Genomic DNA, 142,466 nt, shown 5'->3' on the forward strand with positions numbered 1-142,466 from the left:
GAGTCTCCAGTCCCTTCTGTGTATTTTTTTGTTTTTGTTTTTTAGATTTATTTTTATTTTATTGTATGAGGGTTTTGCATGCTACTACTGAACTAGATCTTCAACTTCCTTTTACTTTTTCTTTTAAGACAAGGTCCCATTAAGTTACCCAGGCTGGCCTTGAACTTGTGAACCCCCAACTCCCACCCCCCGCCCCACCACAGCCTCCCATGTTGGCATAAGTGCATGGTGCTGGATGTGGCTTGGCTTTGGAAGGTTCTCTTGGTGGATGACGTCAGGTGAAGGACCATGGGAGCCGCCGAGAGTTAGGAACCATAATTCACTCCAGTCCATGTGGACCTCATTAACTCCCATAGGCCCCACATCTTTTTTTTTTCTTTTTTTCAGAGCTGGGGACCCAACCCAGGGCCTTGCGCATGCTAGGCAAAGCACTCTACCACTGAGCTAAATCCCCAACCCTAGGCCCCACATCTTAAAGGTCACACTTCCTGGTAGAGCCACGTTTGTATTCACTTTGGATGTGTGTGTAAAGCTGAGGGGCAGTTAGATTTAAACCACAGTGGGGTACAGCAGGTCTGTTACCCCAGCTTCTCAGGAGAGTTAGAGCACAGTGGAGGGAGAGTTATGAGGAGAGGACGGGTGGGACCACCAGGGTGTTCACACCCCTGTTCCGTTCCTGTACTCTTCCTGTTATGGGATTTAACCTCTTGCACCAACAGGAGGTCTCCATGACATCACTGGCTTACTTGCAGAAGGCCCTGGGTTTGATGCCCAGCACTGTATAAACCTGTTGTTATGGTGATACCTATGATGCCTTTCTCTGAAAGGACGAGCAGAAGTTCAAGGTCATCCTCGGCTCCATAGAGCTCAAGGGTTTCAGAGACCCCGTCTCAATCTGGAATAAGCTCCGAACAAACCCTTCTTCCTGGGATCCTGTGGGCAGACAAACCCATTTAGCAGCTAGTGAGACCAGGAATGGGAGCTGCCACTCTCGGGGCTATGGAGAGTGACAATGCCACCTCTGTCTGGTTCTCAGGCCTGGGCAGACCTTTCTGCTTTGCTATTCTGAGCCTTCAAGGTCATCGAGGTACAGAGCCTACCCAGCAGCCATGGTCAGGAGCTGGGAAGATCACAAGGCTAATGGCCTGGGCATTATCTGACATTTGGGTTTCACACTCCCTGGGAAATGCTAATTACTCCACCGGAGAGTCTGACTTCACTGCACTTGGATTTTATGGAGTACTTTCAGGTCGACATTTCCATGTGACTTCCCGAGACCATGGTGGCCCTGCCTCTTCCTTTGCTCCTAGTGGCAGAGGCTCCCTCTGTGCCAGGAAAGCTGAGTTTTCCACTCACTCCTGGGACAGGTGCTGTGTCTGGGCTGCCTGGCTCCAAACACGACAGCCATGATGACTGACGCCATGCTACCAGACTGCAGTTCTGAGAGGGAAACGGTGGTGCTTGCTCCCCAGGCTGAGGAACCAAACGAGTCTCCACCCCCCCCCCCAGGAAAGCAGAATGTAGAGGAAAGTGGTCCTCGGTTCTGACAACCTGTGTGGCAGGTGGGGAAACTGAGGCAGTGAGCCATGGGCAGAGAGGTTTGAGCATGGCTGCCATGAACTTGGAGACTGACCGACAGCCAGTCGTTGATAAACCCACCACTTGTCCTCAGCCTCACTGGGGCTTTGTCTGTCTGTCTGTCTGTCTGTCTGTCTGTCTGTCTATCTGTCAACTGCAGAAATTACAGGTGGCATTTGCACATGGTGACACCCCAGGGTCATTTCAGGCCCGTGTGTGTTCCTTCCTTCCCAGGTTCTTCTGTCTCCCACTCAACTCCAGTCAGCCTACAGTGCTCAAGCCTTTCCCCAAACAGCTCCACTCCTAAGATGTGGAGGACACATGTGTCCTGAGTCCCGAGGCCAGGAGCTCTGCTTGGATAGACAGCCATCCACCAGGGAGAAGGCAGACAAAGGAATGACTTTCAGAGAAAATGGGGTGTTCCCCATCTCCCTAGAACTCTCGTGATAGAGAGCAACGAGGACCTGTGTGTTTAATTGTCCTGCACCCCACTTTATAAAAGAGGAGGTTCAGTGGGTCTATGTTGGAGCAAGAGCTGGGCAGTGCAAGGCCTGGCCTACAGGCTAGAAGAGGGCAGCGGACAGAGCTGGTGGAAGGACACATGTCTTTGAGGGGTACCCTTAAAGGAGCCTGTATTTAACACAGTCCTTGCTCCCCAGGAGTCTGTGGAAGTGTGAGGATGAAGACAACCACTCCACACAGTGTAATAATTGGGAAAGGAACAGCCACGTGTGTGTGCAGGGCTCAGATCTAGGTATTTTGTTCAGTCTTAGTCATGCTGTAGCTGCATTTCATAACCCCCGATACACTGGAGGCTCAGAGATGTTAAGTCATTTGCACCAAGCCACACAGTAGCTGGCAGATTAGAATCCCAGCAAATCCAGACCAGCACTTCTGTCCCTGGGGAGTGTAGAGGGTTTGGGGGAGGGGCAGTGAGTCTTGGAAAGGGATAGGATGTGGGCAGCTGGAGGCTGTGCTCTGGAATGTGGGGCCCAGTGGGCAGCAGCCACTGCGGAGTCCACCGAAGCTTCTTAGTGGCCTGTCCTGGGGTGGATTGAACAGAGCTTTTTGTCTCTGGAGAATATGCCCCCTGGGGGCTCTGACTTCCGCCCCATTCCTGCTGTCCTGAATTCCAGAGTCTTTCAGGTCCCGCCAGGCCCTGCAGACAGTGACATTTTACACGGTTCCCCTGTGGTCAGCTCTGGGCAGTGATAACAGGATTAGGCTTCCAGGCAGATCACTTAATTAAACTTTGGAAAAGCTGCGCTCTTGCTTTCTCCTTCCTCGCAGCTGGAGGGGAGGGGCTGGCGCCGGAAGGGCCAGATGTGGACCCCACCCATCACCTTCTGCGGCATGTCCAGTCTCTGGAGACTGAGGGCCTGTCATGTGTGGTACGGGGAGGGGCTGGACTCCATTCCTCCCTGTCTGTCACCTGCCCCTCGCCCATTCTCAAAAGCAGCTAGGGAGAGCCCTGCTGATCCCAAGAGGCCCGTGGCATCTTAATAGCACCTTAAAGCCACTCCCACTAAAGGCGGAGTCTATCTTCCCACCCCTTGAGTTTGAGTCCCTTCCACTAAAGAGAAGAATCAGTTTCCCTGTCCTTAAACTTTGGCCCGCCCACCCTAGATACTGGGTCTGTTCATAGATCCGTTTGTCTGGGTTAGGCTAAGCAGGCCACGGTGACCTGACTTGGCCAAGAGACCGTGAGGAAAGTCAACGTGTTCATGCTAAGCCAAGAGCCGGCAAGACCCTGAAGACTCTATGGCTTCCCACTCCCACCCTGAGAGTAAGCTGGGAATCGATCTGCTGATGCCACATCTCCGACAACAGAGACCAGCCAGATGAGTTGTTAGCCAGTAAATGCTCGATCTGAGAGAGAAGCCAGTCTAGATCTACAGAGCTACCCAGCAACCCATCACCGAGCAGAAGTGCCTGAGAGTGAAGGGTTAAAACCGGGAGGACCATGATGCAGACTTGTGGTATGTGATGCTTATGGCCTCAGGGTACTGGGGTCATTTGTTTCACAGCAGCATTAGCTGTTACATTCCACCCCTCAGCTTGAAATCTACCCTTGCCTGCTTCCCTGTTACCGCACTTGTCCCTCATCCTCCAAACTCTCCAATCAGGAACGTGTCAGTCTCTCAAAAATGTGTCCTGAATGAGCAGATTAATGATCATATACAGCCCCTCCTTGTGCTTATGTGGAAGAGCGACTAGGGAAGGAATAATGAAGGAGTAGGAGAGACAAGCTGTGCAGTACGGTGATACCTGAATCGAGGTGTGATGCACGGAAAGGAGAAAAGCATTTCAGAGGGAAGGGACAGCCGGTGCCAAGGCCCTGTGGCAGAAGGATTCATGACAATAAAGTCAAAGAAGAGGGCATTGTTTCTTTTGTTTCTTTTCAAGTGACAAAAAGGTATTGATGCCCCCTCACCTGTCAGGGATATGTATCCTGGAACGACTGGAGCTGGAGGACTGGGGAGGTAGCTCAGTCAGTCAAGTACTTACCACGAGAGAGTGAAGACCCGGGTTCGAATCCCAGAAGCCATGTAAAGAAGCCAGGTGTCATGGTTGGCGCTTGATTCTAGCACCAACGAGACAGAGATGATCCCTGGGACTCCCTGGAGCTAGTCTAGCCTAACTGGTGGCTGTTTATGATGTTGCGTGCACTTTTAATGCCAGCGTTTGGGAGACAAAGGCAGGTGAATCTCCGTGAGTTCAAGGACAGCCTCGTCTACATGGTGAGGTCTAGACAGATGCTACCTTGTGTCAAAAACAATCAGTCTGACAAAAGCAAGCAGGCAAGCAAACAAACAAACAAAAAACAAAAGCAAGCAAACAAACCAAAGGGGAAATCTCCTAGGCAATGCTACCCGTGGTTGACCCCCAACTTCCATAGAAAGTCTTTCAGTATGTGAGACTCCATCACTTACATCTGGGTGCAAAGCTTCCCCAAAAGGCCAGGGGATGACCATAACCACTAAGAATTTCATACTTTATCCCAGATCCTAACACACACACACACACACACACACACACACACACACACACACACACACTCCTGAATAAAAATTAGTTTTTTTCTTTCAAAGGACTCAAGTCCTCATGCTCTCATGGTAAGCACTTGACTGTTTAATGGCTGCCTGAAACAAGCAAAATCATGTCAATTGATCAGTAATGTCTGCTCTGGCACAGGCACAGCACTTGCATAATGTGTGCTCCATGTTTGCCCTGCTTGCCTTGTTACTGTAGGTACTGCTCTGGCAAGTCCTTAATGATTTTAAGCCTGTACTTGAGCCATCTCTTGAAGGTTGGCTCTAAACTGACCAGCTAAGCAAAGACATTCCCAACATAAGAAATCTTCAGGAACAACGTTTGGAAAAGGGCCCAGAGATGATGAGGTGAGAAGTCACAGAGCACATCTGGGGCTAGCCTGAGGATACAGCAGATTGTACACCTGCAGGTTAGCTGGGCTCCTGCAGCTCACGTCTGGGTGTGTCTTCACACACAATGGTCACTGGGTATCATGAAGCCTTCAGCCTATTTTCAGTTGATCCTCCACAGAGCTCTGGATAAGCCCAAACCATGCTCCGTCAATGCTTTCCTTGGAGGGGACTCTAGAAACTGGGGTTAGCCCCTGTCATCCCCTTAGCAAACACTCCCCCAAATCTCTCCAGTGACTCTGGTAAATGTCACAAGCCATTGTGTGCAGATGGGGAAACTGAGGCTGGCGGAAATGGGGCTGATGGAGAGAAACTGACCAGTCCAGCTCACATCCCAGGGGGTAGTGCTCAGACTGAAGCCAAATGTGTCTGACCCTGGGTTCTGGATTTTTCTCCCCTGCCCCTCCAACCCTGCTTGGAGCATTTGTGAACTTTTCATGCATGAGTGATTGAAGCTCCTGAAGAAGACCCCCAGTGTTGGCTTGGTGGGGTAGGGTGGGGTGAAGATCTGGCTGGCCCTGTATTGCTTTGTGATTTGCATTGCATGAGTGCACACTCGTGTGTGTGTGTGTGTGTGTGTGTGTGTGTGTGTGTGAGTAAATATGCACTCACCATCTCATAGTGTGCATGGAGGACAAAGGACAACCCTTGGTGTGTCAGTTCCCCATTTCCACTGTTTTTTGAGGCAGGGCATTTGTCCTCTGAAGCATTTGCCAGGCAAATGGCCCTTTGCACACAAGGATTCTCCAGTGTCCTCCCTAGGAATGCTAAGCATCGTTTTTTATGTGGGTTCTAGAAATTTGAATTCTCCAGGTCCCCCCTCCATGCTACCCACTGAGCGACCTGTCTGGGACCATGAATTTGTGTGTGTATGAATCTGTGAGAGGTGTATGTATAGTGTTTATGTGTGGGTTCATGCATGTGGAGGTCAGAAGACAAGCTTGGAGCTCTCTCACTGGCCTGGAACTACATCATCTAGTCCAGGAAGGCTGACCCATGACTTGCAGGGATCGACCTGCCTCTTCCCACCCTTCTTCCCTAAGACATCGCGCTTGTGTCACACGCTCAGCTTCCTTTACGTGGCTTTTGGGGATCCAGATTCAAGTCCTCACACTTGCCAGGCAAGTGCCTGTGGACCAAATCATCCGCCCGATTCCCGGTGCCTGCCATTTTTGTTGCCAAACAGGTACAGCACGACAAACACACACTAAAACCGTGAGCTGGGTGGGTGGCATTGAGAGTGTGTGCTCAGGTGTGAACCTGAGGTCCAGCCAACTTGTGATGTTCTTGCATCCCTGGGGAACAGCCCTGGGATCTGACCCTGGCTCCTTCAGGTCACGGCCTGCGGGCTTCCTCTGTGATCACACGTAGAGCCCTCTCACATACAGTCCCACAGCACGAGGACTCAGGGGGCAAAGGAGCCCATTTCCCCAAGAGGGAAACTTAGTCTGGCTGGGATAACAAGTCAGGACTCACATGGGGACTGGGTCCTGCTTCCCATTGCTCCATGGAAGTCTCCTCCTGCTCCTCTTCTCCCTCTGAAGACTCGCCCCAACCCCCACCCCAGGGAGACCGGAGGAGGACAGTGATGGATTCCGGCTGGGCCTCATTTTCTTCCTCCCTCCCCACTTCCCCTGCAGACGGATGACAAGCGAGAACGCCTGTGACCCGAAGAAATTATCTCCCCTTTTCCTTTGCCGCATCATTTTCTGCCCTCGCGTCTGGACAAGCCTGGGTGATTTTTAGCTACAAAAAAAAAAAGAGGGAGAAATTATCATTCAGGGGGAAAAAAATAGAAGTAGGCTCCGGGCTCTCTACTAGACAGGCTGTCTCAGGGCGAAAATGAGAATCTCCCATCGTGTGAACTCGGGGAGATGCAGAGGGGGTGTTCACACTTGCAGATGGTGCTGAACACCCTGGGGGGCCAGGCCTGTGCCTACAGCAGGTTCCAGTGGTTAGAGGCACCTGCAGGTTTTTCTGGGGGGCACCACATGTGGACGCACACCTGGCAGGCTTGCGGGGGGTGGGGGAAAGGCAACAGTCCTGAACAGTCCTGACAGCTGTAACCCAGGAAGGCTGAGCTCTCCGATAATGCCACACCCCAAAATGTTGCCTAAATTTGGGGCTTTCTGAAATTTTTTTTCTCTCTCTCCCTCTACCCACATATCCATACGTTGCCATATTCACAGGGCCCATGCTGCAGGTCGGCAGACAAAACGGTGCTGTCTTGTTATGTAGCCCAGGCTGGTCTTGAACTCATGATCCTCCTGCTTCAATCCCCTACATGCTAGAATAGCAGGCACACATCACCTCATCTTGTGCAAACAGTGTGATGTTTAAAACACTGCTGTACACACACACACATACACACACACACACACACACACACACACACACACAGTGCACATTCGTGTACATGCCCTCAGTGCCTCCTCAGCTCAACCACTTCTGTCTGTCTTTAGGCATGATTGAGAGTGATGCTCATGACATTTTAGAATTGATGGCTTAACAGGGAGAGTGAGTGGCAGGAAGGGAGATTACCCTGCAGAGAGGTGAGAGGAGGAATATGGAAAGCCTTTTGTGAGAGGAGAGAGCGGCAGCCAAGATCCAGGGAGGGGCTCCTGGCTGGGTGAAAAGGTGGTGGGCACCCCTCACACTGCCAAGACTAGCCTGTCTCTGATCATCCATGCAAGCTATTCCACCTGGACCATGTTCCCTTTCATCCTCCTCCACCTCCTGGAGTTCGAAGCATTTGACTTGAGGCTTGGTGTGGTGGTTTGAATAAGAATGGCCCCCATAGGCTCCTATATTTGAAAGCTTAGTCCTCAGGGACTAGTGCTGTTTGAGAAGGATTAGGAGGTGTGGCCCTGTTGGAGAAGGTATGTCACTGAGGTGGGGTAGGTTTCAAAAGCTCAAGCCAGCCCCAGTCACTCAGTCAGTCTGTCCATCCATCTGTCCGTCCATCCATCCATCTGTCTCTCTCCCTCCCTCCCCCTCTACCGCCCCTCTCTGCTGCCTGCAGATCTGGAAACAGACCTCTCAGCTACTCCTCCAGCACCACCTCTGCCTGCCTGTAGCCATGCTCCCAGCCAAAATGAGAATGAACTAAGCCTCTGAAACTGTAAGCCAGCCCCAACGAAATGCTTTCCTTTATAAGAGTTGCTATGGCCATGATGTCTCTTCACAGCCATAGGACTCTGACTAAGACATCTGGCTTCAGCGCCGAGCCTTTTCTTTCTCAACATGAGGCCTTTGCCCATCCACCTTTTCCTTGAGAATTCTTGAAGGTACAAGCAATCCCACAATTATTTCTGAGTTGCTGTCTGTCCTCCTAGGGAGAGAAGGGGGAAGCTTATTCATGGGGTGACCTCTCGGGGGCCCAGAACAGTTTGGGAGCTAAGGGCTTCATAGAGAGCTGTGGGCTAGCTTATCCAAGCAGAGTTTCTGGGATACGTGTAGTGGGCACATGGCTGTCATCCCAGCCCTTTCTCAGCTGAGAAAGGAGGGTTGGGGGTTCAAGGCCAGCATGCGCTACATAGTGAGACCCTGTCTCAAAACAGAAAAATAAAACACTAAAACCAAGTCAAATAAAAAGTGGCCATTCTTTATCCTGGTCACCCCATAAACTTATATGCACCAGCACCCAGCTTGTGGGCCTCTCAACCTCAAGGGGGAGGCTTGGAGGAGAGCCTTCAGGTGACACCTCAAGCTGGGTCATACATCCACCTGCCTATCTGTGTCCATCCTGGTGTTGAAAGTAAACACAAGTTATACAGTGTGCACTGGTTTGATGGTCTCTCTCTTAGTTACAGTTTCTATTGCTGGGATGAAACACCATGACGGAAAAGCAAGTTGGGGAAGAAAGGGTTAATTCGGCTCATACTTCCACATCACTGTTCATCATCAAAGGAGGTCAGGACAGGAAATCAAGCAGGGCAGGAACCTGGAGGCAGGAGCTGATGCAGAGGCCATGGAGGGGTGCTGCTTACTGACTTGCTCCCCATGGCTTGCTCAGCCTGCTTTGTTACAGAACCGGGGACCCCTCCCCAGCCCAGGGATGGCTCCACCCACAATGGGCGGGACCTTCTCCCATCAATCACTAGTTGAGAAAATGCCTTACAGCTGCATCTCATGAAGACATTTCCTCAATTGGGGCTCCTTCTTCTCTGATGACTGACTCTAGCTTCTGTCAAGTGGACACAAAACCAACCATTATTTACAGTCTATGTAGCCCAGGCTAACCTGATCCTGCCTGTTTCCAAAGGACTGGGATCACAAGTGTGCCACCATCTGTTCCTTATGATGACATGCCCACCTCAGCCTGCCCGAGACCGGGTATTAGATCTTGTCAAATGGTGCACCATGATGCTCCAATCTTCCAACCCGAGTTGTAAGTAGTGGGAAGACAGAAGTGACTTCTGCAAACTGTCCGTATTTAATGAATAAATACTATATTTATGTTCAACTGAAAAAAGGAAAAAGACCCAGACTTTTAAATGGCTACAGGAGCTCCCTTGTTAGGAGCAGGAGCTATGTATGTGCTTAGGGTATGGGCAAAAGAAGATACACACACACACTCACACACACACACACTCACACACACATACACACTCACACACTCACACACACACTCATAAACACACCCACACATATTGCACACACTCTTACACACACACTTGTGCACAGACACATATACACGTGTACAACATATGCACACATACCACACTCCAAAATAAAATAGGACTGATTGGGGAGGACCCTAAGGACACTGACATAAGAAATAAGTGAGGCCACTCTCAGACCTCAATGGCATCCTCCATGGTCCTCATTCCCCGATCCTGAAGACATGAGGCTCACAACAGTTTCCAGTGGTCAGGTGGGCTCACACTGGGACTCAATGCTTTCTTCCCATGTGACCCTGGTGTTGCTAACCCACGATGACCCAGCTATGCAGAGGGATCTGACTGTCGCTTACACACAGACCTCCCAGTCCTGCCCCGCCACAAGGCCTCAGGGCCCGTGGGAAGGCCAGCATGACTTACCCTGGGTCACTCTGGCAGCTCCCACTCTGACAGTCCCGTCTGAGGGGCTGCCTCAGTCATTAGGTCATTCCCAGGGAGACCTGCATGGGGGGCACCAACATTCAGAGTATTTGCTAGGCGCTGCCGCCTCCTGCGTGGGATCCGCTGTCTTCTCATCTTCCTGACATGATGCTCCTCTCCCTGGGGTGGATTTAATCCCCTCATGTCCTGTGGGTCTCAGGGTCCACTCAAAGTTCCTTCAAGCACAGGGTCTGTGTCTCTGCTCCGTCATCCAGAAGAGCGGGTGACCTGGCTCTCGGGGTGCCAGCTCGCCCCTGTGCTGAGGACCCCAAACGTGACCACCTGCTGTCCTTGATAAGGGGGTTGAGAAAGTACCTGGGGTGGGGTGGGGGAGGACAGAAGCGAGGCCGAGCATCCTCTAGGGAAGTGCCCGTGACGAACCCATCACTCTCCTGCACGTCCCCTCTCTGTGGACCGTCTTGGCCCATGACCCCTGTGTGGCGACCCTGCTGTGTCCACAGCCAGGACTGCTTCTGCGCAGCCTGCTTGGCCTTTGGGGGCCAGGGAAGGCAACTCAACACCCGGACCCCGGGCAGAGGAGATGCTTGTTGTATAAGCACAGGCTCCAACTCTGTAGGACTCCCCTGGGAAGCCCATGGAGGGAGTGAGGACAGATCCGGATAGCATCTTCCACTAGGGAACAAGAGGGACCCTCCAGCCAGTGGAGCCTGCAGAGGAAGGCGGGTCCCTCCCTCTCAGGCAATACTGTTATCAAAGAGGGAATTTGAATAAGGAGTCACCGTCCCCCACCTCCACCCCACGGGTTTCCAGGCGACATGTTGTCTGTTGTGGTTCACTGTCATACAAACCCTTTCCCCCGTAAGACAGCGGGTCCCACAGGGACAAGGGGCGAGGTGGAATAGTTTATCAGCCGTGTACACGTGTAAGAAAAACCAGGCTTGAAAAGCCAAGCCTCATTTTCCTGAAAAGGGTGAATCGGGGAGGGGACTGGTGGGGATGGAAGGGATTTGTTTCCACACCAGGTACTGACTCCCACACTGCAAAGTGATGGACTTTCGGGGGCTGTGGGGATCACATTTAAAAGGCATTTAGGGACACACACACACACACACACACACAGAGGTATATACGTACATGTATGTGTGTTTATGATATATATGTGTATATATATATAATAAAATACAGGTAAAAGGGGGGAAATGAACATTTTAAAGTTGAGCCTGGGTGTGACAGTATGTTTCCACAGCTCCAGCATTTGGAAGGACGATGCAGGAGAGTTGCCATAAGTTCAAAGCCAGCCTGATCTATGTAGGAAGTTCCAGGCTAGTCAGGAATATAAAGTGAGACCTGAGGAGCTTGGGGGGGAGTAGATTTTAAAAATAAAAAAAGTAGAAGGGAGGGAGGGAGGAGGGAGAAAGAAAGATTTTTTTAAAAAATCACACATTATTGGGAGAGACTCTTCTGAGACTGAGGCCGTCTTCACATTTATAGGCTGTTTATACCACTATTTTTGTTAGTCTGGTTTGGACAGAGCTTGACCATGTAGCCCAGGTTGTCTTTAACTGGCCTGGGATGTTGAGCATCTGCCATTGCACTCCATCTCCACTTGAAGACTTGACATCCCCGGGCTCCTGGATGAGGGAGCGTAAGTAGGGGCTGCCTGACGTTCCGCTGGGTGGCGGACTTGAGTCCATCCTGCAACCCAGGCTCTCCTGACACTTCCTCTGACTAGTGTGGCCTCCCTTGGGGGTCAGAGGAAGCATGGTCAGGCTCAGGGCCATTGCAGGAGAACAGGTTGCTCTGTGCCACCTGCCTGGCTGGGCACCATTCTCCAAGGGCCTAAAAAGACTAGGGGGAGTGGTCACCTTGAAAAGCGCTGGCTCTGCCAGCATGTCCTGTGAAGGTGACCACCCTGCAGGTCGCCACCTGCTGAGTGGCAAGCAGAGCAGCCACTCACACACTCACACCAAGTGTCCCCAAGGGGCCTGGTCCGTCACCACCCTGCTTGTTAGGTTTGTCCAGCGGTGGTGGTGGTGGCGGGGGCAGGAGGAGACAAGAGCCCACAGCATGGCTACAGATCAGATCTGGGAGGCTGCTCTGTGCATCTCGGGGTGAGCCCTCTGCTCATCTGGAAGTTGGTGAGATTTAAGGCAAAACAAGTGGCTCCAGGAGGGGCAGGGTGGGGGGGGGGGAGGGGAGGGGAGTGGAACCCATCTGGGCCAGGCTGCGCGTTGAAATTGCCCCGCATTAAAAATTCAGCGGCCAGAGAAGTTTCCAGGGATTTGTAGTAATTAGATGACAGAATGCTGGCGAGCCTCAGGCTTGCCAAAGATGTTACACAGGGGTCAAAGACTCCACACTTTCGGCGGGGTAATTTGTAAGTGTCAATCACTCGAAGCCATCAGAGAGAAGCTGATCGGAGGGCTGCATTCTAACGAAGCTACTGCGGCCAGAACCAAGCCTGCGACTCTAGCTCAGTGCCCACGGCCTTTCTGCTGGGACTCAGCCCCTGGCCTCTAACTTCTGTCTTGAGTTCTCCTCCTTTGTGGAGTGATTCCTGCCAAGTTGATGCCCCCCAAGGGGTGAGACACAGGCTCCCTCCCTGCCTTTGTAACAGGGTGGATACTTGGTGTCAAGGCTGTGTGACAGCCTCCGGGCCTCAGTGTTTCCATCTTTGAAGTGGGGGCAAGAGGAATATAAAGAAGAAATGTCCTCTACAGATTCACCCACTCACTTCCCCACTGTGTATCTCAGCTGGGCACCATGGTGTCGGAAGTAATCAAGAAAACAGATCCTGGCCTTATGAAACATGAGAGATGAAGAAGAAGTCTCTCTCTCTCTCTCTCTCTCTCTCTCTCTCTCTCTCTCTCTGTGTGTGTGTGTGTGTGTGTGTGTGTGTGTGTGTGTGTGTTTGATAAGTGCTAGGACACAGTGATGGGGTATGGGAACCTTCCTTCCCATTGATACAGGGCAGGATTTCCTTAGAGGCGTATTGGAGCAGAGGGGCAGCAAGGCCAGGTCCATGCTGAGTTGGGGACATCAAGATGACTTGATGGCTAGAATGGAGGGGGAGAGTCAGGCTGGGTTGGGGCTTCATGGTTCTGGCAGGCATGAGGCCTAGGGTTCTATCCTTAGCATGGTGGTTCTCAGAAGAATGGAGGCTGAGGGGCCAGGTTCACAGAGACGGGGCAGGCATAACATCGTTGAGGATGAGAGTCGGAGAAACCAGACCAGGTGACGCCTGGATGCCCTGGGCAAAGCTAGGAGCTCTGAGCAGAGTCGGGTGGGGATGGCAGTACCTGGAGTTACCCCGGTGTGAGCTGACTGGTCAGCTGATGTGAGCCTGCAGAGGCAGGGGCGCTCTCTGGCTACACCAGTCCATGGAGAGCTACAAGGGGACTTGGAGAGTTAATGAAAGTTAATGCTCTCACAACCTATGCTCCCCCTCGCCCTTCACACCTGACATAGCAGATTCTAGAAAGAGCACTGGATGTGGAGTCCAGCAGACCCAGGGGCTGAAGCCTGACCGCCATTTCTAAGCTGTGTCACCCTGGGCAAAGCTATAAACCTCTCTGAGCCTATGACCCCCACCCTGTCACAGGTCGGTGTGAGAAAGGCTGTGGGCTTCAAGCCCTCTAGTGTCACAGCATCACAGCCTCTATGAATGACAGAAGGGATAGCCTCTGCGGGTCCCCTAAACATCCCAGTGACTTTGTCCCCAACAGTGTCTCCAAAAAATAATTGAGTTTAGGAAAATGTTCCTTTGAAGGATAAAGAAGAGCCCACGTTTTCAGCCTGCGCCTCACTGTGCATCACTGTGCAGCGTGGCTCTTCCCTAGCAGGCTCTGGGTTCTGTGGTATCAAGGGGGCGGGGGGGGGGTCATGGCTTCATCCTGTCTCTGGGGATGAGTCAGGGTGAGCCCCTGCAAATTCCTCTCATAACCCTCCCTGAGCATTCAGTCGTTTGTCCTCGGGGAGGGGCAGGAGAGAGAGAGAGAGAGAGAGAGAGAGAGAGAGAGAGAGAGAGAGAGAGGCGGGGAGAGGGGAGGGGAAGGAGGAGGGAGGGAGGTAGAAGGAAAGGGAGAGGGAGAGGGAGAGGGAGAGGGAGAGAGAGGAGAGAGGTGGCTTGAACATCCCCTTCCCACGCCTGGGTCTCCATCCCGGCCTCTGCTTCAGGTCCAGCCAGGCCGAGAAACCACTCAAGGGGAAAATGAGAAACCGTGGGGTTTCACGGGTGGCAGCGGCTGGGACTGCTGAGCGGTGGCTCTCCAGCTGCTAGCCTCGGTGGATGGACAGACAGACGGGGCAGTGAGAAGGGGACCAGAGGCTTCAGACTAGGGGCAGGTGATCGCTGTCCCCACCACATTCCCAAGGCATCGAGGCCACAGGCTCATTGCCGGTGCCGGTAAAAGCAAGCTGTGGTGGCCCACTGGGCCCTGTGGTTGCCTTTATTGAGCACCTGCTGTATTTCTGTGGGCTCCTGATCACCTTCATCTTTGCTGTGCTCACGGAACCTGGGTAAGGTCAGTATCACCACTATCCCATAGTGGTGAGGCCCTGAGGGAAGGAGGCCTGCCACACGGTGCCTTCCCCCTGCTGCATCCTCCAGAGCATCTCCCAGGCCAGAACAATAGCTTCACTTTTAGAAAATCCATCTCTCCACCCCCTACCCCAGGAACGGGGCAGGGACTGCGTTCTGTCTCCTCTATACCGCATTCCAAGATGGCAGTACATGTGTCTCATCAGTAAGCCCCACCCCAACCCCCTGCTGCCACGTTTTGGAACTCGCTTTGGTTCCTTGCATCCTCTGTGAAGACCCAAGTGGGGCATATGTGCTGTTGCTGGAGACAGCTCTTGTCCCAGCACCAAGGACCAGGGACACCAACATTGACTGTACCCAATAGGTGAAAGATTTGTTCATTCGTTTCTGCCTAGCATCCTCCACACCCTTCCCTGTGTGCCTAGGGAGGAAAGGTTCCAGCTCCCACAGCCTTGGCACCCCCTACTCATAGGTAGGGTGGCGTTCCTGGGTCTGAGGGATGCTGGACAGAGGCTATCATGAGGGCGGGATGGGGGAGGGGAGAGTACACAGTGGAACAGGCAACTGCTCAGCCTGCTTCCGGCCTGGGCTCTCTTTGGAGCTGTGTGGTCTTGGGCAAGTCCCCTAGCCTCTCTGACTTCTGAAATCCTCACTGGAGCTGAGGATAAGACAGTGTATAGTACCTGCCTTGTGGGGTGTTGATTATGAAATGACTTGACCCGTATGTAGGCGCTGGTGACGTCACTTCAGGATGTGGACAAGCCTTGACGACAGTGGGAGAGGTGGAGGAAGGTGGCGTCACCCAGGGCCCCCAATGTGCTGGGGGCTTTAGTCAGCTCATCCTAGTGCCTGGGGCCTGCCCTACTCGTGGGGACTTGGATCAGAGAGGTTTGATGTCCTGCATGAGACACATAACTTGGTGGCTTACCCCATTCAAGCTCACCCAGTGGGCCCAGGAGGGACCTGTTTCTGACCCCCATTTATATCAGAAGAAACTGAAGCATGAGATGACCTGGTAACTTTCCTGGGGTCGTCAGAGCTTTGTAAGCAACAGGGCTAAACCTCTGGTGAATCCGATCCCCGAGACTCCCAGGGTCCTGGTTCTGGTGAGAATCTGGGGCTCTGGAATCATAGGCAGTGCTCAGTACAGGGGTGGATAACCCTCAATCCTCAGAGTCCTGAAAGCTCTCTCCCCCTGCTTGCTCTCCTCCCTGGGTGGAGGTTCTGTCCCCTAGAGCAGCCTACCCAGACAGCCCACCTCTTTCTCAGGGACATAACTGGATGCCATAACTGTCACCAGGGGCCTTGGAAAGAATGGTCCTGCCTTTCAGTTAGGGCAGAGGTGACCTGAGGGGTCTCCCTATGACCGATGTCAGCTGGATGCTAGAGGTATGGGGCCTATGCACCCTGAAAGGCCACAGTATCCCCACCGCCCCTGCCCCACACTATTGCATAGACGGGGTTCTTCAGATGCTACCTATGAATGCTCTAAGCTGGGGCTCCAAGCCTGCTGCCTGTGGGGGACCTCCCCCACCTCACTCCTCAAGCTGCTTGCTGAGCCCCCTACCTCGCTGCCTACCGCTTTGCTATGTGGCTTTCCAATTCCTGTCACATCATGCCCACACCTGCCCGCTGCTTCCCCAGGCCCAGTTTGGGGTGAAACCATTGCTTATTAGCCAATCTGGACTCCTCTTTCTGTGAATTACCCAGCCTGATTGATATTCATGAGCCGGCACATCTGAGGCCTCAGCCAGCTGCCACGTGACTGCTCCCGGCCTCCAGAATGACAGGGGATGTGCGCAGCCCTGAAACACTGCCGTGGTCCTCAGATGGGGACGGCTGGGCCTTGGGAGCAGCCCCTGGTGGACAGCATACTATCTCTGTTGGCAAAGATAGTGTGGCAAAGACCTGGAGGCAGGAGCAGGACTTCCAGCCAGCATGACCAAGAGGGCTGGGTGGCCATGGCCTCCCATCATTGCCCCTCTCTCCCAGTGTTGGAGGCACCTCATGCCTCTCACCCCATATAGGACCTCCATCATTCTTTGACTGAGGATCTGGAGTTGGAATTCAGAATCACCTACCACTAAGCCATCCTCCCCCTGTTATTCATGCCCGCCATGCTGTCCTGGCACAGGCCACATAGGTACCATTTGTCACTCGGTCCCTTGGGAAGAGGACATGGGGATCTGGACTTGGCTTACCATCCACTGCCTAGCACTGGGCAGTGAGCAGCCAAACCCCGAAGAACGCCTGGCTGCCACATTTCCCTTGGACCTGATCCTTGGTTTTGGCTTAATACACATCCTCTGGGTCCTTGGAACCATCTGGAAGGAGTGGCCTTCTCCCAGTCTTCAAATGAGGAAGCAGAGGCAGATTTGGGAGGCTTCTGGACAGGATCTAGGTCCTGTGGCATTTCCAGCCTATGCTTTGGGGTCCAAAGGTGGCATTTAACCCCTCACCCTGAGGATGGGGATGTTTGGGTGTGGTCTTATCTTGAGAGAGAGGATGACTTTTGTTCCAGAAGCTGAGATGCTCGGGTCAGAGTCAAATAAAACACTGGACAAAGCGGGCGTGGGGGTGGAGGTCGTGGGGTTTGATCAATGCCTTCCGTCTCTGCCCTAGCATCTGCCACCTTTCGAGTCCTGGGGGAGCCAGCAGATACAGGGCAGAGGAAGGCAGAAGGCCAGCCTAGCAGGCCAGGAGGCGGCAGAACTGAGACTGCGTTTCAGACCCAGCCTGCTGGGAGCACAAGAAAGATGCTGGCTCCTCCACGGATCCCCCAGAAACGAGGCCGCAGCATCGGGGAGACAGGTAAAAGTGGGGCCTCTGTCTCTGATTCAGGCTCCAAAGTGAGGGCGGCGGCCAGGCCTGGGGAATTGCAAAGAGAAACCAGAACGCAGAGAAATGAGGCCACGTCCCAGACGAAGCTTCCTAGATTCAAAGTTTTCCCTTGGGGGATTCGGGTCTGAAAGGACAACACTGGGGGAATAAGACAAACTGGATCTGGTTGGTGGGGGCCCTGAGTACCTTCTCAACCAGGGGTGGGCATCATTTGCAACTGGCCGCTGCCTCAGGGAGGCAAAAGCCCGGGGTGAGGGGAGCTCCTGTGTTTGCTCACCTTCCCCACCCCAGGCAGGGATGGTGCCTCCCCTTCCTAACTTCTGAGGGAAGACAGAAAACAGGCCCTTCCAATGGAGAGTTAGCAGGAAAGTTCACTCAGACCCTAGAGGCTTGAGGAGCACCATTGAGTCCCTGGGAATGCTCCTACTCCTAAAGCCACTTGCCTGGCCAACACCTTTCTGGGCTGCACAGGCAAGCCTCAGACTGGTAAGAGAAAGGGGATGCAGTGTGGCCCTCCTGACATAGCAGGGGCAGGAACCCATCATACTTGTTCTAAAAAGGGCTCACAGTCACGTGACGGAGTCCCTAGACTATGATGCACAGAGGGGTCAGGTGAGGTCCTAGGGGCCAAGTCTCAGATGACCAGTGCAGACTGCTCTGAGGAAATGGCATCCAGATGTAAGTGGCAGACAGGCTGCAACTGGGGAAGGGGTGGGGAGAACAGAAGAGCCACAGAGTGGGTATGGTTCTAGGGTAGTGCCCGGAAAGGTACATGAGTGGGAAGATGCGTTAAAAACATGTGGGAGGCAAGCGCAAGGCCCTGGGTTCGATCCCCAGCTCCAAAAAAAAAAAAAAAAAAAAAAAAACGTGTGGGAGACAGGGGGCTGGAGAGATGGCTCAGCCGTTAAGAGCACTGGCTGCTCTTCCAGAGGTCCCTAGTTCAATTCCCAGCAGCCACATAGTGGCTCATAACCATCTATGATGAGATCTGGCCTGCAGGGGTACATGCAGGCAGAACCCTGTATGTGTAACAAATCTTTTTTAAAAAGTGTGTGGGAGGGGTTGGGGATTTAGCTCAGTGGTCGAGCACTTGCCTAGCAAGCGCAAGGCCCTGGGTTTGGTCCCCAGCTCTGAAAAAAAAGAAAAAAAAGTGTGTGGGAGATTGAGTGCATTCGTGGCCCCCATTTTCCACATCTTCCCCCCATATCCACACCTGGACACAGCCCCCTTGCTGACTCTGAAATCTTTTTTCTTCCTTTTCTTTTCAAAGTAATGCCTTGTCATTGGGGCAGGGGGGCATTCTGTCACTGTGCTCTGTCCCAGACCCCTCCTGTTGACTCTGAATCTTCCAATGGGACTTATGGGCAATAGTAAACTTGACCCAAGAGGCTTTAAAGCAAGCTCTTCTGCTCTGCCTTCCCCAGGAGGGGATGCTCTAGCTGGCCTGCTGGAGGGCTGAGGTCACACTGAGTCAGCTCAGACAATGAGCCATGACGTGGCGAAGGGAGGCCAGCCAATGCGACTGCCGCTGAAGGCAGAGGAACAAAAGACCACGCTGGGATAAGAACAGTCTGCCCACATCCTAGACTAAGTGCAGGGTCTAGAGCCACTGGGCTTCGTGGTGCAATTCCTTGGCTGTGGATAAGCGGTACAGGAAGCGGCTTAGAGCTAACGCTGGGGATTCATATGGGACTGGACTTCTGTAGGACAAGGTGTTTGCTATTCATCCTCGGCGTCAACCTGGCAGGATTTGGACTCACATGGGAGACACGTGTTTGGGTGTATATCTCAGAGGCTGTTCCCACTGATGTTTAATTGAGAAGGGGGGAAGACCCACCCCTGAGTGTGGAGGGTACCATCCCGAGGGCTGGGGTCCTGGACTGAATAGAAGGGTGAAAAGAAGGCCAGTGGACCACCAACATCCATCTCTTGCTGCTCCCTGACGGTAGATGCCTTGTGACGAGCCACCTCTCCCTCCTGCAGCTATCTATGCCTTTTCCACCTCAGTGGACTGCTCCCCCAAACCGTGAGCGGAAACCAAAACTAAAGCAGCAGTAACAACCTTTCCTTCCTTAAGTTGCTCCTGCGACAGGCATTTTGTTACAGTGATGAGAAAAGTAACCAATCGGCCAGAGTCTTCCTCTCCCTCTTATTAACACACATTCACCTGGTCCTGTGCAGTCAGAATTTATAATGCCGTCCCCATTGCCAGATCCCCACAGGGATACTGACAGCTCTTTGAATGACAGCACTGTTTAACTTTTGTGTCTGCTGGGTTGTGGGTGGAGGGATGGGAACTGCAGTTTCCCGTCCCCTTCTGCTGACAGCCTCTGACCCTGGACGAGGCTGATTATCTGTGTGAGCCTAGGGGAAGCCCCAGGTTACTTCAGGTAGCTGTGAAGGCCACGTGACTTGTAAGGCTTGGCTCAGAAATGGTGACCTGGAAGTGGTCTTCCTACTAGCTGAAACCCCATCGTCACCCCCCGGCCCCCGCCATGAGGCACCTACCCTTCTTCCGCTGAGGCACTGTGGTGGTTTGAAGGGTGAACATCTTGAACATCTGGGAAGCTGGGTAAGATTTGGGATTTGCACACTAGCTGGAGGAAGTAGGGATTTGCACACTAGCTTGGATGTGACAGCTGGTCACCATGACGTGACTAGCAGCCTCCTGCTGCCATTCTGAGCTAAAATCCCTTACGTTGTCATAACGATGAGAGCAGCACAGGACTGCAGGGGGCTTCCTGGGTCACCAGGAAGATATCAGAAGGAGGCCTTCGAGGCACATTCTTTCTAAGAGGTGGCTGAGCACCACAGAAGTATTAAGAGGGAACCAGGAGAAGCGCTGTGGTAGTTCCTCCCTCGGGAGTGTGTGGTGAGAGGCCTATTAGGTCACAGGGTGTTGTGCTGGGATTGGGTCTGAAGGAATGGCTACTCGTGGGGCCTTCAGGGGCTCCCTACTGTCCTTGGGCAACTACCCCTTGATCCGATGGGCTCCTGTGCTTGACTGCTTGATCCCTAGAAGGTGGCACTGTTAGGGGAGCCTGTAGAACCTTCTAGAAATGGAGCCTTCTGGGAGGAAGTGGATCACTGAGTCTGGGAGGAACTTTGGGTCCACAGCTTGGCCCTGCTTCTTGGTCTCTCGAGATGTGAGCAAGCAGCTTCACCTTCCCACATTGGCTGTCACACCTGCCAGCCATTGCCTAAAATGATGGCCTGCACCCTCAAACTGTGAGCCAAAAGAAAACCTTTTTCCCCTAAGATGCACCTGTCAGGTGTTTGGTCACAGTAACAAGACAGTTAACTACCATAGATTGTTTTCCAGAATCTCTTGCAGCTAGGTTACCATGTCCAAGGAATATGGTAGGAGCTACATGAGGAACTCCAGGCTGTGGGACAGGGTAGGAGTTCTTCCTCTGGTAGCATGGGCATCCTCTGGACTATATGATGACACATCTGTGCCTGTGAACAGCACCAGGCATCGTCATCTTCCCTCTGGAGGCTTGCCTGCATTGTACTGAAAGCCCCCAAGGCCAGGGGCCAGAATGTACCTTCACCTGTGCACACTCTCAAAACAAAACAAAACAAAAGGAACAAGCAAAACCAGTGCAGCTGAAGGCCCCTGATTCTACAAGATTCTGTCACTGAGTTATGAAGCTTGCATTTTAGGTTGCCCAAACTATCTCACGCTGAACCATTAAGCAAAGATGCTCATACTGGGAGCAGGCTGGATCCTCTCTCTCTAGGCTAGTGGATCTCAACGTTCCTAATGCTGAGACCCGTTAATAAGGCTCCTCAGGTTGTGGTGACCCCCCCAGCTGTAAAATTACTTCCCTGGCTACTTTGTAACTGTGATTTTGCTACTGTTATGAATCAAAATGTAAATATTTTTGGAGACAGAGGGCAGCCAGAGGAATCCTGACCCACAGGTCCAGATTCACTGCTTTAGAAATCCCCCAGCCCCTCTCGGGGGCGCAGTTTGAGGCTTCATAACAGGAACAGGTGTTTTCTCCCTGCTGCCTGTGGATGGTCAGATCCCGGGCTAAGATTTTCTCCTCCCACTAGGCAAAAGGGAGAGGCTTAGTCTTTACTCAGCTGTGAGGTGGGACATGAGAGGAGGGGGTGCCTGCCTTCACCTTGCACTTTCCTGGAATATTTATCACGAGTGATCCAGCTCGTTTCTCCAGCCTGGGTCCCCTCGTATGGTAAGCCCTGCCTATGGTTCCAGTAAGCCACTCCGTGGACTGTGGGTGTACAGGGTGGGTGGTGGTGATATCACCTGGAGTAGTGGGAAGGCGGGCTCTCAACTGCTGCCAGGAGGCCGTGAGGATCTGCACAGATGGATGTGGTTGCTGTTGGCTCCTGCCCAGGGCAGGAGCGCGCTGGCCTCAGTGTATCAGTCAGGAGTGCCACAATTGAGCAGAAATGGGGTTTATCAAGGACGCTGGAGGTGAAGGCATTTTGGGTGCCTGGCGATACTATAACAAACGTGGCGGTCCCCTTGGTCAGTGACAGGGACAACCCCGGCCTAGGGCAGCTGGAACGTGGGGGAGCTTGTGTGGGGTGGAGGATGAGAACAGAGTCTTTGCACTGGGGGATGGGATCATGACAGGAGAGGGTCTACAGTGTGTGTGTGTTGGGGTCTTTCCCAGCTCCTGGCATATCCTGACTCTAGCATCTGTGCCAGGTAATTCTATGTCACTGTGACACAGCTAGAGTCATCTGAGGGGAGGGAGCTCCAATTGAGAAAATGCCTCCATAATATACACCTGTAGGCAAGCCTGGAGGGCATTTCCTTAATAGGGATTGATAGGGGGAGGACCCAGCCAATTGTAGGTGGTGCTAACCCTGGGCTGGTGGTCCTGGGTTCTATAGGAAAGAAGGCTGAGCAAGCCACGGGGAGCAAGCCAGTAAGCAGCACCCCTCCATGGCCTTGGCATCAGCTCCTGCCTCCAGGTTCCTGCCCTGCTTGAGGTCCTGTCCTGACTTCCTTCCATGATGAACAGTGACGTGGACGTGTAAGCTAAGTAGACCCTTTCCTCCCAAGTTGACTTTGGTCATGGGGTTTAATCGCAGCCATCAAAGCCATAACTAAGACGGCTTTCCATTAATTAGCCTGTGTGTCTGTCCTGCAAGGGCACCGAGTCCCAAGGACATTAGTACTGCGTCTTCCAGCCTGCATGTGATGATGGGGCAGAGACTCAGCCTTACTGCCATAGCAACCTGTGTATATGATACAAGATCTTAGCTGACACAGCAGTGTTGGACGAAACTATACCAAGTGACTCTATCTGGCCCTTGGTCTGTTGTGTGTGCGTGTGCGTGTGTATAAAAATATAATTTGATATATAAATGTTTAAACACATATGTTTAAGATTTTCACACTTAAATTCTGTGTGGCCACGTGTGAATGCCAAAGCATGTGTGAAGGTCAGAGGACAATGTGTGGGGCTTTGTTCTCTCCTCCTACCCTGTGGAGCTCAAGAATTGAACTCAGGCTGCCAGGCTTCTCAGCAAGCACCCTTTAGCCAATGAGCGTCTCGATGACCCCTTGTTAGTATTCTGGAGAGCTTGGAGAACCTGTGGATCTGTTTGTGGCAACTGCCTGAGAAATGACTTCATGAGTTGAATAATGAAGTGTGGACTCCTGATGTCCTCTGATGCACTGGGTCCGTGCTTCCTGTTGCAAGGCTGTCTGGATGGTGGTCAGGAAGCCCACTTGTCCCCACTGCCACTCTGTGCTGTGTTGGTACCAGGGGAATGTCCCCCACCTCTAGGATGCTCTCTAGGATGCTCTTGAGAGAGAAACTGGTGTGCGTGCCTGCGTGCGTGCGTGAGTCTCTCCTCTCCATTTCAAACACCAAGCCCCCAGGGCCTCCCAGGCCAGGACACTGCTCTGATGAGACTCACTGTCAGGATGGAACTGACCCCAAATAACCTCCTGCGACTGGAGTGGGGAGTGGGCACATGGCCCCGAGCCTGGAAGCTGGGGTTGCTCGAGCCCAGGATGAGCTGGGCAGTGGAGCCATATCTAGAATAAATGTAAACAAGGAGGGACTCGGTGTCATAAGGAGCTCTGATGGGGCTGATGCGTCCTGAAGGGAGTGGGGAAGGTGGGGGGTAGATGAAGGCGCTCACGTCAGTGGGCCCAGCAGTAGGGGCAAGCATGTTCCGGGGAAGCAGAAGCAGCCCACGAAGCTTTAGAAAAGCGACTCTGCAGGGGGAAAAGGCCTAGTCATTCCCTGTGAGGCAGAGTGAGAGCGAACAGGCAGACAGAGCCCTGGAGGCTTCATTCCCAGCACCCAGGCGCGAGTTCCATTTCCTCCGGGCCTTACCGAAGGGTTAAAGTCATTTTCATTAAAATTTAAATTCCGGCAGGCACCCTCTCCCTCCTTCCCCGTCCTTTGAACGTTTTTGACTGGCAACCATTTCATATTTCAATCTCAGCAGAACAAATTGAATTAGATGTTGAGCCTGAGCTCGGCTCTGTTCGGCAAAGCCTGAGTGCGCAGCCCCAGCTGATCCTGCCCCAGCCATCCTGAGCGGTGGCTGTGGCTGCAGACTGCGGGGAGGGTACAGGACGAGGGGGTGGCAGAGGCCAGGGGACACATGGGGGCGGGGGTTGTCTTGCACCTGATGCGAGCATTTTGGAAAAAAAAAAAAAAAAGGACTTCTTTTTATTGATGTGTATTTCTTTGTGTGCCAGACTGAGTGCAATTGCCTATAGGAGCCAGAAGAGGGTGCTGTGTCCCCTGCAGCTGGAGTTGTTCATGTCACTGCTGGAAACTGAACCTGGGCCCACGGAAAGAGTGGTACACTCTCTCCAGTACCCCGTGTGTGCATCTCAAGGCCCTGGACAACTTCTGGAGTCCAACCAGCGAGGGATGCCATGTCTCAAGGAAGACACCCACAGAGGCACCTGGTCCTAGTTTGTCCTCAGGGCCAGCCCCAGCCTGGGTTTGATGAAGTAATGTGTGAATGAGTCAGGTCTTGCTGATTCTAAGTTCTCCACCTGCAAACAGGGTGCCTGTTCTGATATGGCTGTCCTTTACTGGAGAATGACAAGATGCTGTCCCCTTCCTGTCAGGGTGCCCATGTTATGGCCTGAGCTCAGGGTTCATGGCCTCTAGCCTTTGCTGTAAGCCAGTGGCCAGCAGGATGAGGCAGGCTCCATCTCAGACCTCCATGCTGGCTCAGGCTCCACTCCGGTCGGTCCCTGGATTTCCCTTCTTGGCTGGATCCAGCTGGGCTCTCAGAAGGACTCAGAGGCCTAGGGTGGAGGAGACACATGAGGGTACCCACATCCCAACCACCAGAGCCTGCCTGTGTGAGGAACCGTGGCATGGGTGATGCTGAGTCTCCTGCCCCTGGCTGCTGGCCAGAAACTATCTCCTCCGGGCCCTTGCTGGACCCACAGGCTTGCGAGGCTCAGGGAGGCCACAGGCCTGTCCCACCCTCGTCTTCCAAGGCTCCCCAGCCGTGCAGGACACTGGCTGTGTGGTGGGGTGGGATCAGAGGGAGGTGCATGTGGAAGCCAAAGGTTCACTGTGTCCTCCGTTGCTCTCCACCGTTGTTTTTGTTTTTTTCCCTCAGGTCTCTTACTCAACCCTGAGTTCACTGATTGGCTAGGTTCACCATCCGAGGACCCGTTTGTCTCTACCCCAGAAGAGCTGAGATGATGGGTGTACACCACCTTGCTTGTCTGGCATGGGTGCTGGGGACCTGGAATCAGGAAGCTGGGGGACTCAGAGACGCTACCTGCTGAGCTCTAGGGCTTGGAGGCCAACCTGGTGGGGCACAGGCGTGGACCCTGCTCTGGGGACATTTACGCTGTTGTCAGATTGCAGCTTTCTGCCCTGGGCCATCCTGGCTGAGGTGCTGTGACATGTTGGTGCACCGTGAAGGGGTGGGTCAGTTTCTAATGACCCACAGCAACATGGGACGTGGCTCCCCATCCCGATAGTCCAGCACGGCTGTGGAAGGCATCAACTTGACCTCTGTGCAGAACCATGGTAGAGGCTGGTACACGTTGCCACCTAAGTGACAAGTGACATCGGCGGTAGAGGGAGGGGCAATTCTAGGTTCTGACATTTATTGCTAAATTTTCAGCGCCCTTGAACTATAACAAAGTGCCCTCCCTGCCCACAGGGTGTAGCCCCAGCTTTGATAACCGGGTGTAGGGTCCAGGCCACTCTGAAAAGCAGGACCTCACGCCCACAAAATATTCATAGGCCAAGACTCTCACAAAGTCGGAAAGCCTGGTGCCCAGAGTCCTGTCCAGTGCACCGTCAGCCCTCGGTGACAACAGCTCTGAGGTGAGAGGGCTGTCTCCTCAGGTCTTCCTGGTTGGATGGCTGAGGTTGGAGGCAGCCATGACAGTCACCTGCACTGAACAGACAGTCCTCGAAGTCGAAATGAGATGGGTCTTAGGCTTCTTGCTGGGGCAGGACGGTGTTGAAGGACTGTGGCCTTGCTCTCTGACTGATGCCATGTCCTTCTCTGGCTGACGGTGCGTCAGCGTTTATGGAGAGGTGTGCTAGGCTCTGGTGTGGGTGAGGCCTTGGTGGGACTCCCAGGGCCTCCACTTGAGCTACAAGGGCTGGCAGTGGTGCTAGCGCAGCTCAGCCTGTGAACCTGGCATCAGGGCTCGGAATGATGCATCATGAGGACCGGAAGGGGCCCTGCTGATGAGGTAGAAGGGTCCCCAGCTCCGTCCACTGGCCAGCAGTCCTGTAGAGGGCGAGGCAGGGCTGCAGGAGCCTGGCTGGTTGGGGCCTGGTAGCTGGTGGATGGGGCTGAGCTGTGGGTCCCCACCCAGACAGCAGCTCATTCCTGCTGGGAGCTCTACAGTGGCTGTGCACCCTGTCACTCATCCTAGAATCTGCTCCTCAGGGAAAAGGGGCCAGGGTGTGGCCAGCCATGCCACAGGAGGATACCAGGCCTAAGGTCCTTATGGAGTCACTCACAAGTGTTACCCAGTGCAGGTGCTGGGTCAGCAGCCTCTCAACACACCACTGGGGCGGAGTCTGCAGAAGAGTTGTTCTCGCATCTGGTACTTGCCACGAGCTTTTGTTGCCTTTGGTGCTGACCCATGGAGACCTCCTGTAAGGCACTGCCCGGCCCCGGGGCCCTGGAGTCACACACCCTGGCAGTGCCAGCTCACAGCTGGAGAGTTTCCTCGCTGTCACTGTCGTCCCCATCTTCCAGCTGCTCCAGGATCCCATCCAACACTGCAGACCGCTTCTTCTTTGGGGGCTCTGTGGCAGATGGCAGAGAGAAAAGACCCCGAGAGGGTTCAGCAGTGAGTGGGGGAGGCAGAGGTGTGTGGGGCGGGCACAAGGAGAGAGCAAATGGGGGATGAGCCAGGGAGGAGAGAGGAAGGGAACAAACACAGCTCTGGGCAGTCCAGCCTCAGCAGGGCACCTCCCTGCCTCCCACAGATGCTGCCCACCTCTGTCTCCCTTGCCACAGGGCGAAGGACCCATTTTAGGAAGCCAGTGGCCCACCTGAGGGCTGCCTCCTCCCTGCCTGCCAGAGGCTTAGTCAACCCAGGCAACTGCTGGGCTGAAGCAGAAGCCAGTTTCATTTCTGTGCCAGCGATGAACTCAAAGTTAGGTGCATCGCTGCAGTGCCCAAGGAATCCAGAGGGGAATGAGGATCATAGCAACGAGGATAGCTTTGGAGGACAGGGGTTATTTGATTTGGGCTTTGATGAGTGCAGAGGAGTTTTCTAAGAGGAAGGCACAAGGGGAGGGGTTTAGACACACGACTGTTCTATATGCCACTGATTGAGTACCTACTGTGTGCTAGGGTACTAGTGTCCTCAACAACCCCACAGACAAGGAACCTGGGAGGCTGGCTCTGGGCTGCTTGCCTTACCAGTCCTACCACTGGTCTAACCATCCACTGGTCTAACCAGTGAAGGCCTAGTTTGTAAAGAGGCTGCCCACCCTCATCCCTGCCTTCAGGATACTCTTAACTCCTTCTGGGAAGCCCTCCAAATGCAGCCACCCAACCCGTTACCTCATGTGTCTACCTGGCAGCAGTCAACACCATGTGGGCAGTGCACCTGGCTCAGGCATGGATGACCTTGGCTCCTTCTGGGGTGGGCCCAGAAATGCCTCTCATCTCATTCCTTCCATACTTAGGAGGGTATGGACCCTGCCCTCCATGGTGGTCCCTGGCCTGGCCACTCTGGCCCTTTCCCTATCAGCTTTGCTCTTCCCTGGGCTCTCCCACACCCTAGCTGTTGCTGCCCTGAGGAGACCCGGGCACGTAGGCAGCCCTCTGTAGCTGCCATGCCACTTTCTGAATCACCCCCAGGCTTGCAGAACTCACACCCTGGTCTCTTTTGCCCCACCCATCCCTCCTCTACCATGCACCTGTTTGGGACCGTGTCCCCGTCTGGGGCTCCTATGAGACCCCTAGGCATGAACAGAGCTCTGCTGCCTGGAGACAACATGGGAGGTGGGGCACTGGCTGGGAGCCGAGGTCTGCTAGTTCTGCCCATCATGGCCAACTGTGGAAGAGGAGGAAGCGGCCTGGCTCCCTGCGGTGTCCTCTCCTCACTCTGTGCCTCATGCCCGCTGCACAATGGCCTCAGGAAATTGGATCGTGGGCAGGTAATAGGGCTGGAAATAGACAACAACAAAACGGGCCCAGCTGTATCTGGTGCTCCTCTCGCTGCTACTGGGGTGGGGATCCAGGACAGACTGGCTGGGGAGAAGCCGCAGGGGCCCGGCAGGTGTCCCTCAGGTACCCTTGCTGTTTCAGAGCAGACCCCAACCTCCAGCACAGACCCCTTCTGCCACTACGATGGTCCTCCCAGCATCTCCATGTTGGGGGCAACAGAGGGGCCCTGTCAATCCAACTCTAGAGCCCATCCCCCTCTCCTGCAGCACCTCTGCTGTGCCCTGTGCCTGGGGGAAGCCAAAGCCGTCTTACTGTTGGTGACCACAGGACCTGGCCACTTCCCTATCCCTCTCACCTCAGGGCTGCCCTGTCTGGAATGCTCTGCTGGGCCGCTCAGGGGCCTCATGTCTGTGGTGAAGTATTCCTGGGTCTCCCCCACAGTATCCATATGACCTTTGGGCTTCACTGCTGTTTGTCTCTTGCTGGGAGGCAGGGATGCCTGTCATGCTCACCCCTGTGCTCCAATGCCTAGAACTGTCTTGGTACCTGGCAGCCCTCAGGGAATGTCTGCTGAGAGACTGACTGAACAGGGCCAGGTATAACAGGGCTCAATGGGGGTCAGGCTCTGGCAGGAGGAGCAGAGAGAAGAATGTTTGAAGCCAAGAATGGTTTCCATGAATCCCCTGAGAAACACACACACACACTGCTCTCACCACAGAGACCTGGGCAACACCGGCCTGGGACCCCAGTCAGGAGCCAGTTGACTCCTGGCTAGGACCTCTGAACACTGCCCTGCTAACGATCCTCAGGGAGGAAGCCTTGGGGCAGCTTCATGGTTACCTACTGCCCTTCCCTGTGCTCACGGCACGAGCCAGGCTGTCTGCTCGGAGCAGGGCTCCTTATCCCACGTCTTTCTCCACGTGCTGAGCAGCTGCTCTCTGGAGCGCTCAGAGGCAAGGACCATCTTTACTCCCTTAGCCGCCCGTTCGCCTGCCTGGCAGTGGATGCTCCGTGCTCTGCCTCTAGGGAGCGCTGTCTCTTGTGACACGCGACTGCCACCCTACAACCCTGGAGCCCATGGGTGCAGACTGTGCTCTACGACTCCTGGAGGACTCTTGTGTATGGGCCACTCCGCCCCATCCCAGCTAGAGGCCCCAGAGTCCTCACAAGGAGCCAGTCCCCTTGAAGGCCTGGGCTCCCGAGGCTGTCCTGTGACCTCTGCCTTGGCTGATTCTCTGCTTGGCCCAGTGAGTGATGACCTGCAGAGCCAATGGGAGCAGCCCAGGGCTTGAGGACCAACCAGCAACTTCTTAATTACAGGCTAGAGAACAACAGTGTCCAGGAGGTGCTAGGGGCTGGGACACCAGGCAGTGGCCACAACTCTAGAACCTCAGACCAACAGACTCTGCTATCACCAGCCATGTCACCCCGAGCATGTCACCCCTGCTCTCTGCCACCTCCTGTGGTGGCTGTAAGGATGAAGGAGTCAGGAAGGGATAGGTGCACTTACTGATGGGTCGGGCTGGTGCACAACCGGGATTGGGGTTGGACACCTCCCAGCCCCCAAGGCACCCTGTAGGGCAAGCTGGGCCTGTGTCTTCGCTGTCACCCAGCCCCCCGCTGGCCTGCCTCCACGAGGAGTGCCGGCTCTGCCTGGCAGGAACAGCTGTGGAAACCCCGCTTCCCCGTGTCGGAGGCCTCCGTGGGCCTTCACCAAACAAACACAAAGCAGAACCCGGGGAAGGTGTGAAATAAATAAACGGAACAAGCCGTGCATTTTCCTTCCACGGCGCAGCTGCTCCTCAAGATAAACAACAAGTGACTGTCACCAAACATCAATACCGAGAAATGAACTTGACAAAAAGCTCGGCCGGCCCCCAACAGCCCCCCAGTCCTGCCCCCTCCCCCCAACCTCCAAACACCCACTTCTGCATTTCTCCAGTTCCCACCTAATGGTTTTATTTTTCAATTAATTCCTTGACAGAATGCCAGCCCGCATCTTTCCCTTCCCTGGCTGGCAGTGTCGCCTGCGTGGAAGGCATCGGTGGGCGGGGGACTGTGGGAGGAGAGGGAGGCTGGGGATGAGAGCAGGGCTGACAGGAAGAATGCTGGAAAGGCCCCGTGAAGAGGAAGGCGAGACAGAGGCAGCCCAGGAGGGAAGCCAGTGGGCCAGGAGCAGACCCTGCGCTCTGGCTGGAGGCTGCGTGCAAGCCAGTTGCTTTCCCTGTCTGGGCTCAGTTCCTGAATGAAGACGAAGCTGTGAGCACCAGCTGCATGTGCTGGCCATGCCTGGAACCCCAGTACCCGGGAGGCTGGCACAGGAAGATGCCCTGAGCATGCTGGTCAGAGGATCCCGTTTCAAATGCAGGAAGTGACTAGGCACAAAGCCTTTAAGACTTTGGCTAGCACAAGGGTGAGCTCTTAGTTGCCAGAAGGCATGGGCTAAGATAGACAAGTCTGAAATGTACCAAGTGACTACGATGCCAGCACCCAGCAATTGGGGCTGGGCTGCCACGAGTAAGCCGGGACACAGGCAGGGACGGGTCTCTAGGTGCCTGTGAGGTTGCTGCAGCAGGCTGAGTATAGATTTTTCTCCTAGGAATCCCACAAGTTGGATACAAAATTCCTGAGCTCTGGGGAAGTCCTGTGGGAACAGACAGGCTCTCCTCATTGTGTTGAGCTCACTCTGGGGCCTTTTCTTCATACCACAGCCAAGCCCAAGGTCCCAGAGACACTTGCCCTGCAGCAGAAAGCATCAGCGCCACCCTCAGGGTCTTGGCAGGAGACGAGGGAGCACAGTGAGTCATGGGGCAGTATTCACACAGATACCGACCCAAAGCTCAAAAGACCTACCTCAAAGGGCAGAGTTGTATTCAAATGGCCCACGTGGGCAGTGGGTTTGCTTCTCACAGACACACTTTCCACTGTTAATATCCCACAGTGAGGGACCTAAGTGGTGGGAGATTGCTAAGTGGCCATAGGCTAACTTCTCTCCAAATGTCTATCCTGGCTGTGGGTCCAGAAACTGGATTAGTCCTGTGCATGGAGAGCCCCAACCTCCACTATGCTGGGCTTAACCCCAGGTAGGGGAAGAGTACCCGCTGGCCTGTAGGAGTGTGGGCTGCGGGGGCTGGGAACCTCCTGGGAGGGCGGCAAGTGTCGAGGTGAAGGAGACTTACTGCAGAGATAGCAAGCACAGGCTGAGGGGAGCTGAGGGGAGGAGAGGAGGCCTGGAGCCTCATTTTCTTTACCACTGTCTTTTCTTCCTGGGTCCAAGCAGAGATGACATGGAGAAACATGACGGTGGAATAACACGGAGTTGCAGCGTTGGGAGAACCATGTGCTGTGGACTGCGCAATGGGGAGTGCACGTCTCATAAATGCAAGTGGCTCTGCAGGTTTATGTGTGCAATGTAGGACCAGGGTGGCCAGACCTGATTTCCTAAGACTGGCTTGAACCTGACTTCCAGGTCAGATCTTCCAGTGGCCAAACAACGATGAATCCAATACTGCTTTGTGTTCACATGTCGCAGGCGAGGCACCGATGGCTCAGCTGGTGGCCTCCAGTCTACGTGCTTCTTGCTGCCTATCTCAGGCACTCAAGGCAGTCACTGAAGCTGTTTCCTTGGCTTCCTCTGGTTGGGCCAGGATGCACGTCAGGTATGCTGGCCAGCCTGTATCCTCTGGGCTCTGGGCCCCGCCCAGGATGGTGGCCAGGCCCTGCCCCTCCCACACCACCCTGCGGTACTTCTGTCAGTTTAATTCTGTGATCGATGAGAAGGAGCAGGCGAGATGGCCCGGCACAGCTGGCTTCCCCGTTAGCCCTAGCAGGGATTCGTGGGCTTGCCGGCGACGGCTGAGTGAAATGTTTGCAGAACGCACAGAACACAAGTCAATAACAATTTAGTGGGATTGGGAGCAGGTCCCTTCCTCTCACGGACAGTTGCTCCCAGGGGAGGGTGGCACAATGTGCAGATATTGTCAGATTGCTTGGAGCAGGAGGCTCAGGTGTGTTGGGGGGTGCGAGGGAGGCAGGGGGTGTGGCTGGGCCACACCTGCCCCAGCTGGCCCCAAGGACCTGCAGGCTCCCGGTATACTTTCACTGGGAGATGAGGTTGCTGTCTGGAGGCCCCTCCACTGGCCCCCATTTATCTGCACCTTGGCCAGGAGCTGCCTGGGCTCACATGGTTCCACTTTGTGAGTCTCAATTCCCTTCACCAGCCGTGGCAACCAGGGGTGAGGGATAAGTGTCCTGACCTCTTGCGGCAGGAGCCATTCCTGCAACCAGGAGCCAGGATGAAAGTCCTCTTGCATAACCCATGCCCTCCTGGGACCCAGAGTGACAGTCTGGGGTGTCCAGAGGAGGGGCTGACATAACCGGGTCTCTGGAAGAGTGAGAGGTGCCCAGATGAAGGGCTGAAACGTAAAGCTTAAACAAAACCCCATCTCCAGGGAGCTGGAATGAGGCACAGCCAGGGGATGTTTTGAATAATAAACTCTGACTTCACACACTTGCTTGAACTTCCCGCCCGCCTATGATTTCGAAAGCCCGATGATTAGGTCTTCGCAGTTCAGATCAAGGAGGCCCATTTGCAGGGGCTGATGGGGGATAACGGGCTCTTGTGGTCCCTGGTCTTTCAGAATCGTGCCATCCTGCTGCTGATGGAGGTGTGGAATGGGGGTGTGTGGAAATGCTGGCAGGCTTTAAATATCATCTGTATGCTGATAACTTCAAATTTATATCGCAGCTCAGCCTTCGCCTGGGAGCTCTGAACTCATCCATCTATTTGCTAATATCCCTGGGGCATCCTGGCTGAGGTCGAAAACCCAGGTTTGCTTAGCACCTGGGCACCACCCTTGTTTCTCCCCTGCCTTCTCTATGCTGCTCTGGCCAGCTCCCCCTTCTCCCAACACAGCCAGTGTCCCAGCTGTTCTCTACCCTGCAGCCTTGGCTGTGGTCCTGGTTACGGTTTCTGGATGACCCCAGTGTGATCCCCAGGCCTGGTTCCAGTGCCACCCACTGCAATCCCACACAGCAACAGTAGTGTCGATTTATGAGGTTAGTCCATGTTGGCCTTCACTTTAGTCTTCCGGGGGGCTTCACAGGGCAACATGAGCAAAGTTAGGCTTCCTGCCACAGCTGGCCAGACCCCTGCTGGTTTTCCTGTCTGGTTTCCATTCTCTATCCTGGAGCTCCAGTAGTAAACATCCTTCTGCCCCAGGGCCTTTGCACCTGTGGGCTCCTGGGTTTGTAATGTTTTTTCCATAGGCCTTTGGCTGCCTGGTTCCTTGCAATCACACAGAAAAGCTGGCTTCGTGGGAAGACTTATTCTAGTTGCCACATTAGATGTACCCCTTCCCTTGTGGTATGTTGTAGCATCCACTCTAATTTTCTTCAGAAAACCTGCCACCGACAGAACTTCGATCCTTATATTTTGTGATGCTCGCTCGCCCCTCTCTCTTATACAAAAACCACCTCCATGAGGGAAAGAAGGAGAGAGAGAGAGAGAGAGAGAGAGAGAGAGAGAGAGAGAGAGAGAGAGAGAGCGCCACATTCCAGGAAAGCTTACACTGAGGCCGCTATCTGGAATGTGTGTGCATGCCAACTGGATGGACTCAGGAAATGTAGGCATCGTAGGACGGGAGGAAAAGGAGTGTCCGTTTACAAGGGCCCAGAGCTGTATGCCCCTAGGAAAGTCAACAGCTGTCTCTGGGTCTGTCTGGTCCTGTAACACTGGACCTGCCTCTCTCTGAGTGTGCTAGGCTAACGTGCCACCAGGTATGCACAAGTGCTAAGTGTTGCTGCTGCACAAAGGCCCCTGACAGAGCTCTCTCTGGCTTCTGAGGCCGAGCTCATCTTTAGTAAGAGTTTACGAGGCAGAATCTCTGCAGCAGGACAGGGCTTGGAGGACCAAGGTGAGAATACCAGGCTCCAAGCAGGGTCTGTATGCATGTCTCCAGTCTAAACAACTCTCTGGGCTGGGGTAATGGCTCGGCTGTGCTGAGCCTGGTGCCCATACCTAATGTGAAGGTGTCTGCAGTCGGCAACACGCAGGACCCAGAATATGCTAGATACTCTGCTAATGTCAGCTACAACCACAGCTGGTTCTAACAGGGCTCGTTCATCTGCTCTGTGGACAGTTATGAAGCTGGCTTTATTCTTGATGCAAGGCAAGTTAGGGCATAAGGAGGGGGCTGTGTCCTCTGGAGGGTCTGTGCATGCATATGTGTGTATATATGCGTGTGTATATGTGTACCTGTATGTATGTGTATGCATGTGTGTATGTGTGTATATAGTGTGTAAGAGAGAGAAATGCTACAGGCCTGGAGGTGAGGTGGTGGGCTGATGGGACAAGGGTGTGGTTGGGGCTCCATCCCTACCCTGTGAGGTTAGGAGGATGGCTCAGAGTGCCAGGCCACTGAGCAGAACTCTTCCTATCTGTGCCGAGGGCTCTTGCTATGTGTGCTCTTTGTATGGCCAGTGTTGCCGGGCCCGGTGGGCAGGGGATAAAGCGGTGCAGGGATGGCGGCACTGCGGCCACTTGCTATGCTGCTCATGCCTGAGCTCCTACTCTGGAGGTGAAAGTTGCAGCCGCTAACCACAGCCCATCAGGCCTCCCCAGCTGGAATAAGACAACAGAGGGAAGCCAAGCCACGCTCCTGGCTAAATGAAAGCCCGTGTGCCGTGCCTCCCTGGCTGTGAGTGCTTAAGACGGGTTGGGCGGTGGATGGCTTCCCAGCCATTCTATTCTGCCGTCTGTGCTCGTGGTACCATGGCCTGCCAGGCCCTGAAAGCTTCGCAATGCTGCGACCCCGCTGGTTTGTAACATGTTCAGAAAGAAAGGGACGCAGCTAGAGGCAGACTTTCTTCTTTCTTCCCCTCCTGAGCACTCTTTTCACACCCCACATGCCAGGCAGAGAAGAAAACCACTTCACCTACTACAGGGCCAGGGGCTGGAGACCAAATATCTGATTCCTGACCGGGAAGGGGGATTGATGGGGAGGGGGTGGGGGAACGGCAGGCAGAGAGCAAGAAGAGGGGGAGTTGGAGGGATGAGGATGGGGAGAGGACCAGACTGGGGTAGTCCAGGGGGTGTTGAGAGAGGACAGGAGAGGAAGAATGGACTAGGGAGGACAGCAGCCTTCTTCCCTCAGGTACCTGTCCAGCATTAATGTCTCTACTGACTCAGGGTGACTTTTTCTTCTGTCCTGGCCTATACTATGGGCTTGCCAGGGTGGGTCCCAAGCCCAGCTAGGTAGGGATACTGAGGTGTCATGTCATTGCCCAGGGACTGCGGACAGCATGAGGGATGCCCCGTGGGGCAGACAAGGGGGTGGGGCTTAAAGCCAAGCTCCTCTAGACACCAGTAAGTGGAAAGCCTGCAGTGGGCTGATCCTGGGCCTCCTGTTTGTGCCAGGCCCTGTGCCCTGGCTGGAGACTTGGGGGCACCAGGCTTCCTCTGTTCTCTGCTCAATTACATCCTCCTGAACCCAGCTTGGGAGAGTGGCCAGAAGAAGTCAGGTGTCACTCCCCTGGAGCCATAGGACCCCAGGGTGCTGACACCCTACCTTGTGTTCCCTGTGCAGATGGCAGAGCTGAGGCTGAGACCCACCAGGGCCACAGAGCAGATAACAGAGCAGACACACACACACGCATATACATACACATAGACATACATACATACATACACAGACACACACAGACATACATACACACACAGACACACAGACACATACAAACACACATACATACACACAGACACACAGACATACATACACACACATGCACGCACGCACACACATACGCACGCATGCACACGCACATGCACATGCATGCGGAATCAAACCTAAGGGTGATGACCGGATCAGCCCATGCAAAGCCACTGTCAAGAGAACGACTGAAAGCTTAGGTTTGAGTTCCAGCTGTGTTATGGGTGGCTGGTACCCCTTAATAAGTTTCTTGCCCTCTCTGAGCCCCTTCTGATCTGCTAAACGGGTCAATGACAGCTTCTATCTCCCTGAGTCCTGACAAGGCCTGACAGGAGAGGCTGTGATGGAAGGGAACCTGTGTCAGATAGCCTGAGCCACAGTTCAGCTGACTCCCTTGACCCAGGAACTGTGTGTCCCCACCAACCCTCCCCTGTCAGTAGTGGGCTGTGGGAGAGGGGTGGCCTGTATGCAGCCCAAAGGCAGCCTTGTGGGGCCAGAGCTTCCAGCCGTCCGCCTGAGGTCTGAGTACCTTCCTGGCAGTGTTCAGGGTCCATGCCAGAGCTGGGCACAAGTCCCACTCGCCCTGGGCTCTGCCAGGGCCCTGGAGGCTCGGAACAATGCGAACTCTGACACAAATGAGCTAGTACTTTTCTCGGCAGGGAAAAGGGCAGAGGAAAAAGGGGGCCCAGGGCCCTGTTCTGAGGATTTCAGCTGCTGTGCACATGTGCAGGACAAGGTGAAGGGTGGGGCGCACAGTGTTCCTGGGGCATCTGCATACCTGGCAGCCTTGCACTTGCCAGGGGGCCTGCAGGTGACGTGCCTGGCAGGTGTTACAGACATGCATGGTAGCCTCAGTACCTATGGTCATCATGGGGCTGCTGGAGAGGCAGACACAGGGTTATCTTCCTCAGTTTCATTACTACACCTGCCTAGTGGGGCCGGGTGGCTGTGAGTGGCCACAGAGACGGCTCTCACACACCAAGCATTAGCTTCTGCTGCAACCTTGTGCCTGGGAGGAGATGATGCAGAGCTCAATTTATTGAAGGGTCCTCTGTCCACACAGAGCAGAAGTGCTGAGCCCACAGTCTTGGAGGCCTGGGCTGGGTGGTGGAGTGACCACAGGGAGGTGGGCCCTGCCTCGGGAGAGTGCCTTCCACAAACATTTGCCGACGGGTGCATTTGGGGCTGTCGATGCCTGTCAATGTAGACAGGTTCTGTCTGCCCATCAGGACTTGGGATCTTATTGAGTTGTGAGCCCGCCACTGAGTGCACACAAATCTGCTTCTCTTGCTTTGCATTTGCTTGGGCTAGAAAGCTCTGAGCCCTGGAGAGGAAGCCTGGCACCATTCAGAGTCGGAGCTACATGGGCACTGGATAGGAATGGATCACTCCAGATACAAGCACATAACGCACTACATTTGCCATGAGTGAGGGTGGGGCGGCTGGGCCTGCACAGAGTAATAGGCCATAAGATTAAAAAGAAACCCAAGTGCTGGAGAGATGGCTCAGTGGTTAAGAGCACTGACTGCTCTTCCAAAGGTCCTGAGCTCAATTCCCAGCAACCGCATTACAACCATCTGTAATGAGATCTGATGCCCTCTTCTGGTGTGTCTGAGAGACAGCTACAGTGTACTTATATATAATAAATAAATAAATTAAAAAAAAAAAAAAAGAAACCCAAACCAACCAACTAACCAACCGGCCGGCCGGCCAGCCAGCCATCCCAAACAGCAGCAGCAACAACAACAAAACCAAGAAAGTACAGGGTCAGAGGCACAAAGAAGACATGGAATGACCAGAGCCTAGAGGGCAAGGCAGGGCAGGGCAGGGCAGCAGTTATGGAAGCAGCATCAGGCCTTTGAACAGGGCACCCATGTCACTCGGTGCAAGCAAATGCAGAAAGGAAGGTGCTGTGTTGATGTGGAACAGCACACTTGAGGGCACAGGGTTCTCCTTAGCTTGGGGAGAAGTGATCTCTGTAAGAAGTATGGCAGGCAGGTGCATGGCTCTGGCAGACCGTTGAAGGGCCAGGGTTTGTGTTCCAAGACTAAGGCCTGCTGGCTATGGTTAGCACCCCATGCCACCTCTGTGGTTCTTAGCACACTGGTCAGGGACAGTCTCCCTGGATTGCTTATAACCCTCCGGGACAATGCACCCTATAGTCCTCCACTGCCCCTGGCTCCTGATTCCAGCTCTGTAGCCAGAAAGCTCATAGCAAACACCTTCAGGGGACAACAGCAGTCTCTGAACTTGGGAGCTAGAATACCAAGGGCCCCAGTGCAAGGATGACAAGGTAGGAAGAAACTGCCTGCCTCTTGAGGTCACAGCACCAATGACTATACACAGGGCTGTCCCAGCCCAACCCAGAACCTGTCTGTCAGCAAGTGGGAGGGGGGGACCTGTTCTCAGCTGGGTGGCTCAATGGCAGCTGCCTTGCTCTGCTTTCTGGAGACCACTGTGAAGATACTTAAGGAAGGTGGGCTTTCAGTTCAAGTCTTGACATCCTTGTGAGGGGTACACACCCCACTAGAGATGAGGCTCAGTAATTCCAACCCCACAGACCTCTGCAGGTCTCCCTGAGTCCCTCTACCCCTCAGCACCAGGCATAATGGGCCTCCTGTTTTTCAATTTTGGGGACCCTCAGCCTGGGCTACTCACGATAGGAAGTGGCTACTTTCTTCACCTGTGCCCACGGCCCTGCCCAGTCACTATGATGTCCCGAGTGTGAGGACAGCAGGGCTCAGGAGGAGGGCAACAATCTTTAAGACCACAGTGTCACCTTGGTGAGTCAGCTGTGAGCACAAAGCTTGGGCAGGAGTAGACAGCTCTCAAAGAACGGTCTTAGGCAGGTTAAGTGAATCTTCTAGGCTCAGCATCTTGAAGCAGAAGGGTCAATGCAGCCAGATTTGGGACCCTGAAGAGGATCCAGGTGACTCAGTGTGGGGCCCACAGTTCACAATGGAACTTGGTGACCCCATGGTTCCCAGGGCCAGCCTCCAGGACCCATTTTGAGTACCCCTGGGTTTGAGGCATCCTTTTTTTGGAACCTGAATTGGAGACTGTAATATCAACAGAAAAGACAACGGTCCTGCCCTTCTTGCTTGCCTGGCCCCATTGCTTTACCTACCTGCAGTGGACAAGGTAAGCCACCATGCACATGGCTGTCCCGATACAAGGTGGCTTAAAGTGGCAGGTGACCTTGGAGCTGCACCCAAGTGAGGGCAGTGATCCAGGTGGTCCCTGTCCCAGCTCTCAAGCCCAGAAGCCCCAAGTCAGCCAGGTGAGTGCCAGGCCACTCCTACCTTGGAAGTGTTTGGCTGTCTTCCTCCTTAGGGCCTGCACAGTCACCTCCGAGTCTGCCCATTCCAGAACCAGCCTGCGGCCGTACAAGTGCGTGCTATGACACAGTGCATTGAAGGCTTTCTGGAGGAGGGGGCAAGAAAGAGCAGTGCATGAGCTGTAGGTGTTCCAGGCAGCCCCCTCTGCCCTTGTGACTTTGGGTGTCTGGCGATGCTCCGGGGTGCTGTTGGACCATCTATTTAGTGAGCTATGCTTCAAGTGAAGGAGCAGCGAGCGAGCAGCTGAGCGGTCACTGCCTGGGCCAGGCGGGTCCCCCGTTTCCTGCTGGCATCTTATCTGGTATCTGTGGAGGGCGACCCCACTGACAGTGAGCCTCTCACCCCGCTGTCAGGTGCTCAGCCCAGCTGCCTAGTCACCAGAGGGCGCTGTACACTCCCTCATGGGTACCTGGTGCCTGTCCTCTGTCTGACCCCACTGTCTCCTTCCCAGTCCCATCCTTTCCACTATGGGTTTCTGTGCCAGCTCAGCACCCCGGGCCTTCTTGCTCTGCCAAGCTCTCCCTCCCCTGACCCCCACCAGCATTTTCAACACTAAAATGAGATGTAAGTATATGGATTCCGGAACATTCCATCTCCACCTCAAGAGAAAGACATATTCTGCTACCCCTTAAGTCCCCCAATTCTTCTCCCAGCTCACACACACCACAAACCTACTTCCTGCTTCTGTGGATGTACCAGCCCTGGGCATTCATCTGTTCACTAGACAGTACTGACCAAACCTCCAAAAACATGGCTGACTGAGGATCAGTGGCCTTGTGCAGGGACAGCCTGCTCTGTCTCTTCTGGAAATACCCCATGGCACTAACACGGGACTTCAGTGGCTAAGAAGTCTCTCAACTCTAGAGTCAACAAATCTAGGGCAAGGAAGACCCTGTGCTTCCTTTTCTACAAGGTCTTAGGCAGGTTAAGTGAATCTTCTAGGCTCAGCATCTTGAAGCAGAAGGGTCAATGCAGCCAGATTTGGGACCCTGAAGAGGATCCAGGTGACTCAGTGTGGGGCCCACAGTTCGTCCACCTACCTCTCCTGTGTAGGGCAGGCACACAGCATGTCCACCTACCTCTCCTGTGTGGGGCAGGCACACAGCATGTCCACCTACCTCTCCTGTGTGGGGCAGGCACACAGTATGTCCACCTACATCTCCTGTGTGGGGCATGCACACAGCATGTCCACCTACATCTCCTGTGCTCTCAGACAGATTCCTGAACTGCGTCCTTCTCTTCACAGAGCCCTAAGGTGTAGAGGATACTTGGGGGGGGGGGGCTCCTGGAGGCTGCAGAACACCCAGGATGACAGCTGGAGGAGGGTGACATGGGACCAGGAGAGGAGCCTGCCTTCCCCACTGTGTTGATGCCTAGAAGCACTCACTCACCAGTCCAGTGAGGGCCAGAACCAGCCACTGTCCATAACGTGACTGCTATGGTTGGCACCTTGGGAGGTGACTGTGATTGAAAACAATGGCTGAAGTGACCAGGCAACACAGGAGTGAGATGACCCTAGTGTAAAGGAACTGGTGTCAGACACTGCAGCACCGTGTAGAAGAGGATGGGGCCTAAGGTCTGTGAGTCTGTGGGCCGCCGGACGACGCCTGTGGACAGCATCTGGGAGGGAGGCAGAGGTCACACATTTTTCCAAGTTACCCTGGTTTTGGGTCCTGTAACTGCCAGGCTGTGTACTTCTGTTGTACAGGCTGCAGGACGTGTGAAGAAAATAAGGCCACAACCTAGCTGGATCCTGTCCTGTCTTGGAAAGGGTTCAGGACTTAGAGCAAGCAATGACGGCAGCGCCCAGCATCTATTCAAGACAAGCAGAACCTGGAAGGATGGGAGGGCTCGGCGATGAGGGGAAGGTGGGAGGGAAAGCGCTCAACAGCCAATGGAGGGACGGCTTCCATGCTGTGTTCTTCTCTGCACCCCTTGAGAAGGGCCAGGTGCAGCCCCCACCCACCACACACACACACTTTTTTTTTAAGTTTAATTTAGAAGCCTCTCTTGACTGCTGGCAGAGCCCCCACCATTTTTTTCCAGGCAGATATAAAAATGCATCTGGCCCCCGAGCCGAAATGGCTCATTCTGAGCTCAGAATCGCGAGTGCTCAGCTGTCGAGGGAGGCAGGGAGACGGCAGGACTCGGGGAGCCGGGTGCCTCGAGACCAAGAAAGGAACTGGTGGGGAGTCTGATGAGGGTCCCTGAGGAGCTGCATCCTGGGGACATAGCAGTCTGGGACAGCCATGGCTGCATCTGGTGGCTGCTCTACCCTCACTCACAAAGCAGGAAGAGATCTTGCTTGGCAGGGAGGCCCAGGCGAGGAGCTGTCCCAACCCCAGCCTTTATTTTCTTTCTCATGGGTTTTTGTTGTTGTTGTTGTTGTTTCTTCAATCTTTCTCCTGCCTCGGAAGGCCTGGTGATGTTTCGGTTCCCTGCAGGAGCTCCTAACAGCCTCTCCCCAGCTCTCCCTCTCTCTGTACCCCTCTGGCACTTTATTAGCTCTTCGTGCAAAGGGCTTCCCATACTCAGAGTGGGTATGGGGACTGTGGTTCTGCAGCCAGGTTATCTCAGTTCAAATCCCTTTTCCATCACTTTCAAGCTGTGTGATCCTGGCCAAGCTTCGAAATGTCTCTGAACCTAGGCTGCCTGGAATTTCAGGAGTGGCAGAAATGGGGGTGGGGACACTCAGGAAGCTATTTACTCACGGCTTAGAGCACTGCCCTGTGGCACTGCTGTCTGGTACACTGTCATAAGCCACTCCTCAGTCTGCAGGAACCAGAGTGGAAACAGCGGCGTCTGCCTGCAAACACTCTTATTTTTCTAGAACACAATATGGGGTTCTCCAAAAATAGCAGAGCCCTTCCCAGCTCTGACTGCTGAGGGCTGATAGACACCGGGTCATGCTCCGTGTGCCTATTTCCTGAGCTGCAGTGTGGTGTCCTCAAAGCTTTCCTCCACAGGGTAGGTGGTGCAGTGACTGGAGGTTAGAGCCGGCCTTGGGAATGCAGTGAGCTTGCTTAAAGAAGAGATGATGTGTGCCTGAGGCATCTCGAGGATGGATGAGGAGGGAGGGATGATCCCCTTTGAGGGGCTTTTGAGCTGGGACGGGGGCACACCGAGAGGCATAGAAAATTCTAGGTGCTTCAGCAGGAAAATGCTGGCCACCAGCAGCTTCTTCCATATACTGGACCCCATAGAAACAAACGCCTTGCCACCTCGCCTGGCTCAGGGAACTTGCCTCTGCCCAGGCAGCCTGGGCCAGTGTCCTCTAGGAAGTGTAGTGCTGTGGCTAACAGTCTCCGTGGTGTGGCCCAGGGAGCCCCCAGGTTGGACAGGTCTCCAGCCACACAACCCCAGCATGCTTATTCCACTGACGGGTCACTAACTTCAACGAGGGGCAACTGAAGACCCACTATGTGCTCCATCTCCTCGGGCACTGAAACTGTGGCCGAGTCTGTGAAGGCCCTGTGCCTGGCACACCTAGTCTGGTTTCTAAGAACCATCACCCACCTACTGCCTCTCTGCCTAAACCCAAAACCCTAGAGGAAAAGTCACCCCGTCCCTCCCTTAGCCAGCGCACTGCTCTTGGGCGAGTAACTACTCAGGAAAGCAGAGTCTTCCATTGTCGGGGTTCTGGAGAACACGTCTCCACCCTGGGTGGATGGTCAGTGACTCTGCTTTAAATACCCTGTCACAGACTTTCAAGCCTGCTTTGGAACACGAGGACACAGCAGGCATAGCTGGGACCTGGACTTGGTCACAGCTGGGGTCGCTTCACATAGGATGGTGACCTGGACTTGGTCTGCCTTTATTTCTAGCATCCACTGCCTTAGATCCCTGCTGAGTGGACACTGCAGCCCACCTGCTGGCACAGGAGATGGACCAACCTTCACCCTGGCCTGTTGGGAAGCCTACGGCCCAGAGTACAATCGAAGGGACTGGAGGTTGACACAGAGAATGACGAAGAAAGCCACACTCTGCCACCTCCTGGTGGCCAGCACCAGCTACCCTCAGCTCCACCCTCTACACTGCAGGAGCCTCCTCTTGGGGCCACAGCCAGCGCTGTCCCTGTTTCTACAGACTGGGTGTAAATAGGAGGCTTAGTGGGGGATGAGGGGTGGGAGGTCGAAACTTCTACCCATCCCAACCTCCATCCCAACCTCCAGACGACAGCACGGGCCACGCCCTTCTTCCTGAGAGTCTATCCTGAGAGTGCAGATGCTTCCTCACCATTGGAACACAGGGATGGACCAAAATCTCTTTGCCTGAAACACTGTGGGTGGACCTGCCCCTGCTGGACCCCAGCTCCCATTGGTGGGGGTCTGTCTCAGGTGGCTCCTATCCCCAGGAAGCATCCACCCCAGGCCCAGGCTACCACCATCCATGTCTCTAGCCTGGATTCCCTGAGACTAAAGCCTCTGTCCTCAGGTTCAAGGCCATGGCCTCCTGCCTCCTTGCCCTGATTGCACTAGGAAGCCAGTCTACTCAGTGGGGGATCATCAGTACAGGGCTCAAGGAGGCTGGACCTGGTGGCCCACTCTGAAGACCAGGAAAGCCTGGAATGTTGCCAGTGAGTGCAGCACTGGGTCCAGCCTTTATGCACGTTCCCGTTCCCTGAAGACAACATTTCTCCCAGCAACCGGAACCATTCTGTGCCCTTGGCTGGACTTCAGTCCCATGTGGTTACAGAGAACTGGCTGATTCCCAGCAGTCTGCAGCGCCAAGAATGGACCTGACTTTAGGAGTCAGCAGCCTCCTGGCCCTGTCCTCTTGCTTTTTGAGCATCCCTGGCAGAGCCAGAGGGCTGCAGATACTGACTAAAGGCATCCAATGACACCATCAACCCACCCTAAACATCTGTGTCCCACACTTGAAGGGGGCGTGACAAAGGTGGTACAGGATGGCCATGTGCATGAGGTGCCTTGCACCGAGCATGGGGGACAAAGGAGGCAGGTCATGTGCATGCAGGAGGCCTGTGCTGACATGTGAGGACAGAGGAGCCAGGTTCGGCCTGGCTTGGAAGAAACACTGGATAGTGACTTCTAGGGAAGGGTTTTCACATTGCCTCCCCAGGCCTGGAAGTCGGGTCAGGACACTTGGCTAGTGGCTTCTGGCCTGACCAGATGCTGCCTCACAGGTAGGACTGTCCTAGCTCTTTTGCATACCATGGAGTGACTTCCACAGTGAATGGCACCAGGGTTCATTCTGAGAAGTGACAGTGTCTTAGTCACTGTTCTATTGTGGAGAAGAGACACCATGACCATGGCGACTCTTATGAAAGAAAGCATTTCACTGAGGGCTTGCTTACAGTTTCACAGGGTTTTTGGCATGGGCTTCTGAAACCTCAAAGCTCACTCCTAGGGACACACTTCCTCCAACAAGGCCACACCTAATCCTTCTAATCCTTTCAAACAGGTCCACTCCCTGGTCTAAGCATCCAAATATATGAAACTGTGGGAACCAATCTTATTCAAACCACTACAGACACTGAGGCACAGAGGCAACCTTCCAAGACAAACAGCCACAGGCTTATTTGTAGACTGTGCCCTGACTCTCTGAGACAGACAGATACACCCCTAGTCATCCCATCTCAAGCACATGGCGCTGACCCAATGTCAGGTGCTACAGCAGAACAGAGTAGGGAAGCGCTCCTCTCCTGCCTCTGCAGGTCTGCAGCACCTTAGAGAGCAGGTGTCAGGTGGGCAGGGAAGGCGACAGGCAGTTCCTGCACTGTCCAGTGACCTGACGGATTTCTTTACGCTTCTCAAGTCAGTGTGAGCTCAAGGGACTACCTATGCCAGAAGCAGGGAGTGGATATTCCTTGGCCTGGGTTTCCACCTTCTTCTGATTCACACTGTGCCTGACAGATCTGAAAGCAAGGTCTTTGCTCTGGTCTACGAGGTGCCTGGCAGGCCTTGGTCCCCATGGTCTGGAGAGCCACAATTGGCACAACGGCACAGTATGATCTTGCTTATGCCTTGCGGTAAACGGGGCAGCACCTGATCCTACTTATGCTCTTAGCTTACACATGCTGGCTGAGCCTGAGTCCTTACCATTACCTTGAAATGCAAACCTGGCTAGAATGTGTATCTCTGGGCTGTGGTGACAGAAGCCTGGCAAAGTAGCACCATTCAAATTCTGGTGTGAAACTGTACACAACACGAATGCACACCCAAACAGAAAAGTAGGGGCAAAACCCGGACTCCTGGGTTAGTTCCTGACAGCATTCTGGCAGATACAGAACAACTATTGGATATAGGTTCCAATACAGCAGGGAATCTTCAGCTGCCTCCCTGTCCTGTCCCTAGTACATGCACAACACCATCTGTTCTCTCAAGCTCTGCCACTTGGAAAGGGCAGTGTCACCAGCTTCCGCTGTGGGGCAGAGTCACCTGGGCTTGGGGGCACACATGTGGAACAGGAAGGCAGCTCTGACGTCATGGGCCACTCTAACCCTACTAGGCATGGCCTGGTTGGAAAAGGGGTGTTTCCTTGAGGTCATCCCCTGCAGACCCCACTATACTGACACCTTGAGACTGACTCCTCCTTGCACGCCACCATGCACGTGCTGCTGATCATCTGACAGATCACGTGCTGCAGGCTACCATTCAGCACTGAGCAGGGGTGCTGGGTGCCAGGTACCAGGGAGGGAGGCAGGAGGCTGGAGAAGCTCTGTCCTGCCCCTCGTCACCAATCCTACCACCCTAGATCCCGCGCAAGCTCTCTGCACCACACAGCACCTCCAGCCAGTGTGAGCTCAGGCCACGCATCCTGTCATTCACTCCCTGAGGGTCCACCCGCCGTGGTGAAGTGGGAAAGAGGAAGGAGACGCCTGCGACCCTACAATTAAAGCTGTGGTTGTTTATCACAGCAGAGCTCTGCCTGCCAACGCCAGCCACCATCGCATCTCCGGCTGCTGGCTCCCCCCGAGTGTTTATTTAAGCCAACACATTGCTCTGCTAATTGGATAACATTCTATGTGAAAATAGGCCTTTTAAAACAACAGCGTCGGTGGCTAAAACAGCTGCAACCACAAAAGTATAAAGAAGCATCGCTCGGGAGGGAGAATTAAAGGCACCTCTTGTGGGGAACAATTAATATCCTGGTTTCCGGGTGTCTGTCTGCTCTTCCCCTCCTTCCTGTTCCTGGTGGCCCTTTCCCCCTTCCTCCAGGGCCAGCCTGGGCTAGGTAGGGAGAGGAAGGTGGAGCCTGAATGGAAGCACAATGTCTACTGGTAACAAATCCACCTGCCTAGGATTCCCCACTGCCTGTCCAGGTGAGTGAGGGGCAGGGAGGGGGCTGAAGGCTGGGGGAGCTCAGCAATGAAGAAGGCAGCTGCTTTTTTGGGGGGTCAGGGGCTTCTCCCAAGAGCTGTTTTTACGGGACCTCTTGGCCTCTCCATGTGTCTCTACCCGGGGAGCCCCTTTCCTGGGTAGCAGGAATGGGTGTGAGAGGTGGGTTTGGTTAGAGTGGGGGTCAGCACTTTGATAAGCCAATGCCTGACGGGAGGAGAAGCCCAGCCGTATGACGCTCAGCCAAGTCTGGTCTTTGAGCCATTTCTCCATCTGTCAAATAACCCTACACAAACACCTAGGGGACACTCAAAAGAAGTCCACAGGGTTGATCATTTCAGATGCCCCAGAGGAGGTACAGCCATGGTGACAGGACAGGGGAGCCCAGGGTGACCCCACAGGTAGGCAGGATGTGTGCTAGCCCAAGTCCCTGCCACACTAGTCTCCAGGTCGACAGACACTGGTTTCCCTCTTTTGTGAAGTGCTAGGCTCCCTGAGAACCCTGAGGTTGGGATGACACTGGCACCTCCAGCAGCACTGATATTCGCTGCTTAGAATATTAGAGCCATCAAACCTCTGAGACAGGAGAATTCACCTGCTCATCCATCCACTTCCCATGGGTAGGCAGGGCTCAGGTCACCAGTGCCTGTGACTGGGCAGGTAGACCAGTCCCTTTTTCCATTTGCCTGAGCAAGTCAGTGTCAACCAGGGGCAGGGCTCTGGGGCTGTGCAGATGGGCACAGGAGACGGGGAGAGGAGGAGAGGGGGAGAGGAGAAGAGGAGGAGGAGGAGAGGGGGAGAGGAGGAGGAGGAGAGGGGGAAAGGGGGAGAAGAGGAGAGGGAGAGAGGAGAAGAGGGAAGGAGGAGAGGAGGAGAGGGAGAGAGGAAGAGAAGAGGAGAGGAGGAGACGGGGAGAGGAGGAGAGGGGGAGAGGAGGTTTTGGGCTAATCTCCACTAATCATGGTGCATTTGCTGGGCTGGGACAGGCAACGTGCCTATAGTAGACATGTCACTTGTAAGGTGGTGCTCTCAGGAGCCCCTGCCTGCCATTGTTGGGTGCCTGGGATCTTCCATGTGGCCATCATGGAGCCTCCTGCTGGCTTCGCTCCCCAGCACTGTTACGTGCTTGACTCAGAAGGGGTCAGATGGGTCAGAGTACCTGAGAATGTGTGAGGGATGGGGTAAGGCCTGGGGAGAGAAACGAACTGTTCATTCCAGGATGAGGAGTGAGCACTTGTTCTGGGTCAGTGGGCCTGAGTGGGAGACTACACCTCTTATACCACAGGGCCAGGGCAAGAGCCGGAAACCAGGAGCTGAGGTGTGGCAGGGTGGGATGAAATGGGGGCTGGGACTGGATGTTGGCCCCTCTGACAGACATCGTCTCTGGCCTCAGTCTTCCACTGAGCAAGCAACCTCCTGCCTCAGCCCTAGTGGCTGTTGTACTATCTTCTATCCCTTTCCCTTCTATGTCTGAGAACGGCTTGGGGAGGCCTCCAAGTGTACAAGGTTGCAGGTGCCCAGTGACCACTGCTCTTTCTATGCATCAAGAGGGCAGAAGGTGCTCAAGAGGGCAGAGACTATTGAGGGCTCTTTCCAGCTTGGTTGGGCTCCACTCCTCCACTGCAGGGTAACCCCAAGCCCCACGCCATAGCTAGAGAACGGCTCCATGTTCAGAGTGTGTCCACACTGTGCAGGGCCCATGGATACACTGCAGGTGTAAAGAAGTCACACTGCCACTCTGGACACAACCCGGTTCTGCAGACAGACCAGGGGAGTGGAGGAGACAAACAGCTGCCCCAGGAAACGGCAAGAGCAAGGGAGATGTGGGGGATGGATCGCAGCTCACCGCCACTTCCATTCAGACGCGCTTCCTGGCACGGTGGGCAAAAAGAGCGCGAGTCCTGGCAAGGGGCGGGGGGAGGGCAGGGCAGGGCAGGGCAGCAGGAATGGAGAGGCCTGAAATAGTACCTGGAGAGTGGAGGGCACAGCCAGTCCCTCCCTGTCCTCAGCTGCCCTTTCTCTTCCAGGAGCCAAGAACAGAAAGGGATGGAGGGAGAAGCTGCCACTTCCATAAGTCACTGCTGAGGGGCTGACTTGGGACTAGGAGGGACATGGCATCTGGCCTGAGGACTGTGCTGGAGTGCAGAAGTGGCCCTGTGAGGCCCGAGGTTTGGGGAGGGCGAGTCACTTTTCCAAGGTCACACCAAGGGGAAGAAGTCACACTGGCTTCATAGATGGTGCGCGTAAGTCTGGGGTTGGCTTTGGTGAAAAGACCTTTTTCAGGGGCAGAGTTAGGCTCTACTCCCCAGGGCAGCCTTGTCTGGGGGTCTGGGTAGAAAACTGTCAGTGGTGGTCCTGCTACTCCCACCTTCCCTGTCCCGTCTGGGAACCCCAAAGCTCAGAACAGAGTGCACACACTGTCTCTCTCCACAGCCCCTTGGCGACAGGATGCCACAGGTGTGCACAGACCTGAGAGCCGAGGGACAGAGGCTCACAGGGTCCCTGGGTGATAGCAATGAGGGAATCAAGTTGTGTTGAACATCTGCCGTGTGCCAGGGAGCTGCCCACATAGGACTATCTGTCACAAAGCAGGAATGGGGGCATTACTGTCAACCCATTTCACAGATAAGGAAACTGAGGTACAGGACAAAGCTAGGGAAGTCCAAGCTGCCTTCAATGACAGTGTTTCTCTGGTTGCCAAGGCCTAGTGTTTACAGTGTGTTGTCCCTCTGTCACTGAGAGGTGACAACGGAAGGGCTGCCAGCTGAGGAGAGGGGACAAATGTCTAGGCACTTCAAGTGGGGGCAGGAAGATGTCCGTGGCTGCCATGTCCTGGGGGCTAGTGTCCTGTGCCTGTGGGATGCTCAGGCTGTCTACATAGTAGTCTTAAGCTGTCCCTTCTGCCCCATGCTGCTCCCCACCCTGGGGCCCCTTGGGGTGGAGGAGCCCTACCACTTGGCAGTAGTCCAGGACACTGTTTTTCAGGGAGGAAAGCAGAGGCAATGAGGGCTGTGGCTGCCGGGCAGCGCTCAGCAGGGGCACAGGATGGCCCAGCAGTCCTGCCCTGCACAACCTGGCCTTTGGAGCTTGGGGCTGTGAGAATGGTTTCTAGACTCAGCTGGCGAGGACTCAACATGGGCAGAATGAAAGCCTGGCTGTGCTGTCCTGGGCCTGACGTCAGAGCAGCGGCCTTGCTTCAGAGCCCAAGGGGAAGGGGGTAGGGTGTTATGGAAGTGTGGCAAGAGGGCTCAGTTGGTAGGGGGTGCTTGCCCAGTGATCTGGGTTTAATCCCCAGCACCTATGTGTGGGAGAGAATCTCTCCATTTGCACATGCATGCACACACTTATGCACACACACCAAACACACACACAGTAAGTGAGCAAAACTAACCACTGCCGACGGGCTGCTCTGATCTTTGCATAGCTTGAGCAAGATCTGCACATGTGCACGTGGGCTGCAGGGGTGGCCCTTGGTGTCACCAGCATAGAATGGAACTGGCCACAGTGGAGGGACGAGGAGGGAGCCAGGCCCCAGCCTGTGTACTTCCCATTCCTGCCTAGGCTGCTTCAAACAGGGCTGTCGATAAAGCCCAGCCCCGTGGCCATGTAGACTGGGGTCTTTTCCCTGTTACACAGCCGCCTGAGAATTAAGTCGACCTAAGCTCCTGCTCATGTATGACTGACACGTGCACACACCAACACATACTACCAGGCCCTCCAAGCCCCATACCCAGTGCTCTCCTCCAAGGAGACTGGGTAAACCAGCAGCGTCAGGGAGAGAGCGGAAGGCACGAGGCAGCGCCAGCTGCTCTTCCCAGTTCAGGGCTCCGTGCTTCTCCGGGGGACAGCGCTCACCTTTGCGTCCTGCTTGGTGATGAAGTCCACAAAGCCGAAGCCCCTGTGAGCGCCGGTCCCTGTCATCTTCTTTGGCAGGCGCACTGTCTTCAGTTCCCCGAAGGTGCTAGAGACAAAAGGCGGGCATCAAAGACTGAGGACCGAGGGCTTTGAGGGAGGACGAGAGGCTCCTGGACCCTGTGGGTTACCAGAGATTGCTGGTTGCAGGAACACCTACCACCCGGCTTGTTCATGTGGCTTCCCAGTTCCCCACAGCCAGCCCTCGCTTCTCTGCAGGTGTTGCTTTCTTCTCCCTGTTGGCCACCACTGGGGGGAGGGAGGGCACCATCGGACTGGAGGTGCTGATGGGAAATTTTTGGTGTCTCTCCTGCCACCTGGGGGACACCTGGACACTTGTCCTTTCCCCATGAGATGAGTCCGCAGGCTGCACCAGGCCAGGAATACCCCAGCCGGGACAAGGGGCTGATTGTAGGAATCAAGGTTCTGGATGCGCTGTCAGTGGGGTTCCCTGACCTTCCCCAGGCCAAGCCCAAGCTGACTAACGCCAATCCATGGAATTCTTCCTGTCAACCTAGAACCTGGAGTCTGGAGATGCCCCAGTACTCAGGGATCTGAAGACACACGACTCCTTCTGAGCTGCCCATACTCCACAAGCTTCCCTTTCGATAGACACCTGCTACACCAGTCAGGCAGTATTCTGGAGCAGAAAACCTGACCAGGAAACTGTGGCCTGGACCACCCTTGGGGTCGCCCCTCTCCTCTCCATTGAGTTAACCTTTGAAAGACTCTAGGACAAAGGGAATGAGTTTCCTCGGGTACCCTGGCCACACGCCCCTATCCCAATCTCTTTATAATGTCCATTTATCAGATATGTATGCGCACACCGCCACCGATGAATATTCAATGAGCTCAGCATCTGAAGAGAGGTGTCATTTTTATTTGAAAATCTACACTCTCTGGTGGCCACAGGGTCCACGCATCCGTACACAGTGGTTTGGGATGCTTCAAGGCCAAGGACCGATTGGGTAAAGAACACAGAGCAGGCCGTAAGCGCTTACCAAATGATATAAGTTAAATCTGGGGCGTTAACCTGCAGCCCTACCAGCATGAGCAGGCATCTGCTGGCCCCATTTCTGAAGGCAGGACTGTGTGTAAACGCAGCATTATGAAGTCTCAAAATGAATCGGCACGTCCGGCTCTCCCTGGCAGCTCCCCCCATCCCGACGCCTGTGCAGGCCTTGGGGAATGGAGCTGGCGACAAGGCAGGCTGGCCTCCCCAGGATGGGAGAGAGGCCTCAGGGAACCTGGCCAGATCCTTGGCTGAGAGGGAGCTCTTGGCTGATGTGGAGGGGGTCGGAGTCTGCGGGCCAGACGAGCAGCCTGGAGAGAAGACAGTCACACACCCAGCAAGGCCTGCTTCGCTCTGGCACTTAAAGGCCTGCACATCCCATGACACACGGCCTCGGGTCCTTCCCCCAGTCCCTATGAAGGTGGTGCTGACTGGAACGGGGTGATCTGGGGATGAACAGGCTCTCTCCCAGGCTGCTCCACAGAAACAGCTCGTTGGTCACCTGTGGGGATGTTGAGAGCCCAGGTCTGAGGGCTTTACATCTAATGTGGGAAGGCTAGATGGTGTGGGACCACCAGGCTGGTTGTCTGACAGAATAGAGGATGCCAACACCTGGCTCTCCAGACCCACTCACCTCATCTTCAGTACAAGTGTCACACTGTCCACAGTGAACCAACCAGAACTGCCCAGTGTCTGTCTGTCTGTCTGTCTGTCTGTCTGTCTCTGTGTGTGTGTGTGTGTGTGTGTGTGTGTGTTACTTCTAGTGGAAGAACCCACACTCGTCTTGCTTGTGGCTGTGCCTGGAGCCTGAGGCCCAATGCCCACCCTGCACAGGCGCTGCTGGAACCACTTCCAGAATGAACAACAGCAGGAGACAGCCAGAAGGGGCAGGGACTATGAAAAGAAGCTAAGGAGTCCACCACCTAAGCCTTTCCACCCTGCTTTACAAATGAACCACCCTAGAGAAGCAGCCCTGTTCAGGGTGGGAAGCAGCAGGGGTTGAAGTCCCTTGCTTGGCCACAGGATGGTTTGAGCCTGTCCTGTTCCCCATAAAGACAGGCCACTTCTAGAAGTGGGGCTTCTTCCTCCTTCCCAAAATGTGGCTAAATCCAGGGTGAAGTAGGAGCCTGTGTGTATGTGCGTATGCATGGCACTGTGTGTGTGTGTGTGTATGCATGTGTGTGTGGCGTGTGATGTGGTGTCATATGTGTGTGATGTATATGTATATGGTGTATGTGTATATGTATATGGTGTGTGCATGTATGTATATGTGATGTTTGTGTGATGTATATGTATATGGTATATGTATACATGTATATGTGTGTGGTGTGTGGTGTGTGGTGTGTGTACGTGGCAACTGGTCCTACTGATCCACACAGGATCATGGGGGCAAGAGAGAGAGGACCATGTGCACTTTCTTTCTGCCTGGCTCTATGTTGGGGTGGGGGAATAGGCACGGGTGACAGAGGAGAGGGAGAGGAAGACGGGTGGGGGAAGGCTGTTGAGGTTAATTCCTCCCCTCCACAGCGGGCTGTGAGCTGTGGATGCTCGGTGCATGGTAAGCAGCTGAGGGGCCGGAGGAAGCGAGGAAAATAATTAAAAGGTGGAGAAAGAAGCGGGTGAGGAGGCGGAAGGGGCCGTGCTGCTGTGGTCTGCGGACGTGCATCTGAGAGTGTGGTGAGGGAGCCATGACAGCCTCGAACCACCATGGAACTGGGGTGGGGATGGGAGCTGGGGGCCTTTGGGGGAGTCCACGACCTAGGCTTGGGACCTCTAGATGGACACCAGAAGCTCCTAAAGGCCCCAGGAGCTTAAGGGACATGATCCTGATAAAAAGGGTCTTCTCAGAACAGGGCAAAGAGCCAGGCTGAGGAGCAGCTGAAGGGTTGAGAGTTAGAGCTTAGGAAGAACCAACTTCCCAGTGTCTGTGGACACTTCTAGAAATGTAGCATGGCGGCTTTGGAACACTGTCACTGCCCACTGCTACTGTCACCCCGGCTACAAAGAAGCCCTCCCCCTGCCCCGGTCTCTGAGACCTGCCACCCCCAGATCTAACAAATCTGGCTGGGTCAATACTGCCACCACCTCTGGTTGAGAGATGAAAACCAAGGTGCAAAGGTGACAGATTCCGGTCTGAGGTGAGCTCCTGCCCTTGGTGCTCAGGAATGGGGCCGGCCACAGACAGGCCCGGGTGCTTGCACAATGAGGATCAGGGGAAGTCAACACCAAGGATGGCGGAGATCAAAGAATTCAGGCAAAAGAGAAGGTTGGGGGAGGGAAAAAAAAATCAATGAAGTACCTTTCGTTCCAAGGAGATAAGAGACATAAACACCAGCCATTATGAAGGTTCTTATCTGCTGCCCTGGTCTGTGAGGCCAGTTTTTAAAAGAGGCCTTTGAAGGGACTTCCACATGAACCCTGCCTCCTGGGAGCCAAGGCCATGGTCAGTGGGGAGAGGTTGGCTGGGGCCACCAGGGGCCAGGGAGGGAGGAGGAAACTGTGGCACCTAGGGATTCATCTGCAGCCCAGTACGCTGGGGGACGGAGCTGCACACACTCCCCACTGTGTAGATAATAGAAACCACAAAATAGCAATTACTGTATCAGAAGCTGTGAATAAAGAGGCCAGAGCGGGCTTTTAAACACAGCCCTCCTCCCCTCCCCCACACGCTCACACTTCCCTAACAAACTCACACCTCACTTTCCAATTATTTCCTTCACCCTGGGTTCACCAATTATGCCTCCCGCACCACGCCCCGCCTCCTCCACCAGGCTGCCGCCACCAGGATTGGCGGCAGGTTGGTGGGTTTTCAATGACAGCTGGAGACTGTGGTGGGCGGTGCTGGTTTCTTGAGGTGTGTGGGGTGGGAGGAGGCACCTATGGGCCAATCATTCTGCTCCGAGGTGTGTTTGCACACACAGGCAAGGTGTGTGCCCCATCCCCATACAGGCAACGTCCCCCAGCCCAGACTCAACTTACACAATCCTGGCCAAGGAGATGGGCTCAGGGGGAGGAAGGGAGAGGGAAGGGCCTTATGGGTAGGCTGGGAGGGGGACCTGTGTGCACCCCACCAAGGGTGTACCCTGATTCCAACCGTTTTTGAGGTTGAAGTCCTCACTGCTACTCGGAGCTCAGAGTTCCCAAGTGTGGAGTCACGTGGGACATCCATTCTCAGGTCCTTTCCCTACCCGCGCTCAAGGCATTGTTGAGGATGCCACCACCCAAGGGACCCAGAAAGCAGCACTGCAATACGAGGAAGGGGAAGGGTGGTTTTGTGACAGGGTAAACTGCAGGCATCTTCTCGAAAGTCCTTCAAACGTATGCCCAGTTCTATCTATCAAGCCACACATGCGCACTGCAAGCAGTGGCCAGTACTTTCAGTCCAGGGTGCTTTGCAGCATGCAAGGCCTGGACCACGGACTCACATGGCCCGTGACAGCAAGGCACTGCCGTCTCTGCTTTACAGGAGGAGACTCAGGCTGGTCCTCCTAGGTGACAAGGAGCGGGGCAGAGTTCATGATGGGGGTCGGTCCCCAGGCCTGCAGCTTGGCTAAGTGTCCACAGCTCAACCTCTCTACTACCAAGTAGGCAGAAGCCGTTGGAGCCATGCCCTGCTGGGAGAAGTGGCTGTTCTTTCTCATTCAACAAACAAGGGCCGAGAGACCAAGAGGTCTGATCTTTGCTACTCAGCTCCTATGATGCCACTCTAAGGGAGGGTGCAGATGACTCAAGGATGTGCAAACCGTTCCCATCGTGGCACAGGTGAGGCTGGCAGCTGCTGAGAGCGTCCCTGTCTGTCCCTAAGAGTCCTCATGTGGCTGAAAGTCTCACTGGGTAGCCAGAGCGTCAGGTGCCCTGTCACCAAGCGGCAAACCTGGCTCATGCACAGGGGTGGATGGACATCCAAACAGCCCACTTGCTGGAATGCATGGAAACCAGGCTTCCAGGATGGTGTGTCCAGTCTACCTTGTCTGATCTCTAGCTAGGCAAATAAACTAAAGGTCATAGCCACCCCACAGCAGATTCGGGGTCACCATCTGCCCTGGGTCTCACGTCTGCGTACCAGACCCACATTCTCAGTGTTGAGGGATGATCTTCACCTCTCTTGTCCAGTCAGCTCACCTCCTGTCCCTTCTTGACTGTTAAGGACCTATAGCCGCTTTCCCTTTGAGTCTGCACCAACTCCAGGGCCTTAGCATCACCTGGTCCCATTACTTAAAAGCCCTGAGCAGGAAGTCTCCTCACTCAACTCTGCTCTATTATCTTCACAGTCCAGACTCTGCCCCCGCCCCTAGTGCCCCTCTGCCTAAGCCACTGTGAAGACTGATACCATCTGAATAGCTTCTCTATCTTCCCTTCCTTAGCTAGACACAGAAAGCAGACTCTGACGTGGCGGGGTCATGACACTCAGCTGAGTCCAGTGAGCTGTGCCCGGCACTGAGGAACACCCTCACCTCTCTGTAGGTGCTGAACCAACATTGTGTGTTCTGAGTGTCAGCACAACCCACCCCCTGTCCACTTAGGCAGTCGCATGTTCAGGCAGAACATTTGGTCTCTTCGGATGATGCCCTTGATGTAAGGTGGCCCCTGAGTTATTCCAGGGACTCACCTCTACTCTGAGTCTGGTGACAAAGTCACAGCAGGAGAGAGGGGCTTGTCCCATACCTGTTGATGAAACTGTCCCCACGCAATGACCTTCTCAACTACTTCCTGCCTAGCAGGAAAGAGAGGAGGTGGTCCCTCCAAAGATGACCTGGGCCAGGAGAGACACCTCAGTGGGATGCGTCCACTCCCAGAACCACGGACAGGCAGGTGAGGGCAAGCAAGTGTGCTCACGTGAGGCAGTGCTGGGCCTGCTCCGCAGAAGGGATGGCCCAGGGTTGGCTAATGGAGTCTCTGCCTCTTTGTCCTCGCTGGCTCTTTAAGAGTGCCTTTTACACTGAGCCCTTCCAATTACTCTGCGCTTCGGCCTGGTGAGAGCCGATGTAAAAGGTTACCTGGCCGCCATCAGCCAACACTCCCTTTCATTTTTGTCTCTTGAAGGCTGAAAAATGGCCTGGTTTCCGAGCAAGCGAGAGGAGCGGAGGGCAGCGTTTAGCGTTTCTCAATAGCCTTTCACGGGGCCCTTGCCGGGCAAGCACGGTCTCTGCAGTTTCTAGATGAGAGATGGAGGGCTGAGTGGTTAAACGGAGTCTCTGAATCTAAGCCGGGGCTGAGCTCCAGGTGAGCTTAGAAGCTCCACAGAGGGGGTGCTGGAAGGCGGGCCCTGGCCTGACGGAGCCTCCACTGGTGACTGTGGGCAGGTTGTGCCCGGTTGTACAGCTGGGCAGTGAGACAAGTTTACTAGTTCTGAGTGAAGAGCAGCCAGTGGCCAATGCTCCGCTCCACTAGGTCACTCACTGAACGAGCAGCCCCCATATTCCCCGAGAGACTGTCAGAGACGTGGGTCCTTCCCCACCTTTCTGAACCTGTTGATGAATGAATGGGAGATTACACATGTCAGAGGCCATTCCGCCAGGAAAGGTAGGGTCCACTAGGCCCAGCCTTGGCCTCCATGTAGACATGCGTCTCTTCTACAAAAGGAGGCCGGTGGTCCAGAGTCTGAGAGACTAAAATGATGTCAACAAAGCAAAACATGGTGTTAACAGAGCATCATTAGATACCCTGGATGTCAGCGCTGCCCCCAAGTTTGAGTTCCAATCTGATTTGGTGCAGAGAATCCTGAAGAGCTGGCCCACCTTCTGAAGACAGTGGTTCCTGCCCCTCCCCAACACCTGGGCCTCATAGTAATTCATGTTCAGACAAGAGGGATTCTTGGCAACTCCAAGCTCCACGAAGTCACATAGGGCCTGCCGCAGCCACAGAGCCACCTATAGCCGATCCACGAACTGAGTTGCCCTCACTACCCTTTGAGCTTTAGAGCGAACTGTGATGTTCCAGGGAGGGCTGCATGGGTTTCCATCCTGTAGCTCTCACATGCACCGGGCAATCACCTCCCTGCGCCCTCTGAGCAGGCTGAGCTCTGCCGTGATGCCCACCAGGGGCTGGTGATGTTTCTGGTTGTTCTCTTGGGCAAAGAGGACTTGAGTTTTGAACCCAGAACCCAATTAGAAGCTGGCATGGAGGGATGGTTCTGTAATCTCAGCCCCGCAGAGGAGGAGACCAGCAGATCCCTGGACTCACTGCCCAGCCCCTCAGTGGGCCCCGTGTAAAAAATGAAAGACTGTATCATGAAAGACTGAGGGAGACTCCAGAGGTTAACCTCTGACCACTACACACATGCACATGTACATGCTTAAAACATGTAAAGGATGCTGTAACTCCTAAACAGAAATGGACTCTTCCTCTGACCGTACCAAGCTATGTTTTGAGCCACAGAGGACATGGAGTGTACTCTGAGTCTTGCCCCACACAATCCTTGGAAGCACTGAGTGGCAGGATGTGAGGCCTTCTAAAATGGGCAAAGCTATCAGGTGGTGAGGCAGGGCACACATGGAGGCCCTGCATGGACTCACTTGCTGTGCACACTTCTTTTAAACCAGTGCTGTTTAAAACTGTCCTGCAGGGACCGAGCTGTTCTGCATAAAAGGTTAAGTCAGGGGCCTCTGTGTGTAAGCAGCCTGTGGCCAGTGTCTCAATACAGGCCAGCCCTTAGCACAGGGACACAGAGGGGATGTCTGGAGGGCAAACAGGATGCAGTTTTTCTCAAACTCATTTACCCATCAAGCCCTGCTTTGTTTTCTCTTTGCACAAATGAAAAAAAAATTGACAGGACATGGTAGCACACCCCTACAATTCCAGATATTCGGGAAGCTGAAGAAGACCTCCCAGTTATAGGCTAGTCTTGGCTATAGGCTAGTCTGAGCTACTACTGAGTGAGTCTAAGGTCAGCTGGCATAATGTGGTAAGAAGTGATAAGAAGGCTGGGTATATAGCGCCTGAACATCTGAGCATGTGTGAGGCCCTGGGCTCCAATCACTGGTACCTCTGGGCAAAACACCAGGAGCATCTCTCAGGACACAGGTGCCACAGACACAGGATGCCGTGGTAGACGAGAGAGGGTCTCTAACCCACTGGCTCAGGCAGATGAGACTGGGGAAGGTCGGTCCTGATACTCAGGTGACAACTCTGGCGTCTCTCTGCAGAGGGTCCTGTTCTGATATGAGGAGTGTCTACGCCTCAGTGGGAGATCTGGAGTCACATCCCAGGCCTGCAACTGACGTTATGCTTCTGAGGCTCAGTGCATCTCTGTACCTCGAAGGGCTGTCTGTTGGGTGGTCCTGTGAGAAACTAAGCAGCGAAGGCTGTGGCTCCTATAGCCACATCCAGTAAAACGTCTGTGCTGGCACCAAGTGAGGCTCCCTGGGAACCAGGAGTGCCCAGCGGGGCCAAGACAGCAGATGGCGCTTAGTCATTCCTGACACTCTGACACGGGCAGGTCTGCATCTTGGCATGTGTCCCACCAATGTTAAAAGACACTGTGAACAAGTTACCATGAAGGTGGCCCAGCACCTCTGCTTTTCCTGAGCCACACGAGTCCATCCAGACCCCAGGTCCCTCTGAGGGACGGGAAGAAACCCTCGCTAGCCCAGGGTATACATTCAGCCAGTCCCGCCCTCCACCCGGTGCAGTAATGGAACACACGGGCCCTCTCCCCCTCTGGTCTTCAACTGCCTGGAGAACGGCTAATCCCATTACGAGAAAATAAAGTGGATAATTTAGGTTAATGAAATCGTTACAAGCATGCGGCGGCCAGAGGTGGACGCCCAGAGCCAGTTCAACACCCTCCATTGTCATTATCCACAAGACAGGAAGGGACAGAAAGGGAGGACAGACGTTTAAAGTGACAGCAAGGGGGGAAGGAGGAGGAGGAGGAGGAGGAAGAGGAGGAGGAAGAAGAAGAGGAGGAGGAGGAGGGGGGGGGGAGGGGGAGGAGGAGGAGATGACAAGGAGACCAGGTCTTCCTTACTGCCTGAAACCAGCAAGGTTTTGCTTTTCCTTTGTTTTGTTTTGACTGTTATTTCTACCCCACCTAGAGAAACCTGAGATCCAGGCGTTCCAGATGTGTGCACTGCTTTGTGGGACCGGCTCTACGCGGCTGCTCCGCCATCTCTCATCCTGCTTGGTAGGAATGGAATAGCCCTGAGGTATGAGCGCACCATTGCTGAGGCAGGTGAGAGTACGCCCCACAGAGGATGCTCGACAGCCAGGCACCTCCATCGCCAACATCTGGCAGTGAGGAAGGAGCAAAGGCCTGGCCGAGGTGCAGCTACTTGGTGCTGCCTTCTCTACGGGGTACAAAGCGACCTACTCCAAGACTCAGAAAGGTCTCTATGGCTTCCTGACATTGTCTGTGAAAAGAATTCTCATGGACCTCCCCCCATCCCAGGGTGCAGAACCTCTAGAGAACACAATGGCTCTGAACCAGGACACCAGAGACTTGCAAGGAAAGGGCAGAGAGAAGGACACCACGTGCCACCACTATGGCCTGACTCCCATAGTTGCACAGGGTGGCAGCCTTCCTTCATCTAGAACCCAGAGTCTCTAGAAGGAGGGACAGATGCCCAGTTGGACCCTCCTCCCCTCCTTCCTTTTCCCAGAGTGGCTGACAAGGGCATAGGGTTAACCGTGGCAGATTCCAAAAGGCTTTAGGACGTGACAGCTGGCAACCACTGCTACAGTAGGATGCACACATTTTCTCTAAAGGTCGGATAACTGGCTTTGGCGTTGTGACTACTCGGCTCTCCCTGTACCTGGAAAGCAGCCAGTGGATAGACTTGGCTGGCTGTTAATAAAACTTTATTAAAACATTGGAAAAACATGGCCGAGAGTGGCTGTGTGGTACGGAGATGGTGGTTGCACTGCACAACCTAGATATTCCAGGGATGTGAGGGGAGGGGACAGGTTGGAGTACAGGTCAGTCTCTCCTGAAGGCTGAGACTGAGGAAACCTCTTCTCCTCCTGAGCCTTGAGTGAGAAGCTGAACTGGGCATGCCTGCAGGAGTGCTAACCCCTGAACCCCCACCCTACCCTTTCCCCACCCCCGCCAGCTTGCTACTTATATGGAGACTTTCTGAGCAAACACAAGACCTTTAACCCTGGTCACTAGACAGCTACGGCAACAGAGTGCAGGGTGGGCTATGACCTCAGGGTGGCCTCTGAGAGCATGGCTGGCATCCGTTGGTCTCCAGCTCAGTTCTCTTCCTCAGAGTTCTGACTGCACTCTAGGAAGCCTCCCTTCTATTCACTGATGCTGTGTCTCCCTGGATGCTGACGGCTGGACAGCACCAATAGCCCCTGGCACCTCCTGTAGAAAGCATATGCTGACTGCTGAGTGAGCCACACGTTAGCATATGCTTGGCTTTTCCCAGCTTCTCTGTTTTGTGAGTCTTCCTCACACCATCATGACCAGGGTGACCCTCTGGGACAGCCATGGTGATACTACCTGAGGTCTTGCTGGAAGTCTCAGACTTTCTACTTTGCCTCACGGAGCACCCCTGCCCCCAACTCTAAACACAGTTGCTACATTGTGCCCTTGAACAGCTCCTGGGTATTTAGCAGGGGGTGGGGTGGGAGTGGGGGAATGATACCCTGGAGAGCTCCCAGGCCAAGAAGGAAGCGGAAGAAAAGGAGTGAACTGCTCTGGAGGACAGCATAGAGGATCTCTGGCCTTCTGGACACTTCTGACAACTGACACTAGGGGAAATGCTCCAGAACCCCAGCCCACGACACTGCAAGGCTGCAGAACTACATCCACGGCACCAGAAGGCTCCCAAACACAGCCCTGCTCAGGGTTGTGAGGAAGCCTTGGAAGTCTGGGGAATACCAGACTGGCAGCTGGTGACCACTTTTGCAGACCAGTAGGATTCAGCCTGCAATGTGCTCCTTCAGTATCTGAAGAAGCATCCAGCAACAGCCAAGCCCGAGGCCAGAGTGGAGATGCCACTGCAGGCGCTGACAGAGGCAGTATCTGGAGAGCAAGCTGGAAGGAAGGCCTTGGAGGCTTCCCAGAGGCCTGGGCGATGACGGGTAAGGAAGACAGCGGGTGAGGGAGACGGCAGGCAGGGAGCGGCACTGATTCATGCCACTACAGCTGCCAGCACGCGGGGAGGGCAACTCGCCCAGGCTGAGACAACTGTTATTTTTAAAAGTCTGGAAAAAAAAACAATAATAAACAACGGTGTGCGTGACAGCTAGTGAGTTTCAAGAGAGGGGGGAAGGAAGCAGGAGATGAATCTGTGAGCTGTGCCATTTATTTGGGACCAAACAAACCAACACAGGACTCCATTCAATCCCACAGGGAAAGTGGAGGGAGTGACTATGTGGTCCAACAGTTGCTGAGAGCCAAGGGACCTGGGCAGAGATGGGCAAGCCAACAGAGGGCCATCCCCCAGCAGGCGGGTACGTGGGGCAAAAGGAAGCAATGATTAAAAAAATCCAACGAGGTCCAGGCAGGACTGAGTGTGAGAAACTGGGGAGTCAAGAGAGAAGGGGGAGGAAGGCCTTGTGACCATTAGTGTTCACCTCGCCAGTGGGTTAACAGCACTTTTCTCAGAGGTGGCAAGGTGGGGAAGAGGCTATGGCGGAGGAGAGGCACAGAGTAGAGATGTGCTAGGCTCCAGGACAGTAGTACGCTGGGCAGGGGGTGCCTGCATTCCCCTCCCATTCCATTTGGGAGAATTTAAAGTGTGGCCACAGCTGGCGATGACAGGATTCTGTCTGTGGTGACATGTGCCTTGTTGGGGACTGGGGGTGGGGCGTGCTGTCAGAGGGACAGAACTGAAGCTTTCCACACCCTCTTAGGGCGGGATGAGACAATTCAGACCAGACTTGGTTTCTCTGGCAGGACTGGAGCTCCCATGAGACAGAAGTTCTGTGTGGACCAGATGTGGTGCTGGCAACTGCTCTGAAGAGTGCTATTCCAAGAGCGGCTTTCAAGACAGGCTTGGACGGGAGGGTCTGGCCTAACTCCGAGGCGGGTGGGGCCTGCCTCTACACAATCCCCACTCTGTTAACTTTGGCACACAGCAAGCAGTGAAGCAGATGAACTCATGAACAAATGGTTGAAGGGACAGCTAGCTCTCCCCAGCATGTGGGAGGCCGAGGCAAGACTGCTGAATCTGAGACAAACCTGGGATACTCAGTCTGACCACTCCACAAAACAAAACAATTTGCAAAGGCTGTATGTTCTTAGAACCAGTGACGGTACTGGGGCAATGCGTGGACACCAGAAACCCACTTTGTAGCAGAAGGGGCAAGGAACTTGTCCCACCTACCCAAGCAACGAAACTGGACAATGAACCACAGTGATATCCCGGTACCCACTGCCTGCATCGCCTTTCCAACTCAGAGCATGAAGGCCCGGGCTGTGGGGCTGGTGAGGGGGCTCAGAGAGGCAAAGCAAAGGCTTGGGGAGCAAGCCTGAGAAGCGAGTTCAATCCCTAGAACCCACAGAGATGGGAGAGAATCAACTCCTGCGGTGGTCCTCTGACATCCACACTATGGCACACCACTCTGTGCCCCTCCCATGCATGAATGTGCACATGCATACACACATGCATGAACGCGCACACGCACGCACACACACACACACACACACACACACACACACACACTCAATATGCTTCTTGGTACCCTAAGGAACAGACCTGCTCTTCCTGTGTCTCAAGTCCTCGCAGATTAAGTCTCAGCTAAGCCACACGTTAAGGTCTGACCTACGACATGAACATGAACCTGACCAGAACCCTGGGGTGCTCCCCTAATGGCTGGGGTGAAACCTGTGCCTCTGAGAGTCTGTGTGGCACACACCAGTGACCTCACTGTACCTGCACACCTATGGCTGGGGCATGAAGGACATCCGGCCACACAGGCTAGCTGGGACAGTAGCAGTGGCAGCTGATCTCAAGGACCGCCACCCTAGGGAGGAGAGGTTGGTTCTCCCTGTAACCACAGGGGGTTAGGTTAAGTTAGGAGCCTGCTGGGAACCAGGCATGTGGCCGGGGCCTCGGGAGGCCCAGGAAGACAGCAGAAGCAGCTGTCCGTCTTCCCCTAGCCAGGACTCTTGTTTGAAATGACGGGGAAGGAGGTGAAAGCTGGTTGGCTGCTTCATCTGGGGCTGGCAGGCTGTGGGTCTCAGGTCAGATCTGATCTCCCAGGGACATCCCTATGTCGCTCGAGGCTGAGTGCACGTGACAGGGATTATGGGATTGACAACATGGAAACTTTACTCTGGCCCCCCCTGCTCCACCCAGAGGCATGGTTTGGACACGGTCCCCTTGAAGCCCAGGTGTCTCTCTCCCCTCCTTGGCATCATTTGTTTTCCTTAATCAGGTACTTATGAGGCCTGATGAGAGGCCAGGGAAGACCCAGTCAACCTGTAATTAGGGAGGTTTGCAGCAAGCCTCATTAGACCTCCCAGCCTTGCCGCCTTCCAGCGTCACCTGAGGGGCCTTAATGAGGATGCTCTGTGGTGCGGTACTAAGCGGGGTAAACTGGTATCATCTCTGGCGGACAGCTCAGCTTTACTCTGTAGTGACCAGAAGGGAGGCGAGTGGGCTTCCCTGCTCCACAACACACAGAGCACAGGGGTGGAAGGCAGGCATGGGGGTAGGTGGAGGGCCACTCCCCATGGGGACCTCATTGCAGTGAGGGAAAAGCCAGGTGCCAGAGAGCTTAAAACAAAAACAGGAACAAGGCTGCAGGGGAACTAGGGGTGTGGCCCAGTGACAGTGTCCTTGCCTGGCATCCCCCAGAGACGGGCTGGAGTGTGGCTCAGAGGCAGAGTGTTTGCCTAGCACTCCAGGACTCTGGGTCCAGCCTCAGCACCACCAAAACCAAGAGTCATTTGTATTTGAAAAGAAGCAATACAAACAATGTCATAGCAGAGACCCCTACAGGCAGAAAGACAGATGGCTCATTCTCTGGCCCAGTCATATTTAGTGACATGGATCTGGGACAGAGTCACTTGTGCCAGAGCACCTGGTATTCTGCCAGCCTTGTCTTTGCAGGTATAAGGCCAAGGCCACTCTGAGGGAGACTTTGCCTACTCAGCAAACCACACTTCCAGGCGCCCACACCCCGCCTGCCAGCCAGCTGTGACTATAGGTTTCACTGTCCCAAACAACGCTGAGGTCCTCATAGCCCTACCACATAATCAGTCACTCAAGAAACTGATAAAGGTACAAATCAGCAAAGACTGGACCCCTCCTCCACCTTGCACATAATAACACGGGAGCTGTGAATATCACAAATGTCACTCAGTCTGTAGGCACCAGTGAGCCAACCACTCACTGGCTGATCACTGGGGATCTATATGGGTACCCCAAATATGGTACTCCAAAGGTCCCATTCTTCTCCCAACTTGTTACACATACGACACATGCACGTGCACGTGCACGTATACACACACACACACACACACACACACACACACACACACACACACGCACGGCTTGTCCTGATAGGGTGCTGATCTAATCAGTTTGTGGGGGCAGGAGGGGCGGGAGCTCTTGTCCTGGGGCCCCCCACCTCCCAGATAATGACTTCTTTTCAGCAAGTTTCTTGCTGCTGTGGCCGCAGAGACAAGTGGCAGAAGCTGAGATGGGGACAGTTGCCATGATACGCGCTGTGGTAATTTAGCCTCAGAGCTTCGGCTCCTGTGGAATAATTTAACGATCTGGCGGGGAGGGAGGGAGGGAGGACAGGGGTTATGTGGCTTCATATCCCTACCTCCAAAAAAAATAATCTAAGTCCCAGAGCCAGAGGAGGTGCATGGCTGAGGGGAGGTGGGGGTGCCTTCCCCCATGTCTATAGGAGGAAGACAACGGGTGAGTTAGAAAGACTTCAGGGACAGCGTCTTCCTTCCCATCCAGAGCCTGGAGCGTCTTTTCCTAAGGGGACAGGTGCTGGGAGGCTGGCCCCTCTTCCTTCCTGTGATCTCCTGTGACCTCCATTGTCAAATGGACTGGATTTGGAATCTCCCAGGAGATAGATACCTTTGGATGTGTTTGTGAGGGTGTTTCTAGAAAGGTTCAACTGAGGTGGGAAGGCCCACCCCAAATATGGGTGGCCCCCATCCGCAGGCTGGGGTCCTGGCCTGAACAAAAAGAGGGCGGGGAGTCAGTGAACTGGGCCCTCGCATTCCCTTCTGTCTCCATGCTCCAGGCTGTGAGCACAGAGCCCCATCCTTTCCTCACCCTGCTGCCCACTACACTGACAGCAGCTTCTACAGGCAAACAGGTCCTTTCTCCACAAATGACCTTCTCTTGGGTAGTGGTCTCAGCTCCAAGGAAAGTTAATTGATACATGGGAAAGACAGGCCATCGTCCCTGGACAGTGCTGGCCCACAGATTGCCCAGAGGCCCCACCCCCCAGGCCACCAAAGTGAGCTTACTGAGGCAGACTGTGGCCAGTATGTTGGGCCCTGAGCATCGCAGACCTAGGGTTAGGGGTGGCCAGGACAGGTTGGAGGGCGAGGGAGGGTCAGGGTCAGCCAGCTTTGCTGCTGAAGTGTACCAGGCCTCAGCACCAGACAGAGAACAAACAGCACAGTCTCAGGCTGCTTCTGTCAGCCACCTCCATCTACAGTACCTGAGCCACGCTGGTTCCAGTCCACCGTGATGTTCCTTTCAAAGGGAGGAAACAGGCTCTCCAAGGCACCCACCCACCCAAGGCCAAAACTGTGCTCAGTGACAGGCTGATATCCAATTGGCCTAATTTGTTCCCAGGCCTTCAGCCACACGCTCCTCAAATCTTTACAAAATAGGGACTCTACACAGGCCCAGGTTCCGAGAGGCTGCAGTGGGATTTGAACTCAGATCAAGAGGATAACCACAGAGCAAGTGGCTGGTGCATGTCACAACTGTTTCAGCTATGGGAAACAAGGTTTCCTAATTTACAGCCACCTCAGCTGAGGATGAGGGGCAACATGGGCTCTGCCTGGTCAGGATATAATTTCCTCATCTGACAGTGTTTTACATTCAGGTTACAGAGCAAGCACAACGTGGCGTTGGAATGGCCTGATTTTGATAACTGTACCAAATAATGGTCTTTAAGACATCCCGTTTTCATAAGAAAGATCTCTTTAGTAACTTAAGGGGGGAGAGGCAGGGATGAAGTTCACCCCCATGCCTTAGAACTTCTGCCTCAGTGGGTCAGAAAAACTAACATAGCAATTGCATGAGCAGAGAGTAGACCGAACACGAAGTTTTATAATATTGTTGCTTATCTATTCCGAAAAAAAAACAAAAAACAAAAAACAAAAAACAAAAAAAAAAACAGACAGGCAGCATGCCCCACCCCCAACCTCTCAAATCCACACCTTCAGCTTTATCACCTGCTCCAGTGACAGAGCCAGGATCCAGTGGCGGAGCCAGGCACCTATGATCAAGTCTCCTCGAAAGACTAAGAAAACAAAAGGTAAGGCCTTGAGGCTGTGACTGGGTCTGTCTCCTGTACTAGGCAGACACAGACTGGCTCTGGGCAGTGGTGCAGCACTACTGGCTGGGACAGAACACAGAGCTTTCATCAGCAATTGTCCCTTATCCTTGATGAAGGGCAGACACCTCTCTCCCTGGTGGACACCTGACAGGGCTTCAGGACACCAAGGGGCTTCAGGGATCTGATTTTCACACTGGTGGCTCAAACGATAATTTCAAAAGGATGGGGTGGGGGAACCCCAGTCCACCCATCTTTGCTGTTTGTTTTCCCTTAAGCCCCTGATGTACCCCTATGAGTGCACAAGCAATGGCGTAGAAATGGCCCATCTATGGTAGAAGGCAAGGGTGGCCCAGGGCAGCCAAGGAGGCTCCTCTGAGGTGATGGCCCAGCATTGCAGCTCACGAGCTGAACGAGAGAGGGGTGGGGTGGGGTGGGGTGTTCGAATTCAGGGAAGACAGTCCCAAGCCCAAGGTGGAATGATTCTAGCACTGGGTGGCAACAAGATCCCAGGTGGGTGTCGGCAACACGGGCAGAGAGGGTCTGAATTCACACTGCCCAAGGACAGTGATCCTCTAATAGGAAAACACAGTCTTCAGAGATGTCACCCATGTCCCCACCATTCGCCAGATTAGGGGTGGCCAGAGCAGACATAGCAGGCTTGTTGTCTGTCTCTACACAGCTCCAGTTTTTACACTGTGGAATGGTTGGGGGGAAAAAGAACTCTCACAAGAACATGGTGTGCCAAAGGAAAAAGGTTTGACTTCCCAGAGGAAAACACTGCAATAGCTGTACCCCGTTCCTCCCGGTTCCCAGGCTTTTGAGCTGTGACTGCTGTTACCACCTGCCCTTTACAGGAAAAGCCAGCCAGTCACTGCGCTGGACAAACCCTGTTACCCTTGCAGTGCCCGGGAGTCACCGGGTGGAAGGGATTGGGAGTTAGCTTTCTGGTGCTTAAACCGTGGGATGCGACATGAACATCTGGACGGTATACAAGGGAAGGTAGAGAGCTGGGGCTGGAGGAGGGACGGAGAGGAAGAGTGGAGGTGATGTGAGCAGAAAGTGACTTTACTGGACTGAACTCTATTGCTATTTGTAAAAAGCCTGCAGAATTCACAGACCCTGAGACGACACAGTGTGGCCCATCTGTTTAGTGATGGAACGCAATCCCCAAGAAGCGACATCAAAGAGTATTTGATTCTGCCTTGCCTCAATTCGTAGTTTTCAGCTCAAATCTACTCTGTTTTTTCAATCCTGACTTTGTTTTTAGGGGTGCCCAGGGTGGACCTGGGGCCTCACAGGAACACTCGATGCTGGACGACCCCACAGCTCTTTACATGCTGAGATGGCGTCTCCCTAGGCTTCGCAGGCAGGTCTTGAGCTGGGGTTGCCTCAGCCTTTTAAGTAGTTGGCTTGTGCTATTAGGACTGGCTTTCCATTTTTGTTTGACATAAGACCTTGTGGCTATAGCCTGGTTTTAGGTTACATCTCCACGGCTGGGTCTAAGGTACAGGGCCTTAAGCAGGCTTACGGCTGTCCCCTTGGATTTAGGCTCCTCCTAGGCACAACAGTGCTCTTCTCCTTACTGTATCTTTGCCAAGCTCCTTTTCACTGTCTCCCCCTCCCCCCTCCTCTTCCTCCTCCTCCTCTTCTTTCACTCCCTCCTACCCCTCCCTTCCATCCTCCCTCCATGAGGGCTCTGCTTTTTTGCTGCAGGCTTGGGGTTTCATTTTGTGCTCCTGTCTTCCCCTCTGTAAGGACTAGCAATAGCGAGGACGTAACTGAAAGACGAGGTTCTAGTGGGTGGCATTGCCCCCGAGGGCCTGTGGGCACCCATGGGGCTTGTCTAGGCAGCCTTGATGACTATCAACACTACTGGCAAGTCTTGGGTGGGCACCCACTCATGCAGAATACCCCTTAGGCACACAACAAGTTGTCTCTCCACTCCAAGCCCACCTCTATTAATCCATTGCTGTCCGTCCACCCCCCTCCCCCCGCAAATAACACCACAGGCCTCCAACCTCATGCATCCCACACTCTGGAGGATGCGCAGCACTGTGGCTTCTACTCACAGTAAGCACTGTCGGAGCCATGACAACACCAACGGTTCTGGACACTGCTAAATGTCACATTTTGAGACCACAGCTCTCAGCTCTATGGTATCGACAGCCCATGAAGAGGCAGCACCAGGCCCAGCTGCAGAAGGTGAAACCTGGAGGAAGGGAAGCTCGGCCCCCGTGGGGGAGTCTGAGTGGGGTTGGGGATTTGGGGAAGGAAAAAGGACAACACATGGTCCCATCGTCTGGCTCGCTGAGATTACATTCTTTTGCAGCGCTCTGCCTGGAGCACGGCCCCCACGGGTCCTCAATGCAAGGCAGAGTGTGCCTGCCTCTCCGCACCACACATCTGCCTTCTGGTACTTGCTGACTTTTTTCCCCCAAGCCTATAAACAAAACAAACCCAACGACCAAACAAACAAGGAATTTTCAACTGCTTGGGTAAAAGGCAGCGAATGCGAAGCGTTATTTATTCCCTGCCTGGGTGCACAGAGCCTGGAAAGACACATGCATGGTGCAATTCCCTACCAGAGAGGGAGAGAAGCCTGAGAGATGCGAAACTGCACACATTCCACCCAGCTTCAGCTAAGCATCGAGGGAGATGAGGAGGCTGTCTGGTGGACCGACAGGCCTCTCTTACCACAGGATCTCCTTTTTTCTAGGCTCCCTGACTCCCAGATGTAGGGTTTCTGGTCACCCCCAGTTTGACCGGCTTGCAGCCCTGGCAGCTGGAAGCCAGGAGTGGAAACCTCGCTAACTCAATCAATGCACTCTGACAAGCCTAAATGGTTGTTTGGAAGGGGCCTCTCTCATCCACCTCCCTTGTTGCCCCAAACCTCAAATACAATAAATTAAATAAAACATGAGATACAATCGGGGCCTTTTTGGCTGCTGTTTCTAGTGGGAGTCAGAAACATGTTAATGAAGCCTGCGTTTTCCCTCCTCCTTTTGATGTTTGCTCTCCCTCCTCCCCTGCCTCTCCTGGTGGGTGGGTGGAGGGGGGCTGGGGTATTATTCAGCGCACTGCCATAGGTGTCTTCAGCCAATCGCAGGCGATGGCAGCCGCTTGCACCTTGCTGACAGCTGCTGTCAAAATACTCTCTCAACCAGCAGCTCGATAATAACTCGAAAATGAGATACAAATGAGTGATTCCTTGCGTGTGACTGCGCTGACGATCCTGCAGCCCACCGGTCCTTGCTGTGGTCGGGGGACACTACAGGGCAGCTCTGGCCTCTGAAGGGAGGCTGGCAGAAAAAACAGAAGCCAAGTAAGTAGCCAGCCAGCCCTGGATGTATGTCTGGGGAAGATGCTCTGACCCCTGAAAGGGTCTTGAGAATTGGTCAAAACCCCCTTATGATGGGATGCTACTTGCCCCTGCCCCTCTCAGATATACTTTATATATGGCCAGAATCTTCCAGGGTAAGGAATCAGGAGGTACTTTTTACCTACTACATGGACCCCACAGCTGCTTCCCAGGGAAGAGTATCCCTCACCTGCCTCCTCTGCCACCCACAGCCAGGCTCTCCTGTTTCTCCTTCAATGATGCCAGTCCCTCACACCTTGATAAGAAAGGCCCAGATGGGCCCTGGGAGGAGCAAGTGGGCACACAGTCAGTCCTTTTCCATGCATGGTTCCAAGGGATAGGCGGGGCTCCCAGCTCCGGGCAGCAGGCCCTGGGGGTAGGATGGATAGCTCCTCCCCAAGGCCAGGGCTGGCTGCCACTGGGGAGATCCTCTACTTGTCATGGACAGGGATGGAGGAGGGTACAAGGAGCCTCTGAAAATGGTTTAAAAAGAAACAGTACATTGATGATGCTTCTCTCCTTCTTAATAAACTGCTCTGCTCTGGCATGGCTGTCTGGTATGTTAAAAGAAGTTTGTGTGCCACTAGGTCATTAGAGAGGACCTTATGTAAATTTAAGGCAATAGGGTGCCTTGGTCCCGGGGAGGGGCACCTACGAGGCTGGCACTAAAATTCCCTTCCTAAGCTCCCTTTCTTCGTCCTTCAGCAAGCTTTTATTCCCAGCCCATGCTAGGAAAACATTCTGCTTCCCCCCATGTGTGTGACAATGTGTGTTCTCCACCAGTGGCCTGTGTCACACATCTACTTTAAAGAGTGAACGCTGGTGAGGGTGGGCTCAGCCTGTGGAGCCCGCTGTGCCAGCCAAGCCACTGTAGGAGGCTTTTAAGCGTACACTCGGAAGGACAAGAGGCTCTCAGCACACATGAGCAGGGGACTTGCCGGTTTGGGGGTTACGTCCATCAAACTTGTCTATGGAGCAGGGGGAGGAGTGCAGCCTGGAACCTGGGCCCCAGGGCCTTGGTTCTGCCACTTGACGGCTATGAGACCTCAGGCAAGTCACTTAACCTCTCTGCCTTGCTGTGTCCTATCTGTGAAGGGAGTATATTAATGCCGACCCCACAGCTGAGGCGCATGGGAAGAGGATGGGCGGTGCCATGTTGTACTGCAGACCGCTGTCTATGGCTGCTTTTGTGGCTTTTGCTCACTTTCCCGCGCTCTCAGGAATGAGATTCACTTACGAATGGGAGGAAGCCTTCGACTTGTTAGCAGGTAACAATCCTGAAGGCACCTCAACGTTAGGACGGTGAAGGAAGGGCTGGGCAGAAACCACAGAGGCCAGTATTGTCTGGCTATGTTTACAGCAAAGGAGATTCCAACAGGGGGCTGGCCCAGGAGTTCAAAGGTCAAGATACAAGAGGGTGGAGCCACTGGAGAGAGAACTGGCTGTGGGTCTGACCTGAGTAACCCGTGGATGCTCTCAAGGCTCTCTCTAGCAGCCCTGCCACAGGGATATGGACTTCAAGGAAGTGCTCTTCCCTCTGACTCTGGGCGGCACAGCAGCACAGGAAAGGGGTCTAGGCCTCTTAGAAGTGACCCTTCACTGACTGCCATGATGCTCGCTTTCTGTTCCTCACTCTGTACAGGAGCAAGCACCATGTGCACCTTGCACATTTGCTCGGTGGCCCCTAACACACATACTTTCCTCCCTTCAACACAGGGAAAGCCTCTCTCCAGCCAGCCCTGCTGAGGTCTCCCTCGCATCCCTCCCTGCTTGCTGTCCTCAGCCCTGGGAACGCCAGCGAGGCAGCTGTCTCCAGCAGAGGGAGGAACCCGTGTGCACAGTGCCACCTCGCCCTGGCACCAGAGAGCTCTTTCGGGATGTCCCACGCCACGGTAAGGAAAGAGAAGCTTTGGGTCCAAGGCCAGTTCCCTGGAGGAGCCACAGTCCACCACATCTAAGGCTGATCCTTGCTGGGAGCCAACAGGAGCACTCTTTCCAGAAGAAATGCCCCCAAACTGGGACCAGAGAACAAGTGTTCTGAAATGCATCTAAGAGGAAGGCGGTGAGCAGCGAGGAGGCAGGAGACACAGCAGACACTAAAGAAACTTACAAAGGCAGAGATAAAGGAATCTAGGAGCCTGCATGCCCTCTGGCTGCAGCACAGCGTCAGACAGATAGCTGTGTGCTCGTCACAGCTCCCAGACTCCTTTGCTACCCAGCACCCCACACGTCCTTAGAACCTCAATGAGTTTTAAAGGAGTCCCTCAGACCTTTCCCCTATCTGCAGCAGCCTCCCATCACAGCTGACCCAGGCTCCTTCCCCACACTGGGCACCCACTCACTGCAGCACCCAAGGTCACAGGGTGCACTGAGAACCTTGGCATTGGTACCAGGAACTAGGCTACTTTGACTGTCAGGCTGAGTGCTGGTGAGGACTGGCTAGATTCCACAGACATGGACTCTTGAGGGGCAGAGACCAAGATGACTTCTCTGAAGGAGACAGGCAGCAGAGTCAAGATTCAAAGACTATGCTCAATCGGATGTACGCTGGGGAGTTGTGTGGGTTGAACACTGCACGGTCCTCAAGGCGGCTGCCCCACAGCACTGTGCTTATGAGCCTACAGGGCTACCTTTAACAGCCCTGCCCTCCTCTAAGCCACCTGTCCTGTGACTTCTGCAATGAGGCTCTTGGAGGCCCTGGTCAGATTCTGCTGGCCAGGCACACGACTGATAATGATGAGCCACAGGGTGTCAGAGGCGTATCGGCCAGTGCCCAGTGTTAATCGGAAAGCTGTACCCCATTAGAGGCTAATAACCACCAGTCAGGCTGACAGCGGAAAAGTCCTGCGGGCTTAGGTGGACCCAACAAATGCATGGCACTGAATATTGGGACTAAGGCTCAGGGCCAGTCTTCTACAACAATTCTTTAATCGGCTGCCTAGGGGGACCATGTCTAACCAAAGGCCCACCAGGCAGTCCTTGTCCCTGTGGGAGCTAACTCCCTTGTGATGCAGCGACGAGAGCTTGCCCCTTCCAGAGGTCCAGAGAACTGTTCACTTGAAGGCTCTGTGATGGAGAAGGGGCCCAAAGCTGCCAGACCTGAAGACACTCCGGGACATCTTGCAACTGTGTGGCTCCCACTGCTTTTTGTACCCAGGAAGCCAGGAGACAGGCAGAGCCCTGCACTTGCTCCAACAAGTGAGCTGCAAGCAACAATCAATTGGAACGTGAGGCGAACAGCCACTGTGTAACAGAAAGCTAGTAAAACAACTGTTCACTGTGGAGGGAGGGACCATGGCCCAGGGTGCCTCACTTCAGCCTGAGTTCTGTGTCTTCCCTGGATATAGCAAATGGCTGCCTATAGCAGGAAGGAGAGGGAAGAAGCGTGCCAGTGTGCACAGGCAGGGGGAAACATCCTTGGAGCAAATGAACGCTACTATCCTACTATCCTACTATCGCCAGTGCAAACCGTGGCTGCTCCTACAGCTGCAGCAGACATTACTAATCAATTGAGATGCCACTTTCTGCAGATCCCAGGCAGTCTCCCCGCTACCCAGCACAGGATCCTAGGCAGCCATAACCAATAGGTTTTGCTGCCTTGGAAAGCATAAGCTCTCTGCTGTAGCTGAAGCAACTGCATGGAGTGATTCAACTAACGCAGGACCAGAGAGCTCAGGCAGTGGCCCGAGTGAGTTTAGCCTTCTTCGTGGTGCCCTGTAGACTTGGAAAAGTACTGACTTCTTCCCGAGCTCACAGCCAACTTCAGATGCCTGAGATAGGAGATGCCAGATAACCCCCAAGCTCTTCTCTTAGCAAGGGCCTGAGCCTGGTCAAACAGCAGAGGAACCATCATTCGGTGCTGCCCAGAGTTTGGGGGGGAGGAGATCATCAGAAGGGGGGGCCTTTAGAACTGTGGCTATATGTACCTGCACCACAGAGCCCATCCTACCTTGAGGAGAGTCTAGAGATCTCACACACCTCACACACACACACACACACACACACACACGCGCGCGCGCACACACACACACACACACACACACACACACACACACACACACACAGTGCTTGGTCTTTCACACCACAATGAGGCTAGGGACTTCTTTCCGGGGTGCCAGGATCATATCAATTAGCATAGATTTAAGTACTAAAGTTTATGCAGCATATGGAAATTGGGGTGACTTCTCTCTCCCTGCTTGTCCCCAATGCTTGTTGGCCAAGGAGGGAGACTTACTACTAATCAAAGACCAGAGTATCCGTGACTGACCAGGCCTGGGCCTTCGTGGGTTGCAGATGGCTGCTGGCTGCATGACTCAGTAGCTACTCAAGTCTTCCCAACAGACAGCTGCTGTAGATGCCACCTGCTTACTCCTGTGACGGGCAGCTCACTACTGCCATCTGTCACCGTTTGGGGTATTGATTTTCTAGTTGAAATCTGGGGGGGGCATCTCCAGATTTACACGTGGGTAGCCTTGAACATCTTACACAGGCTGCACCTTGCACCTTGCTCTGCTGTGGAGCATTGAGATTCCAAGCCTCAGTATCCAGAGAGGTAGAGGAATGATGGGGACCCCAGGTACAGACAGCTTCAGGTGCTGTAGCTGCTGTGGTCAGGAGGCCTTGTCCACTGTGCCCTGCCCCATGGCAGTAAGATCAGGAACATTACAAATGGTAACCTCACAGTAATGCACAGCGACCCACAGGAATGCTCACCAGGAGCCCACACCTCTGCCAACACTGGCTTAAAGAACCAAAGGCTGACTCTGGATGGTAGCCCTGGCCGAGGTTCTCTTTGGTGCATATGAGCCAGGGAGTATGTGGAGAGTCGGAGGAGGGACATAGCCAACCTCACTGGCTCCGCCCCAGGTGTGACACACTGTACTGCCAGCCACACAGTGCCTCCGTTTTTGTCTCAGCTTCCCTCTGTCCTAAACCCTCACCGAAGCCATGTGTATGTCCTAAAGTGGCCAGCACCCCGTATCTGGAGCTGCCAGCTGGTTCAGGCCACAGGAACCTAAGATGCACTGACGCAAAAGTCCCTGTTCATGAGAGGCTACATTCTCCTCAAAGGGTCCAGAGGCCCAGTGGAAGGGCAGAGAGGAGCATGGCCCAATGTGGGAACAAACACAGCAGACTGGAAGTGTGTGAGGTCTGCATGGATGGGCCGGGCTGTAGGAGTGCGACCAGGTACAAGGCATAGCCATCAGCCAGACAGGCTAATTCAACAGTGCCGATGGGGACAAAGTCTCTCCCTGGCACAACAAATGGATTCCAGAGGGACTGTGCCCAATGCAGCAAGGTTCACAGGAGAAGATAGGGAGGGGCAGGGACTCCAGAGAAGGCAGCTGAGTGACGGCCATGCGTGAGTAGGCACTGAGCTGCCACAGGACCGCAGAGATGTTGTGATCATGTAACCTGTAATTCTGGGTTCCAGAATACACAGAATGACAGAGCCAATTAGAAAGTTAATAAGAGAAGTTAGTTTACAGATCAGACAACTGGGGCTAGGGGGGGATGCTCGGCGGTGAAGAGAACTTGCTGCTCTTCCAGAGGATGGCGTTCAATTGCTAGCACCAACATGGCAGCTCACAACCATCTGAAACTCCAGCTCCAGGAGACCCAACAGCCTTTTTGGTCTCTGTGGGCAAACGGCCTCCCACAAAGACACATGAGCACACACACACACACACCCACATCGTCCCCCATACATATAGATCAGACGACTACTATCATAGGGAAACTAGTCCCACAAATGAGATTGGGTAGAAAAAGTGGGCAAGTCATGGGCGTGCTGGCCAGATGTAGGGTGTATGTGGAGGGGTGCAGGCACTGGCACACTGGTGTTAAGTGCACATAGAACGGAGCTACTCTGGAGCTTGCTCAGTGGTAGCACTTAGGGAGCCAGTAAGCATGTGCCCCTGGAGCAATATGCACAACAGCCCTGCAAACGTCTGTACTGCCCTGCCCCACACCCCGCAGCCCTGCCCCATGCACCGCAGCACGGCCTCCTGACAGAGTGAGACAGAACAATAAGCAGGCAAGCCACAGCTCACCCAGACGGCACGGCTCGACCTCATGGCGGCATGGATACACTTCCACAGGCAGGCGTGGAAGTGCAGGGGTGGGAAGTGGAGTCTCACTGGTGCACACACCATGCTGTCAGAGACACAGAAGTGAGTGGAGGGGCCACTCTCGATGGGTAGTGGCAGGGCCAGGAAACATGGGGACATCTGAGTCTTGTGTAGGGCGTTGGCTAAGGCATGGATGTGTGAGCACTCAAGCTTGTGATTCACATGCACCCCTGCATCTGGTCACCTCTGCCGACTTCAGCACGTCACTGGATCAAATGTCTGTCTTCAGAAACCTCTGCTTGCCCACCTGAGATTGAAACATGTCCACCTGGAGCCCACGATCCCATTCTGATACTGGATGTCTGCAGATGTCATCTAAGACAGACAGATGGAGCCATGGAGCCCATGTCACAAGGAGCATAAGGCCTGCACTGTCAAGTACAGAGGGCCTGAGATGGTTCAGCTGTGAGGTGGGGACATCGATGGTCCAGGGTGTGTGTGGGGTGGGGACATCGATGGTCCAGGGTGTGTGTCAGGTAGGGGACATCGATGGTCCAGAGTGTGTGTCAGGTGGGGACATCGATGGTCCAGGGTGTGTGTGGGGTGGGGACATCGATGGTCCAGGGTGTGTGTCAGGTGGGGACATCGATGGTCCAGAGTGTGTGTCAGGTGGGGACATCGATGGTCCAGGGTGTGTGTCAGGTAGGGGACATCGATGGTCCAGGGTGTGTGTCAGGTGGGGACATCGATGGTCCAGGGTGTGTGTCAGGTAGGGGACATCGATGGTCCAGGGTGTGTGTCAGGTAGGGGACATCGATGGTCCAGGGTGTGTGTCAGGTAGGGGACATCGATGGTCCAGGGTGTGTGTCAGGTAGGGGACATCGATGGTCCAGGGTGTGTGTCAGGTAGGGGACATCGATGGTCCAGGGTGTGTGTCAGGTAGGGGACATCGATGGTCCAGGGTGTGGCATCTTTCCTGACAATCAGGGGAACTGGAAGTCCCCTCCCTTTATCCCACCCACTTTGTGCAGAGCAGTTCAAAGAGCTTGAAGCTTCTAGAAAATACTGCCAGGAAGCAGACGGAAAGCAGCAGAGCCCTGAGCCCTGGCCAGGGGAGGAGGCCACTGACCTCCCTCCACTATCTGAGAGAGATAGGGACAGACTGAGCTGTCCACAAAGTCAGCACAACAGGTGTGCTGGGCACAGGAGACCCGCGTGTAATTAAGGGCTCTGGATGCCTGGTGTGAATTGCCCATTCACACCTCGCAGGTGCCTCACACCTCTGAGGAGGAAATAGCAGGGAAAAGCAAAAAGAAAAAAAGCTGTGTTCTATCTGGAGCCAGAGCCTGGCCAATCTGAGAGGCAGCAGCCATCCCTGCTCTTCAAAGACAGTCCCCGGAAGATGGTGAGCTCTAGATGGGAGCTAACTACAGCACCTCAGAGCTGTGCAACCCTAGGCAAACTGCTTACCCTCTCTGTGTCTCCCAACTTGGATTTCATCAGCATTCTAGAGTAAGGTTCTACACAGTAGAGCTGTATACTCCATGAGCATCTTCTGTGTACCCACCGGGCACCAGGCTCCCACACACACCGTATGACTCTGGTGATATCTGACCTTACAGTCTGGAGTCGGGTTTTGTTCAATAAGCAGATAATCACGTGGGCAGAGGTCAAAGGGGAGCTGGCAGACAGGCTGAGAGATGGATCTAGGCAAGGATGAGTTGAAGGCCTGGTCCTAAACAGCCATAATCTCAGAGGCACTGCTGTACCTGATCTGTGCCTGGCACTGGGCACTCTGGGTTTCTAATTTCTAGATGAGACTCAGGGCACAGAGCTAGGGATGGTGGCACTGGACTAGGGGCCCAGGCTGTGCCCTTTATCTTACTGCCCCGAAGACTCTGACATCGGGTCTTCATGTCTGACAAGTCTAGGATACAGGAAACCTCCATGTGAGAATCTGAGGGCCGTGGTGTGTGTGTGTGTGTGTGTGTGTGTGTGTGTGTCCACTCAGGAAGCTGGCAGGGAGAGAGGGAAGGACGGAGAGGAAGCTGGAGGGGCTATAGGGTCTCAAGTCCAGGAGAAGCTCAAGCTCTCATGCTTGGGGGTGGGGTGGGGTGAGAGCAGGGGGCTGGGAGGGAGCGTCTCTGCGGAGTGCTATGCAGTGTGGTTGGCAGAGCTGTGTGGGAGTCAGGCTGATGGGTTTCCCATCCTCAGGACCAGGGCTGTCGGCACCTCCCTACAGGGCCTCGCTCACCACTGAGTGCCAGCCCACACAAATCATATCTGGGCCACAGTCAGCCTACAGTCTGTCAACAGTACCTCAGGCTGTGGTGGGCCAGGTGACAAGGACACTCTGCAACAGCCAGTCTTACTTAGGAGGCCCAAAGGCCTCCTGTGGGGTCCCTGTGGGGCAACCTTCACATGCCAAGGGTTCTGTGTTCTGGGAGGGGTGGGCAGCAATGAGAACACTTGTGAGGAGACTGAGGCAGAGGGGCTGTGTGGGACAGACAGAGTCAACCTAAGGGTCTTCCTACAGAGCAGCCATGCACCTGGGCTCTGCGGTGACTGGCTAGGACCAGGGAAAGCACACAGGTCCTCTAGGCTTGGGCTCCATATCTATAAGATGTCCTGTTAGCTATCCAGTCTTCAGCATCAGTTCTCGAAGAGACCCAGTCCTTTCAGGAGGGAAGCACACAACTTGCAGGCCTGGGACAGCTCCAGTGAGCATCTCTCAGGGATAAGCAAGGGAGAAGAAGCCAAGTCTGCCCTCACATAGATGGCTCGCACCCCGTGGCTAGGAAGGCAAAGTAAAGGACCTGTGGGCAAGGGGCAGACAGTGGAGCAAACACACCCTAGCTGGACAGGAGAGATGGGCAGGAGAGATGGGCAGGAGAGATGGGCAGGAGAGATGGACAGGAGAGATGGGCAGGAGAGATGGGCAGGAGAGATGGGCAGGAGAGATGGGCAGGAGAGATGGGCAGGAGAGCTGGGCAGGAGAGCTGGACAGGAGAGCTGGGCAGGAGAGCTGGGCAGGAGAGATGGGCAGGAGAGATGGGCAGGAGAGATGGGCAGGAGAGATGGGCAGGAGAGATGGGCAGGAGAGATGGGCAGGAGAGATGGGCAGGAGAGATGGACAGGAGAGATGGACAGGAGAGATGGACAGGAGAGATGGGCAGGAGAGATGGACAGGAGAGATGGACAGGAGAGATGGACAGGAGAGATGGACAGGAGAGATGGACAGGAGAGATGGACAGGAGAGATGGGCAGGAGAGATGGACAGGAGAGATGGACAGGAGAGATGGGCAGGAGAGATGGGCAGGAGAGATGGGCAGGAGAGATGGGCAGGAGAGATGGGCAGGAGAGATGGGCAGGAGAGATGGGCAGGAGAGATGGGCAGGAGAGATGGACAGGAGAGATGGGCAGGAGAGATGGGCAGGAGAGATGGGCAGGAGAGATGGGCAGGAGAGATGGACAGGAGAGATGGGCAGGAGAGATGGGCAGGAGAGATGGACAGGAGAGATGACAGGAGAGATGGACAGGAGAGATGGACAGGAGAGATGGACAGGAGAGATGGACAGGAGAGATGGACAGGAGAGATGGACAGGAGAGATGGGCAGGAGAGATGGGCAGGAGAGATGGGCAGGAGAGATGGACAGGAGAGATGGACAGCTTTCTTCCTATACCTCGAGAAGAGAGTGAAGCTCCCAGCAGAGACTACCCGGGGCATCTGTGGAGGTCTGTGAGAGGCAGTGGCTGGGCATCCTCCCTGCCTCACCCAGGCCTTCTCTCCCACCTTGGACTCCTGACACTACTCTTCCAAAGTTTCAAGCCAAACAGGGTTCTACGAAGGCCACAGTGACCCAAGGGGAGCCTATGGCCAGGCATGCTCCCTGCCCCTACCCCAAAGATGCTGCAGTCACTTGGGGAAAGGAACCATTGGAAACTGGAAAGCAGTCTGAGCTATGCCCCAGACTGAGAGTGATGCTGGCGACCCTCCCTCCTGTCTGTCCATCCCTCCCCCAGGCCATGAGAAGGGAGGTAGCAGGAACCAAGTTACGGTTCCTCTCCAACAGATGAGAAAACTGAAACTGGCTGACCATCACAACTTCTCTGCCTTCAGACATCCTAGTCTTCCTGCCAACATCTGGCAGGTCCCTGCCCCCTGTGAAAACCACACACCAGGCTTCAGAATGGACACCAAACCAGGTGTGGGGCCTTGTGTGACTCTTCAGTCTACATGCCTACAAGGCCAGCCCTACAGAACTTCCTTCTTGGGAACGGAGACTCTGCCTTTCCTGAACTTAAGGACTCCAGGTAAGGCAGCCCCAAGGAAGGCAATGGGCCCTTGGAGCTTGTGCCTATGGCTGCAGCTGTGTGGCCTGAGCTGCAGTGTGTGCTCGCACAAGGTGCAGACACCTGAGCACCCCTGCTGGTCCTTCTACAGGACAGGGGCCTGGGCAGACAGGCACTCCAGGCACCTTAGGGGCTGATGGGAGAGAGGGAGTGGCAGTGTGGGAGGCTCGTGCCCAGGGAAAGAAGAGATGACGAGAAAAGTCACAGAGAATCTCCGGATTCTTCACTGTGGGGAGACACAGGTTCTGCCGGTGCCAGACCCTGGGGTTCAAATCTTGCTCCTAGTTTTGGTGTTAGAACCACAGTTGCCACCCACTGCGACTGCTCCTTCAGAGCCCAACAGCCTCTCTCTTCCCTGACCCTCTGCAGACAGCAGCAGAAGAGAGGATTGGGGTCTAGCACAGTGCCTCATACAAACCACAAATTCACCAATGTCCCCAAGACAACCCTGGGGGTGACAAGTCCTTCTAAACTTGGGAGGAAAACAGATACGAGACCAAGCTCTGGTCAAGAGTCTGGAAAGCCACATGGATAGCTTAGATGTGCTGCCCTGCATATTGGCCACAGCAGAAACCCTCCCATGCCCAGAGTCGCAAGCTCCAAGCCTGCCAGCATAGCAGGTACTAGGCATAGCCCAGCACACAGGCACAAACCAGGAACGTCGGTCGGTTGTGACTCTGGGTGTATCTACCAGGAACAGCTCTCCCTTCCCCTCCCCCCCCGAATCCTGCCTGACATAGTAGGTCAACCAGTTCTCCCAAACCCTGAAGCCTCCCTTCCCTTAGTCAGTGACCTTTCGCTGGCCAGTGGGTGGCTTTGTCTAGAATCAGAGCTGAGGCATAGACCTGGCATCCCGGGGAAGTCTCACAGTGACCCCTGCTGTCCACCACTGCAATTGGCCACAGCTCTCCATCCGCTGGGAAGCTAACAAAAGCGAGGCAGAGCCTGTACAGGACGGTTCCAGCTTCAGGGGTTTACTACCGCTCAGTCAGAACAATGGCGGAGGGGAAGAGACGCCCCGTGTAAGTACATTCAGCAGACACTAATTCCCTGTCTACTAAAAAGGAAGTATAATACAAAGATCAAACAAAGCACCTTCTCCTGCCTTGCAGTCTTTTGTTCCCCTGGATAAATGTCATCCCCAATACACCCTGGATCCGAGTGACCCTGTCATCTCCGAGGGATGAGGTTCCTGATCAACACGCACAGTTCTTAGCAACTCCTTTTGATGCGGCAGCTGTGAGACTGGACGCTTTAAAAAGCAGAGTCATCACAGGCAAGCAGGGAGCTGACACTCTCCCTCTCCTCTTGCCTGATGTGGTGGATGCGGGTATGGAGGGAGGGGGGAACACCCTTCTCCCCTGACTGTGACCCATACCACCAGGTACCAGAGCATACAATGTCAGTGGGGACGGCGCGCGGCATCAATTGGGCTGACCACAGCGGTGAACGCCCCCAGCCCAGGGAATGGGGAAGAATGGGGAGTTAAGGGATGGGTATTGAAGTCGATTCCCCAAGCAGCATCCCGTCTCTTAACCTCACAGCAAGAGTAAAGACGCAAGCCTCACAAAGATAATTCCCTCTCCAACTTAGCACTTGTCATGAAGCCAGTGTCTGCCTTGCAAGATGCAGACAGGTCATTCTACCAGAGACATCACCTGAGAAAGTGACAAGCAAAGGCTGACACGGCTCCTCCCCGTGCAGCGCCTCAGAGGAGAGGGGGACTCAAGGGTCCAGAGTTCTCTAAAACCCCAGCTGAGCCTCATCAATTGGCATGGAGGGGTGAACTCACCCACCCAATGTCCTGAGAGCACATGCCTTGGGGTCCTCAGGACCCAGTGCCCTCCCATGGGATCACAGAAATGTCCCCTTCAACTTGGGCCTCAATGCGGGGCCACCCAAGCAACTCTCCAAATTACAATGCTCCTCTGTGCACGTATGGGGTGGCCTGTGCGGTTCAAACTGTAAGAGGTCGGATGACGGAGGGCTGGCTCAGTGGTTAAAAGCACTGGTGGGTGATCTTCTAGAGGACCTGGGTTCATTCCTAGCACCCACACGGCAGCTCACAACCTTCTTTAACTCCAGTTCCAGGGGATCTCATGCCTTCCTCTGGCCTCTGAAGGCCTCTCACGCACACAGTGCATGAATGGAAGTAGATTGCTCATGCACGTAAAATAAAAAAGTTGGAGGAAAAAGAAGCTAAACTGATGGACCATCTTTCAAACCACGAGTGGAATAAGCCTGACAAAGTCTAGGCTCCTGAGTCAGGCTCCTGCCTGCCGCCACAGCCTGGGAAGGAGAGCCCTGAAGTATCTACCTCTGTCCCAGCCAGGTTGGCTTTGACTCTCGTCCCTTGCCAAGACCGCCTCCTGTGCTAACAGACCATGGTTCTATATGGAGGACTTCACCATCCTCCCGAAATGGCTTTTCCAAGAGAGCAGCTGAGACCAGTGTCTTAATCCCATGAGAACAATAGGGTCCCCTGCGGAGCTGAGGCGAAGGTCCCAGTGTCTGGGTCCCACCTTAAAGGAACCGATTCTCCTGGAGCAAAGCCTACACAGGGGAACCACATGCCGCAGCCACCAGAACTGCTGTCTCTCCTGATATCTAGCAACAGCCCTAGGGTACAGACGCACATCCAGCCATCCTCCTGCCTCTGAGAAGAGAGATCAGGCCACTCTGGCACCATAATCTCTGAGATTAAAGAAGCCAAATCAAGGGCCAAGGTTGGAGAGCCCCATTGTGGACTTACAGCAGCACCAGTTAGGACCTAAGTAGCCTCCCAGCCTCCGGGGGGCACTGTGCCCACAGCCCAGTGTGGGGACCTACCTGAAAAGCTCCCGGATCTCCCTCTGGTTGGCCTGGAAGGGGATATTCCGCACCAGGATCTTGGAGGTCGTCTGCTTCTTGGGGACCTGCTTCTTCCGAGTGGATGTCAAGGCAGGCCTGGAATGGGGTGGCAAATGCCAGGTCATTTGGTTTGCCAACTGCTTGTACCTAGACCAACTCTGTCACCTTCCCACACAAAACACCTCCCTGTCATTTCAAGTGGCCTACAGAAGGGGCCCGGATGACAGCAGAGGAAGCCAGCCCACTTGGGGTGACAGGGACCAGAGCTATCCTGTCCCCTGAACAGCACAGCCCATTGCTGTCCTGTAACAAGGATCATGAGAGGGAATGCCATGAGGAAGGGCCTCAGGCATTCTGGGCCAGCCCTTTACCCATGGCTACATATACTCCCATGTGCACCTTTATTATAAAAGCATGTCTGAGCTCTCTCTCCCCAGATGATGGACACGGGCTGGTCCAGTCAGGCAGGGACATGGGTATCAAAGTTGGCACATGAAACCTTAATTGGGAAGAACCCCAAGTGGCTGAGTAATTGGGGTGTGTATGGGGGCATTTAAGAACCAGAGACACCAGAACAATCAGCATCAAGTCAGACTCAGAAAGCTGCCACCCATCCACGGACAGAGAAGACATCTGAGGACTCACTTGGTGGCCCGTTCAGAGATCCGTACTTCCAGCTTATGGCCGTCCACAATGTGACCCTAGAACACAAAATGACCACGCCTGGTCACTAACTCACCTGTTCCAGGAAGAGGGGCTGGTGGGAACCCAGGACAGAGATGGCTTTAGCACAAAAGTCATCCCCTGAGCCAAGCAGCAGGTGGCCAGAGAAACACAATGTCCTAGGTACTCAGGATCTCCTGGCCACTCAAGGAGTTATTTTTACAATTGGAGGGACAGGAGCCTGCAAGTCTAGTTTGCAGATAGCTCACTCTAGTCCACAGGCTCTTTATGGAAGGTTCTAACCCACCCGAGCCACACATAAGTTAGGCTGAAACTGCAAAGCTGGTGCATTAGACAGTGACCCCTGAAAACCCCTCGGTATCCCAGGAAATGCGGCAAGTGGGGTTTTGGATGCCCGATCTCTGGCAGTGATGTACACATGAGTTCGTGCATAGAAGAGCACATGGCTTGCATGCAAACGCCGCGCTACCAACTCTTGAGAAACATGACAGAGAAAATGTGGACCACAATCTTCAGAGTTGGATTTGAGTCAAATGAAGACACAGGGTCCTGGAGTGCAGTGCGATTTCTAGTAAACAAAAGAGAAAAGCTCATGGGCACACGCTGAGCTGTGTCCTCTGCACAGCATGGCCTGATGACTGCCAATCCAGAGAGACCTACCTTTATATTCTTGAGACAGGGTCTACTGTATAGATCAGGCTAGCTTAAGACCTGCTATGTAGACCAGGCTGGTCCGGAACTCAGAGGTCCTCCCGAGTACTGGCCTTGTGGTTGTTTTCTTAAGCAGGGTTCAGGTCCCTCTAGGGCCACAGAGGCTACACTCCCACTCTTGCTGTTGAGGTCACAATCTGCCTCTTTGCCTTAGCCCCTCTCCCAACCTTTTCCTTGGCCCAAGCTACAGTGTCTGGTGAGGGGGTGCAAGGGTCCCCCAGTTTCCCCCAGACTACCCATGCTCTTCTCGGCAGCTCAGGAAAACGTCCTAAAACTCCAATCAGAACCTCATCTTCCACTGCCTTCAGGCCCCGGGGTTAGCCCTCCAAAGGACATAGCTCAGGGTGGGCGTCTACACCTCTTTCCTCTGTCCTAGCATCCTGTCCCTGTCCTGCCATCATGCTGGCCTCTCTGCCCCCCTCTCTGAGGCTCATTCTTGCCTCAGAGGGCCTGCCATAGGTCTCTGCACTTGCTATCCCCATCGCCTAGCTGCTCTCTCCCAGAGCTCTGAGCAGGTGACTTCTGTCATGACAGGCACTGGTTACCTGTCACCTCCTTAAGGAGCCCTCTTTGTGTTTTCTGCAGTATCCCCTGGGAGAGGTGTGATTTCCATGGAGCACCCATGACTGTGCTCTTCGGAATCTGTCCAGCTCTGAAGCCTGTCTGTCCCAACAGAGGGAGGAGTGAGAGCCCATCTAGCTCACAGTCATGTCTGATGGACAGACGGGCCCGCGTGTGTATACAGCGCCACTCGCTGTATTTCCTGGGATATCGGAGGGATTTCCTGGGGTCATTTTGCTAATGCACCAGCTTTGTGTCTCGGGACTGCAGTCAGAGCCTAGCTTACGTGTGGCTCAGGTGGGTGAGAACACTCCATAAAGAGCCTGTGGAATAGAGCGAGCATGTTGGAATCACGGTGAAAGGATGAATGAGCCAAAGTGACCACAGAGGGGTGAGAGAGGCCCTTAATCTTTCTTGGGCCCTGGTCTCATCATGGTGACCTGGAGCCCCCATCTTACCTGGAGCCGCTTGAGTGCTTTCTGGGCCTGTTCTGGCTTCTTGTATTCCACAAACCCGAACCCCATCGACAGTAGCACTCCTGAGGGAAAGAGGGATGGAGAGTGAGGGAGGTGGGGTGGGACCCAGCACTAGAGCAGACCACTCGGGAAGGCTCCATGGGTGGACCCCCACTTATTCCTCTCCTCTTCTCACACCCCTCTTCCTTCAAATCAAGATTTAGCTCCTGCTAAGAGACCTAGGACCAGGAATTAATGTGACTCACAAAAGAGGCAACATGGCTGCTCGCTGGGCCTCCCTGGCTATTAACTAGTGGATGACTGACACCACAGCTCACCTCCTAATCAGATTCTACCCCTCACAGGGTGTGGGAAGTAACAGGGACCCGCTCCTGGGACCCGCCTGACAGACACCCAGTAGGAACCATGGGCGTCCATTACTACTCAGGAGCACGCTGGGCCAGCCCATGTGCTATCCCCACCAATCCTGCCTAACTGAAGGGGACTCTGGATGGTGATGGCCCTGCCTACCCCTTGCAGAAAGCTAGGAGGTTGGCCAGGACTCATGAGAATCCCTGGGGCCAAGGAAAGACATGAGGTCTAGGTGCCCAGGGAGGCACAAGATTAATGTATCTGTAGAATGTTCTAGGACGTATTCTTCCAGGGTGAATACCTGCTTTACTCTTCTTCTTGGAGATGGTGCAGCTCTTCACAGCTCCTACTCTGGAAAACACCTACAAAAGATAGGCCCCTGTCACCAGGCTGCCTTCTAGACAGAAGTGTACAGGTACCGCCATCCCCTTACATGAGGACCCGCCCCTGAGGTGAAGGGGGCAGATGTGATGCTAGCAGGAGGCTGCAGACCAAGGGGTCCCATCCCTCTGTTCCCCAAACTCACTTCCTTCAGGGTCTCCTCTGTGGTGTTGAAGTTGAGGTTCTTAATGAACAAAGTGCACCCTGGAATGCTTTCTTCTTCCTCCTCTTCCTCTTCTTCCTCCTCCTCTTCTTCCATTTTGCCCATGGAGGCCTCTGCTCCTTCCACCAAAGCCTTTTCACCTTCAGGGTTCAGTACTGGCCGTCAACAAAGGAATCAGTGTTATATGGTGGCACTGCAAACCACAGACATCGCAGAACTTCCAGCACAAAACTGGCTAGATTTAAGGGGTCCTGAGGCACTGTTGGGCTTCAGCAGAGGGAGAGAAAACAGGAGGGGGGGAGGAGAGAGAGAGAGGGAGAGAAGGGGAGCGGGAGAGATGTAGTGGAGGGGGGAGAGAGAGAAGAAGCGAGAGGGGCGTAGAGAGAGGTGTAAGACACACAGACAGACACAGATGTCCTGCTCTAGGCCCCAATTGAGAGAGAACAGAGTGCTGAACAGGCCTGACTTAACTTTAACATGAAGTACTGTGCCTTTAACCATGAGCCTAAGCAAATGCTATTTCCTCAAAATCACAAACAACCAAACCCTCCCCCTCCTCAAGGTACTTGATAAACTTTCAAACTAAAATCCAACTTGAAATCTCTCAAAATTGTAAAGTGGGGGTGGGGTGGGATTGAAAACAGATCATTGTCAATAACCCCGCCCAAGGGATGGGACCCAAAGCCCCTGGATGCACTGCTGTGAGTAAGAGCAATGCACGTCCTGGCGGGCCAACACCAGAAAGGTCATGTGGGCCAAGTGACAGCCGCTGTTCTTTGCTCTCAGTCCAGCTTCTGCGTGTGGGCGGGACTTCCTGGTGCTCAGCTCTGTCCATCTCCCCAGCCTTCTGAAAGCCTCACTCACCCCTGCTGTAACTGTCAGCCCCCCACACCCAGGCCCGCACGCCCAATGGAAGTGACGCATCGTCCCCTCTCTGACACAGGGGGATACAGCTGTGCCCAGAGCCTGGATGCAAGCCTTGTCTCCCAGCAATGCCACCACAGCACAGTCACTTCCACCTGCAAAGGCAAAGCTGAGAAAGACATTCAGGATGGAGAGTAGGACGTCAGCTCCTGGGGGAAGACACAGAACACTAGTTCACCTCTTCCTCAGACAAGGGAGGCTGGTGACATCTCTGATGCATGTGCCATGACCCGAAAGAGGTACCACATCACAAAACATGAGGCTCCAATGTCTGACACTTGGAGAGGTCACTTCAGTGTGGTCAGAAAGGTGGAGTTTTCAAGAGGAAGAAAATATAGCTGTTTTTAAAATTAATCAATTCTTACAACAAGGATTTCAGCCTCAGCTGGGGCTGGAAAAGAACCAGTTTGCTGGCCTCATGCCCATGCCCCGGCCTATACCACATTCCTGACCCTGCCCTCCTCCTGCCCCCAGTCTGGACTCAGCTAGCTCTCAGCAGTATGCACCTAGGACTCTGCCCTGGGCTGTGTCTCACAGAGTGTGTTCAGATGGCCCCAGGGAGGTAACTCTCTGCTTTAGCAACTGGCTGAGCTGAGAAAGGTTGTAGGCAGTCAGTATCCACGATGAGCAGGTCCCTTCTAAGCAGGCCAGCTGCTCCTAGCCCCAACCTCAGGAGGCAGGGGACTTTTGAGAATGCCTGGCACCTAGTCCTAGACATGGTGCTGGCTTGGCCGGAACAATTCCAATGAGCCAACCCACACCCTCCCTCAACACGGGAAATACAGGGCACATTTGGGTATGGTAGACTTTCTTCCCACAGCCCAGATAGGGCTACGAGCCTCCCTACACTCATCCAGGCCCCCTGGATCCAGAGATCCACATGATCCTGGAGAGGATGTGGGGAAACTGCCGGGGGCATGGAGCTATGAGCCACGTTGCAGGCCACACATTAGCTGTGCTGGGGCTGGTGGCTGAATCCCTACCTTAGCCCCATTTACAGTACAGCTGTGGTGGTTTGAAAGAAAATGGCCCCCATAGGCTCATAGGGCGTGGCACTATTGGGAGGTGTGGCCTTGTTGGAAGAAGCATGTCACTGCTGGGGCGGGCTTTGAGGTCTCGTGCTTAAGCTATGCCCAAGGTGGCTCACAGTCTCCTGCTGCCTGAGGATCACGATGTAGAACTCTCTAGAACTCCTTCTCTAACACCATGTCTGCCTGCATACCACCATGCTTCCTTCCCATCATGACGGCAATGCACTGAACCTCTGAAGCTATAAGGCAGTCCCAATGAAATGTTCTCCTTTCTATGTGGTGGCATGGTCATGGAATCTCATAGCAATAGAACCCTAAGACAATGAGACCAAGCACAGTGCACAGGCACAGTGCACATAGGTATGCATATGCACACTTATATACACAGAACATGTGTGTACACACTCCTGCACCCAGCACTTGGCTGTTCTGAAGTACGTGTGCCTCATCCACAGGTTTGGATATTGTCAATGGCCACCAACTGACCAAGTGACCTCCTTGCCAGTCCCCTACCTGGAGCTGGCCCCTGGCTTGTCAGCTTCTCAAACCTCATCCCTGGCTTCTCTCTGCTCAGCCCACACCAACTGCTCTGGCCTCTTTGCTGACCACCAGATCCACCAAACCAACACCAGTCATGGGACCTTTGCACATGGTGACCCTGCTCATTCTATTCAGCTCCTGGATCCCCACCAGGTCACGGCACAAGCATTTCTGAGGGTCCTTGCTGCCGACTGTTACAGAGGACTCAGCGAGTCTCTATTACTTTCCTCTGGTTTCTTCTTTATAGAGCCCTGGCCCCACTGTGAAATCATTTTCCCCACTGGCTCAGGTCTGTGTGTCTCAAGTATGAGGGGAGCTCACCGTGTGTGGGGCCGGGTCTGGAATAGTGATGTCTACTCCAGAAACACCCCTGGAAACAAGTCTGTCACACTCAGCCTGTGCCTGGAACACAGGATGGGCAGCCACACTTATGGTGTTTCTGAGCAGCTGTGGAGTCATGTACACAAGCTCAGACCGCGGGCTGATTACTGAGTCACACACAAACACACTGCCCTCATGTGTTCACATCTCCAGGCTTCTTTCTTACCATCTCAATGGTATCAATAAAGGTTCTGAGAAAGTCCAAGAAGGGACCAGGAAACCAGCCTGCCACAAGCTCCTGGGCCACTGGAGGACAAGCTGTGAACCCCTACCTCTAGAGCCAAAATGGCACAAGCAGGGAGCATTGGTACCCGCCTCCTCTGCCTGGGGTTCTGGGAAGGCCACACATCCAGGGGACCTGGCCCCACCTTATGCCTCACCACCAGCCCTGGTGTGGCCTGTGTCTGGGCCTAAGGGAGGCTGGAGATGGCTAAGTGCCAGGGTGCTGAAGACAAGGTCTTTTTTAAAAAAAAAAAAAGATTCTGCTTTAGCCCCAAGTGGGGAGACAAAGGAAAGACAAAACACTGGGTACCATGAAATCTAAATGGATAACAAGAAAAGCAAGGACCAGAGAGGGGGAGGGGTAAGAGAGATGGAGGGCTCCGCAAAGGCACAGGGTGGGGTGAGAAGCCAGATGCAAGGTGGGCTGCAGGGACCAGGAGGGGCAGGGAGAAACCACTTCCACCTCAGTCAGCACAATGACAGCCAGTCATGGGTGGCCATAGGGGGGGTCATTAGAAGCAGGTTGTAGGATTCCCCTACCCCTCCCCACTGGGGTTCCTGTGAGGCCCACAGCGACAGCTTGTTATCAGCAGCAAGCAGCTTTGTGGGACCTCCCCTGACTCACGGCCCGTTATCTGGAGGTGAGGGTCTTGGTTGTGGGGAGATAAAACACGCTGTTCCTGTCCCTCGGGACCCATGCAGGGAACAGCAGCTCACTGCAGAAAAGCCTGCCCATCCCCCCTCCCACCTCCTTGCCTATGAAATCCTAGCCTGGGTCGCCAGCAATCTAGGTTCTCACCCTACAAGGATGGGAGAGCTGACGGAACCCCGAGAACAATGTGCAGGGGTGAGGGGGCACAGGATGACAGTGGGAAGGGGAGAAGGGGCACGGGATGACAGTCTGGGCAGGGGTGAGGGGGCACGGGATGACAGTGGGCAGGGGAGAGGGGGCATGGGATGACACTGGGCAGGGGTGAGGGGGCACTGGATGACACTGGGCAGGGGTGAGGGGGCACGGGATGACAGTGGGCAGGGGAGAGGGGGCACAGGATGACAGTGGGCTGGGGAGAAGGGGCACGGGATGACACTGGGCAGGGGTGAGGGGGCACGGGATGACATTCAATGGACAGGGGACTATACAGTCAGACAGGATGGGAAGAGCCACTGGAGGCCAAGGAGGCTTTGGGAAGGGGCAGAGGGACGGTGTGGGCACAGTGCATCTGGACAGGGTATAACTAAGGACAGCTTCCTAGTCCTGGTCTGAGGTTGCCTTGGCACAGGCTGTGTGGCCCTGGAAAGTCCTCAGGGTCAGGGCCTGATATCGGGGACAAGGTGATAGAGGACCACACCCAGACCCCAGACCCCAGTGTCAGGAAACCTCTCTAGCTCCAGAGAAATGTCTGCACCCAAGGCCACCAGTGAAACAGCTCAGTCCACCTCCGCAGCTCCACCTGCCCCTGGAAGTGCTGGGGAGCAGGCTCTGTGTGGGTGTAGATAGTCAGCCCCTGCGGTGGCTGACACACAGATCTACATGGCTACAAGGGCACTAGGATACCACTTGGTTCCCCGCCTGTGGGTGACAACAGTAACCTTGGGCACCCTGATGGCCATCACCCATGTTACAGACACAAAAACAGCTCAGAGAAGGGAGGTGCTCCCCCAGCCATGGCAAGGAGCAGAAGACTGCCCACGTGCTAAACAGCATGTACATCTCCCCCAGCGGTGCCACTGCTGTGAGTGTAACTCAAGGTTCCACTGACTACACACAGACTCGAGTCACAGCCACCTAAAGTCACCTTCACACTTCACAGTGACACTGACCACTTAGTGGTCAGGGCCACCAAACCCTGGAGTCAGTCTCAAACCTCACGAGTACCAGAGGCTCAGGACATCATAACCCAGCCCTCCCTACAGAAGGGTGAGTCATACTCTTCCCTCCGTCCTTTCCTGCCTTGGCTGGCATCTATCTATGTAGTGGTCCTGCCCTCCACCTAGGGCTGCATCCTGGAGGTGCTGGGCACTGGGGTGCAGTGATTGGCTGGCCAAGATGGAAATAACAAGGGAGAATTAACATGTGGATTCCGATGTTTGCCAGCATGGCCATAAAAGGGGGGAGATGTGTCAGGATAGGGGAGCAGCCACACAGGAGCTTTGTGGGCCTCCTGGGTGTGTCTTCAGGAACCCTGGCCCTGCCTAACTTTCATGCTTGACAGTGAGTATTTACTTTTATGCCAAAATGTATTACCCAGGCTCAACTGTAAGGCAGTTGGACGCCTTGGGTGCTGACGGGGAGAACTAACCCCAGGAGAGGTGGCACTTGCAGAATGTCCACAACCTGAGGTCCCAACCCCCAACACTAATCATCAACAAATGCAGGACCACGAGAAGAAACGCCTCTGGATAAGATCATGAGAAGGTCTGAGGGGACCTCTGGTCTGAGAGACCACCAGGCCACCCCCTGACAGACACACAAGCCTCAGTGACCGCGAGCAGCGACATCACTCAGCCTGGGCGAGGATCCGAACCCTTCGTCTGCCAACCTCGTTACTTGCCTTCGCTCTTCTTGCTGCAATGGATTCCTATGTGCGAATACTTGAGTATACAGAGACCACAGAGAATGGGCTACGGTCTACACACCTGGAGCCCCAGCCTGGAGTCCCGGCACTCGGAGGTGATGGCAGGAGGACCTGAAGCTCAGTCATCCTCAGCTAAGGGCAAACTTGAGAATGCAAACCAAACCAAAGCAATAAACAATAAACTCCACACAGCACCCTGACCTCCACAGCGTCTCCGGGGGCCTCAGGCTCGCTTGCTCCACTGCCCAGACCGCACACGGCATGTTACCCAGATGCTTCAGGTTATCAGAGGGCAGGCATGCCTGAGCATCAGTCTGGAGGAGGGAGAGTTGTCTTGTACCTAATGTCAAAGATGTGCTCTCCCCCTCCCCACAGTGAGGCACCAGCTGAGGGGACCACTGCTGCTTCCTATCCTGACCATCAGGGGGCGCTGTGATACACAAGCTGCTACACAAGGACCATCTACCTCCTCCAGCAGCCACCACTGATGCTGGAGACAAGGTTCCCACAGCCCCTTTCAAATCCCAGTCAATACACTCGAAGATTCCATCTTTACAACCTTAGGCTGAGAAATTACAACTTGGCCACCTCAAGTGACACCATCCCAAGGGTCCACTCTTTAAACGACACTTGACACATCTATGACATCTATCTGTAGGCAGAATGAAGAACACCTGGCCAGTGGCCTAATGACAGTCTCCCTCACCCAGCCCTCTTCCCAGCGCTGCCCACAGCACGATGACCCCAGATTCTGCTCTCACCAGTCTCCTGCTCTGCCTCAGCTTTCTGTGCAGGCTGCTCAGGTTGGGAATCTTTCTTCTGGGGGGCTGCGCCGAAGACACCAATTGGAGCCCACTCCAGGTACAGGGGGACATGGTGGAACTGCAGAAACAGGGGTGTCAAGGCTGTGGGTCCCCATCAAAGACCTAGCTAGAGACTCAGTGCTGCCGGACAGCAGGGTCAGAGAAGACAGAGCCAAGAGAGGCCAGGTACAGAGAGCGCTTCCTGCACTGGCAGGGCCCAGCACCCTCCGTACAGCTGAGCACAGCCTGCAGACACTAATGCAAGACACAGGTCATAAAGCACAGAGGTCCCAGGCAGACACAAATTCCTTGTACTGAGCTGAATAGTGCCTCGCTAAGACAGTCATGTCTTGACCTTGAGGCCCAGCCCGTAACTGTGACCTTGGTAATAGGAGGCTAATCTTGGGGTGAGACTGCTATCTGGCTGGGCTGTAAGTGTAATACAGAAGTCCGGAGGGTGGAAGGAATGAGATGGGCAGCAGTGACTGGGTAAGACTGGACCGACAATCAAGCTGAAAGACCAAAATCTACCATCTCATGCCACCAAGCTGGCAGCCTTTGTCACAACAGCCTGGGAAAGCTCCTATCTGCTATTTTCTTTCATCAGAAGTCAGGAGGTGGCCCCAGGTACAGCAGCAATGTCCACCTCAGAGCAGCAAGCTCCAAGAGGGATGGTGGGTTTGGGCAGAGCCTGTGAGTGCGAGGCCCAGGTCAGCATGGAGTCAACTCCAGCTCTTGGAGTCTCTCTGGTGCCCCATGGAGATCAGTAGCATACCTTGGAATAGGCCAGGTGCCTGAAAGCCTTGCGGGCCTCCAGTGGCTCCAGGAACTCTACAATGGCCGTGATGCCACCTTCAGGCAGGAGCACTCGGCCCAAGCTGCCGAAACGGCTGAAGATCTCCTGTAGTTCTGCTGCTAGTGTGCCTGCTGGGAGGTTCTTAGCCAGGATCACCGTCTTACTTCGCTCCGCTGCAGCCTGAGGGGAGGATGAGAGTGTGGGGGACAATGGGAGAGTGACCTCAGCATGGCCTCAGTACGGACACCATGGTAGCCTTGGCAGAGGCCCCATCAGGGCCCCTAGCAAACAGGCTTGGGAAGCAGAGCTGGGGTTGGGGTTGGGGGAAGCATTCCAGCACAGGCTTCTTTCTTATCCCATGCCCCACAGACTGCTTTGTATGGGGGCTGGGGTCGGAGGCTCCAGATCACACCTCTCCAATTCACCCCAAGCCACATGAGTCCAATAGTCCCCAACCACAACCCAGACCGGAGCTTCCCAAGGTGGCACGATGGGCTTCTGAAGGACAAGAGCCACGTCTCAATGGCTAGGCTCCTTACTGGAAGCACAGCCCTGTCCCCTCTGTGTGGAAGGCAGAAAGAGCTAGGGACTTTCGTCTCTACAAGGACAGTCTGAGGGACCAGTCTGCAGGCTTCCTCTTGGCTCCCACCGCCCACAGGATCCATCTCTCTGGCCTCCCAGGAAACTCTGTCATAGTTCTGCTTGACTATGGACTCACTGTGTGCAGTAAGGACTCACCTGGCTGAAAGAGTCCAGGCAGACACCATTGTCAATAAGGAAGCTTCGAACCTCCTGGACCAGCTGGGTCTCCCCCAGAGCCATACGCACAGCCACACTGCCCTTGGTCTCCTGTGGGAGGAAGGCAAGAGGCCCAGGTGCTGTCAGGAGGTGGCTCAGAAGGAAATGCCTGTGTCCACACCCATCATTCTCCAGACTGGAGGTTCCTAGGACTCAAGACTCCTCTGAATATGCAGAGTAAACCTGGGGGTCCTTGGCCCCCAGGGAGATGTCCCTGCTGTCCTTCCTACAGTTCATTGCCTCAGGGGCTTCTAATGCACCCACCTCAGTCTGAGCCAGCTCCAGCCCCAGCCTCTCGAGTCACAGCTAGAACCTTGCTGAGCAGCCCAGTGGGGCTATGACAGCTCCTTTGTGTCTCTCTCCAGTAGAGGGCGCCAAAGAGCAAGTCCCCTTCTGTCCTGGGCATGGCTAACATTTGAGCCACAGAAACTGCCCTTAGGTCAGGCTGTGGCTGCTCAAAACAGTGGTCAGTGTCTCTAAAGGTGGCCCACTCCATTCAGACTCCCAACAAGTGTTAAATACACACCAGCACCAGACAAATAAGGAAAAAATGGCTCAGGCTGTTTTCGTGTTGAGCACATGTTCCAATCATATTATTTTGGATATACTGAATTATGCCATGAAAATTAACCTGCTTGATTCCCCCTGCTTCTCTGAATGCAATCATTATCACATATGTGGTATGTTCAGTGTCTAGGAAGAAGGGTAAGTGAAGGGAGAGGAGGAGCTGCAAGCAGCATCAACAGGCATTCTCTGCCAACCACCAGGAGATGAGCACACCCCCACCCCAGGCCTGGCCTCAGTTAACTCAGCAGCTGTCCAGACACCAGCCCTGGGAAAGCGAGGCCCTTCACTCACATGGTCAAACACTTGGCTCTTGGTGGCGTTGTACTTCTGTGCAATGGCATCGGCCACGGCATTCGGCCCCATAAACAGCGTGTTCCAGTTGTGGGAGCTGAGGAGTGGGCAGAACAGAGGCCGCACAGTGGTCAACAGGCTGGTTCCTTTTCAGAAGCCTGAGCCCCTCCCTCCGACTCCCTGCTCTGGGCAGGGACTCGGTACTCATCCACACCGTGCTGCAGACCCTGCTTCTGCTCTCCCCATCCCGCAAGTGGGAATATGGAGGCCTTGAAGTCATGCATGAGGCGCACAAGAGTGAAGGGTGGGGTCGAGGGCAGCAGACCGCTGGGCTCAGCAGTCACTGTGGAGCTGACAAGGACCTGGAGCTGTTGGCTTTGTCCATGGCTTCCTTCTTCTTCTTGTAAGAGGATCCTGGGGCGTTGGCCTCCTGGTTGGCTTCTTTCTTGATGGTGGATGGTAGGACGTGGAGCATCCTGCCCTGGAGGGGATGGAAGGAGGATGTAACACAGCTCCACCCTCAAGTATGCCACCCCAGGTCACAAGTGCTCTAGATCTATGTCTGACTGGAGGGGACAGCAGAGGGACCATGTGGTTTGTGGCAGTTTGGATGAGAACGACCCCAGAGGCTTACATACTCGAATGTTTGGTCCCCAATTTTGGAACTATCTGGACAAGATTAGGAGGTGTGGCCTTGCTGGAGGAGGTGTGGCCTTGCTAGAGGAGGTGTGGCCTTGCTGGAGGAGGTGTGGCCTTGCTGGAGGAGGTGTGGCCTTGCTAGAGGAGGTGTGGCCTTGCTGGAGGAGGTGTGGCCTTGCTGGAGGAGGTGTGGCCTTGCTGGAGGAGGTGTGACCTTGCTAGAGGAGGTGTGGCCTTGCTGGAGGAGGTGTGGCCTTGCTAGAGGAGGTGTGGCCTTGCTAGAGGAGGTGTGGCCTTGCTAGAGGAGGTGTGGCCTTGCTAGAGGAGGTGTGGCCTTGCTGGAGGAGGTGTGGCCTTGCTAGAGGAGGTGTGGCCTTGCTAGAGGAGGTGTGGCCTTGCTGGAGGAGGTGTGGCCTTGCTGGAGGAGGTGTGGCCTTGCTGGAGGAGGTGCATCATGGAGGTTTCAAAAGTCCACACCATTTCCAGTTAGCTCTCTTTCTGCTTACTGATGGAGATGTGTTCTCTTAGCTGCTGTCTACTGGTGAGGTCCCCATCCTGGTGGTCATGGGCCCACCCTCTAAAACTGTAGGCCCCCAACAGTTTAAGAGTAAGTTTAAGACCTAGTTACTCTCCATCTGTGTGACAAAGGGACCTGTCATTGCAGTGAGGCCAGCTGACACCACTGCACACAGGAGACATTGTGTTTTAAAAAGATTTGCTATTATTTATGTCTATGTGTGTGTGCCTGAGCCTAAGAATTTGTATGTGCACCATGTGTGTGCAGTGCCACTGGAGGCCAGAAGAGGGCGTTAGAGTCCCTGGAGCTGGAGATCCAGGTATTTGTATGTGGTTTAGCATGGCTTTTGAGAACCAAACTTTGGTCCTCTAGAAGGGCAGGAAATATTGATTGATTGATTGATTCCCTTCCTTTTCTTTTTGTCTAATTGGCCTGTAATTCCATTCGTAGGCCATGCAGACTTTGAACTCACAGAGATCTAGCTGCTTGAGTGCTGTGTTCCAACTCAGGAATTGCTCTAACTGCTGAGACACCGCTCCAGCTCTGGAGACTGTTTATAGCACCCACAGCCCCACAACCCTGCATCCTGTCCTTTTCTGTCCCCCCCCAGGGAGAACACATGAGGTCTACACAGGTGGGTGCAGGTCTGGTAACAATGCCATCTATAAACCCTGAACAGATGAGCCAAACAGGCAGCCTGGGACTCGGGCGAGCGTGCTGAGCCCACCGCCTGCTGCCACAGGCAAACAGCCTGAGCACTTGTGCACACCACGGGAGCTTCAACTTTTACGAAGGAACAGTTTCAGAAGGCAAAAAAAAGCACAGTTGCATTTAACAAATATTCTGTAAGGATCCAATGTGTGCCGGGCTGCCACCAACAAACAGCCGATGTCAAGGCAACCACTGCCCTTGGAAATCTCACCCTCTCAAAGCTCACGTGATGTGACAGCACAGCAGGCCACTGTGGGCTTCCAGGCCTGAAATGCAGACACAGGAACATGCCTGTCCCTACCTTGAGCCCAACAGCCCATCAGGCCTGAGCTAACTTACCTGGAATACCTGCCCGTCTACCTCAGCATAGGCCTTCACAGCATGCTCAGGGAACATGAAGGTGACGAAGGCAAAGCCTTTTGGCTTCTTGGTCAGGCTGTCAATGGGGTAGTGGAGTTCTGACAGGGGACCTGGAGATGGGAGAAGTGTCAGTCAGTCAGTCGTGGGCAGAGCACTGGGTAACAGAAGTGCAGGGCCCTGGCCAGGCAATGGGCTGAGCCAGTGAGATCAGCAAACGGCTGTTCTGGAGCAGCTCAGATTGCCAGGTCCCTCAGGAGAGCAGAGCCGGCATCTGTGAGTCACCCCTCATAGGAGAGGTATGGGCTGAACACCTGTTCTGCTACCTGCTCTGCATGTGGCCTTCCCCTGGGATATGTCACTTATCATGCACAGACCGGTGTCCTCATCTATAAAGTGCTACAAGATCCCTGGCTCACAGGACAGGTGTGGGGTGAGCTGTGCTAACACCCGAGGAGTGTAGCCAACAGTGCCCCCTACAGGCGGTGCCATGTTAAGTGCCACAACATCACCATGCAGACTAGGCAGTGCTCACCACTCTGAACACAGGACAGGATCATGTTCCCACCGAGTCTCTTCCCAAATGGACACTCACAGTCTAGACAAACCCTGACCTGTCTAGTCTGGCCATGTCAGCCAGGAGGCAGGAGGGTCTGGCTGGCAGGACAGCTGTGGGCACACTGGGAGGTTTCAGTGCAAGGAACTATTCTTACTGTTGCTACTGTTGTAGTTTCTTAGGTTGAAAACTCACTGGACTGTAGGCTGTGTTTTACCTGTGGGGTCAGGATATTACACAAAGGGCAACAAGGCTCTAGATGGGGCTGGGGTGCTGACACTTGCAATATGCCTGAAATAACTCCTGTGTTTCTTCTAAGGAGAGCCTGGGTGTGGAGGCTCAGACACAGGATGGGCCCCTGGAGTCTCCTTCCTGTCCTGTCTGAGCCTCCACAGTGGCTAGGAAGGATGGGACAGCAGTGTGGACAGCCCGAGAGAGACACCGCTCTCTCCTCTGCTCCACATCCTGACAGAGTGAGGAGAGGCCTGTCCACAGGGCAGGGTGCAGTGGGACCCTCAGCAGTAGGGTGCTTTGTCTTCTTTCCACAGAGGAGCCTCTAGCTGATGGACAGAGATGTCACCCAGCACCAAGCGGAGGCCACACGTACCATAGGCAGAGAACAGCTTCTCCAGGTCCTCCTCAGAGCTGGTGTAGGACAGGTTCCGTACAAAAAGCCTCCCAGAGTCTGCCAGGTCTTCCTCCTCCTCATGCTCGCCGAGCGTTCGGCCTTGCCAGGGTGCAGAGCTGCTCTTTGGGGCACCACGGGCGGCGGAGGCCTGCTTTTCCCTGAACACCTCGATATAGCGCCCACCTGCAGGAAGACAGGGGTCAGGGCTGTGGTGAGCCTGAGGTTGCTGGAGCCTCCCAAGGTCCCCTCAGCCTCTTCTGCTGCTGCTCAGAGCCTGCTGTGTCTGTTTGATTATGACTGCAGCATACGGTTTCCCAGGCCGCGTGTGGGCCCACTGGGACTTCATTCACCTCAACAGTGCAGCCAAGGCCCCTGAGGAGCTTACAGGCCATCCCAGACCACAGGAGTCGGCTGCTGGGTTCTGGGGCCTCCCCACAACCCATGTGGCTGATCTGGGTTGATGTCACATGACGACCCAATTTGGGGCATTGATGGAGTGAACCTTTGCCTGCACCACTATTCCCAGGTGCCCCACCCCACGTCAGCCAGCACCCATCCCCCTCACCCAGTCATTGCTCCATCGGTACCCAACACCTGACCTGCTAAATGGACTCCCATCCTCCCTCAGTGAGACTTTTCTCTGTCAGTGGCCCACACCCACATCTGAGCCAAGTTAGCCAGTGTCTCCAGCTGTTCTGGAGACCGGGCAGGCTACTCCAGGAGGCCAGGGTGCAGGGCAACACATCATTCCCTGTTCTACAGGTCACTCAGATCAATGACATCATCCGCCCACATTTCCCATGACTATCTCTGTGCTTGCTCCGTGGCTGCTCCAGGGGGAGGGACTGTGGACTCCTTGCTCTCTGCTGGATCCCCAGGGCCCAAAAGTATCTGAGTACCAACGTGTGACATCAGCACAGGGACTGCCCTCACTGACTGACGTAACACTCCCTTACCCTCACTGATGTCTGACGCTCCCTTACCCTCACTGATGTGACACTCCCTTACCCATGTATTCACGGTTGCACTTAAGAGCTTTCTTTACTTCTTCTTCGCTACTGAGGTCCACGAAGACATACCCTGAATAAGGACAGAGACAAGGAGAGTCATGGGCTGTCAACCTCCAGGACACACCCGTACACCCTACACCCCAACAGCTTCAGATCAGAGGTCGGCTGTGAGTGCAGATGTGGGAACAGCAGGCCTTCCTGCCTGTCCCAGCCCCACCCTGTTCCTGAACACCCTCTAGAGAAGTGGAGGCTATGCTGTGACTCAGTTCAGGATGGTCAGAGCCATCGTCACTGCCACTGTCCCTGGAACTCAGATCGAGGCCTGGGAGCCTCCCTGAGGGGAGCCCACCTCTGTGAGGCAGAAGAGCAGGGCCGTTCCTTCCCTGAAATATTAAAGTTACATGTCCTGGGTCACAGGGCTGTCTGATGGCAATGCTACAATGTGTCCCAAAGCCCAAGGGGTTTCCACAAGCAAGATGAGGCTGTTCTTTCTGTCCAGTCCTCTCTTCTGTTCTCTTCCTACCCATGAAGTACTTCACCCACTTCATGTCCCAGGAGTCTCCCAGGGGCAGACCAGCCAAGGGACGGTTCTTAATTGGATCGGGCCTCCCCATGCCCTAGGCTGGAAGTACACTGCATTGACTGAAGTCCCACATGGCCAAGCCCACTTCTCCAGCTCTGCCACAGCCCTGCTTCTGCTCTTAGGAGGGAGTGCTATGTGTTCTCCAGCTGCAGGCCCAGCTGACTCTCTTCCTGCTCTCTAAAGTGCCGTAAACCAGGGCACCACCCTCAGCCACAGACGAATGCGACCACAGTTCTCAGAGTGGGCAGGGCGGCTCTCAGTGTCAGCTCCTCGGCTCCTCACTCCTGGCTCACAGCCCACCCCACAGTGTACAGGTACTGAGGCTGATCCTGTCCGCCTCTACGTGACAGAGCAACTCAGCAGCTAAGCTGGGATGAAGCCCCTCTACCCGACACTGCCCTCTTCAGGGTTAAAGGTGAGGAGAACCAGCTTGGTACAGGAGATAGGATAAAGCCAAGAGCGGTGCTAGGGAAGAAAAAGCTACGGGATGATGACTGGGCTGCCCCTAATGCATAGGTGCTCCCTTCCCCAGATGCTCTACCCAGGCAGCCTCTTCTGCCAAGGACCCCTCACAGCCCGCAGTCTTCCTGTAGCCACAGAGCCTTGGTGTGGCTCTGTAAAGCGCAGCTACGCTCCTGCTCCACCTCTGACAGCCTTCTGGCCTCCCCCAGATCCAACGCTGGCTGATCACCAGACTCTCTGCCTTATGACAGCCAAATCAAGTGCTCTGTGGCCAGGAGGCCCTGGCTGACCAGGAGGCATGTGGTTGACAGCCCCAGGGCCACCAGGGTGGCCTTTGTGTCTCACCTGTTTTATTCCCGTGAGCATTTCTCACTATTCGAATGGCCACTGGCTTCAGTGGAGCTAGGAATTCCAAGACGTTTTTCTGGAACAAAAAGAATTGTTTTCCCTTCTTTTCTTTTTCTTTTTTTTAAACAAGTTTAACACTTCATTAGACCTGTTAAAAATCCTCTGGTTGGGGATTTAGCTCAGTAGAAAGGTTGGGGATTTACCTCAGTGATAGAGCACTTGCCTAGCAAGCATAAGGCCCTGGGTTTGGTCCCCAGCTCCAAAAAAAAAAAAAAAAAAAATACTCGTAGCGGGGCTGGAGAGGTGGCTCAGTGGTTAAGAGCACTGACTGCTCTTCCAGAGGTCCTGAGTTCAATTCCCAGCAACCACATGGTGGCTCACAACCATCTATAAAGAGATCCGATGCCCTCTTCTGGTGTGTCTGAAGACAGTGACAGTGTATTTATATATAATAAATGAATAAATCTTTAAAAAAAAATCCTCTTAGCATTTCCTCTTAGAATTTAAAGCACTTGACAACTACACTAGGGATGTGGCTCAGTGGCCGAGTGCCTGCCAACTGGTCTCATGGTACCTGTTAAGTCAGCAATACAACATGCACCTGGGGATTGAACTTGGGTCCTGAGGCTTGCACAGCAAGCACTCTACCCACTGAGCTGTCTCTCCAGTCCCATGTTAAAGATTTTTTTATTTATTATATTTAAGTAATATAATTCAGACACACCAGAAGAGGGCATCATATCCTATTATAGATGGCCGTGAGCCACCATGTGGTTGCTGGAATTGAACTCAGGACCTCTGGAAGAGCAATCAGTGCTCTTAACCACTGAGCCATCTCTCCAGCCCGTCTCCTCACTAAATTTTAACAGCGAACCTCCAGCCTGGCACCAAGGGGAAGAATGGAGGCAGTCTTACTGCCACCGGTCTCCTTCCCACATCAGTAGCCTCCAAACCCGGCTCCAGCTAGCTCACGATGTCACCTGATACTGGCATGCCCACCCTCCCTTTCCAAACACATACCTCAGTGACATTAAACGGGGCTCCCCGGAGCTTCACGGTGTAGGGGGTAGTAGGTTCCTTCTGGCTGGCTGGCTTCTCTACCTGAGAGATCACAAAGATGGTGAATGCCTGACGCTTGCTCGTGTGGCAGGTGGTGGCTGGGACACCCGGAGCGGGAAGGGGAGCTGGAGAAATCCATGAGAATCCCTGCTGGCTATTGAGCTGAGCCCGGAGGGAGCTGTAGGAGGCAGCTGTCCGCAGAGCCTGGTAAGCCAGCAGCATAGCAACAGAGGCCCTGACCCGGGAAGGAGCCTAGAGGTACCATTGCGGCAGGGCTTGAGCACCGTCCAGCTTAAAGTACAGATTTCATCCACAGGGATGCTGGGGTTAGGATCGTCTACTCTGGAATTCCAACAACTCCCAAGGGCCTCTGTTCTTGATTTCCCCTTTAAAGCCCAAACCTGCCCTGACTAGAACTCTTTCCCTGGCAAAGATTGTTCTGGGCTGCTGTGTGCCCCAACTTCTTCACACGAACCCCAAGAGCTGTGGTCCCACCAAGTCTCTAAGTGTCTTGTCTCTGCGGCTGAGAGGACCTCCTGGTGGGAGATGAGGACCCTCAAGGTATCAACCATCTTTGCAATCTAAGCTTCAGGCACCCACTGAGTCCTGGCCCTGCCATCTCCCAGCCATCACCGTGGCTGAAGCACTGCTCACCTGCTTCCTCACCTGTGCAGAGGCCTGTGATGTGAATCACTGTTGTGAGGGATACTACCCAGCCTGCAGTGATACGCTCATTTATCTGTCAGTGATAAGATTCCTCACAGCTACTTTGCTGCTAAATATAAGGCGGGATCAGCCCAGCTCATCGATAACCCACAACTCCAGGAACAGAGAGCTTTCTCAGGCCAAAACAGGGGCCTAAGCTGTGAGGACACCTATGGCCAAGTGGGCTTCTCTTCCAGGTAATTCTCTAAGCAAGGGGCCGCAAGGACACTAGGTGACCTAGGCCCATTGTATTCCTCAGCCCTCACAGACAGAGACACACACACACACACACCTTGCCGGCAGCTTCCTGGGGCCTCAGGCTCCCAAGCACAGCTCCCCGGTTCACACCCGCTTGCTGGGCTGGGCAGGTGGGGGAGCCCTCCTCTTCCTCAGCCTCACTTCCTTCTTCACAGTTCACCGCCTCGTCCTCACTGTCCTCTTTGTCCTCATCCTCAGAGGACACCTCGGCCCGCACCATCTTGGATTTCAAGTAGTCCATGTCTGACAGCTCCTTCTGCACGGCCGCCTTTGGCTGCAGGCCTTGTTCCTCTGGGGACACAGGTCAGCAACCTTAGTGAGCTGAGACAGTACACCCACCATAGCCAAGGCCCTCACGAATAAGCAGCTCCAGAGAGTTCTCTAACAGGCAGCACTGGGTAGTGAACTGGGCAACACTGGACTGTACATGCCTCTCCATCCCATGGCACATAGCAATCTGTGGGTCTCTTTCACCATCCTGATCCTGGTCCCTTTCCAGTCCTCCATGTGTGCACATGAGTGCAGTGCCCACAGAGGCCAGAAGAGGGTGCTGGATCCCCTGGGGCTGGAGTTATGGGCTACTGTGAACCATCATGTGGGGCTGGGCACTGAACTCAGATCTTCTGGAAGAGGACTAAGTATACTTAATGGCTAAGTCAATCTCCCCAGTACCCCAAAATCCCCCTTTTAGGTTCATCTTTAAACAATCTTTTAAAATCATGTACAACACAGCTACCCCTTTTGTTTATGGCAGAGGCTGCTATAATTCATCCGTTCAGGAAAATCCACTTGAATGGACCACAGTCTCTGTCAGATACCAGGTACGGGGTGTGTGTGTGTGTGTGCCTGTGCGTGCGTGCCTGTGTGTGTGCCTCTGTGTGTGTGTGTGTGTGTGTGTGTGTGTGTGTGTGTGTGTGTGTGTCTGCGCGCACGCGCACACACGTACCTACCACCCACTGTCCTTTACCTTTGCTGTCCCAGGTGAACAGTACAGTTTGCACACAAGGACAAGGACACCTGGTGTGACATACTCCAATGACAAGTGTTGAGTGAGAGGAAGTGGGAAAGGAGTTACCAGGGAAGACTGAGCAGAGGAAGACAGCCATCCTTTACACTGCAGTGTGTGTGACCCTCCTAGCTATGGTGAAGCTACGGCTCTATGCAGCATCCTCCAGGGTTTTCTGGTGCTCAGGGTAGAGTTTGAAGTCCCATCCTCCAGCTCCATCTACTTTAGGTCTTGAAACTAGGCTACATCTCTGGCCACTGTGCTGTCCTTCCTTCTGAGACTCTCCTTGCTGTTCCCCAATTCCTCTGCCTCTCCACCCTTAGTCCCAGTCTTCCCGCTCAGCAGACTTTACCAGGCTGAGTTCTGTTAGTCCCACATCCTCACCTATAAACCAGAACAGTCCTCACTGTGGCCTGCAGCTTATGGTCTACGTTCTGTGCTGATTGGCTGCTTACAAGCCACATGAGGGCACGACACCCCACAACTATCACCCGGAACTACGGGAGCCTTTCCCACATTCAATCCTGCCTCCTTGGCACGCCCATCACCACACATGCCACCCTGGGAACTACCTGCCTTGCCCCCTCTGCTCTCACCAGGATGCCCCCTGCACAGGTACAGAGATTCTTGGTGTCTGTTCTCACTGCTGTGTCCTGAGTCCCCAGAGCTGTGCCTGGCATACTGCACATGCTTGGTGAACACTGGCTGAGTCACGTGACCAGGTCTGTCTGGGGAGGCGCACCAATGGGAAGGATGTTCATCCCCCAGATGGCGGGAGGGTGACACCTGGCTGGCCCTTTCCTGCCAAGTCCAGCATGGCCATGTGTAAGGGACAGATGGCATGGTTCCCACCGCTGGAACAGAGCCAGCAGGGCGTGGGCCTCCAGGACTGTCGATGGTTGCTGTGGGCATAAGGCTTGTTTGTATAATAGTGTACATGTTTTCACGTTCCTCCTTTGAGGAATGTCCTCTCTGCCAAGATTAACGACAACATGATAATCAGAGACAGCATGAGTCTGGGAGGCCAGGCTGTTTCTAAGTCTCATTGAAATGATAGAACTCTGTGACCTTCATGACAGCCCTTAAGGCTTCAGGAAACAACTCTGAAAACATGAGTTGGAAAATAAATAGTTTCTCAGCTATTCAAAAATATAAGGGTGCAATATGAATTGTGTGAGGAGCTTCACAGATCTAAAGGGACAGAGGCAGCTGCACTATGAACCAGCTTGTCAGAAAGACACAAAGACAGGCAGATTCCTGAGTTCAAGGTCAGCCTGACACAGGGGGAGTTTAGGTCCAGGCCAAGTGTGGTAGGAATGGTGATTTTGGGGCTGGGTTTTACCCAGCTATGTTACTGTCTGTGCTTATGCTTGCTGCCTCCTTCTGAGAATCAAGGGACTGGGGTCATGGGATGCTGACTTATGGAATAATCAAAAGGGAACCTGGATTAAATGACTGGATTGACGTGTAAATAAAAACTAGGCTTTGGTCTGCAAGAGATGAGCTAACCCGAGTTTTTAGAATTGAAAAAAAAAAAAAAAAAAGCTGTCTCAAGAGATGTCTGGAGATTTCCAGAGAAAGCAGAACATGGAGCAACCTGGAAAGCTGTTTTGAGCAGAACACAGGTGGTCAGTGTGTAACCCATGGTTTGACTATTTGGGAATCTTTGGTTTGCTGCTCCCTGACACCCCTCCTCTCAGGAACCCCTCTCCAAGCTGAAGCTGGTCCTTGGCACTTTTCTTAGCCCTTGTCATCAGAGTGTCACACCAAGTGTCCTTTGTACGTCTGTGCCAAGCAGGCAAAGGACTCTGCACTCCCAGGATGTACGCTCACCTTCACCGTCCTCTCCAGCTGGCTCCTCCTCACTCTCCTGCCCTGAGTCGGAGTTGGAGTCAGAGTCGAAGTTCAGATAGTCACTTGACGGCTTGGCTTTTGCTTTTGGGAGCTCAGCCTCCAAGGCGTCGTTTGCCCAGGTGGCCACTTGGGTCCTCTTCTGGTGAATTGACAGGAACTCCTGGAACTCGGCATCCTCCTTCAGCTGGGGCAGTGCAGCCAGGCGGGAGGCCGGGGGAGGGAGAGGAGGCAGAGCTTCAGCAGGCTCAGTTCCTCAGACCCCCACCCTCTCAGCGGTCACAGACCTCCCTCTCCACCCACAGAACACTCACCTTCTCCAGGTCACTGGGTACCTTTTTCTTCTTCTTGTCCTGAAAGTAGAAGGCAGACTCACATCAATGCTGGGGAAGGGAAGGCACTGCCCTGATGCACCCACCTTGCAAAACCATCCAAAAGATACTCCCAACTCCTTCCAGCCAGAGGCCACCCTGCTGTCACAGGGCACTGGGCTGGGGACACCGCCTACATACTTTTTTAGTGTCTGAGGGAATGGAGTCTTGTGATGGCTGCTTGGGCTGGCTTGGCTTCTGGGCATGTTTGCTCCAAGCTCGGGGCTTTGATGGGTCTCCAAAGGACTTGCAGAATTCTACCTGCATGGGAAAGAAAGCTGGCTTCCATGGCTGCTGAGGTCCCTAGGCATGGGAGTCCCCCCTTCAGCACAGGAGAACGGGGGGGGGGGGGGGAGTCCCCAGAGTGCAGTGGTCACTGACCTGCTTTCTACTTTAAAGTGAATCACTTTCATCCCCGGCCTAGACTGTCTCCCCAAAAGTCATTTACAAGCTGTCATTTACAGAGGACTGTCTCCCATGCCCTCCAGCGGAAGGTGACAGGAAATGCTACTGTCCCCTTTGCTCAGACCAAAAAGTTAAAGTGGAGACTGGATGGCACAGGAAGCGGGTGACACAACGGAGACAGGACTTGGGGTACATGGGGACTGGGAGCCCACATCACCCCTTAGGCCAACAAAGGGTGTCTGGGAGGCGGCCCCTGCCTGGCACAGGGCAACATGGAGGAATGGCCATGACTCAGGTGACTACCATGAGGCACGTTCAGTCACAACAGAAAACAGCCCCGGGGTAACAGAGACCCCAGACATGTGAAGAGTGCCAAGGACCAGGCATGAGCTGATGCATCCCTCATCCCTGGCACCTGATACAGTCCCAGAGGCAGCCTTTGGGAAGATGCTACCACCAACCATGCCCAGATGTTCCAGGCTGTTACTGCTCAGCAAGCCACTTTCCCCAGTGATGGATGCCGCTGTAGAAGTAACTGCTTCTCTCAGTTCTATCACACGTATGACACGTGTAGAGGGTAGGAGGGTCAAACAACAGAAAAGAGTACAGTGAGAGTTAAAAGTACTTCGATTCCTCAGAAACCCGGGAGAGGGCCCAGTGAGCAGGTGGGCAACTCTCAGGCAATGATGCTCAGGCACTCGAAAGCTTGTGTGGGCCTGAGGTAAGGAAAACTGTCTGTGGCAGGCAGGATGAGACTCCCTCAGACTCACCGTGATCCGGGACGTGTCAATGAAGCTCCGGTGGAAATGGTTCAGTGCAGCCTGGGCCTCCTCCTCTGACTTGAAACCTATGAAACCGAACTTCCGGAACTTGCCTTCTTTGGTGAACTTGAGGCTGCAGTCAGTCAGTGTGCCGAAGGCTGCAAACAGCTGCCTGAATCGGTCCTCCTTCATCTAGAGCAGAGGGGCAAAATGAGAGAGGAGCTGGGGGGAGGGGTGTCCCTGGAGCGATGGGACGATGGGAAGAGTAAGCCAGAAGCCTAGAGGTCCTGAAGGGCTACCTGAGAAGAGCAGGTGGTCAGCTCCAGGTCAGAGCCTTACACCTGCTGAGCACCCCCCACCCCACCCCCAAGCCGGCTACTTCAAGCCACCTCAAATGGCCTCTTTCTTCTTCTGTCCCCTTTGAGGACAACATCAATTACAGCTTCTACCCTGAGGCTATAACACAGCAAACAGATACCCAACAGAGGCCTGTTCAAATAAACAAAGACTAGGGAAGCTGTGTAAATGTTTGCTAAGCATGGGAAAGAATAATGGAGCCCATTAAAGATGTCCACACCCTGGTCCCCAGCACCTGGGACTGCACTGTAATACACTGCAAAGGGGGAGCAGCAGCCTCAAACTAGAAATCTGCCTGCCTCACATCCCAGTCCCAGAAGGGGGTGCTCCACCACACCCAGATACTGCAAGAGGGATTTTTCAGGTGTGTTTTAAAGCCTGGTGATGAAGCCAGGCATGGTCATGCACACCTTTAATTCTAGCACTCTGGGGGGTGAGGCATGCAGATTTCTTTAGTTTGAGGCCAGCCTGGTCTACATCTTAAGTTCCAGGCCAGCAAGGACTGCTAAATGAGACCCTGTCTCAGTAAAGGAAAGAAAAAACAAAACAAAACAAAACAAAAAACCCAGAGATGAGGCTAAGTACAGTGGGGAGGCAGAACCAGGTGGGTGGCACATTCAAGGTAAAATAGAGCTACAGATTTGAGTCTGTTTCTTTAAAATTCGTCCCCAAAACCAACAAACAAAATCCCTGGGTCTTCTGGGTACTTCAGTGCCATCAGTGAAGTAGGAGGCTCAGAGGGAAGGCTAGTGGGGGGGGGGAGGGGAGAGGATGGAGAGGGAATCACAAAATCAAGTGACTCAAGGAGCCATGAGTCAGTCAGAGAGGGCAATGGCCAGGAGAAGCCTAAAACAACTGGCTGGCAGCCACGTCCAATCCACAACCATGAAGCAGTCACATCAAAGGCTTAGATGTGCAGGCTGCCAGTGCCTGACAATACCTTTACCTTAGGCTGACCTCCAAAGTGTCAAAAACAAACAAACAAGATACAATCACTCTACCAAGGAAATAATGGGAAATTAGCATACCACTAAAATGTTCTTAAAAGCCCCCTCAGGTGAGAACAGGTGGTGCCTACCATTCTCACACTAACCAGTTTTGTATGTGGCTCTCTAGGGCAGTGGTTCTCAACCTGTGGGTCAAGACACTTTTTGGGGAAGCATATCAGATATCCAACATACAAGATACTTACATTATATGCATAACAGTAGAAAATTACAGCTATGTGAAGTAGCAACAAAATAACTTTATGACTAGAAGGTCACCACAACATATGGCACTGGATTAAAGTGGCACAGCATTAGGAAGGTTGAAGACCACTGCTCTAGGATCCTAGCACATGGTCCCATCAACAGTCAAAACACATTTGTTTTTGTTTTGGCCACATCATCTTGCTATGTAACCCAGGCTGGCCTTGAACTTGCCACCCTCTGCCTATCGAAAAGCTGACAACAGGTGTGCGCGCCACACACTAGGCTTCAAAGTCTGTAGAGAAGCTTGCTCCGTGATAGTGAAACACTATGTGTTCTAGTCTGCTTCTTGTTCTGATATGCATCAAGGACACACAGCGATTTGGGGAGGAAAACCCTTTGTTTGGCTTACGGGTCTCAATCACAGTCTGTCATCCTGGGAAGCCAAGGTAAGAATTGGAGCGGAAACTCCAATGGAACACTACATACTCTCTTGCCAGGCTAACATTTGTATACAGCCCGGAACCTGTGCTGAGGCTTGACAGCACCCACAGTGGGCTGGACCCTCCCACATCAATCCCTCATCAAAGTATCACAGCCTTGTCCCACAGGCTAATCATATGGAAGCCATTCATCAGCTGAAGTTCCTTCTCCGTAAGTGATTGCGATATGTGTCAAACTTTCCTAAATTACCCAGCACAAGGAACGGTCCTCCGAGTTCTCTCTATCCAGCCGGCCTTTCATACCACATACATGCACTGACTTCTTTACCCGTGCCATCATGCTTGAGTTGCCCGCTCTCCACTAAGAGATAAACAACTGAATGCCGTTCGCATTACTCGGGTCCGGACAGTCTCGGGAGTGGGAGAGAGAACAGCGTGGATCGAAAGGACCGGCGTCCGGGGCACTAGGTGCGGGCCGGCATTTGCCTGGAGCAGGGCTATCCGGTTTAGAGTCAAGCACCCATGAGGTGGCAACAGTCAGTGAAGGTAAGTATAACAATCATAATCACTTTCCTGCTTTCTTAGCCGTCAAACAGGGTGCCGCCTCATTGGGTTCGGGACCTCCCCAGTCTTGTCCAGACTTAGAATCCCTCCATCCTTCAGCCACCTTTCCCAGACCCCCGCTCCCACTTCCGAACCCTATCTCCAGCTCCTGCTCACCCCATTCGGGAGGTTCTTCACGATCAGGCGCGACATGGCTCTCAGGTTCCCCACGCTTCTGACTCAAGATCCCCGCGACGGCGACTACCCACAACTTTCACGCCGCCACACTGGGCGCCGCCATCTTTAGCGAGTCACGTGGCCCCGCCGCGTTCCACCCGGAAGTGGGTGTGGCCTCAGTGTAACCTCTTGGGGGAAGTCACACCCTAAAGGCGGAGTTGGGGGGGGAGGCCCGAATATTTGCATACTGCGCAGGCGCAGTTTCTCCGCGGGTCTTGGAGATTTCTAATTCCCGGTAAGGAAAGCAGAGCGAGTGATGCCTAAACCCCGCAGGATGACAGACAGGAAAGAGAGAAGATTCTTGCTTCTTAGAATTAAAAAAAAAAAAAAATTAAAGGCAGCGGCAGGCGGATCTCCGGGTTCCAGGATAGTCAGGGCTGCACAGAGAACAGCTGTTTCAAAAAAAAAAAACTGTATATATACATGCATGTATAATATATATATGTATATATGTATATATATATATATACATATATATATATATATATATATGTACGTGTACCAGGCACACATGTGTAGGTCAGTCCCGACTATACCTGGTGGGGCTTGGGGATTAAACTTAGGCCTGCCAGCAAAATGCTTTAACTTCATGAATGATCTCACCAGCCCTCTCGTATCCTTTTTTAGGATAGAGAAGCTAAGGTTTAGAGAAACTGCCAATCCCTGACTCAGTGGACCCGCTTCTTTCACTCACATAGGTCCTGAGTAGAAAGGGAGATTAAAACCCAGAGCCCCACGGTGAGTACTGTCAGCTTCAACAGACAGCAGCCTTACAAGCATCCCAAGGGGCTCCGGAAAGCTTTTATCCCCTCACCTGCCAATCTGGAGGCTGAGTTCTTGGCCAGACCTCCTTCCTTTGAGGGCTTCATGCTTGCTGCAATAAGCTGGGGTAGTTATCCTAGGGCTCCAGGGCATAAGACTACTCACAGCCTTCTCTAGACCTTAGAATAAAAAAAAAAAAATAAGGCTCTTAGGTGGGGGAGGTTTTAGATGGAGACTCCCCATTTTCTCTTCAGAAAGACCACAGTCTCTTATGGTTTCCCACAATCTATTGGCTGCACCCTGTGTCTTCCCCCAAGGTGTTTACAATTTTCTTCTTCTAAAAGACATTTCACTCCATCTCCCCATATCCTTTCTTGTTATTATTGGCAGTTTTATTGAGATAGAGTCCACAGGATACACAATTCAGCCACTTAAAGTGGACGGTTCCGGTTGGCAAGATGGCTTGTCGGGTAAAGGTACTTGTGGACAAGTCTGACAGCCTGAGTTTTTACCCCTTGGTTCCTCATAGTGGGAGGAGAGAACCAACCTTAGAGCATTTTTTTAAACTGAAAAAAAAAATTGCAGCTAGGTGGTGGTGGCACACGCCTTTAATCCCAGGCTCAGGTGACAGAGGCAGGCAGATCTCTGAGTTAAGGCCAGCCAGGTCTACAGAGCCAGTTTCAAGATAACCAGGACTAAAACATTTTTTCCGATAATATATTTTGAGCATGATTTCCTCTCCCCACTCCCACCAGATTCTTCCTGCCTCTCCAACCAAACCAACTCACAGCCCTCTATTCTCTTTAGAAAGCAAACAGGCAAACAAAACAAACAAAAACTCCAAAGAAAATAATAAGAAAAATAAAAATAAAGAAAAAACACAAGAAACACAAAGACACACACACAGACACACATACACACACACCAGAAATCAGAAATGATTTTATACAAACAAAAATCATTATTTTCCGCCCTCTGGGAACCTGGAATCTACCATCTTTATGATTATGTTTCTTTCCTGGATGATTTTCTCTCCAGGTATTGATTTCAACGTCCACCCATCCAACATGTCTGACCTCTATACGTTTGTATATCCAACCATCAGCCTAAGGCATCTGAGTGGATGCACCCTGTGGCTATTGTGAATAACGTTACTGAGAACATCTGTGTCTGTGCTTGTCTCTACGTGCACATGTGTCTTCATGTCTCGTGGGCACAGTCCTAGGGTGGGATTCCCAGATCATATGTAACTCTCCTTAGAAACTCTTAAACAAATAGTTTTGCAAACTGCGTCATTGTATATTTTAGGAGGTAGCTTATGAAACTGTTCATTTCCCATCCTTCCGTTCTCATCGGCTCTTTTTAATTTTTTTCTTTTTTTTTAAAGATTCATTTATTTTATTCATAGATGGTTGTGAGCCAACATGTGGTTTCTGGGAGTTGAACTCAGGACCTCTGGAAGAGCAGTCGGTGCTCTTAACCTCTGAGCCATCTCTCCAGCCCTCATCGGCTCTCTTTAAATAACGCCCTCCCACTGTTACTGAAGATTTGATTGGCTGGAGAGGGTAGCCATCTTTCTCTCTAAGCCCACTGGCCCCCGGAACTCCAAGACCAGCTTAAGCACAACGCCGCAAACAGCATCTTCCTCCAAGAGCCCCAGATGCTAGGAGCTCAGGTGTCCAACAGAGGTGCATCAAGCAGGCAGAAGTCACTGCTGGAGCCGGGAGGGAGGGACTCATTACAGAAAGTACTTGCTGGGACCGGAAGTCCAGTTGCCAGTTCTGCTAGCTCATTCTTGGAACCCCAGTGCTGGGGAGGCAGAAGACAGAAAGGCGGATCCTCGGGATTTGTTGGCCAGCCCATCTAGACTATCAACTGAACTCCAGGACCGGAGGGATCTTGCCTCAAAAGAGGTGGACCACATTCCTGAGGATGACACCTGGGGTGGTCTTCGGCTTCCACATGCATATGCATGCACATGCCCGCCCCCCCCCCATATACACGCACGCCAACACACACACACACACACACACACACACACACACACACACACACACACACACACACACACACACACACACACACACACGAGATTTAAAATCAAAACGCTGCCAGGAACATATTCAGCTGATTTCCACGATATAGGCCGGCAGCTGCTCTTTCCACGTTTTGCTTCCAAAAAGGCTTCATTAGACCCATCTTCCCGAATCTCCTACCAGGAGCTGGGTGGAGCCAGCAGCAGCTGCTTATTGAATGCTGATTGCTGGCAGAGCACTGTATATTTCAGGCATCTGGGTGGTTTGTGAACAGAGCCAGGTGGCTCTGTATGGTCTCCGCGGGAATGAAATAAGCGGGAGGCAGAGTCTTGGGATTCAGTCTGAAGCAGCGTTAGCTAGAGGGTTGGTGGTGGGATCAGTAAGGATGGCCCCTTCTGGGACTGGAGAGATGGCTCAGGGGTTAAGAGCACTGACTGCTCTTCCAGAGGTCCTGAGTTCAATTCCCAGCAACCACATGGTGGCTCACAACCAGCTGTAATGGGATCCATGTCCTCTTCTGGTGTGTCTGAGGACAGCTACAGTGTACTTATATGTAACAATTTTTGTTTTTAAGAAAAGACAGACTCAGGGTGTATGAGGAGACAGATTGATAGACAGGTAAGGGACACCTCAGAGCAGGTGAGACAAAGGCCGGAGAGATGGTTCAGTGGTTAGAGTCCACTTGCAAAGGACACAAATTTAGTTTCTCATCACCCACAGTGGTGGGCTCACAACAGACTGTTTCTTTAGCTCCAGGGAATTCAACAATTCATTATGGCCTCCACAGGTGCCATCCCTGGGCTGATAGTCCTGGGTTCTATAAGAAAGCAGGCTGAGCAAGCCAGGGGAAGCAAGCCAGGAAGCAGCACCCCTTCATGGCCTCTGCATCAGCTCCTGCCCCCTGTGAGTTCCTGTCCTGACCTCCTTTGGTGATGAACAGCAATGTGGAAGTGTGAGCTGAATAAACCCTTTCCTCCCCAGCTTGCTTCTTGGTCCTGGTGTTTTGTGCAGGAATATAAAGGATGGCTAAAGCAGACACCTACTGTCTCCTGGTTCTCCCCTCCTCTGCACAGTATGCTGCTCAGCTCAGTGTCTGTGTTCCTTAGCTCCAATGTCTATGCCCATCTCTTCTCTGCTTTCTCCTTGTGTACACCTTGCCCGTTCTCCAAGGGAACTAATGATTCCATTTTAACTCCGTTATCACTGAGACTCTGTCTCCAAATAAGGTTCCCCCCGTGGTGCTCAACGTTAGAGTTAGTAAGACCTCAATTCCTAAGTGTGTTGCAACCTTTTTTTAATTTTCTATTGTTTTTGAGACAGGGCCTCTTTACATAACCTTGGCTGTCATAGAACTCACTCTGTAGACTAGGTTGGCCTTGAGCTCAGATGCTGAGACTAATGCTGGGACTAAAGGCATGTGTCACCATGCCTTGCTTATGTTCAAGTGTTAACAATTACATTAGCTGTTTGGGTCTGGTGGTACAGGCCTTTAATGCCAGGACTTGGGATCAAGGCAGAGGCAAGCAGATCTCTGAGTTCAAGGCCAGCCTGGTCTATGAACTCCTGGAAAGCCAGGGGCTAGACAAAGAAACTCTGTCTCCAAACAAACAAACAAACAACAAAAATCCCAATTACATAATTACATCAGCCAAGATGATATCCCAGGTCCATGAGGAAGGAGATGGCAGCAATCGCTACTTCTGGGGAAGGGAGAGAAATGTGGTGTCCAGATAGAAGACATCTTTGAATAATGATTTATTTGTATTTATTATTTGTGTGTGTGCTCAGGTATAAGTGCCATGTCCCCAGAGGACAGAAGAGGGCACTGGATGCAGGGAGTTACTGACAGTTTAAGTCACCAGACGCGGGTGCTGGGAACATAAACTTGATCCTCTACAAGAACAGCAGCCACTCATAAGCACTGAGCCATTGCTGCGGCCCCGAGAAGCCATCTTTTATACCCAGCCGTGATTTGTCATTTTGGTTTTGTAAAAACACTAAAACAGTTACCAGCTATTCTTTTTGTCTTTAAAGATTTATTTTTATTTATATGAGTACACTGTAGCTGTCTTCAGACACACCAGAAGAGGGCATCAGATCCCATCACAGATGGTTGTGAGCCACCATGTGGTTGCTGGGAATTGAACTCAGGACCTCTGGAAGAGCAGTCAGTGCTGAGCCACCTCTTCAGCCCCATTACAGGCTATTCTTGATGATAGTGTGTTAAACACGTGGGTACATCTATATTGATATTCACACAATGAGAGTCGACTGTCGTGACCACGGAGGCTGTCGCCAAGGCATGGGAGGGACAAAAGGCGAGGACTGTCAACTTGGCAACTTAGAATCACCTGGAAGGCACACATGGGGTGTGTACCTATGATTTAATTGTCAAAAAGATTTGATTGAGGTTGAAAGTCCTGCCCCGAGTGTGGGTCAGACTCATTCCAGGGGCTGTGGCCTCGACATCCATCCATCTCTCTCAGTTTCCATCTCCACCGCCTGTGGAATGAGACCAGCAGTCTCACGCTCCTGCTGCCATGGCTTCCCCACTATGCACCTGCAGACCGTGTGTCAAACACACCCTTCCTGCTTGCCCATCTGAAGCCCAACAGAGCACAAGAAGACAGATTAGTACATGGATGGATCAACTTGGCCTTAAAGAGCAGAGAGTGAATCTTTCAGAGTTGGTGAGCTACATGGTCCCCAAGAAGGGTGCCCAATTCTGTTCCAAGGCAACCGGAAGCAGCAGGCATAGACATGAGAATCTGCCCAGCTGTGATTAGAACGTGTTGAGTGCACAGGTCTTGATAGTGGTGAATCTTAACCACGAGACCACCAGAAGGTGTCACTTCTACACACATCTATTAAAATGTCATGCTATGGAAATAGATGCTACTATAGGGCTGGTGAGGGAGTGGGGGAAGCGGGGCTTGCTGCAGAAGCTCGAGGACCTGAGTTCAAATCCCCGGATCCCATCTATAACCAGGCACAGTAGCATGTGCCAATAATCCTAGGGAGACAGACAAGAGAAAATTACTGGGAATGATTTGACCAAGAACAAAGGGACCTTGTCCCACACTAGGTGGAAGACAAGACGGAGATTGTCCTCTGAAGTCGACATGCTCAGACATGTGCACTGGATTAAGAAAATGCAATTATTAAAAAAAAAGAAAATGCAATTATTAAAGGAAAATTGATACTTTTTTATTTTTTCGGAGCTGGGGACCGAACCCAGGGCCTTTTGCTTGCTAGGCAAGCACTCTACCACTGAGCTATAATCCCCAACCCCAAATTGCTACATTTTTAAAAAATTTAAAACATACCTTCGATTTTGGGAGGAATACTCGGGGTCGTCCGTTCATTGACTCTGCCCCATATTTGATGGACTAAGGTGTCCTTAATAAATGAAAACGAGGGACAGGACCACACCCAAGACCCTCTCAAAATAGGCTGGCTCAGTCTTCTTGGGGTGACTTTGGGGACTTGGCCTTTAAGCAAAGGGCAGGTATAGGCGTTTTCCCCAGGTCCCAGATTCATAGACTTTAATTTTATTATTTTTCATGAACTGCTGTTATTAAAACACGCAACTAAATATAGCCTCCCCCGAGAGATGGCTGCAGCTCAGAAAGGTGTTTTAAAGGCATTAAAAGAAAATGGAATGTTCTTTATGAATCCCATGTCCCCAAGCTGGGCTGGGAAATATGGCTGACACATGTCCAGAAGGCTGCTCTGTTCGAGGCCTTCTGTTCCTGTGTGTTAATAAGCTTGCTCACCTCAAGTTTATTGCGCCCTTCTTGCCCTCCTGCCTTGCTCCCTACCTCTTGGCCCCCCTTTTCCTCTCCTTCTAGCACTTGAAATTTGGGGCATCTGGAACCCCCAGGTTGGCTTCACTGACGATGCCTCAGGAATTAAAAACATAAATAACTCAGGGTGGTCCCAGCAGCTCCAGCCTGAATTCAGTTCCAGTATGAATTCAGGACCCTGAGGCACCAGGACCAGCCCCAAGAGGGTCCACTTCCCATGCAAGGAAAGACAAGCAGTAAGGAGAGATTCTAGAAAGGTCTAGAACCTGTTCTCAACCTGTGGTCTGGACTCCCTGGGGTGGAACCCTTTCATGGGGGTCGCCTCAGACTGGAAAACACAGATATTTACAATAAAGTAGAAATGAAAATAATTTTACAACTGGAGGTCACCACAATATGAGGAACTGAATTAATGGGTTGCAGCATTAGGAAGGTTGAGAACCACCATTCTAGAAGATGGAGAAGGGGATTTCAAATGAGCTCTGTATTTCCTGTGTGGAGTTGTTGTTTTTGCTGTTATTGTTTGTCCCAATGCATGGGACCACCAGGAACCCTGGTGGTACTGGTGAAACCTTACTTGATAGTTAATGTTATTTAAAAGGTTATTGTGGGGCTGGAGAGATGGCTCAGCGGTTAAGAGCACTGACTGCTCTTCCAGAGGTCCTGAGTTCAATTCCCAGCAACCACATGGTGGCTCACAACCATCTGTAATGGGATCCGATGCCCTCTTCTGGTGTGTCTGAAGACAGCTCAATGTATTCATATAAATAAATAAATAAATAAATAAATAAATAAATAAATAAATAAATCTTTATTAAAAAAACACAGTGTGTGTGTGTGTGTGTGTGTGTGTGTGTTTGTGTGAGCATGCACAAGGGCACACACATGTACAGGCCGTACATGGATGGCAGTATTTCCCTAAATCTTTCTCTCTGTTTTGAGACCAGAACATTCCTCACTGAACCCAGAGTCACCCATTCAGTGAGGCTCGAGAGCCAGCCAGGTCCAGGGATCCCCTGTCTCCACTCCCCAGTGCTGGGGTTAGGGTCTCACCCAGCTTTTTTCCTGGGCATGGAACTCAGGTCCTCCTGTTTGCATAACTATTACATTACCGTCTAAGTACCGTCCCTTCTCTCTTCCGGTCCCACCTTCCCGGTGTTGAGGTTTGGTCTTTTGTTATGTGTTGTAATGCTAACTACTGGCCTCCAAGACCTGACTGCCCCCAAGGACAAGAGTGTGTGACCTTGCCCCCCCCTAAATTATTGGTGAGTAAAGACACCTACAGTCTATAGCTGGGCAGAATTGAGATAGGCGGGGCTTGGGGTTTCTGGGCTTGGTGTCTGAGGTAAAAGAGAGAGAGAGAGAGAGAGAGAGAGAGAGAGAGAGAGAGAGAGAGAGAGAAAGAGGGAGAAGGAGGAGGAGGAGGAAGAGGAAGAGGAAAAGAAGAAGGAGGAGGAGGAAGAGGAAGAGGAGGAAGAGGAGGAGGAGGAAGAGGAGGAGGAGGAGGAGGAGGAAGAGGAGGAGGAGGAGGAAGAGGAGGAGGAGGAAGAGGAGGAGGAGGAAGAGGAGGAGGAGGAAGAGGTAGAGAGAGAAGATGAGATGCCATGGGGTAAGAATCTTGAAATCATGGCCATGAGGGCTGGCCAATTGGAGTTAAGAGCAGCCCAGACAGAACATGGCGAGCCATGTTATGGGGTGATTGTCAGGGAAGTAGACATAATAGCATAGAGGGTAAATACCTGCCCAGCTCTAGTGCTGATTAAGTCTTACTATAATAGTAAAAGTTATGTGTCTTTTATCCAAAAACAGATTAAAGGCAGGGCAGAGCCCCTGATTGAGAAGAAATAATTTCTACAACACAGGTGCCATTTAAATATCCAATGAACATCTCTTTTGCAACAATTTCTCATTCTACCTTCCCCATCCTCCATGCTGACCCTGAGAGGAGCAGAGAGAATGGGACCAGGGACCACATTCCGTCTCTGATACTTCCTGCACTGTGACCTTGAGTAAGTCAGTTACCCTCTCTGAAATCCTAATGCCTCATTTGTAAAACAGGACTAATCATACATACATGTGTGCCCGTGAGGGTTCGAGAGAGCATATTCACACCAGTTCTCACAGTGGCAGCAGCACTAAGAACAAAACTATGTTTTGATGCGCGTCGGCTGCACAGAGTAGCTCTCCCCAACCTCACAACAACCGAGGGGTATGTCTGCAGTTACGGAGGATATAATAGGAGCACAGAGGTTTGGGCGAGCATGCCTGAATTTGACAACCATTTGTCAGAGCTGCAGCATCGGAGTCCCGCCTGCCACGCTGTGGGTTCAGGCTCGAGGTTACGCCCCAGAAGTCCCCCGTTGCACTGTCTGTTGGGTCTGGATTTCAGTCTCCTCTGCTAACTACCGCCCCCCACATCACCCCAAGGCTTCTCTTGACTCCTCCCAGAGTCTGTTAGGAAAGCTGCCTGCAATTCCACATCACCGCCAGCAGGGGGAGCGAGAGGACAGTGGATCAACGTTAACAACTCTGGCTTTCTTTGGCCCCTTAGATCCTTGATGGAAGCGTCCCGGTCCAGACCAGCACAGGGCACAACGCTTGGTTACAGTTGGCTGGCAAATAGTTCTGCAAACACGGACAGATCTGAATACTGAATACTGAAGCCAGAGAGCCACCCAGCTGGGAATGGTAGGATTTGTCAGGGTCCAAGGCAGGGAGGTCCCCAGAAGTGTGTGCATGGTAAAGGAACACCAGGAAAGGCCTGGGAAGCTGGACCTGCAATGTGTAGTCAGTCTGTAGTAGGCTGAGAAATGCCTCTTCAGTTCCCCTGGGGCAAGCACTCTTGCAGATATGGTGACGTTATGGGACTTAAGATGGGAAAAATTTTCTGGAATGGCCCAGTGGGCTCTTGTGTCATTGCTTGTATCCTAAGAGAGAGAAGAGTGACAGACATTGAGAAGGCCATACAAGGACAGGGCCGGACATCAAGATGGCAAGACGTGGGTCCATAAAGCAAAGGAGGCTGGCAGTGTCCGACAAATGGGCCACACCATTTGTGTGACCATCTAGGGCATTGGTCCTCCACTTGTGGGTTGTGGCCCCTTCAGGGGGTTGAACAGCCCATTCACAGAGGTCACAGAGGTCATCAGAAAATACAAGTCTGTACATTATGATCCACAACAGTAGCACAATTACAGTTATGAAGTAGCAACGAAAACAATTTTATGATTGGGGGTCAGTCACACCATTGGGACCCTATTAAAGGGTCGAAGCATTAGGAAGGTTGAGAACCACTGGGTTCTTGGAGTAGCCTGGTTCTTTTAACCCCAGTTATCACCCAGAGAAACTAATTTTTGGCTCTGTGTTTCAGAGCTGAGAGCGAGTGTCCATTTGAATTGTTTGTGTAGGCAAGTAGGGGAGATTGGTCAGAGGCATGGAATGGAAGGGTTTCAAGAACCACTTGGCAGGGGCTGGTGGACAGGGACCCAGAGGGAGGGGCCTGCCTGTTTTGGAATCCATCTGTGAGTGCCTGTCAGCCTTCCCATCGGCTAGTGTTACCAGGAAGGAGAAAGAGGGGTGAGGGAGCCCCTGTGTATGCATGTGTGTGGGGCTCATTTCTGTGCATCCCGTGGACACAGAGCTGGGCTGGAGTTGTGGGGGATATGAGAGTGTCTAGTCCACATATGCAGCCAGCTGAGGCTCCTCTGCTTTGAGGATATCCCCAGTCCTCAGGGAAATTTCTAACCTTTAACACTACACATCCCTGTGGGCGTTGAGGGCATGTTCCTAAAAGCACCTTTCCTGATGGGGGTGTGTGGTTCACATTTCTGATTGCAAGCCTCGACCCTGAGCTTGGGAAAGCTGGGTCACGCTGTCCCTGAGTCAGGAGCCCCACCCTTGAGGAACCTCCCAGCCATCTTCACCTACCTGCTCCATCAAGCAGTCACTACATTGTGATCAATGTAGTGACTGCCATTTAACACAGCAGCAGCAACAGGAGGCCAGTCGTGAGGTCGGGAGAAAGGATATAGAAGCCATGGAGTTGTTACCACTGACCTCCTGAGCTGTGTCACCTCGGGAAAGATGCTTAACCTCTCTGTGCAGGTTAAGCCTCCTCTCCCAGAGCAGGGACAGTACTCGGGGTCTTGTGGTTCCCATAGAAAGCTGCCTTCATCACTCTTCCTCTTTATAAATTCAGATGTATTCTGGATCCCCAGGAAGGGAGCAGCTCGAGGACTTGGGGGATAGAGTGACTGGGACTCGACGTGATTTCTGGGATTCTGAAGGCTTGTCCTGGCACCAAGAACGTGGTCAGTCAGTCCTAGTGAAGTGTGCAGATGAAGAGCATGTTCTGAATATAAGACCTGGAAACTCTGGGCAGATAACCGGTGGGACTGGAAAAAAAATCTGCCGAGAAAGAGCATGAAAGTAGTTGGAGACATGGTCTCATCCCAGCTGAAAGTGATGGCCTACTGAGGAATGGGGGTGGGGGATGGGAGTGGGGTGGGGAAGGAAGTGCAGAGGCACCCGCCACTCTGACCACACACATGGGCAGAGAAAACCCGACTAGGACAGGCCATCAAGGAGATGCTCTGGATAGGACTACTGGGCCCAGAAGAAAGGACTATGCCAGATTCTGTCAGCCAGGAGTGGGGATGACTCCCGACTCACCATGGCTCCCTTTGTGACCTCGCCCCGCAGGGTCCGTCTGGCCAAATTCTTGTGGAACCAGACTTAGGGGGAGGATAATGGAAGCAGAGAGGAAGCTGGGTAAGCGGTGACATCAGGCTGCACAGCATCATCTGTTCTCTGGGGGCCTCAGATGGGCCCTCGGGGCTCTGAGCTATCGCTAGGGTCGAGTCCCAGACTCTTAGGTCAATAAGGGACAAACCATTGGCGAGCTCTCAGGCCTTTGGGCAGGAGACTCTGGCCTCTGAGCTCCCTGAAGAGAATGCTCGAAGTGTGGGCCTGGGGAAGTGCCCGACTCTCAGCTTTTTCCCAGGCAGCCTCGCCAGGCAGGAAGCCTGACGACTCTACCCCAGCTGACTGACCCAGGGAGTTCAGGGAGGCCAGGAGGATGTTGGCTACTGGGGTTCAAAATCCATTTAGCTGTGTGACTCCTTGGGGGTGTCAGTCACTCCACTTCTCTGAGCCTCGCTAGCTCATCTCATCTGGAAAGTGGACCGCCTGCCCTGACTACTTGCTGAGCCTTGTTCTCCCCCAAAGAAGCACTGGAGGGTTAATTCTCGAACATCTGACATCTGTAATGTGACCTTATTTGGAAAGAGTCTCTGTAGAGGGGGTCAAGTTAAGATGGGGTCAGACGCGCAGATGGGGCCTGTGATCACTTGGTGTTTTTCTAAGAAGACAGAGTCACAGAGGCGAACACAGGGGTCAACAGAGCACCACTGCGAGGATCTACCTGTAAGACCTGGGGCTCAGAGGCCGGGCAGCCAGAGAACCCCACACCAGGAAAGCCTGTTCCTCCCTGCAGCCGTCAGTTCCTCCCTGTGGCCGCCAGAGGGCGCACAGCTCAGTGCCAGTCAATTCCTCCTTGCAGCCACCAGGGGACGCAGAGTTCTGAGTTTGCCTTTATCTTGGAGTCCAGTTTTCAGACCTAGGCACGCTGTCATTTTAAGCTGCGTGGACTTTGGTTGTGCGTGACAGAAGCCGATGCAAGACAGACAACCTCAAACCAGAGCTCACTGCTTTCGTGTGCACACGGGTGAAAATTTGTACTGCGCAGGGTGCCTAGGCCGGTTCCCCACTTAGCTCACCTGTCCCTTTTTATACAGACTCCGTGGACTCCTCTCGTGCACAGCTGGGCTCTTAGGGGAGCTTCCCCCCACCTCCAGAATAGAAATTGATCCACCTGAAGCTGGGCACACCCAGAGACGTTGAGTGGACTTGTCTAAGATCATATAGCTGGCAAACAGTAGCTCTAGGATTTGAACCTAGGACTCTTTCTCATGGTCAAACTTGGTCTTTTGTGCTGTGGTTTGTCTCCAAGTGCAGCATGCTGGGGTGAGCCTGAGGCCTAGGCTGGGGTGGCAAGTCCAGAGGGCATGAGAGAGACCAGTCCAGTTCACCTCCTTCCCATGCTGTCTCTGCTTTGGGGACTCTGGCTCCTCACCCGTACACAGCTGCCAGGGATCAAAGCCCTCTCCAAGATGTATTTGCTGTGACTTGCAAACAGACGGGTGTTAGCATGTAGCTAAGACAAACATCGGGAGGACACAGCGTACAAAAGCCGGAGGGCCTTTAAAGTCCCGGTGATTGATGGGCCCTGCTTTGGTCTCAGGCTCTCTGGGGGCTGGGGTGGAGGGGTGAGGAGCCTGAAGCTCTCACAGCACAGGGCAGAGTCGCTGGCCACTGTGGGGACACCTCCCACAGCCTGATTTCTCTCTCCTACTTCCATCCCGAGAGTGAAGTGTGCAGGCTATATGAACCCTAGACCAACATCCACACAGAAGAAAAAAATACCCCCCTCTTATCTGTTGCCAGGCTGTTCCAACCAAGTGGGACACTTCCTGTGTTGTGTCTGGAAGCCACACCCCTGGTGACAACTGAGTTGAGGACCCAGAATTGGTTTCCAGGCATGCTGGGCTCTCTGCTGTGTACTCTTGAATTCCGACAGACTAAGACAGTTGAAAAGCCACCGTGGCAATACATACTTTTAATGCTAGCACTGGGGAGGATGAGGCAGGAGGATTGCCATTTTGGGCAAGCCGGGGCTATATAGTGACACCCTGCACCCAGTGCAACTTGGGTTCAGTTACACCAGACCTTGGCCTTGTTAAGAGTTTTGGATATCCCCCAAAGTGCTTTGTGTTCCCAAAGCAGGACTCCAGGGAGGTGGGGGGAGAACAGGCCTGCCTTGAACCACCCATGGCCTTGGAAATGCCTGCTCAGCCCTGATTCTCCAGTTTCAACTTCAAGTTTCCAACTTTCCGTAGCCCAGGCTGACTTCAAACTTGCTATGTAGCCAAGGATATCCTTGAACTTCTTGATCCTCCTTTCTCCACCACTTGAATGCTGGGATTGATTCCAGGTTGCTCAACCAGTTTATGTGGTCCTAGGACCCACACATTTGGCTTTGTGTGTGCTAGGCAGGAACCATAGCAACTGAGCTACACCCCAGCCTCCTTTCCTTTCTCTCTTGCCCCTCTGAGAGCATGCGCGTGCCTAAACACTCACATGGAAACCAGAAGACAGCTAGCGAAAGTCAGCTTGCTGCTTAAAAAAAAAAAGACTTATTTTAAATGTGTGTGTGCCTGTGCACACACATGTGCACACATGCACATGAACATGAGTGTAGGTACGCACGGTGGCCAACAGAGGGCATCAGATCCCTTGGAATAGAGTTACCACAGGCCATTGTGAGCCACCATGCAGGTCTTGGGGATCAAACTCAGGTCATCAGGCTTGGTGCAATTGCCTTCGCTCACTGAGCCATCTTGCCAGTCCCTCTTTCCTTTTCCTTTTCCTTTTCCTTTTCCTTTTCCTTTTCCTTTCCTTTCCTTTCCTTTTTAAAACAGGCTATCCTTGCATCTCAATTCCCCCTGCTTCAACTTCCCAAGAGCTAGGACTGTTACAGGCCATTAGGTCCAGAAAGTTTCAAACTATCAGTCAGAGATTTTTTTTTCCCCCTAGCCTCGCTTGTTTGTCTCAGCGAATAGAATACACAGAGACTGAAGACAGGCTGCTTCTATTGAGGGATGAACTGGGCACTCAGGGGCTATAGGTCTCTTTGATTCTCTGTTCCCAGTGCTCCTGGGTTTGTGTGATGTTGGGTCTTGGCCAGGGCTATAGGAACAAAGCCAGCAGGTGTCCCGAAGTTGTGATGAACATCCGAGCATCTGCTGGAGAGAGAGGAAGTTGTCTCTGGGTCTGCACACAACCTGGCTTACAAAAATAGAGTCATGAGCTGGGCATGGACCAGACCTTTAATCCCAGTGCTCAGGAAGCTGAGGAAGGGAGACCATGAGCTATATAGGCCTGTCTGGGTTGTATAGCAAAACCACATCCAAAACGCAAAGGAGCGAGGATCCTGGGCTGGGAGCTCATTTGGCAGAGGGCTCGCCTAATATCATGAATGAAGCCCTAGATTCCATCCCTCGCTTCAGCCTAGAATGCATGAGACATATATACATACATACATACAGGTGTTTCTTACAGAAACACCTTCAGCCCCAAAGCCCCATGTTACACATTGAAAATCCCTACCACCCGCCTCAAATCCCCATATTCCTGACCTCCCACTTTTGTTGTTTTCAAGACAGGGTTTTTCTGTGTAGCCCTGGCTGTCCTGGAACTCACTCAGTAGACCAGGCTGGCCTCAAACTCACAGAGATCCACCTGCCTCTGCCTCGTGAGTGCTGGGATTAAGGTATGCACCACCATACCAAGCTTCTTGTTTGATTTAAAAAAAAAAACCCAAATAACCAACAACTACGTAATTTACTTGTGTGTAGATGTATGCCAGTGTGCATCTGTATGTGTGCGTGCGTGTGTGTGTGTGTGTGTGTGTACATGATGATTTTGAGTGTCTTCCTCTATGACTGTCTATTCCTTCGGACTGTGTCTCTTTGAACCTGGGCATTTCATCTGTCCAGCAAGTCCCAGCTATCCTCCTGTCTCCGTCCTTCCTGAGTCTGGGGTTATAGGCATGCATAGGTCAACTGCCTGGGAGCAGGGATCCAAACCCTGGTCCTTATTATTGTGGAACAAGTCCTGTTAACCTCTCTGCACCAGATCTCTCGAAGCCAGCTCTCTCCTGACACCACATGGCTTCCAGGATCTGAACCCCAGTTCAGTTTAGTCTTGACCAAAAGCACCTTTACTTAGAGAGCCATCTCGCTGGCTCCTGGTTTGACTTATGTGTCTGAGAAACTTGGTGCTTGGTGGCTGAGGCAGACTTGGGTAAACAGTGTGGTGCTCTTGCTGTGGTTCCAGTTGAGGGGGAAGGAAGATGTGACGAGGTTCACATCCTGATCCCCCTAGAACCACGGTGGATCCTTGAGGGGGACCTGGTGGTGGTGGTGGTGGCGGCACTGGAGAGATGGCTCAGCAGGTAAGAGCACTGGCTGCTCTTACAAAGGACCCATTTCGGATCCAAGCACCCACATAGGGAGACTCGGAACTGTCTGTCACTCCAGCTCCATGAGGGATCCCTCTGTGGGCATTCCCCCTTAAATAAAAGTGAATATATTTTAAAAAGCTCCCGGTATGTGACAGTACTGCTGTGGTCAGTCTTCATAAGCTCATGTGGAGCTGTGCTTCCATTGTGCCCCTTTTCTGCCTACCAGAAGTACATAAAATGTAGGGGGACAATTAGGACGTGAGGTATCTTATTTTAATGTAATCTGGCTGTAAGACTGTGTACTTTTGGTGGTCTGTGCTAGGGGTGGGATGTGGAAGACACTTCGCAAGGGACACACTCCTGAGCTAGGCCTCTGGCCTCATATTTTTAATTCTCTGATGATTTGAGAGACCGTGTACCTCAGGCTGGTCTTGAACTCCCTCTAATAGCTGAGGATGACCTTTAACTCCTGATCCTCCTGCCAAGTGCCAGGATGGCAGGCATGTGCCACTACTGTCCAGCTTTTCATTTAACACTTCATGATATCCATGTTTATACAGCTTTTGAAATCTCTGGGCACTTGGGACTATGCTTGTGATCAGAGGCTGGTGGCAGTGGGAATGTGGGGAGGAAGGAGCTTTATGCTGGAGGGGAAGCAGGGAGGGGGCATGGCAGAGGGGAAGAGAAGTTCCTGTCTGTCTGTCTGTCTGTCTGTCTGTCTGTGTCTGTATCTGTCTGTCTGTATGTATGTGTATATGTATGTGTCTGTATCTCTGTCTGTCTGTCTGTCCGTCTGTCTGTCTGTCTGTCTGTCTGTATGTATGTGTCTATATCTCTCTGTGTCTGTCTGTATGTGTATCTTTGTGTCTGTCTCTCTGTATATATGTATATATGTGTCTGTATCTCTCTTTGTGTGTGTGTGTGTCTGTCTGTCTGTGTCTGTATCTCTCTTTGTGTGTGTGTCTGTCTGTATGTGTCTGTATCTCTCTTTGTGTGTCTGTCTGTCTGTATCCCTGTCTGTCTGTCAGCCAATTGGCTTGTCTGTCTGTCTGTGTCTGTCTGTCTGTGTCTGTATCTCTCTTCGTGTGTCTGTATCTCTTTACCTGTGAATTTGTCTCTGTGTCTCTCTATGTCTGTAGCTCTCTCTGTGTGCTTGGGTATATCTGTATCTCTCTCTCTCTCTCTCTCTCTCTCTCTCTCTCTCTCTCCTTCATCTCTCTCTGTGTGTTTCTCCCTCCCTCCCTCTCTCTCTCTCTCTCTCTCTCTCTCTCTCTGTCTCTCTCTCTCTGTCTCTGTCTGTCTCTGTATCTGTCTTTATCTCAGTGTGTGTCTGTATGTTGTATGTGTATATCCTGTGTGTTGTCTTTATGTATGTATGTGTGTCTGGTGTAGTATGTGCATATTGTATGTGGGTGTGTGTGTGTTGGTATGTGTGCTGTGTATGTGTCAATGTGACAAGATCCCTCCAAGGACCCATCCCCAGGGATCTTCAGACTCACCTCTTAAAGTCTCCCCAAATCTCCCAAAACAATGCTTGCAGCCAGGGACCAAACCCCTAACTCGTGAGGTTTGGGGGGTGGGGCGACAACACTTCATAACCAAGTCTAATACCAGTGCCCCCTTTCTCTACTTAAATAATTCAAGTCTTTGAGAAAGTTATATCCGGCTACATACAGTAATATTTGGCTCAAGTTTTAAAAGTTTTTTTTTTAAATAAAACCAATATTAAGGCTGGAGGAGATAGCTCAGTGGTTAGGCTCACTGGATGCTCCTGCAGACGGCCTGAGCTCGATTCCCAGCACCTACATGGAGGTTTGCAACCATCTGTAACTCCAGTGCCAGGGCATCCAACTCTCTTCCGGTTTCCTCAGGCAGTAGATGTACATGTGGCACACACACATATGGGCAGAACACTCATACTCATAAAAATAAATAAAAACTTACAAAACTATACACACACACACACACACACACACACACACACTCATTCATTGTTCCAAATAGAGAAAAACATCTTTAAAACGTTATTGCTTGTTTATTTATTTAATTATGTATTTCTGTGGTTGTGTGAGCATTAGTACACATTCATGCACAGAAGCTAGAGGACCGCTGACATTCAATCCCTCCTACCCTGTGGACTCCGGGATTCCTCAAGCTTGGTGGTAAGCCCCATTAGCTGCTAAACCACCTTGCTGTCAAAGGCTACCCCTGTTTCTTTCTTTCTTTCTTTTTTAAAAGACTTTTAAAAAAGATTTACTTATTATTATATTTATATGAGTACACAGTAGCTGTCTTCAGACACACCAGAAGAAGGCATTGAATTCCATTACAGATGGTTGTGAGCCACCATGTGGTTGCTGGGAATTGAACTCAGGACCTCTGGAAGAGCAGTCAGTGCTCTTAACCGCGGAGCCATCTCTCCAGCCCGGTACCCCTGTTTCTAATGCCCATAACTACACCGAATCAGCAAAGGAGATGGAGAAGTGTTTTCTGCTTCCTGCCCAGGCCCAGCCCCTTTCCCATGCTAAGGATCAACACCCCTGGGCCTTGCATGTACTCAGCCAATGTTTTGCTACTGTGCTATGCATCCCTATTGGAGACTCCGTCTTATGTAGCCAAAGCTGGCTTTGAACTCCTATCTTCCTGTCTCAGCTTCCCCAGTGCACAGTGCTCACTTTGTTTAATTGAGTATTAGTAGAAATTGCAGCTCTTGAAGATCTACAATGAAAGACCGATGGAACCAGGGACCAGAGGCCAGCTCGAGAGGGAATCATGGCCACCAACTAGGGCCTGGGAGCCCAGTTCCTCTTTAAGTTCTTGTTTCATGATTCCTTTCCAGTCAGACCCTTGCATGTAGCGCCAGCCACCCTTAAGCTACTCAAACCTTCCTCCTCCTAGGAACCCAGTGATGGATGGGGAAGGCCCTACCGAGCCCTGCCCAGCCAGGTTCCACATCTGTCACGTGCCAGTCCCACCCGCTCTGGGGAGGGTCTAGGCAACAGCTGCCTTTGATCAGCTCAACATCTGGGCTGCCTGGTGATCAAAGATGGGAACGCTGTGACAGCTGAGACTTGGCAAGGACTCAGCCTGGCTGAATGTGTGGTGGGGGAGGGGAAGGAGAGGGCAGGGGTAGAAACTGGGGGTGAAATGGGGTGGGGTGCTGGAATGAAGCACCACGCCTGATGGAAGGAGCAAAAGTTAGGAGCATAGACTGCTTCTGTGACCTCAAAGCTCACATCCCTCAGTTTCCTTCTCTGTAAAATGGGGTTGAATAATGGTGGGGGGGGAATGAGCTAACACATGCATAAGGTACTCTGAGCAGCGCCCCCTGCTGATGCTATGAGGTATTGCTATTTTCTTGCCAGGAATGAATGATTGGCAGAGGCTGGGATGAACCCTCATTTGGGGTCTCAGTTCCCCCAGATGTAAAGTGAAGATCCACAACAGGACTTTGTAAACAGAAAACAGTCAATTCTTTCCCCTAGACAGATGGAGAAACTGAAGTCTACTGATGAAGGTCGCACAAGGATAAAGCTTACCGAGGCTGTTACCGTGGCCGCTAATGGAGAGTGTGCACAGGAGCCAGGGGCCCAAAATAAACCCTGGGTGTTTAGGCATCATCCAAGAGTCCTGTGTTGGTTCCCTTTACCTAGGAGTCTGCAGTGTCACCACTAGCAGCAGAGAGTTTTATTTTGTATGTGCATATACAGGTGTGCGTGTGTGTAAGGCGTGCACGCACGTGTGTTACAGGTGTGTGCATCTGTGTGTATAGGTGTGTGTGCGTGCATGTTCATGTGTGCAATATGTGTGTGTGTGTCTGTGTGAATGAGAACAGGTATGTGTCTACGGGTGTGTGTGCAGGTGTGTGTATATGTGCAGGTGTGTGTATACAGGTGTATGTGTGTGCACAGGTGTGTGTGCAGGTGTGTGTATGTGTGCAGGTGTGTGCGTACACCAGTATACGTGTATATACAGGTGTGTGTGGGTGTATGCATGTGTGCAGTTATGCATACACAAGTGTGTGTATGTGTGCAGGTGTGTGTACACCGGTGTATGTGTGTATACAGGTGTGTGTAGGTGTATGCATGTGTGCAGGTATGCATACACAAGTGTGTGTATGTATGCAGGTGTGTGTGTATACCGGTGTATGTGTATATACAGGTGTGTGTGGGTGTATGCATGTGTGCAGTTATGCGTACACAAGTGTGTGTATGTGTGCAGGTGTGTGTGTACACCGGTGTATGTGTGTATACAGGTGTGTGTAGGTGTATGCATGTGTGCAGGTATGTGTAACAAGTGTATGTGTGTGCACAGGTGTGTGTACACAGGTGTGTGTATGTGTGCAGGTGTGTGTGTACACCGGTGTATGTGTGTATACAGGTGTGTGTAGGTGTATGCATGTGTGCAGGTATGTGTAACAAGTGTATGTGTGTGCACAGGTGTGTGTACACAGGTGTGTGTATGTGTGCAGGTATGTGTATACAGACGTATGTGTGTGTACAGGTGTGTGTCTCCATGTGTTAGTGTTTACAGGTGTGTGTGTGTATGTGTGTGTGTGTGTGTGTGTGTGTGTGTGATATGGGTGTGTAATCTTGGCCGATACTTACCAGGAACTGTTCGCCTTTTCTCCCCTTTCTTCTTTTAAATGAAAAAAAAAAGTGTTATGTGTTCACATGTATCTATGAGGATAAGTACAGTCTGTGAGTGTGTGTACCCATGGAGGTCAGAAGAGTGTGTCAGGTCTTCTGGAGTGTGAGTTACACACAGTGTGACCACCTGACATGTGTGCTAGGAGCTCACTGTAGCTCCTCTGCAAGAGTGTCACACACTCCTAGTGGCTCATTTTCTGTGACAGGGTTTCTGGGTGTTCTGGGGCTTACTAATTAGAGAGGACTGGGTGGCCAGTGAGCCCCCGGGGACTGTCTGTCTGTCTCTAGTGCTGAGATTACAGGCATGTGTCAGCATGCCCAGCTTTCTTTATGTGTGTGCATGTCCTTATACACGTGAGGCAGCCATCCCCCAGTCTCAGGCTTATTAAAGTGTGAGGTTTGTTGGTGAGAGTGCCCACATCAGCGCTCTGCAGACTCGCCTGTGGCACCAGCACCCAGACGAAGAACATTTTATCCTCTTAGACTTCTCTCCATCTTCCCACCAATCACTGTTCATTTATAAACCACATTCACCCTGGTGACCCTAGGAGGCAGGTGCCTTGCCTCACCAACTCTGTCTTAATAGAAACCATGTAATCACACAGAGGTGGCCAGCGCTATCCAGGTGCCCATGGTGCAGAGGACTTCCCAGGACTCTGGAAATTGAGCTGCTTGGTGACCCAGGAATGATCCACTCACGTCCTTGAGCCCCTGATGTGATGTTAGTGCCTCACTCTCAGGAAGCTCCAAACTCCCTGTGTCTGTGGCAAAATGTGGCAGGAACAACAAGGGAGGAAGGACTTTTGGCTGCAGGTTCAGTTATGTTGGTCCAGCATGGTAGAGAAGGCACGGATGCTAAGGCATGGTGGCTGGGGTGGATCTGTTCTTGATGGCAGGAACTTGTAATGTAGCTTGTTCAAATCTTGGTGGACCAGGATAAGGGTGCATATGGAAGCAGGGCTCTGCTTGGAAGCAGGACAAGGATAAAATCCCCAAAGGGGAACTCCAGCAACCATTCTATCAACTTCAATCGCAAAGGTCTGTAAACTGTTCAAATAGCGCCACCTGCTGGGGGGGGGACCAGGTATTCAAATACAGGAGCCTATTGAGGACATTTCAAAATCAAACTCACACATACTTGAACCACACGACAAACATTTATTTCATTTAAGCCACCTAATCTGGAATTTTTTTTAAAGAATACTTCCAGCTAGCCAATGTCCCCTTCAGCAAATGTAGCAATTCTGCAGATGAAAACTCTAGCCCTTAATATTTTTTAATTTAAAAAGTTATTTATTTTTACATGTGGGTGTTATTTTTTGCCTGCATATATACTATGTGTGTGCCTGGTGCTCTTGGAAGCCAGAAGAGGGTGTCAGATCCCTTGACCTGGAGTCACAGATATTTGTGAGTGCCATGAGGGTGCTGGGAATTGAACCTGGGTTCTCTGGAAGAACAGGTACCAGTACTATTCTTTAGTTAGGGTTTCTTTTGCAGCAGTGAAGCACTGTGACCAAATAGCAAGTTGGGGAGGAAAGAGTTTATTCAGCTTACCCTTCCACATTGCTGTTCATCACCAAAGGAAGTCCGGACAGGAACTCAAGCAAGGCAGGAACCCAGGAGCAGGAACTGATGCAGAGGGCATAGAGGGGTGCTGCTTATTGGCTTGCTCCTCATGGCTTGCTCAGCCTGCTTGCTTATAGAACCCAGGACACCAGCCCAGGGATGGTTCCACCCACTGTGGGCTGTGCCCTCCACCATTGATCACCAATTGAGAAAATGCCTTAAAGCTAACTGCATTTCATGGAGGCATTTCCTCAAGGGAGGCTTCATCCTCTCTGGTGACTGTAGCTTGCATCAGGTTGACACACAAAACCAGCCAGTACAACTATTACCTACGGAGCGTCTCTCCAGCTGTAAAATTCTAGTCTTTGGGCTTGCTTTTGGTCCCATGTAAGCTGGGCTGTCTCCAAACTCACTACATTTACTGAGGGTGACCTTGAAAGTCTGGTCCTTCTGTCTCTAAGATGACAAGAGTGTGCTACCACACCTGGTGTATGTGGTCCTGGAGATGGGACCCAGGCAAACATTCTACCTACTGGTCCTCAGCCTCAGCCATATTTGGAAGCTCCTAGAGAGCCTCAATCCATGGTGTAAGGATGCCCCGGAGCTAGTGAATGTCCTGAAGAACCCAAGAGCAGTTTCTGAGAACACACAGACCGGGGGCTTTGCTATGACCTAGATGCACAGGTCAGGTCTATGACCTTTCGTGAAGGAACAGGCAGGAGGAACATGGGTTGTTGGCTAGGATCTGGTGTGAATGGTCACCAGAGTCTCACTGCAGATCCTGGCTCACAATAGGGACTCAACCTCCCCTTCCCCTTCTGCTGCCTCCCAGGAAGGAGAGGCGTACCTATGGACAGGCAACAGCATTAGGGAAAGCCTTGGGGGCTAGTCATCTTAAGTTTTTTTGGGGGAGGCAGGTTCTCTAGGTCAGTGTCCCACCTGGATTCTCTTCCCTTCCCCACTCTTTCATGCAGCCTCACCTCTGAGTGCTTCCTCTTCTTGGGGCTGCATCTGCAGACGACTTCAGAGGTCTGCTTGTAGCTGGCACAGCTCTGCCAGCCAGTGCACAAACCAGCGGTGCTCTCTCTGGGTGAGCCTCAGCCACCATTGACTGGGAGTACAAAGACCAGCCCCTGGGCCTCTGGAGAGCTGAGGCCAGTTTGTAGCTGCAGTGATCTTCAGGGTGCTATATAGCACCAGGTGAAAGTGGGGCTTTGCTGAGATTCACCTGAGAGCATCATCCTATGTCTTCCCTCACTGCCTGCTGCTCTCCCTTGGCACTCATCCTCAAGAGTCACTCTCCAAGATGCCTTGAGAGGATTCCTGATTCTGCAGTCTTACATGAGGCAGGTGGTTAGTGCCTTGTGGGGTACCCCAAATGGTCTTCTCTGATATCCTGGGCTTGGGCTGTCTTCCTGTGGCCCTGGTTCTAGCTGATTACATGATTCAAGGGGGAAGAGTAAAGTGTTGGGTGTATATATATATATATATATATATATATATATATATATGATGCATATGTATATGATGTATATGTATATGAAGTATATGATGTATATGTGCGTGGTATATATGTATATGATGTATATGCATATGGTATATATGTTTATGGTGTATATGTATATGATATACATGTATATGTATATGATGTATATATATGATATATATGTGATACATATAGTGCATGGTGTATATGTATATGATGTACATGTATATGCTATATATGTATATGTATGATGTATATGTGTATGATGTATGTATATATGATGCTTATGTATATGATATATGTATATGTATGATGTATATGTGTATGATGTATGTATATATGATATATGTACATGATATATATGTATACGTATGATGTATATGTATATGATATATGAATATGTATATGATGTATATGTATATGGTGTATATGTATATGGTATATATGTATTATGTATATGTATATGATGTATATGCATATGGTTTATATGTATATGGTATATATGTATATGATATATATGTATATGTATGATGTATATGTATATGATACATTTGTATACATATGATGTATATGTGAATGATGTATGTATATATGATGTATATGTATATGATATATATGTATATGTATATTTTAGATACACACACACACACACACACACACACACAAAACTAGTCACTCTCATCAGTGGTCCTAGAGACTGGGAAAGGCTATGCCACTGAACTAGGATGATCCTTTCTGGCTCTGTTGGCCTTCGGTACTGTCCTGGCATCATAAAACAACAGATCTTTGACCTCTGTGCTGCTCCTTTAGTGTGTAAACAAAAGTGTCCCTGGAGAGTGGCTGATGTCCGTGTCCTCTGTCAAGGACATGCTGCGTCACAGCAGGTTCTGAGAGCCCTCTGAGAGGGTGAGTAGCTTGAGTGAGCCAGTCCTAGCTCGCCAGGGAAGGTCATGAGGTGCGTGCAGCACACAGCTCTCAGGTAAGGGGTGTGGCCAGAATCCAGGGATTCAGGGACAGGGATGTTAGCCGTGGTCGTGTTTGTGGACCACATGCGTGAGGCTATAGAAGGTTAGCGAGTGACAAGCCTGTCCCGTGATGAAGGACTGGCTGAAGCAGGCATGACGATTTTCCTCCTAATGGCATCAAACAGTGGTGACTGGGTGGCAGCTTCTCTGAGCCTTAAAGAGGGGGAGACACTGGCTGAGTGCTGGGCTTTCTAGGCTCATGAGTTACCGTAACACACCAGCCAGCCAGCATCTGTCAGGTCGCTTATGGAAACACGAGGTCTTGGCTTTCATTCCCTCCCATTTCCCCTCTTCCTATCTCCTAATCTCTTTCAAAACAGAGGCTTCCACACGGACGCCTCCACACTTCCAATTTACCAGGGGCCTCCCGCCTGGACACCAACCCTGGCTTTCTTCTTCATCAGGACTGGAGCTCAAACATCCCTTTACAGCAGGATTATCCCCGGACCCTCCCCACTGACTCTGCCAATGCATACAATCTCCACCTTTCCTCCCCAGCCCAGAGCCTGGCTGTCTGGAGGACAATGAGTCGCTTGTGAGACCTGGAGGACAGCCTTGCCCAGGGTGGTCCCTTGGCGCCTCTGCAAGATGGCCTCCCCTGCCCTGGCTGGGCTAGCTCTGCCCAGAGATGACCAGCCTGCCTGGGCTTCTGTTGGCTTCCACTCGGGAAAGGCAAACTCCACATCCTCTCTGCAGCAGGGCTCTGGGTTTTCTTGGAAGCATTCGATGATGGTTTGTCAAAAAGCCTATTTTGTTCCTTTTCCAAATAAACACTCTATAAAATGATCTGACGGTCAGAGGAGGTGCGCCCAGGCCAAGGACTGCTCAAACACGGGCAAGCTGGTAGTGGCTAACCTTTCTTTTTGCTCCAGGCTTAAAGATATTCAGGAACAATACAGTGTTCTGTTCTTAACTTTACCAGATCAATCAATCAATCAATCAATCATCAATCAATCAATCAATCAAATGTCTGCATGTACGTGTGTGCAGGTGCCTTCTGAGGCCAGTAGAGGGCGTCAGGTCCCCTGGCACAGGGGCCACAGGAAGGTGGGAGCCCAGGACTGAACTCCAGTCCTCTGCAAGAGCAGCAAGGGCTCTGAACCCTAGAACCAGCAGCTCACCCGCACTCTGGTCTTAACTTTTAGAGATGACTTTTTTGGTTTTTTTTTTTTTTTAATATTGCAGTTGAACCCCCCCCCCCCCATCCTGGGTTCCTACATCGATTACACTCACACCATTTCGGATTGGATCCAGCACACGAAAGCCAGGTTCAGTGAGGAGAAACCAGAAGCACACAGACTCCGGGTCTTCACCCCCAGGGGACCCAGGCAGCCTACAATGTATAGAATGACAAGCAGCTTACTCGTTTTCAAAGGGACAAGAGCCAAGGAGGCCACCATCTGTTCTAGGTGGAAAGAAAAAAGTTCACAAACAACCTAGGAACCTTTTCTTCCCACACCTCCCCCCCCCCCATCAGTGACCTTGGCAGAGCCCTGCCCAGCCCATCACCTCATGCAGTGACAGCATAAGTCCTACTCAGGCACGGACCAAAGGTTCACACCTTGACCACAGCCCTTGGGAGGCTGAGGCGGCAGAATTGAGAGTTCAAGTCTAGCCTGGGCTACAAAGTATATTCCAGGTCAGTTTGGGCTGTGTAGTGAGAGTTTGTTCTGGAGAATAATGACTGGAACCTGAGGTTTGGAGGCATCTGGAGCTGGTCTCCCTAGAAGCTGTTTCAGAGACAGTGGCTGGGATTGACACCCTTACTTGGGAGGTAGTCTCAGGATGTATTGTGTGTCTATAAAGGTGGTTGTTTGGCTCAGGTATCTGCCCAGTCCTTACAAATCAGCAGGGACGAATGTCCATATGAGCCTAGCTTGAAGCCATTGATGTATACAGAACATGTGACAGCCATCGGCCAGGACTGGAACATCTCCAGCCAGCGGCCATGACTGTGGCACCTCCTGATGATGTAATGCCCCTGACTTCAATGACCACCACCCTGCTCTGAACCAGGATTCCAGCAATCGGATCAAGCAGGCTCCATCTCGTGCACCAGTCAAGGAACAAAATTAAAAGCATTTCCTTGAAGCTCCCAGAGGATTGTGCAGAAGACCGTGCACTCACCCGCAGCAGAGAGGGGGGAGACTGGGGCGCCATCCTTTCTACAGATGGGACTGAGGATTGAGTGGGGGGTGTGGAGAAGAGCCCTGAGATGGGTTGGACACACCTTTGGACATCTCCGGGACACAGTGCTCAGGTCAGAGGTCTGACGCCGTATTGCAGAATGGGGATTCTGAACCTAAAAGAGACAGGACCAGCGGTGGGGATGGGAACAATTCCAGGGGGTTAGGAAGGGAACTGGAGGGCTTCTTGGAGGTGGTGCCAATGGAGCTGAAGCTGGTCGGGGAAAGTAGAGGATGCTGAGGGCAGGACTTGGGCGGGGATAGAGGAGAAGCTGCTGGGTAGGCAAAGTGGACAGAATACAAGGAATTCTTAGGCACACATAGACACGAATGCAATCATCACCTCGACCAGATTAACTGTAAAACATGCTGGTGAGGATTCAGGCAGAGAACCCAGCACACGCCTAGGGCTGAGGAGAGAGACTACATGGTCAGCATCCTCCTGTGGCTGGCCAGTGGCCAGCTTCCCCACTGTCTGCTGGGACTTCTAGCTTGGAAGTTAGAAGTTTGGACTTTATAAATGTGTATTGGTCTCATCAAGGTCCAGGGTCAATATTCTGATAGATTTAGTGATTGCTAGGGTAGAGGGGGAATTCTTCTCTGCTCAGGGATAGCTTCCTGAATCAGAGGATTCCACCTAGTTCAGGGGAGCACCTTCTTGGCCCACCACCTCCCCACTTGAGTGGCCCTGCCACTCAAGACTCTCACCTCAGGGCTTAGAATTTCTCCACAAACTTGGGAGGTGAAATGTTAAGACCACAGCTGGGATCCCTTGACCTTCATCATAGTCTCTCCTCGGCCTGGGTTCTCAGCATATTTCAGTCATCCTAGATCTGGTTTTGCTATAGACATGCATACTAAAGCGTTTGTGACTAATATTATCCTTTCTCTTTTCTCCTGGTCTTAAGTGAGAATCTGAGTCCCATTTTTCTAGGAAACCGCTTTCTGCTCTTTTATGTCAGAAATCTCCCATGGTTACAGAGACGAGGTGTTTTTTTCTCCCCTTAGGACCTTCAGAGCCAGGTTGGCTTGGTGACAATGTAACCAGTGGCTTTGAAAGACCCTCCCTGCCAACCTCCCCTTTCCTTCCGCAACCTCCTCTTTTCTAAGTCTAAATTGCCATCAAGTGATGTGACATTTTGCCACAAGGGGGCGCCCGCGCTCTTCAAGCGGAAGCAAGCTGCCTTGGCACAGACCCGTTTGCATTCTAGCTCTGTCTCCTTCTTGCTCTCTCTGACATCTTTGATACAGGACTTGGTTTCTCTGTGCCTTCGTTTTCCCATCCGAGAACTGGGATGGAATCATCTCATCTCTATGGCAACGCCCCTGAAAGATGCTGACCACGGTGCTTCTGAGCCTTCCTTTTTGAACAGTGGGGTTTATAACGGCGTCGTTCATGGGACGGTAGGGGACGGTTAAAAGAAATCACCCATGTGAAGAACCCAGGAGATAATGTCAGTTGATTGAATTTTACCTCTTAAACAACTCACATTTATTTTTATCAATACGACACTAAGCAAATGCTCCTATTTTACAGGGGGGAAAAAGCAGAAGATAAATTAGGCCAAGCCCACTTGACAGGTGAGAAGAGACATCTTTCTTTAGACCCAGTAGATCCTCTAGGAACAAACTGTAGCAACACAACCCAGTTCCGTGCTCCCCAGACTCCTCATAGCCCGCACTAGCTCTGGTCCCTTTGGCGGAGAATGCATCTTAGCGATTCCTAAGGGACGTCAACTCTGCCGGGGGTGGGAGTGGGGGTGGGGGTGGGGGTCCAGTCTCTCCACCCACGTCACGTGGCCATCTCGGGATGCTTCCTTGCTATTCTTGGAGTAGATTAAGCAGGATCTCTCCAAGTTCATCAGCCGGGCTCTTTCCTATCAGTCTAAAGATGAATTACCAGCAAGGGCAAGCGCTTCACAAACACTGGCCACGTTCCCAGCTTGGATACAAGAATATAGAACATATACGGGTTATGTAAGAGATCTCAGGGACCCCCGCTCCCGCCCCAGTTCTCTCTGGCCTCAGGTAGAAGGAACCATGATCACTTTATTTCCACACGTGAGCCAGGCAAGGTCCGGAGGTTTCTTCCTTCAGTCCTGTCTCTCCTTTCTGAGCCCCCGCTGGCAAGCAGGGTGTGGTCACCCAGGACAGTGCTCAGCGCTGAGACTGGAGCTTATGGAACATTTAGGACACAGCTGCTCTTATCATGGGAGGCTCTGAAGACCCTAACTAGGCAGCTGGGGGTGGACGGTTCTCTCTTCTCTGATTTCCTGTGGGAGAGCTGGAGTTAGGTTATCTCGTGGTGCCCTTTCAACCTCTCAGAGGGCTGGGGTCAGGGCTGGGGCAGCAGGCCTGCTGGGAACTGGATGACTGGCAGCATGGTGTGTGTCAGCATGAGATATACCAGGGAGATGGTTGGAGATGGCCGGGGAGCAGGGCAGGAAGAAAAGACGACTAACAATGTCCATTTGAGTGGGGGCAGGGGTTGAAGAGAGGGGAGAAGGGTGCTGGGGCCAATGGTGGCCCCTCCCTGTTCTGGTTCCATTTTGCCAGCTCATAAAGGTCTTTATTTTAGAAACTTTTATTTTAGGTGTGCATGTGCGTACACGTATCTACATGGAAGGGCAGAAATCAATCTTGGGTTATGTTCCTTAGAAACCACATGTGGAATCTCTTTGTTTGGGACAGGATCTCACCACTGAGTCCTAGCTGCCATGGCTGTCTTAGATCTGATCTTGCTAAAATATTGCCACCCAACATTTTAGTGTTTGTGACTAATATTATACTAGAGACCCCCCTCTTCTTTTCCCCAATTTTAAGCAAAAATTTGGGCCATATATACATAGTGAGAATATATCCTTTCTGTTTCTCTCTCTCTCTCTCTCTCTATATATATATATATATATATATATATATGTGTGTGTGTGTGTGTGTGTGTGTGTGTGTGTGTGTGTGTGTGTGTGTGTGTTTAAATATACATATACCATTCTCCTTTTAGTCTTATGTAGACCCATCTGGCTTCAAACTCACAGATATCCTCCTTCCTCAGTATTCTGAGTGACTACTGAAGGGATGCACCACCATGTCTGGCTCTGTGTAAATGTTTGAGGCAAGTTCTCCCACTTGAGTCTAAGGCTTGCTGACCCAGCTAGAGAGCTGGCCAATTGAGTTGCAGGGATCAGCCCAGCACTAGCACTGTAAATCCACATGACCATGCCCAACCCTTTATGCGTGCATGCGTGTGTGTGTGTGTGTGTGTGTGTGTGTGTGTGTGTGTGTATGTTTGAAACAGTGCTCATGTCAAGGTCAAAGAACGACATGGTTGGTTGGATACTGCATGGATCCCAGGGATTGAACTCAAGCTGTCTTGCTTGGTGGCAAGCTCCTTTACCCATTTAGCCCTCTTGACATCCCCTTAATACTTAGCTTGTGGTTTTGAACACCAGAAACTTCAGAAAGTTGTGACATCTTGCCAGTCGATCCTAGCCGTATGTGAGCCTCCTGCCCTCTTCAGTGCTTACACAAACTCGCCCAGCCTTGGCTTCCTTCTGCAAAACCCATCCACTATCATTACTACTTCATTCATGTCTTGGACATGCCTTCAAGTTAAAAAAAGAATTGGTGTGCCAACCTTTTAAATAGTTGCATGCTATTTCTCTCTTTGGCCAGGTGCCTATTATTCTGTCATTTCCCTATAGCCTTCTATAGGTCAGGGGGTCATGTCCAGTTTGATCTAAGAAGGGTGCTACCACCAACACCCCCATTCATGTTCTCAGAGGCCTGACTGTTATTTTTCTATGGAGGGGCTCCAGAACTGGGGCAAAAAGGCCACTCAACTTGGGGATTTTAGATTTACCACATAGCTTCCCAAAGGACCCTAGGCTGTTCTGTGAAAGGTCCATTTCTCCTGTGTTTCATTCTTAAGTTTCCCGTAAGCTCCGGGATCACAAGAAAAGGTTCTTCGCTCTTTTGGGAACAGGACTATAGTTTTCTAGCTGATTCTTATCTCATTTCACAAAGAGGGAGGCTGAAGGCATATAGGGACACCTGAGGCATGGGGGTTGTGGGGCAGGGTGAGGCACAGTGAGGCTTTGGGTAGGAAGAGGGATCTAGAAAGCAGGAAAAGGGTCAGTTCCTTGTTATCCTGTCAGCGGCCGACCCCTGGCATCTCGACTTCTGGGCTCCCAGTGGCCTGAACCTGGCTCCCTGGGAGATTGTGTATATATAGGGTGAGATCTGGAGTGCCTCTGGCCTCAGTCACAGAAGGAGGGGAGTAACTGGGGCTCGGTGCTCTCTTCGAGGCAGTGTTCCAGAAGTGGGGACTCCAGGAGCCCCGAAGGTTCAGACTCCAGAGCTGCTCCAGCTCCATGGGTATTTCTGAAGGCATCCCCTCGCTGAACTTGATCCTTGCCACGTATTTCACCCTCTTCCTCACCTGTGTCTTGGCACCGTCTTAGTAACACACCAGGTTCATCGCAGGCTCTTTGTGCTTCCAGGGGAAACTCTAAGGTGGTAGGAAGGCCTGGAAGGGTTTGTGTGGAGACATCTTTATTTTGCAGTCATCGAGCAGCAGAGGAGGGAAGTGACAACTTGTATGCACCCCGCAGAAAAGGAAGTCCGCGTCTCAGTGGTAGAACGGTAGGCTTCCCAGCATGCACCAGGAGCCCGAGGGTCCCGGTGGTCCTTGCCCTGGCCCTTCAACCTCCAGCAATTTAAGAGTTATCAATAATACCATCCGACAGTCTGGGTTGCCCCCCACAGCGTCCTCAGCTTCTACTGCCTCAACTTTCCCTATCTGGTTAGCGCCAGCAGTGCGCGAATCACGGGCTTCCAGGCACAGGAGCAACAATGAGCTTCTTGTTCACCTCCACGCTGACTGCTCCAGCGGATGCAGATCCGGCCACTCCTTCCTGTCCACGAGGCCTCCCACTGCTGTGCCTCAGTTTCTCCGCTTGGTTACCAGTGACGACTGCGTCCGTCTTTAGGATGTCAGAACGATCACGTGGCTGAAAAGGTGCGTAGAGAAGGCACCTACTCTCCAAGGTCACCTTTAGTTCCTAACGGAGATGGAAGGAGAGATCAGAGACACTCTCACGGGTGGATTGAGGGAGAAAAAGATAACTTTGTGTTCATATAATCATATGAAAGTATTTTTTTTTCTTTTTCTTTTTTTAAAAGC

The 142,466-nt window shown here is 52.9% G+C and overlaps 1 protein-coding gene and 1 non-coding gene across 3 annotated transcripts in view; both read right to left on the minus strand.

The window, feature by feature from the left end:
* Nucleotides 1–25,540: 25,540 nt before the first annotated feature.
* On the minus strand, nt 25,541–110,794 carry Rbm19 (RNA binding motif protein 19). Of its 2 annotated transcripts, NM_001371959.1 has the most exons (24): nt 110,627–110,794; nt 107,926–108,108; nt 106,892–107,011; nt 106,694–106,732; nt 106,362–106,566; nt 103,557–103,813; nt 102,521–102,601; nt 101,498–101,576; nt 100,106–100,177; nt 99,077–99,280; nt 97,896–98,026; nt 96,052–96,170; nt 95,690–95,786; nt 94,772–94,882; nt 94,013–94,213; nt 93,196–93,316; nt 86,743–86,915; nt 86,518–86,578; nt 85,848–85,927; nt 84,079–84,134; nt 83,413–83,529; nt 50,295–50,400; nt 39,106–39,226; nt 25,541–26,719 (listed from the first exon to the last, which is right to left on the minus strand). In NM_001371959.1, the coding sequence occupies exons 1-24, from the start codon at nt 110,660–110,662 to the stop codon at nt 26,622–26,624; spliced, it is 2,868 nt and encodes a 955-aa protein (NP_001358888.1). In that variant the 5' UTR covers nt 110,663–110,794; the 3' UTR covers nt 25,541–26,621. The 2 variants fall into 2 exon arrangements, with proteins under 2 accessions (NP_001358888.1, XP_063127413.1); XM_063271343.1 differs by lacking the exons at nt 25,541–26,719; nt 39,106–39,226; nt 50,295–50,400; ... (3 more) ...; nt 86,518–86,578; nt 93,196–93,316 and having other exon boundaries at nt 86,836–86,915; nt 110,627–110,785.
* A 31,669-nt stretch (nt 110,795–142,463) lies between these two features.
* The window catches only part of LOC120096019 (5S ribosomal RNA), a 119-nt gene continuing 116 nt past the window's right edge, over nt 142,464–142,466 (minus strand). Inside the window, exon 1 of the ribosomal RNA XR_005492108.1 lies at nt 142,464–142,466. This exon is cut by the window's right edge and continues 116 nt beyond it. This is a non-coding gene — a ribosomal RNA (5S ribosomal RNA).

The sequence above is a fragment of the Rattus norvegicus genome, chromosome 12, assembly GCF_036323735.1.
Source record: "Rattus norvegicus strain BN/NHsdMcwi chromosome 12, GRCr8, whole genome shotgun sequence".
In the NCBI taxonomy this organism is placed as follows: Eukaryota; Metazoa; Chordata; class Mammalia; order Rodentia; family Muridae; genus Rattus; species Rattus norvegicus.

What these genes read in the sequence shown, in the direction of transcription:
- Rbm19 (NM_001371959.1), bottom strand. Translation starts at nt 110,662, where the DNA reads ATGTCGCGCCTGATCGTGAAGAACCTCCCGAATGGG. An exon ending in CAAGAAGAAGAGTAAAGCAG is followed by an intron (nt 85,928 to 86,517) that starts GTATTCACCCTG and finishes TCTTTCCCTCAG; the next exon opens with GAGTGCTACTGTCGATGGGG. An exon ending in AAGCACTCAAGCGGCTCCAG is followed by an intron (nt 84,135 to 85,847) that starts GTAAGATGGGGG and finishes TTTGTGTTCTAG; the next exon opens with GGTCACATTGTGGACGGCCA.